A 131,666-nucleotide genomic window follows, 5' to 3' on the forward strand; every position below is an offset into this window, starting at 1 on the left:
ATGATTGAAAGTGGCTCGGTGAGCACTTCCGCCAGCTCCCTCAGTACGCTTGGGTGGATCCCATCCGGCCCCATAGACTTGTGTGTGTCTAAGTGGTGTAGCAGGTCACTAACCATTTCCCCTTGGATTATGGGGGCTTCATTCTGCTCCCCGTCCCTGTCTTCCAGCTCCGGGGGCTGGGTACCCGGAGAACAACTGGTCTTACTATTAAAGACTGAGGCAAAGGCGGCATTAAGTACCTCAGCCTTTTCCTCATCCTTTGTCACTATGTTTTCCCCCGCATCCAATAAAGGATGGAGATTCTCCTTAACCCTCCTTTTGTTGCTAATGTATTTATAGAAACCATTTTTATTGTCTTTTACGGCAGTAGCCAGATTAAGTTCTAGCTGGTCTTTGGCCCTTCTAATTTTCTCCCTGCATAACCTCACGACGTCCTTGTAGTCCTCCTGAGTTGCCTGCCCCTTCTTCCAAAGGTCATAAACTCTCCCTTTTTTTCCTGAGTGCCAGCCAAAGCTCTCTGTTCAGGCAGGCCGGTCTTCTTCCCCGCTGGCTCGTCTTTCTGCACATGGGGACGGCCTGTTCCTGCGCCTTTAAGATTTCCTTCTTGAAGAACGTCCAGCCTTCCTGGACTCCTTTGCCCTTCAGGACTGCCTCCCAAGGGACTCTGCCAACCAGTCTCCTAAATAGGCCAAAGTCTGCCCTCTGGAAGTCCAAGGTAGCAGTTCTGCTGACCCCCCTCCTTACTTCTCCAAGAATTGAAAACTATCGTTTTGTGATCGCTATGCCCAAGACGGCCTCCAACCGTCACATCACACACAAGTCCTTCTCTGTTCACAAACAACAGGTCCAGCGGGGCGCCTCCCCTGGTAGGCTCACTCACCAGCTGCGTCAGGAAGTTGTCTTCCACACACTCCAGGAACCTCCCAGACTGTTTCCTCTCTGCTGTGTTGTATTTCCAACAGACATCTGGTAGCAGCAGACATCATGCTCCACTCTGTTAAAAATGCAAAAGTGAAAAAACCCTGATCCTGCCTCCATCGCTCAGACAGCTGCCGTCACTGGGGAAGGACCAAATTCAGAGCCTGTGACAGTATTTTCTGATGAGCTATTGGCACGTTAGAGACTTACCATGTTCACCTGGGGAGGAGCACACCTGTTCAGTCAACCCGTGTGCATGATAACGTATGATAATCGTGCATCAGTGCTTCTGGGGACTCTGTCTTTGCACCCAGACTGCTGAGATATCATGCCATCTGTAATGCCTACGTGAGTAAGCAGGTTCCTATGCGTCGAATAATGTTGCAGCTTGTTTTACTCTTTTCACACGCTCAGTTTGGCAAGGAGAAGTTGACAAGAACTTGATCTAAATTCTCATTGATCTTTTGATTTCAGAAGAGCTGTAACAATCTGCAGTAGCTGAGAATTTGGCCAGTTTTCTACATCATGTTGGTTATTTAAGGACTAGGCAGAATATTGTTTTTTCTTTAGAGGTTGATAAGTTCAGTCCTCTGAAGAAGCTGTTGACTACCATTAGTAGTGGGTTCATTTGTTCTCTGCTGGACACTGTCAGCCAGCAGGGGTTTAGGCTGTTGTGCCGCTCCCAGCTCAATTATTTCTCAGGGCTCTTTGTTTAATATAATGGGGTCAAATTCAGACAGTAGGTGGCTGATGATTTCTGGTCCAATTTACAATAGCCTGTCTGCAAGCCCGCCTTGAATCCAGTTAATCTCTTTTGAGAAATAAAGTGAAAACTCTGCAGCGTTCAGTGTTTTGGTCCAATATTTAGTTTTTATACTGTGAACTGATTAGCAATTTTTCCTGTTCAGAGTGGCTCTGACATATTTATGCAGCTGTGTTGATAGAGGAATTATTTTTATTTCCCATATTGTAATGCACTGCAAGGGGAAGTCTTTCTGCTGAAAGATGAAATGAAGAAATGAAAACAGGTTTAGTGCTACCAATATCTACCACTAACTGTTTTGTGAACCTCAAGTTTACAACTAATCAAATATTCCTGATCACTGTTAAGAGCGTCATTTGGTCTTTAGGAGGCCACAGTGCTCTGGTTTGTACTGTGTATACTGTTTGTATACAAGCATTGTAGCTGACCAGTTGGCTTTTAGAGCCAAGTTGCCGCCTTGGCTGATTCACAAACACTGAAAAGGACTGTGAGTCTTAACTGCTCCAGCTCAGCCCAAAACTTTAGGGCTGAAGGACACAACAACTTCTGGAACATCACAGAGGGGAGTAGGTGTGATGCTTACCCTGGGGATCATGCAGAAAGTTCTGGGGATTCAAGGGCCTTTGCGGAATAAACTGCTCCATTTATTTTCATGTTTTATGGGAGGGCTGAAACAAAAGGCTTCAATCACACGCTGTCTAAACAGAGTAGCGATGAGACTACTTTTCTTCTTCTGGATTAAGGCTCTAATCCAGACTGTAACTCAGTGCACAGAGATCCAGAGAACACTTGACATTTCATGATTTTTACAATGAGGCAAATAGATAAGACATTAGTAAAGCTTTGGCAATGGTGATGCAGAATGCAGGGTACACTGCTGTATCAGGCTATTTCCACTAGGAGATAAAGTGATTCAGTTGGACCTGATGTAGTGTGTTACAAATCTTAGTCTTGCTGAAACAACAACATCTAACTACAGTGACAATTTATGGCAGATTTTGTGTATAGACCTAGTGGTAGATATAACCACCTGCTTGCAAAGGAGGAGCAGGAAGGCTTTGCAGTTTTCTGGCATATACCACCTTTTCCTCTTAAACAAGTGTTTTTTTCTTTCTATAGCAGTCAAAGTAGTAGAGACAACACTGTACCACAGCAGCCTCTTTGTTGAATCTGAACTATGTGTCATATTACTCTTTATATTGCATTCACTTCAATCCATGCATGTTTGTTTCTTTGATGCATATGCAGATCTGAGCACTTGCTATTTATTGTGGGGCAGGAGAAAGTGGCTGACATTTTGCTTATATTGCAATTATCTGGTTTTACTTGCTTACAAATAGAGAGGCTTCATTTTAACGGTTGTATCAGGAACTTTGCAACTTAGAGATGCTTTTCAAATATAAAAAACCAGTTACCAGAGTAAGTGACTTAAAATGTAAACTAACGTAAGCACAGAATTCTAAATATATTTGATTTTGTGATAAAATAAAGTAAGGTCCATTTGCTGATTCCACAGTTGGTGGAAAAGGATAGAAAAAAATGCCCCTTTATTTCCCTTTGTAGGTAAAGACATGAGTGTTGATTCTTTGCTCATGAGATAAACCTGCTTTGTGGCAGTAATGGATGCAGCTTGCAAACAGGAAAGGAGGTAAGTAGGAAAAAACCCACAAAGCTTACTATTCAGAAGGAAAACTAAAATAGATAGTTTCTCTTTGAAAGTTATCTCACCATTGAGTAAATAAGATGTCAAAACTAACTGTAGTCCTGGGTTTGTTTCTGTTCAGTTCTTTCTCAGGAAAATTGAATAAAAAGCTGAAACTGAATAAAGACTGTGAGGACGTGAACAGATTCTTTAAGCTGCCAGAGGGCAGCAAGCTTGGAAAGACTCTGGAGAAGTTTCTAGGTCTATCAATTATCAATATTTAATTACCTAAATTAATTATCAGGTCAATTATCTATATTGAATATTTATATTTTACGTATCTTCATTTCTTATCTTTATTGTTATCCTTATTCCTTATTTCTACAGTTCTACTTTGAGCATTCGTATTTGAGTTAAGTTCCAAAAACTTTCAGAATGTTGAAGAAACAACAAATATTTCCTTCCTTTTTCTTCTCCTTTTTCAGATGAGCCTGCTTTTGTTGTCCTTTCACTCTCCTCCAGTTCCAGTTGCTAATGCACAAGAAGTAGAATACAGTCTTAAGAAAATTTGAGAACCCTGAAGGTAAAAAGCCTGAAAAGTCAAATGTGGGATCATGAGTAAAATGTATTGAACTAGCAGTTCGGTTAAGGTTTTGGTAAAGTGTCTCATGTAAATGTTAGTTAATAGAGCATTGGCAAAAGAATAAGATGAACAAGAAACTGGCTAAACAGTAGAAATTTAGCGAAGTTGAACGGGAAAGTTATTAGAAAGAGGGTATCAGTTCAAAGGCTGATGAAATCTAAAAAGTTGAAAAAATGTTTTCATGATTACCTTGGCACAAACCAGATGTGTTAATGAACTCTGCAGCTGATGCAAGTTTGGAAGGCACTGATGGTTTGGAACAGGTCTAGAATATTATACAGGCAGACCTTAGGTAAAAAAAGTTTGAAATTTAACAAAACTAAATGCAACATTAAAAAGAACTCTGGCTGTAACCTGGAATTTCATCAGAAACATCAGATGAAGTGAAAGTCATCCTTTAATCAGCCAGCACATACAACTCCAAGCCACCAATGCCATAGATCTGGTAAAGATGTAAACGTTCGGGGCTCCCTCTAGGTTTCTGCACATTATTGAATTTCAGAACATAGGTATGCTCCAGGTGTACAAGCCTTGTCTAGCCTAGTAATAATAAAGCTGAGGAGGATATATAATACTGACTTTGCATACAGCAAGGAAATAAAAACAGAAAGAAAGAAGATTCTATTTAAAAATTGATGCCAAATAGAAAAAGACCAATTTCAGGCCAATCTAAAATTTAAATGGAAAATTAGAAGAATGTCCATCCAACTCACCAGAAACCTGAATTTTAAATAATGTTCCACCAGAAGGAAGCAGAGTGTGGGGAACATGAGTGATTTTAAGGTGGATCAGTTACAATGACACGATTATTTGTGGTATCAGAGACCTGGCTTCAAAGCCCTCTCTAGAGACGTTTTCTTCATTTAACAGTTTGGCTAAATTGCAGTAGCACCTTTTTCTTGGGTGTGTCTTCAGCTCCTATCAGAAATCAAAACTGACCACTAAACTCAGTATCCAGAAAAGATTGTCAAAACTCTTCCATCTGCACACTGTGATATTAACTGTCTGCAGACTCGCAATCTCACAAATGCAGTCCTTGAGGTATCAGTTTTACCTTTTGGATCCTCTATTTGCATACCTTTGCAGAGAAGAGGGCTTTCCTGACTTCTAGACCTCAGTGTACTTTTCATGAATGCTTAGGCAAACTATCTGCAAGCATGAAACAGTCGAGGAAAAGAGTACACCAGCACTGGAGAAGGAGCATGCATTGCCATTAGGAAGGATGAAGTGTCACTGTTTTGCTGAACACTGACCCCGTTCCTGGCACCTAAGAATGGCTCTTGTACACTCTGGTTTTCAGGCTCCAGGGTAGAAGATTTCATCCTGAGATTTCATGTGTTTTCCATCAGTTTCTTTCTAGCTCATTTGAAGAAGTGGCAATGCCAAACAGCCAGAGAAGTTCTTGATTCTCCAGGGCGACTATGGAGGTAGTGGGCTGCACAAGCTGCCTTCAGCTTAGTAAAACCTTCATGCCACTTAACTGCTGGGTATCCCCTTAGAGGAAAAAGCTTAGAAAGATGATATATCATCTTTTTTCTTCTTTTTTTTATTGTCAGCCACTAAAAAAAAAAAAGCCACTGTCCATCTGAAGCACTTTGTATGCATGAGTCACCCTTCAGGCACTTGGTGGAGATAAACTTCTCAACGGTCAGAAAAACTGCTGGACCTTTTGGTACAAAAGATTATCCTCTTAAGGATACTTAATGGCTGGGTAGCAGTCTCCTGTGTGAATGTATCCAAGTAATTATAGCTTAAAGTTATACTAATCACTCCTAATAGGGATGGACTGTTCCTCCTGCTGTGTCCCTCACTGCTCCCAGATGAGAACTATCTCAACAATTTGGGATTAGCAAAAACACTTGTTACACTATTAGCTTCATAACTTTATTAACATCTTTGATTATAGAACAGATGGATGAATCTTAATCGTTCTATAATGGAAGATTAAATACTTAAATTATATCAATCATATTTAAGTCTTTACTTAATAAAACAACAATTTAGGTTGGGTCATCAGTAGGGTTTGAACCCGGGGCCTTCAGATTAGCAGCCAAGACTTCCTCCATTAAAAGAGTAAACCCATTAGCTGCTTGCAGTCGTATGTTTATATCTATGTGCACTGGCCATTAAAATATATGACACACACTGTGCCAGTGGATTACACGCTGAATTTTGAGATTAAGAATTCCTAGGTTCCTTTTGTGCCTCTCAGAAGGAGTTTTGCCCCCTGAATAGAGTAGGCAATGAGAAATGGGTCAGCTGGTGACAGTGTTCAGTTATATTTTTACATAAAGCTTGTATAAGTGTTCAGGTATCAAAAGACTTCATAAAAATGTCTGGTTTGGTTATCTTTGGTTCAAAGACACGTAAGAGCCAAACATGCATATTTGGTGTGTGCACTTTGAGATCCAGACAAAAAAGAAAGTTATTGAATCCCCATCCTGTCATTATGAGCAGAATATAACTATGAGAATGCAGTAAAAACTGTAGGGATTGACCACAGTATACTTTTCGTCATCTCTTTCAGGTAAACTGGTTCACTGTAAATAAAAGTTTTTAGAGGATGTTTTTTCCTCTACATCATTTTTGCTGTGCTACCTAAACCTTAGGTAACGTCAGATACTCTTCATGACCTCCCCTGAGGTCAACACTGGTTTGCACAGTGTTGCAACACAGAATCCTAACTGCAGCTTATTAAAGCCCTTTATCTGCCACCTTATCAGTCATCTTATCAGAGACAACACACCAAACTTCACTGAAGGTGGCTTTACACCACTTTACACCACTGACTGGAGATAAGATGTATTATTCTCTGAATATTTAATGAAAGATCCAGTGGAGAGTGGCTCAACAAATCTCATGTGAAAAAGAGATCGTCAATCTTAACTTTAAATTTGAATGCAATATGTTTACAGTGCCAGCCCACAGCAAGCTTTGATTTCATGACTGTGTGCAGAGAACTGATTTGTTCCTTTTTGTAAATAATGTTGGACTAACAGAAAACGCATGACTGTTGCTTGACACTGTTAACACAGAGCTGCAACTCCAAGACTGAAGGTGAAGCATGGTAAATTAAAGATCAGCCACTGATACGGAGTTTGAGAATATCACCTCCAAAAGCAAAAAGCCCAAGAACACACTGAGGAATATGTTTGGCTCCAGCTTAGTGGGAACAGAAACTACTAATTCCTCATCAAAAACACTTTCTGGGGCATCAATCGGCTTCCTTGGGGGGTCTAAAAGCAGGTCGAGCTCTAGTTAACTTTGGAAAACTCACAATAAAAGGTACAATTGCACAGTAGCTCCATAGCAGTATATTAAGTGCTATAATTCTGCAAACTTTGCAAGTTTGCCCATCAGTCTTCCTCAAAACTTTACATACGTACTTAACATTAAAATTTTATTTGGAGATGTCATTTCACTTTACTGCGAATCAGTACATCAGCTCTTCTATAAGTGCACTCAGTTGCTCCCTGAAGAGAGAGAAACTTAGCAATGGTATATATATTTCCTGCTCATTACACTGTAAAAACCCTTGGAGAACTGATACATTGATTAGCACAAGTCAGAAGTGCATCTTTGACTTGATCAATACATTTGTGTGTTGCGGACTGGCTAATGGCAAGTGTCAGAGTGCCCACCTGTTTGAAATAATTGCAGGATACAAGCATTAACCTATTGAAAGAGCGCATTTATTGGGCACAAAGAAAAATTTATGATCTTCAACTATACAGCCTGTGCAATAACACTGACTGCCAAGTAGAGAAGAGATAGTTCAGCTATATTAAAATAGCAGGTAAATCTGGAGTCTGGGGTTTGCTCCAGGTATTTAAAGACCTGAGCAGAGCATAATGAAGGAACAGATGTACCACTTCAAGCCAGTATGGTACATGAGTAGCCTCAGAGGAGCGTTGGAACACAAAATGAAAAAGCGTACAACTCTGATCAAAGATATATATCCAAAGGTTCAGAAAATACACACGCCTGTTTACACACATCCTCTGTATGGAGTCTTCAAAGTTTGATATAGATGTGCTATAACTGTGATTCATGTCACTCCCTCAGGATAGGGTACTTTTTTATGCTATTGTAAATTATTTTATTTCTTAAAATAGCTTTTCCAGATGAACTGAAACACTTTGTGGGCTGCTTTTAAGTAGTCTGATACTTCTGACTGGCGATGTTTTTCATTTTAAGCTCACAAAATGGAGGAGGAACTCCTCTCTTTTGTTGATTCTATAAACTATGGATATAAATTCTCACTTGAGATTAAGTTAGGTTCCCTTGTTGGCACGTGGGAATTAAATATTTCCCAGGAAAGCACCTAACCACCACGGTAAGGTTATTCTAAGATGAGCTGCTTTCTGATATCAGCTGATATCAGCTGCTACTGTTGATATTCTACTCCAAATGGCATATTTCCATACTCAGCAGGAGTTAACAATTGTCTGGTGGTTCCACATCTCATTTGGTAGAGGCCATGTCTAACTTCTGGTACTCCAAGGCACAAATAAGCGTGACTTTCCAAGCAGAACAGAGGAGACTCAGAGCAGCCAAGCTGCAGAAAGCCCTGGACCAGACCTGCCCACTGGCCTTTCTTGGAGGGGACAAGAGATGGCCGAACCTGTCCTGATGTATGGAGATTGAAAGGGAGTGACTTCCAACAAGAGACAGCCTATGTTGGACTGACCTACCCTAGATATTTCATACGGTTTTAGGGTTGAGTCCTGAAACTCTACAGCTGCCAAAGCTGAATCATTATGGCCAGGGAAACACAAATTGCAGGAAACTAGTCACCTGAGGGAAGTGCACAGTCAGGTGCTGGTGCCCTGAGTGGGTGTCCTGACTTCCCTTAAAAGAGCCTGACCCAGAAATGAAGAGCTGTTTCATCTGAAACCAGCTTGATTTGTGTTGCTGCAAGAGGATCTCTTTCCATGTGGGAGCAGCTAAACTAATATCTTTTCCCAGTCTGTTTAAGACAAAATGTTTCTACAGCCCTGTCTCAGAGGCCATAATGTTGTGGCTTTCTCCTGGCCCAGTCAGCTAGATCACCTTATCAGTGTAGAGTGGAAAGACTAGGACTTGCATATCAATCTCTGGTTTTAGTGTGATAAAGACTCAGGGCCTGTACTAGGTTTGTCACATGCCTTCGTACAGGTGACAAACATGGGTATTTGAGATCGTTCTCTGAAACCTGATGCATTGAGGTTTTGTAGTAGTTCCACAGAGATGGAGGTAAAACCTAGGCTTGGGAGGAACCCTCTTAATTACAGGTTAAGAGCTGCCACCTGAATTCAGAACCAGCACCTTGATTTATTCCTTGAAATAAGGCCAAATGGGTAATAGTAACCCAAAAAGCTCATATAAGAGAAGTTAGTGGGGTGACTGTTCCTCCTATTAAAGTAAGAAAACAGTGATTAGGAAATGTAATACTGAGTTTTTCCTGCTCAGTTTCTGCAGTGCTGAGTTTGCAGAAGAGGGAATGTGCACTTCTCAGGTATCTGGGAAGTGTTTTTAAGTGTTTCTAACACATCTGGTAGAGTCTGAAAATGCTTTGATTACTAAGGACTAAGACTGGTAAGAGTTGGGTTTTTTTGTTTTTCAACTTCTACTAGTAATCTGATACTCTCTTCTATTCTTTTTAGTTTCCTATAGTCACACTGAGGTTAGCTGTATAAATAACAGAAATTTACTCACCCTAATGTGTCTTTTAACAGGATATCAGAGAATGAGGTACTATAGCTGTAACATAGAAAATAAATGTAATGCCATTGTTAACAGCATGTAGTGCTCCTGCAATCCACAAAAGTACAGAAAAGTAAGATGGATTTTAAACAATGATTAAAGGGGAACACTGAATTGATAAAGCAGCAAAGTGACTCCCTTACCCTGTAGTTTTGCTGTTTACATGAGAAATCTTTTAAATACTAACGTTAATCTAGCTCTTTTTTCACTAGCTGTAGGCTGATGCATTCATTATTAAGCAAAAGCCATCCCTTTTGGAGTGCTGTGGCAAGTGCCTGTGCTAATTGAAAAGAATCCTTTGGGACTTGCCCTCAGTACAACAACTGGCTCTCTCAGTAAAAAGGAGAGCTCCAGGTTTTGAGGCAGCCTTTAATTAAACGTAAAAATGTTTCAGGAAGGTGATGATAAGTAGTCCAAAGCAACTATGCTCTGGACTTCACTGCTGAGCTAGATCAACCCTCTGATATGTGCTGAAAGGACTTCTTGTGAATCCAAGAGGAGCAGCATAAGGTAAGACACTGGTGAGACGGGTTCTGGGAGAGCATTTTGGATCCACTGATTTGTCTGCAGACTCGGTCTGGTGAAATATTCATCTTTTGTCTTCAGGCTTTCCACAGTAGCATATTTAATACAGAAACTGTATTACTGACTCAGTATGCAATTATTCATATGAAATTCAGTACTTCCATTTGGATGTTCTGCTTTACAGTAATGAGTATCATTTCAGATGGGAACTATGCTGTCCAGGTGGAGGTAGAATCTGTCATGCATCTTCTGTGTCTCAGCAGTTGTCACAGACTTATAAAAACCCCCTCTGGATATGGGGGTAGAAAGCTCTGCATCAAGAAGGTGGGATTTTAGGTGTGGTGTTTAGTTACAATAGGCGCACCTTTTCATTGGCTAGGAGGAGATGGCTGTTCAGTTTGTCACATGCACATCCTTCCTTTAATTGCAACTCTTTGGCTGCTTCTACAGTTTAGTCTGTGCGAACGGGAATCAGGTAGCACCTGGTGAAGACACCAGCAGACCACGCTTGGGAGTCAGTTAAGTATCCAGGGAGATACAGCTTAGAATCCAGGCTTGGACAAAGCACGATGTGAAACACCAGGATGCTCATTTCATTGGTGTCTGTGGGTGATACCTGCCCAGGCAGAAGGCAGTCCAGGGGCGCAGCCCCTGCAGCCTGAAGGAGGAAAGGGTACTTGCAACCTCTTCTCAAATGTGCAGGAAGACATTTCCTGCTTGATGAGCACTGGGCATAGAAAAGCCCATTGTATGTGATGAAACTCCTATGCAGGTATCTATATCCTTCATGTTTAGAGCGTTTGCCTGCAGTGCTTAGCTGCTTCTATATACCTGAAGTTAGCGTATGAAATTGGAAGTTGACGATGTACTGTAAATTTGACCCTTCTTCAGCCTGTCCCATGTAATAGAATCATCCATTACATTACATTTGATCACATTTTCTTACATACCTTTTACACAAAACACAAATTTCACTGGATGGATGGTTCCCAAGAACAAAGACAACTTTTCAGTGTGCTTTTATTCTTCCTTTTATTCTGTTGGCTGTGTGGGTCCATGCCAGTCTACTTGATGTTCACCTCCTGAACTGAATAAGGAATCATTGCCATAGGGATTTTATAGCATTAGAACTTATTACTGATAATTTATGCATATTCAGATCTGACCCTTTTGGGACATGCCCTATGTAACAGAATCTTTCATTACATTATCTTACATAATTTTTACACAGAACCCCAATCCCACTGGACAGATGTTTCCCAAGAACTGGGACAAGTGCTTAACGAAGGAATCGTTGCCATAGGGGTTTTAGAGTTACAGCTTGCTGTTGTTAATCTACTCAGCTTGGAAAATGCCTTTATACTGTACACGCAGATATGCAAGCTGAAAAAGGGATATTAAATCTCAGTTAATTTTGGACACTTCTGAAACATTCTTCTTTGGAAATGCAGAGCACTTTTTCTCTAAGCAAACCTTTGGAAAAACTGAGACTGTGGTTAAAGCACCATTTGAGCATCAGTTATTTAAGCTGCAAGATACCTCTGAAGGACAGGTTCATAAGCTTTATTTTCAACAATTTATACATAAGCGTACAAAGAAAGCACTAAGTGACTTACTGAGAACACAACAAACATGTAGCAAAAAAATCCTCAAATTTAAACTTGGGGCTTCCTGTTTCTGGGATGTCCTGCCCTTCTTTTTACAGATCTTTTGACTTCAACTGCATGTGTGTCTAACACATTTGGAATCTGCATGGTTCCCAAACTGGAAAAAAATGAGAAATTATGATCAGCAATTTGTGTTTTCTTGTGGAAATTTTTTTCTTCAATGAGTTACTCAACATTTGCACTGTTGCTGAGATAACCATCAAACTGAGATGGAATATGCCATATGCAACTGCCTTAATTGTGAGACCATTCTCTTCAACATATGTTTTGAAAAATTGAATTCAGACTGTAGTAAATGAGCTATTCTCTGAACGTTGTCTATAGTACAGTTCTGCAAAGATGTCTTATGAATACGTACATACATACAAGTTTAAAATTCTTTTCTTAATTTTAAGATGAATTCAAACAATGTTTCACAGCTCTTCTCTGTAATGATATTCTCCAAAACGCTCTGGGTGGGAGCAGGAGGAAAATAAAAATACAGGAACTGCCAAATGAATGACTGTCAAATTCAGTAACCTATCTCATACAGTGGCCAATAATAGATGCTCAAGTGAGAACTGAAAGAAAAAGTACAGAAGAAATCCTATCTAACAAATTAAGCAGCACAGGGACTGTTTGTGCCAGATGTTTTGCTGATTAAAACATCCAATACTGTAAGATGCAAAAGAAAAATTTGGTGCAGTCAATGAGACTCTTTCCCTAATGTGTACGGAAATAGAAACATCATGTACAAACAGTTTCTCTCTCCTGATTTCCATGGATTTTTAGCTTCTGAGCCTACAGTTGACAGACACCCAGACTGAATGTGAGGCGTGTGGTCTTGCTCAGGCTTCTAGATCTGAGGGGGACTGCAGCAGTTAAAAATCCAGAGTGCCAAGCTGTCATGAAGTCGGAAGGATGCTCTCACCTTCCCACTCAACGTCATCTACAAGACACAAGGGGCTTATGCTGTCTGGGTCCAGGCAGGTCTGGAAGTGCTGGAAGCTTAAAACCAAGAGGGCCACTGGAGGTCCATGCCCTCTCTCTCACCAGGTGACCTGCTCTGCCAAGGCTAGTAGGAGTTTGTAACATGGATGAGCACACTCTTCCTCAAAGCTGTAGAGTAAAGGGGATGGGAGGATTTTGGTTTTTAGGTGATGGAGTTGACTTGTCTTAATAGTTTAATCCTGTTTTGAAAACATTCATCCCCATTCCAATCCCATCTCCTGACTTTCTTTCCACCTTCCATTCTTTGTTGACCGGAGCACTTTTTCCATTATTTATAGCCATGGCAAACAAGCAATCATATCTGACAAGCAGCAGATAGAGGATCCCCTTATATTCTAGCATGGAGAAAGGTCACTTTGAATGAGGGAACCAGTCACCCAACAGAATACCAGCCCGTAGAGAAGCTGGGTCGGACACTGGTGACCATGAGCACCCAGAGGAGCCACGAGAGAGTGGCGACTCCACAGTCTGACAATGCATGTACACTTCAGTCTGGTCACGCAGCCTTGCTGGAAGAGCTTGGTTCTGTCCTCAGGACAACTGTCTGCCAAGAGGATGTTGCCATTCCTTAGGAAAACTTCTTTTTCAAGCTAGGATCCCTTTTAGGTTTGCCCCCCCCCCCCCCTTTTTTTTTTTTTTCCTTCCCATACAAGGCCATTTTCAGTCTAACCATAGCAAGTCTCAAGTAAGCTGTTTAGCAAATGGATGATAGTAAATGTTCTCCTGGATAACCTTGGTAAGAGATACAAATTGGCAGTGCTGTTCACATGGGCAGGACTTCAAGCTGGTGCTAGCTATTGCTGGGAATTTTCCTCTCTGCCGTATTCCAGCATTACATTTCATGCAGTGGTACGGCTCTCGGTTGCGATACTATTTCCATTTCTCCCCAGCATGAGAGAAACAACTAGAATCCTGGCTTGCAATCTGTCTCACTAATGCTTAAGCTGGTGTTCACAGCCCAAAGGGCTTGTAGGCAATTTAATTACATTCATTTCATAATTTCAAGTGATGGTATTTTGTAAACATTTTTAATGTATCATCATTAATATGCTAAGGAAAGAAATCTATTTCTGCCAGGAAAGAGGAAATAAATCTTCACTATCTATTTGGTCCACTGGTTTACATTTAGAATAGAACACCTTTTCTGAAAAGCTGCTGGAGACATATGCTCCCATTATTATCTCACAGTGATTTATCACTAACTCTAAAATAAACATTATATCCAAGTTACCTGCTTGCTACTGCCCTTACTATGCTATTTTGGAATATCTTAAAGAACCAGTGTACAAACATTGATGTGGGTTGGCTGTTTTGGGGTTTTTTTGCCTGCACTCAGTTTTTTTTATTGTTGCCACCTTTATTTTTTCAAATCGTATGAAGTAAGAGGGAGAGAAATAAATAGAAACAAAATTGCCAGCTGAAATCCTAGGTAGAGAAGGCAAACTCCCACATAGAAACCAATACTGAAATGTCTTCATTAGAAGGATGCTGAGCTGAAAAATTTTCACATTCTAGGGGAAAGGGAAAACTCATTAAAACATAAGATATGCTATAACCTTAAGGCTGAGAGGATCTTTTCACCTGCATATTTGGGGCTGGGTGAGTCAGTGCAGCCCTCCGTAGCCTGAAACAGGCATAGACCATGGTCTAAGCTATAATTCTGCTATCAGCTGCCCAGCATCTCTCCGTTTGTGAAATGGGACATCTGGTCCCCACTTCCCAGCCACTTTTGCAAGTAACGAATGGGACTATTTCCAGTAGAGCTGAGAAGAAGATATTTTCTTGTAGCTAGAAGATCAAGGTGACCCAGGGCATAAGACAAGTGGAACCCGTAGTTCTCTGCCTTAGCACGTGGGGCTTGCCTCTTGGATAACAAATCACAGGCTGCACGTGCTTCAGAAGAACAACTCCATTAAACTATGGATATTTACCTATATTTGAGGTAAGAGTCCAATGTCCCTCTTGGTATAAGGGATCCTATTATGCCAGAGCTGCGTAAACCAAAAATAATTGACGGTTCCAAAACAACTTACCTTGAGTTGATGTTAAGGAATAAAGTGTAACAGGAATAGGTGAGGTTGGGGGAAGTTACACAGTTGTGTGGCTACACTTTAAAAGAAAAAAATGACTAGAAGCCACTCGAGTACTTCCTGAAGGCTAATCTTATTTATTTTGTTTTTAGAAGTTTGATCTATGTTGCAAACCTTTTAGTTCTTGTACTCTGTACAGAATTAGAGCTCAATTAAGAAACTTGGTCACAAGATGCATCATTGCCCCAGCTTGAAAGATGAGGGGAAGGAGGGAGAAAGGTCACTACTCAGCCCTTTATTACTGTACCATTTTTTCCTTTGTTTTCTGGTGATCACCACTGCAGTAAAATTTGTTAATAACTATGTGAGGAAAGCTAGCCAAGCTGAAGTATCTCTGCTCTTTCACTAAAAACTTCACCCAGTGTCAGTAATTTTCCCTTTAAGCCCTTTTGTTAAATGTCTGGGCAGTGGATTAATCCTGAACATTTAAGACATTTGTCTCCCCTTTGGAAAGGCTGTTTTAGACCCATAAATGTTTGTCACGGCAGGAAACTACTAAATCCTGCTCCATTCTGTGCTTTCGGTTTGTTCTGAGGTTGTGCAGTGGCAAAACTGTACAGAAATTCTGGGCCGGTTATTTTTTTAAATAATAAACAATCGCCATTAGGTATAAAACTCTCATTGAGTGCAGTGGAGACTACTGCTTTAGGATTACTAGAATAGCACTTCTTGGTTTTAAAGCATTGAGAAGAACTGCTTTTTTACCATGTTTATGAACTGATGTATGCAAATTCAAAACCTGAAGGGTTGCCTATAGATATTTGCCAAATACAGTATAACTAATGTTATGTGGTCCTAAAGCAATGTTGTGTTTTACTCTGTGGAAGTAAGCCCTGCATTACATATTTATTTTTTTCAAATGTTTTATATTTTTCAACATCATCTCTCTAGTTATTTTATCTGGTAGATTTTTAGCATAAAATATAGACACGCAGTGCAGAATACCACAGTAGGTTTTCCTGGCAAAAATGCATGTAGCCTGCTAGAAGACAGGAGCTGAGGTTAAGAATAGTTAGCATGTGGCAGTGCAAGATGGGGGTTTGGGACTTTAAGATCCACTCTAATTATTCACTAGACCAGTATGCTTCTGTCATCTTCACCAATTCAGAACAACACTTGGAAAAAACAAGTGACCCTCACTATCATACATAATGTGGCAGCTTAATTGGCAAGAAGAGGGTGAAAAGTAGGCTAGGAAAACCCTTTGAGACTGATGGAGCATATTTCAGTGGCTTCATCAAGGTAATGTTCCCCAGGTGATTGGAGGCAGCAAATATTTCATCACAAAAAATATAAAGGTGCTTCAGCTGCAGAACCCCAAACAAATGATTACAAACACGTTTTTTTAAAGACCCTTTCGTATCCTATGCATCTAGAGGAAAAGTAGAAGAAAATTATTAATTTTAATACCCATAAATTATGGTGTTATGCACCTAAAAATAAATTGCATTTGCAGTGAGGTTTAACTCAAATAGGTTTTCACTTGTAATACATGTTTGCTTTGATCAAAGGAGGGAAGCAGTCAACATGTATTTTAGTGCAGGTTAGCACATAGCATGACCTTTTGCACATGTGCCCAGAACAGAAATAATACTGAAGTACCCTTAATTTCACAATCACAGAGCCTATTGAGACCTATCAGGCTCACAAAAGCTCACGTTTATTCAATATTCAATTTACGGTCAGATTTTATAAAGACCCTTTTAAGTGAAAACAATGTAGCTACTATAAGAATTTCAGATTAAAAATATCTCAAATTAAATGAAGACTTTTTTTTGTTGTGACTTTCTAGATAGCATAGTAAAACTACAAAGAAAGGAACTTCTAGACTTTCCAGGACAAGTATCCTGATTCTGTTAAATCCAGATTTTAAAAAAACAGTCAAAACTTTAAATATCTATTTTAAACAAAATTCATAGCACCATTTTTAGAAGAGGTATGTGTCCCCACATCAATATAAGGTTAATTATTTATATTTTTTCATTAATCTTTTCTGTCAGAAAGACATCATGTGATTTTGCTTTTTTTAACATTACTAACCTGTACCATGGTAACTGACATAAGCTCCTGTTTTGACCTAACAAAATGCATGGGAAACTGGAAAACACTTTCTCTTATCATTATCTGTACACATAATGTAGATTCTTATCACCAAGGGTCCCATGTTCACGTGAGCAGACTAGATGCTCCAGGAAGTCTAGATTAACTTGTGTACTGCTTTAAATGACTTAATTATATTTGAAATGGAAATGTGCTGGCTAGTTGTTAATTGCCTGTTAAAATAATTCCTGATCAGCAGTGACTAAAAATATGTGAGGGTAATGGTGTTAGTCCCAGTCTTTCAGATCATGCGTTTGCATCACAAAATCAGACATCTTTATGTACGCTCTAAGCAGAGGGAGTTGAGTAGCTGAATGGGCCTGGCCAGAGTACTTTTTGCTTTAAAAGACAGGTCTACAGAAGGTCTAAGCATGGATATTGTCTATGCTACTGGAAAAAGAGGAACTTGATTTCACATCCAGGAAAAAAATAAAATGGGAGTTTTGGCTGATACTGAACTACAGATATTTATGATCACCATGCTCAGTACTGAGATACAATTGAGGATGTAATATTTATACCTTAGCGGTTGTCATACTTTCTCTAATGCCTAGAGCTTTGACCTGAAAGAAAAGTGTCATTATAATGGGCCACACACAATCAGCGATGTCTCTTCCCAGAGTTAATTCCTCTAACAATTTTCAAGGCTGATACAATTTTCATTCTTGAATCCAACAAATAAATAAAAAGTAAGAGGGGATGTTTTAATTACACAAGTCTGTCAGCCTATACAAAGAACATAACATTTCTTAAACTGACTGCTGTGCTATATATTAATTAGTCATCACCAGAGAATGAAGGGCTCCATTAGCAGGCAAGTGCATGTGAGACGATGTTAAAGGAATATATATGCACAGATTCTTGAATCTAACCATCCTATTTGCAATCTGTTACTGAGCTGGAATTTAGTTAAACATCTTGAAGATGTACAAAATAGCCTGTAGAGGAGGCACTGGCTCTTAAGTAATTGGCAGCAGCTCTCGCTCATTAGAATAGCCTCTCATCTGACATGCCAAATGTGCCCTGTGTTGAGCTGTTCAATAATCAACAACCAATCGTTCCTCTTTTCACATCACTCAGCATGACAAATCAGTGATATTAACCACATGGGTTAAGGCCAATGCCAGTCATTGTTCACATCTCAGGTTAGCCAATTCTCTTTCAATCAATATGATGTCTCTAAAAATACAATACAAATAGACTGGTGGTGTAGTCTTCATAAAAATCATGTGACTTCCCCACATTTTAAAAAGAAAACAATAAATTATAGATGTGCAATACAAACAGTGGTATGAAACTGGCTATATTTAACTTGAAGTATATAGGGACCACGTTGCTGAAAGGAACTGGTTGCTGCATTTGCCAATACCCAACTTGTAGGAGATACCAAAACCTAGAGTTTCAGAGGAACATGTGATAAAAAGCCCACCTGGAGGAAGTCGCTTAACTTTCCTCACACTGAGTCAGATTCTCAGTAGTGCATTCACACTGATAATGCCCAAGCCCTTTTCTAAGTGACTGGAGTTAAATGAGGAGAAGCCCAGGGTATTCTTTTCTGCATGCGTTACTTCCCATTGGTCAGTGCTGAATTTCAGCTGCTGTTGCGCACCTCTTATTCAGCTTAGTTAGGTTCCTCTCAACCTCATAGCTTTCCCTAGTCTTTAGCAAGCTGAATAATTTAGTCATCTGGGCATTTTATCACCTCAGTACTCACCTGTGGTCAAAGATCACTGATAAATAAGAAAGCAATAAAATATGGTCTTCAGACAGTACTATTTTGCTGCCTTACTGTGCCACCATTAGCCATGACAGCAAGCGTCTGTTCAGTCTTATCCACAGCATATTACTGGTCATCCCTCAGTTCTGACGTAGAACAGTACTGTGCTTTTCACTCTTTCACTTCCTAACTTCAGCAAAAGCATCTCATAAAAATGTAGCAATGAATCAGTGAGTCTAATATTTACTTGCGGCCAATTAAATCCCATATTCTCCTTATCTCATCACTAGTTTTGTAAGCAATAGTGATGGAAATCCACAAAGTACTGTGACTATCGCAAATTTAAAATGCTGATAACGTGCCTGTATATGCTAAGCATACCAAGTCCTGCTGATTCTGTCAGTTTGGAAAGAGCTGCAGGCTAAGTGGAGCAGGGTGATGTGCTCTGAAAGTAGCTGAAAGGATGCGAGTCATAATTCTAAAGACGGAGGCTGGAGAAAAGGATAAGGAAAAGTAGCCGGTAATATTAGAAATTTCTTGAGCTCTCTGTTCCTAAACAACATGTAAGATCTGACAAAGAGGCACTCCTCTTGTTCTGCACATGATTTTTGTGATCTGCCAAGCTGTGGATCTTGTCCCTGCAGCCAAGGACACAGCAACCTTTCAGCTTGCCTACTTCAATCCCTGGCTTTCCACTTTTAGCAAAAGTCCTGCAGCTGTTACCTCCTGAAATGAGCACCTGCCATCATTTTTTCTCCAGCTTTGCTTTCACTGATAACAGAGCAACACATGAGCAACGGAGGGCTCCTTGAGTAGTGCCTATGCACGAGGTCTGTCTGCAGGCTGAGCAGTAACACAGCACTAGTTACCTAGTGGGAGTCTCTCACTGCAGCTCCTTGTCTCTGTTTTCTCCCTCCCCTCCCTTATTCCCCCCCATTATGTATAAACATGGTAACTTGATTTCAAAAGTTTTGATGACATCGCGTTTTGTCTGAATTTTGACTTTATTTCCTGTTTCACTTCTGGCACCCAAAGGTTTTGTTACACTGCTTTTGGTTACTCTCTTTTACACAGAAGGTGGTAAAAATCCATACACCATATTTAAATATATATTTCTATAGTATAGACACTAGAGAAATTAAAAGGCAGAACAAAGGACACTCAAAAGATTCAGTAAATATGCGTAGCGGCTGTCATTAAATGTGTGTTTATCCAACTGCCACTGGTCTATCTGGGCATAGCTAGGCTCCCTTGTGCACTACACGCTGTACCACTGTGGGAAAATACAGTGCGGGGGGGAAGTTATTTGCTTATGATGGGAATCACATAATAAATATGGTCAGGATAGCTATTACTGTGCCTTGGCGAGCTTGGGCATTTAAATGTCTAGCCATTTTTCTTTTTTTAGCGGTTCATTTTATATACAGTACATCATTGTACCACTGACCTTTTCTCTTCTGACTTGTGCTGATGACATCATGAAAATGACAAGATTACTAGGAGCGATGGAAATAGGTGCTTATCATTGTACAAATTAGCAAAGAGCTGGCAGCAACGGGAACAACATGATAGGCTACTAAGCCTGCTCTGGTGCAGACGAGAAGACCACATCCCAGCCATCTGAAATCGGCAATCAGAATTCAGTCAGGGACAAAAGCTCCTGTTTGCCCAGGACCTTCTTTCAGTGTGGGAGCATCCAGATGAAAATGTCTGATTGCCATCTATTAAAACATGGAGTTAAAGCTATTAAAAAGCCAATATTTACCAACTTTAACAGATAAATAGCACACTTGCTATAAATATCTCCTATTTTAAATGTGGAGCTTAGTCATATTCTCTGGGCTGAATTTCAGTAATTACTTCCACATAACAACCTCTCCATTCATTTTAATTCCCTTATTCAGTTTTACAGTTACATGAAGCACTGACGTGCTTTAACTGTATTTCCTGGTGGTTTTAAAGTTCTCATAAGAATATAGGGTTCTTGTACTATCATTTGAAATGCATTGATATTCCTGAGACTTTAGTCTTGACTCAGTATAGTAATATTATTGGGCCTGTAGCAAAGCTGATTTAGTACATTCACACTCATGCTTAAAGTTAAGCATGGTCTGAACCGGGGTCTTGGAAACATAACTATGCATGCTGATTTACTAGGATAGCGCCGTAGAGTGAGTAAAATAGTTAAATGGATGTCAGCTAGTAAGAGATATGGAAGATCACATAGAAATGAATACTTGCGTAATCACACTTTGGCTATGATGGGAATGAAAAGGATATTTTGAGTTGTGTTACTCAGGTGATCTGCCAGCCCAACAGACCTCCTCTGGCTTCTATTCCTATCACCACCATCCCCCCTAAAATCCAAACAAAAACCAAGAAAACCAAAACTGGATGCTTTTTTCTGTTTACAAATTTGTTTTCTGTGCATTATCAGAAGTTGCAGATAACTATGAAATAGATGAGGTGAGGATTAGACTGCAGTGCGTCATTCCAGGGACCACTCAGGTGCAGCAGGTATTGGCACAGTGTTGTGATAACTGTAGGTGAAAAAGGAGATTTCAGTTTTCTTAATAACATTGCAATCTTTTTCTGTGGTGGTCTTATTATACCTGCTGAGAATTTCGGCTTTTTATCATTCACAAACAGGTAAATGTTTCTGTAAGAAAAGGCTTTTCCTTTATGCTCAAGAATATAATAGTTTTTATTACCTTGAGACACAGATTGAGGGAGGAAGTGAGGGCACAATCAAATACACAGGAAAAAAACATTGCCCTGGGAAGGTCACAATGTAGTAATAAGGCATGTCCTTCAATAATCATCGTGACTTTAAGGGAATAATGATTTAGGGTCATCCTCATTTGCTTTGTCAGAATTTCCTGTAGCATTCTTTTGCCCCGTGTTCCCACCACTCTTGTGGATCATGCATGTGGTGTTGGCGAGATTGAATGAGCTGTACTGGTGCTCTATGTCTTTATCATCAGAAAAAGATGGCAGAACAGCATCTGTTTCCCTGACTGCAGGCATTCTGGTACTTTATCTGTATGTGCATAGCTGGAGGCTATACTAGATCTCTTTGCTCTTGTGGCTTGGTAATTCCAGTAGCAGGTAGCTTTGGCAGCACTTCATGTCCGTAATGGTATCCGTGACTGTTTCTCAGTGAAGCGGATGTGCTCATTTCTATCCATGATTCTTTTATCCTAATTGAATTACTGGAGCACACTGATGTCAGACATGACTAGAACTACAGACTAGGTGATGGCATTCATACCACTATGCCATGTCATGGTTTTCCTACTGCTTCTAGATCTCCCTGTGGATAGCAAAAGAAATCTATAGGCTCCCTGCCTGGGTTGGCACCTCCCTGGGAAGTGGCTCCATGCAGCTGCTCAAATTAATTGGCATATACAGGAAGGGACAGAGCAAGGGATTTTTGGAGAGACACCAGCTTTAATGTAGGCAGGCTCATCTTTCTCTGCAGTCAGTGAAAAGGGAAAGGTCTCCTCCATATTCAGTTTCTGTTTCTCAAACTATTAAGTGACTACTCCAGGAGTCTCAATTCCCCTTGAGTTTTCAATTATTTTTTTTTAGCAAGCAGCTAAAAATTAGCTCGCTATAACTATGCAAACAACAATGAATATCAACAGTCTTATTGCAAACAAGACTAGTAAGACCAAACAGGGAATTGCCAAGAATCATCGGAGTACTGTAGTTAAATGCAAGGTAATCCCCAAATCCCCCAATATACGAAAGTCAGTCACTTTCAGAAAATGTGTCCAAATCCCTGGTCCACTCCCAACTTTCTGAACTCAGTCAAATTTGCTCTTGGTTAAAGTGCTTAGAATAGCACTTGTGGAAATTTTAATGCAAAGCACGTCAGCCTTTCATTCTATATCTGACAGGAGATGCTTCAGTTCGTGCTCTTCATCTGTCTTCAGAAAAGTGTGGGTGTGAGTCTCTTCCCATCGCACCCTGGATAGGCAGCCTGACCAGACTCGCTTCCCAGGCTAGCATTAGGCTTTTGGAGATCCCTCACTGTATTTATGTCTCGTAAAGACCCTTTTGCATTGTCAGCACTTAACACCAGATAATAATTCTGGAGACAGACACTCCCATCACAGGCCACAAGTCACTTCTATTGATTTCAAATACAATGCTGCTTTTATCTCCGCTCCATTCAGGAAAGAGTGTGGTTGGGTCACCCTCACTATATACATCATTTGAGTAATGCAAGAAAAGTAACATACCGGAGGAAACTTGTGCAAAGGCAATGCATCTGTATACTAATTCCTACAATGGTGTACATAAAAAGAAGGAATTTTTTTTTTAAAGTGAGATAATAATCCCAATGAAATGATAGGGGAATTGTTGCTGCCTTAAGTAATAAATTTTCCTCTTCAATTTGTAAGTCTTTTGAGCAGCTGGGTTAATACTTACTAGCCTTCATTAACGGCAAGTAACCAATAGTTAAGTCTTAACCTGAAATTAACTGTATAGAAAAAAAACAATTTCAGTGAAGAAGATTGTCACTAAGAAGTCTAGTCTGATCAGGTGCCTTCACCACAATTGGAAGAAAGAGAAAAATATATATGGAGTTAGCAACAGATACCACACCACCACATGAGTCAATGAGGCTATCGAGGAGAGTCGATTTTAGGACTTTGCTTCAAAAGCAAACTAGGTGCAATCTGAATGACTAAATGGTGGGGGGAGGGAGTAGAAGGGACTTTTTAACTTTTTTTGGTAAAATATATATATATATATATGTTATTAATGCAGCAGTAGAACCTTAAGTCACAGACAGACATTAGGCATGGCTGCTCATAGCAGGACCCAGATGCCAAACTAGAAAAGATACATAATGCTTCCCATAGCACCATCTGGCTTTTTGGCAGAGTACACACTTGGGCATTGATGACTCTGGATTTGCTTCGTAGTCTTTCAAACAGTTGGATTGCAGTGGCCCTGGGCAAAACTGCAGAACCTTTTCCTCCATAGCACATCACTTCACATAGCATTTCCCTTTTCCTAAACAAATTTCTCACCGCCAGATAAGCAAAAATTGAACTGCCCAGTCCTTTAACACAAAAATATTTTAATATCGGAAAAAAGCAAGACCTTAAATGCTCGCTCTTGTGTTTCTTTTTTTTTTTTTTTTTTTTGTGTTGCAGATCAATCACTGATCATGACTATATAGAAAGTCTTGGGAAATATCCAATGCGAGTATGCCCTGCCTGCAAATGAGAAAAGGGCTCAAAGTGCATACATATTCTTGCATGTCCTTAATGGATTTAAGCTAGTAGTATGTCAAAGTCAAATACATTATACTGATATATAATGAAGCTATCTCTTAAAGCAAGTTACAGTAAAGGACAGAATCACTGTATTTTCATTCTATACCTTTCACCAAAGGCTTTTACAATGATATTAAATATTAACTCTGTATAGGTTTAATCCCAAGTCGCAGCAGCAGCCTTAAGGTTAATAGTCCTTTTAATTAAAGGATAAGTCAGTTATTGAACACAGAAGCTAATCACAAAAGGATTACCACTGAAAATGAACATAGTCTGTGCAATTAGTCTGATAATTAAGACTTAAGTACTGGACAGAGATCAAAGTGCTTGTAATCTGCAATAAAGTTCCTAGAGTTGTAAGGATTTTCAAAATGTTAGCTTGTGCTTTATTGCACCTTCCATTTATTGTGTACCCATGATAGCAGCAAACACATTTTCCCAATGGATATCAGCATGTATAACTGCAACAGCTGTTACTACATAAGCCTGGTGTTTCTCACAATATGATTACTCTGTCAACGACTACCATAAAAGGTGGCATCTGTATTCATCAAACAGAGTTATCAATAAATGTAAAGCCATACAACAATTAGAGATCTCCACGGAAGAACAAATCCAACCAAAAAAAAATGTCAACTACGCTATTTAATTACTAAGATTGTTAATCAATAAAATGCCTTCATAACTTTTAATTAAATTTTTATTTGAACTGAATGTTTAGAGAATCTGATTCTTTGTTTTTGTTTCATTTAACAGTCGCACTACTAAAGTACTGGTGGCATCTGTGAACAACCGTCCTCGGGGGGACACTTCATGTCTGTAATTGCATTTTGTCACCTACAGAGGGTGTTAAGAATCTTGTTAAAAATAAAGGAAATAGTTAGGAGACATCTCACTGTAGCCGTTATTATAGTGCAAATTACCAGGTAGAGCAATCCAGAAGCTGTCAGGAAAGGTTAGTAAGAAAGAGTGTCAGGAAATCAACCATTCAGCAATTCATCATGGCCTAATGCTAGCTCTAAAATGAAAGCTTTAAAAAAGGCATTGTTTTATGAAGTAAGGGACATTATCTTTTTCTTTTTTTTTTTTTTACAGCAGTGAATAAAGATAACAAGGAGAGTGGTTCTCTTATGAAAGATATAAAGACATAATGATGAAAAAATGTCGATTATTTTATCGCACAAATTTGCAGGCAAGGTAAAAACGAGAGAGAGGTTGTTACAATTGAAGGAGGCCATTGCTGTATATTACCTCACCTTTATTTTTATTTTAATTTCGGAATATGCAGCCTGATTTTTGCAATCTTTGTTCAGGCAAAAAATGACAGGCTTTACAGGTCACTAGTCTGGTCCCTAAAGGCTCTGTAAGATGTCACAAAAACATAGAATTTGCTTTTCAGGAAGTTTTTACAAGTGCAGTCTTGATCCTGATTGTAACACAGATTACCTTTGTTCTGTTACAGAATATTGGAAGAGTTTGTTGCCATTTTTCTCACTAGCAAATAAATGAATAGATGTTATCTGCCTCTTCCTTTGACTTTTGGATTTAGCTAGTCAGTAAGGACCTTCTGATGTTGACTGTCGATGATGATTCTCCACTGTTGTAATGCCACTGATGTGGCCATATCTGTTCTCTGTTATAGACTGCCATTGTTACGGTGCACTCTCTGAGGAATGCCACCGCTGTTGTTTCGGGTTTTGTTGGTTCACATTCATAATTATGGCAAAGCACTGGACACAAAACTCGGTCTGCTATAAAGCAGCTAAAATTGTACTCTCGGGGGGTGGGGCGCTGGCAGAAAGAAAACAAACAAACAGACAAACAAAAACCTAAACCACCAAAAGGCTGAACTAGTACAATGTCAAGAAAGAACAGTTTGCACAGGCCAGTAGCATGTTCCTGGTTAATTCTGGCTGGGTGAAGTGGAAGGAAGGGTGTACAGTTTGCTGGTAGGAAGGGAGAGTCCCATAGGGCATGCAAAGAAGAAATAGATTATACATGTACTATAAATTCAAGTTACTGGGACAGCCTATCAGCATCAGAGTCATAAGGAAGGTATGTTTTATCTCATGTTGCTAAAGGGCCTGAAAAAGAAAATAGATGTAATCAAGAAATCCCTGTCAACCAATGGGTTGCATGTGTATGTGTCTTCTGGTTCCAGTCCTAGGAATAGATAAACAGTCATCAAACCACCCATCCTGCTGCAGGACCTGAACAAGGATTGAAGGGGAAAAAGAGAGCATTCTGGATCACCTGGTGATCCATAGGGTTACTCAGGAAACATCAAATTTACCTAATTCAACCAGTGATAATGAAGACAAAATAAAGTATGAGGGGAAGCAACTACAGATTACAAGTGTCACATGAAAATCTTGAAGGAAAGAGAGTCTTCAGCTGAACTGGGGGAGAAAGAAATCAAAAGCCAATAATCAGTGAAATATTTTAATATTAACTGCTGCTTATGCCCTCTCTTTTCTAATTCTGTTGCTGTCGTAACCATGATACCTTCTTGCCTAACGTAAAGTATAAACGTAAAAATCTGAACCTTCAGTGACTAGAATTTTCTAAACAAATTTTATAAACAACTGAATTGTTAGTTGTCTTTTTTTCTCAGACCCTACATACAGACACCAAAAGCTAAGAAGGTATTTAAAGCATGAAGACAGCAATCTCTCATAATTTAACTGTCATGTTTTCTTGTATTTCTGAGGATCTATTTGCTTACATTCAATATTGTATCAAAAAATCAGCAGTTGCTTGGCAGTTTCTTAGCCCTTCCTCAAAAACAAATCCCAGCACCTAGCTAATTTCTGATTTTTTTTTATGGAAAAACATCTGTAAAACTATAAAAACATGAAAAAAAGCTTTGTTTCACTATTAGTAGTAGAAAATTAATCAAATCCAAAAAGCAAAAGTATGAGGTCAACCACCTAAATTGCACAAATTAAATTATTATTTATCTCCTGATAAATGATTTAAAAGTACTCCTAAGCTAATATATACATAAACACACATGTATCTTGATACTTTGGGGAAAAAATATGTTTCAGGATCTCTTATTTTAACTTTACTGACACTAGAATATCTATAGGCTGCTTTGTGGAGTTTTCTGAAGTTACAATGATGTGGAAAAAAAGCAAAATTGCATACCTTGTTTATGATCTTGTTTTATTGTTTCTGTGAAACAGAGAGGGCATTAACTTAAAGGTATTAGACTTCAATCCACTTTCTACTGACATGAATGGCAAAATTACCATTCATTTCAGTGGTGGAGGACTGAGCTCTTTGCCAACAATTGTATTTTGATATTTTGGCCAAATCCTGATGCCACTAAAGTTGATATCACCATTTGTATTGACATCTATGGGAGCAGAAGTTTAGGCAAAGTACTAGTATTCATTTAATAGCCACGCTTAAAATTTCCTTTTGCTAAGACAAAAAGTAGACAAAGGCATACTGTAAACGTGCTGTTCAGAGGCCTGGTTACTTGCCAGCATCCATACAGCTCTAAAATAGCTTTGTAATACATTACTTAAGAAGCAGAAATCCTGGCAGAAAAGGTGGTGACCAAAAAATCTGTCCTTGTGTTCCATATAAAAATATCACAAGAAGTACCAGTAGCAAGGGATTGCATTGGAGTTAATAAATAAACATTAAAAGACAGTTGTCTCAGATTAAGGGCATCCTATAAGTTTAAGTGATAGCTGGAAGATCTGTGAAGACAATAAACTGAAATAGTAGTAAGCAGAAGACTGTATAAGCAAGTTGAAGCATACCACACTTCACTGAAGTCTCTGAAAGCTCTTGGTGTGCTATACTGTCCTATTGAAAATCATGTGGAAGAATAATGCAACTATCAATTAATAATTTTTTAAATGGAGCTGATTGATGACTAAGAAACTTTAATTATAAGCACAAACTCACATCAAGTTTGCATTGATGAAAAAGGGTTGTATTTATATCCAGCCTTAATGCACTACCAAGAGCTAGTCTTCATTCGCAATGTTAGTGATGTTTACTGAAGACTTGTCAGAATGGAGCACTCACTTCTCATAGATATAAAAATACCCTTATGAACAGATAATAGCATCAATCACTTTTAGTATTTGGATGTCAGACATGTATGAAACCCCTGCTAACTACCTTCAATAAAGAATTTTTAAAATTACGCCTCAATATATATATACATGTATTTTAATTCACAGGAGAACAGATTAAGAGAACGCTCCTTCCATGACACGTTGGATGAGAATCTGTCTTGTTGCAATGCTAAAAATTCTCAATCCATCAATTAAATGCAGATTCAGGGCACCGTCTCATATTTCCTTGTCAAATAAATTATGTCTTACATCAAAGACCACACAGATTCCTACTTAACAAAACAGGGGTATGTCTGAACATATCATAAATGTGAAATATGAAAGAGAACAAAATGAGACAGCCAATAAAATGTAAGATTTGTTAGTCAGATAGCTTATACCTTAGAAATACTGTTACCAGTACTCAGAATCTGTGATTAAAGAAATATTCATAACCTGTCACTAATTTTCCCCACAGATTGAAACTTTCTTATAATACAAACCAGCAAAAATCTGAGAGAAATTAAAAGAGGAAAAGTAGCAGATGAAATGGTGTTTAAATGTATACATTTCTATTTTTGCATGGTTATATAAAAGAAGATATTTCTCTTTTTTCTCTCTCTTTTTTCAATTAAACACTAAGCTGGAAAAAGGATGTATATTGTCAAAGGACAAAGTTTGAAGATATATAATTATTGAGGGTAGTCAAATGTAAAACCGTAAGCAGAAATTGCCTATGACTTTCATAATAACTGTCTGGGCAATAAAATGGTAGCTGAAATTCATGTCAATAAGGGCAAAATAACATGGTAAAAAGAAGGGTATGGAGAAATCAGCTCTAAGCAAGCTACTGCTGCTCAAGGAAGAGATCTCAGATTGGGTTGGTTTATAAAACCATCAACTTGGTATTCTTCAGTTTTCATAAAGCAAACACTGTCAAGAATAATTTGGAAAGAACTTTCAAAGAAAACACTGAACTGATTAGACCTCTGATGGGCCCATATCTTGGATACAGCTTACTGTTCTGGTCAGAGTATAATAGAAAGTTACAGCAGAACTAGGAAAAATTCAAGTACAACAGGATGATCAGACACAGAGCAGTTCCATGCAAATAATAACTGAACAGATTGGGACTTCTTAAGTTTTTAAAAACTACCTTAAAAGATGGCTGAAGGTGATCCAATAGTAATCAATGATACTGTGAAGAAAGCAAAGCTTGTTCATATGGCTCACAACAGGAAGACTAGGCAGCATACATTGAAATAAGGAGATGGTGCATTTAAAATAGACAATTAGACAATTTTGCAAAGTATAAATCCACTGCTGACTAGGAAATACAAAACCCAGATGCAATCTCCATGGACATACCACACGACAAATCACACTGTGCGTGCCAGGCCTCTGCTGCAAATAACTGTCAGAGACAGACCAGTAGGATGGGTGAACCTTTGGTCTGACCCAGGATGGAAACATAAGTTTCACTGACAACCCTGATCTCCAAGGAAATGATTGCTTGGGGAATCCAGCCCTGAGCTCTAATCAACATAAAAATATATTAATAATGTGAGCTTTCCTTCCAGAATGAATGTTTCTCATTTTGTTTCCATTTATTAAGAGCTCAGCGTACTGAAGCAGCTTTTGCAGATGAAGACTCTGAAGAAACTCTGGCCAAACAAGAGAACGAGCTAGGAGGTAAGAATCTAAGGTACGTAATTAATTAGATAATCTTTTTTTTTAGTGGTCCAGGTAATATGGTGTACTTTACGGACATTGGCTCCTGCCAATAGACTTTCACACTGACATTAAAAACAGACTAGCATATGCCTTGTTTTCTGATTCAAAAGGAAGTTTTATGGTCTATAACTGACCAACACTTTGTTCAGACAGGCCAATACACATCCTAAAAATCTCTTTTTTTAATCTTGGTATGGATAGACAGTCACCAACTCATTCTCTAGGAGCTCACTTTTATCAGCAATGGTCATAAGCTGCTATTAATCCTACATCAACCCTGCAATGATCTGATATCACCTGGCCTCCTAGATAAAACAGGCAGTAGAAATTCACCTCACGATCCATGCATCAAGCCTCTAAGTTCTTGGCGAGGTAGCCTGTTTCTTCAGACTGACATTAAGCTTGATATAAAATCTTCAGATGAAGATGAATCTGCCATGTGGAAATAGTTCCAGTGTTTAAGTACCCTTTGCACTTTATTCTCACTCTATGCTTCACTGTCTTTTTTCCAGTCATTAGATCTTCCTATGCTTGTGTCACTAGCTTAACTGTTTTGTAAGTACCAAACGTCTTCATCTGTAGATAATTATGGACCATGATCAAACTATCTCTTAATTAACTGTGGATGAACTAAATAGATTGAGCTTATTCCAAATCTCTATGGAAAGGTAGGTTCCCACTTCTCAGGGTTTTTTTCCTCAGAGCTTTTCTGATATGTCAACATAGTTTCAAAGGGTAGGTACATCCCACGCTGAACCTCAGAAATAGACTTGATGCCACGTGTATCGCTATTACTACCATCCTCCACATTTTTCTCAGTATTTCTATCTACATCTTGAAGAATCACATTAGGTCTTTCTTTGTCATTCTGAGACATCTTTTCCAGCTGCTTTTCAGCCATGACTTCCAAATCTTCATAGCCCCTACTTTCCAAGACATAGTTCTCCATCCTTCTAACAACTGGTGCATTACCCACAGCTCTTCATTATATCCTTTGTTTGGCTTTCCTATTACTCCTTATACCCAAGTAAATATTTATATAAAAAACAACCTTCCTGCAAATTAAAATAAATCAATATGTTAATATATGATATTTGCCCTCAGTTGTTGAAATGCAATCACAATTTATGTCTATCTCCACCACTACAACAGTATCTTCCAGTTGAGAAGGAGGTATGATACAAGGAATATATCATGAGATGGAAAAAATACTTCATTTCTTAGTTATGCTGTGAACTTTTTCTGTATTTCACAATTTCCCTCCCAAGAGAAATATTCAGCATATGACATGCTGTGTCTAGCTAGATGAGCAAACACAGCACACATATATTCACAAACATAAAAGCAGCATACGAATTGTAATAATTATAGTGGTGGTGGGAATATAAAGGGGATGGCAGTTCATGACATAGGTTCATTAATCAAAACTGTTTGAGTGCATGTCCACGGGATCTTGCAGAACGTAGGCCTCTCTTGGCAACATGACTTTACTATAAGGTTCATGTAGGAAATGGGTGATTTTTTTTCCCCAATCTGAGATCAGCCATCAGTGATAAGTATTTTACAGCCTTTGAATAAAGTTATTAAATTAATAGCAGTAATACCATGCCTCATATTCATGAGAATGAATAAGTGAATCAAATTGGCTAAATTGTTCAGCAGTGTGCTACATCAGTGTGGTATTTTCAATCACATCAAAGTAAAAAATTTTTTCTTGGAAAGGCAGCAGTGCACTCCTCTACGTGGTGGAGATGAAAGCGGTGGGTATATGGGTATGTAACTTCCAATTTAGTTTATGGTATCATGCACATGTACAATTTTAGGAGCTGCCTGTCTGCAGTTTGGTCAGCCGCAGCCTCTTAGGGGAAGGGGCGAGACAGGGTGCGCTTTCACAGAGGCTTCATTTCTGCTCTTTTGCTTTATCTTTAATCTGGAGTTACAATCCTTGGGCTGAAAGTGAGAGGTGTTTTTCCTCTGTGGGGAAAAATATGACCAAAATCATAACAACCTTATCGTGACTTTGTGAAAGATCCATCTCATCAGCTGTGAGAGAAGTTAAACTGATAAAGGAGAATACATATAAAATGAACTTTTTTCCAGCTGTATAAAACATGACTTTAGATAACATCTCCCGTGCTCAGCAGCTACTGGTAAAGCTCTGAAAGCGTTTTCTTTCTCTCTTTCTCTCTCTGTCTCTGTGCCCATTTTTACAAGAGGAAGCACAAAGCTAATCTATTTTATATGCTCACAATTGTCCAGGAAGGATGAAAAGCTGAAAGCCGTGGCAAAACCCTCCACCGGTGCCGATGGCACCACATTTTACCTATCACTCTGTGAAGATCAACATCCCCCATTCATGAGGCTGTTCGAGACTTTAAGGGTAGTACATATTGTCACAAGGGAGACTGTAACACTCAAGAGGAAATGTCTCTCTTTTTTATTTTTAAAACAGAATTGTAACCCCTAATTGGCTTTTATCAATACTCACTTGTGAAATAGTACAAAACCCTCCGTTAACGCTGGGGTCGCTAGGCCGGCAGGCACGCGTCCCATCAGCAGTGGATGGAGCCAGCCGCAGCCTGTGGGGTGGAGCCGGGCCCCGGCCTGCAGGAGGGCTGACGGAGCGGGAGCGGGGCGAGGGCACGGCACGCCGAGGCCAGCCCTGGGCTTTGCTGCTCCTTGGTAGCTTTAACAAGGGGGAGGTACTTGAGGCTCACATCTATCTATAAAGGCCACATTTTCACTACGCTATAGCCTCCAACATAAATACAGGCTTTTGTTTAATTTGTTTTGCATTTGGGGCCTGTCCTGAGAAAAGAAAGGTACCAAGGTACAGCTGCCGTGCTGGCTCCTTTGATTTTGCACCAAGGTCAGTAAGCCCCTCTTTCTGCCTATCCCTTACTTGCTAAATGTCATGTTGATGCTAATCATTCCATTAAAGTCTTAACTACAGAAATAACAGAGAAATTGGAAAAATAACCCAAACACTTTCTCTTTTATTTAATCCCATTCATTCCTTCTCTACCACATATATTTGGTCATCTTGGTGGGTGGGCCAAGAAGAGTGAATTTCCATAAAAATCTCCTGAAATTCTAGCCCAGAACAACCCAAATGAAGGACCTGGCTGAGTCACAGACATGACTACAGTCTTCCATGACATACTCTTTCTCTCATTTTTTTTTAAGTTCTCTGAAAAGTAGGGCATGAGCCATGAACACATGAAGGTGAGAAGGGATACCCAACAAAATGGAATAAATGCTCTTTCTTGGTCAGTAGGCCTGGATAAAAATATACATTTAGGGTTGGAAATCCGTTTTTTGTCTTTCCTTTTTCAGTCTGTGTTTCTTTTCAAAGATTGCAAGTGAAAAATAATGTAATGTGGTGTTCCCATCGTATAATGCTGAATTGTTGAATAGCAGGATTAGGAATGGAATATTTGGATCATCCTTGCTGCTGTTACTGAATCCTGCCTACTGCTGTTTGCTTCCTTATCATTAATAAAAGATCAAGGAGATGACAAAGACTGTGGTGAGAACCAGTAACTCTGTTTTGGCATCAATTTCCCAGAATAATTCTCTTTCTGTACTGATGCTAAGGTATCACATAGGGAGGTTTTCTTTTGGTGGAGTATGCACCAAAGAATGTTAACCAAGGAGATGGTCGAATTAGTAATTCCCCTTCAGAATTTCTTTGGGAGTGTGTACCATTGGGGTTTTTTGGATTGGTATATAGACTATAAGCATGATGGACTGTGATTATCTGTATTGCTGAAAAATAACTAACAATGTAGGTCTGCAGTGGACTGCCACATTCTTGCACGAGTGCAACCAGCAGTGCACTCTTCATCTCTATCAGTGAGTGGGAAACTTAAAATTATGAAGAAAATGAGGAGCAAAAACTACAGAGCTGAGGATTACCTGAGAATTTGTAAAAGGTACTGGTATCCCATTTTTACCCAGAGATCTTAAAGGGACAAGGTGGACATATACAATTCAGGGACTCTTAAGACTTAGATTTCCAAAGAAGCCAAACTTTGTTAATGCCTATCTCTTTTGAAATTCCAGCTCAAGGAAAAGGTGCAGTTTCCATTTCTTGGTATCTCTGTTAAGACTATATACAAGGTTGCTTGCTTGATTTGATGATCACTGAAATGTGGACATACCCACAGTCCAGCACAGTGGAATATTCATCAATAAAATAGGTAAGCACATTTTAAAATTTTAAGCAGCCACACTGAAAAATATATCAGAAGGTTCTCACAGCCTGCTGCAGTCTACTGAACTAACCACTTTCTCATTGAATTTTCCATAGCTTGTCTTTGGAAAACTATCAACAAGCATCCTTCAGCATTTGCTTGAGGCATTATTTGTTTTTCCTTTAAAGTCTGATAAGGGGACTACGTGGGATTTTAATAAATTATTTTAGCAAGTGGAGATTGCTAAGAGTAGAAATTGCAAAGCAGCTTTCTCATATTACTCAACCTTGCTGTTACTGAGCTGTTCCCACATTTTGTGTTAGTTTGGATTTTTCTGCATATTGACAATTAACGACAATATATCTGTTACCCAAGTTTAAGATTGTAAGTATTTTGAAATCTATGACATTTTAGCTGTATTAACCAGGAGTAATATTATGTTAAAGAAACTCCATCACCTGTGGATTCACTGCAGATCATTGTCCCCACAGACATAGAAGACAGTGAGCCACAAAACTAATAATAATTAGGACTCCTAGCCGAGGTGAAAAGCTATTGCCTCATGGAACTATTTTCCAATCATCCTCTTTCCAGCTGAGCTGGACTAGTGACACTATAAACTGGCAATTAAAAGACTCAAGTTTAAAAATACCTTCAGCTTCCCAGGTCCCACAATGGCAAAGGTTAAGTGGATTATGTGGAGATAATTCACTCGGCTCCAGGGGGAGGGTGCTGATTGCCTGGGCTGTTGGTTACCTCCCTCTCCCCTCCTTGCTTGCTGAAGAATTGATTGTTCCAGTAGTGTCAACTTTGCCAACGTAAAACAAGGGGGGAGAGAAAAGGCCTGGAAAACTTTCCCAAGGGACGCAGCAATTACTAACGGGCGCTGACTGGTACTTGCAAACTTTACTTTGATACAGCCTTGAAAACTCAACCTGGAAGTGGTCACTACTCCTTGGCCAACATTTTAATGCTGCTAAATATTGACCATTCATGCAAGTCTTCCAGTAAATACACCTTGTTTGTTCAAGGAAAAAGAAATATGAATAAGATTGCTGGCTTTACATGAACGGCTACTCTCCCCCGTGCTCCAACTGAATTAAAACCACCAGTTACACCTCTAGTTGTGTGGCAACACCTACACAGTGTTTCCAATTAACTTTGTAAGTTTTTAATCAGTGACAAATGCATTTTTGTAAATTCAATTTGCCTTTTATTGCAGTACCTATAAAATGTCTTGCAGCATTCCGGAACTTTGTGAAGGTTTTACTTGCTACTGACATAACGCAGCTGTCGGACCTACAACAAAGGCTAAGGTTTATGAGCAACTTGAATTAGGATGTAGGTTAAGCAATTAAAGTTCAAGGAGGGGGAGGGGGGAGATGGCTTTCCAAAATTTGCACTTGCCAATGTGAAAAAGCACACCAAAAACATGCTGCATACCAGGATGGGCAAAGCTAAAGCGGACAAGAAGGCCGTACTCAGTTTTAAACTTGCTATTTTGAGAGAGTTCCATATGTGAAAAGGTCACGCAGATTTCATTAATAAACCTGCACTGCTATTTGTTTTCTTTTTTAATCAAACTCGAATGCATTCTGTTAAAGGGCTGAGTGATTAGATCATAAATCTGGATGTCCTTGAAGATGATGAAGAAAATGCTTATCTGTAAAGCAATCATCATACTGCCGGTTCTATCATTTGCACGTTTTTACAGGTGCTGGAAAAAATGGTTTAATTTTAAATCATTTGCTTGAATTGCTAGGTAAGAAAAAAATGCTTGCAGAATTTACAGTTAAAAGAGCAACTGGGTTACTTGTGACATATGGAAACAACCAATTACATCTAATCTTCTGTATTTAAATTCAGGGTATTAAAACAATCAACATTCAGAATAAATATGAATTAATATTTCATCTTAATGAAACTCAACACTCAGTACATTAACTTCTGCTTCCAGTTATACGATACAATGCTCCCAAATTCAACAGCTCTGAAACTAGTCAGTTTTAATGGGGCCTGAGTATAAATTTGCCTCACTAGATTTTAAAAGTAGAGCCAGTCCAAATAAGGTTACTAACTCTGGTTTTGGTATATTAATGCATGGAAATCCTTATTCTGTGGGGTCCAGACCAGTACATAATGTGCTAGATTTCTCATTTCTTCTTTTTTGTTACTTTTTATTTTCCTTATGTCTTGGTTTTTCCTTCATTTGTCAAGTATTTATTCAATACTTTTGGCAGTGTATTTTTCTGTTGTAAGCATGATTAGGATATTGCTGCAACTTCTCCTTTGTGCATTTTGGTCTTACAGCTGATTTGTCACTTTGTCTGAACCCAAATTGTGGACATGGCTATGGCTAACACCAGCAGCGTATTTTGCTATTGCAGTGCTAGAAGGAAGTTGGGAAATGAATGTCTCTTTGGAACTTTATGAAAACAATGGATGTGGAAAGTAAGGGGTTTGGATTTGTAGACATGCTTACAAAAGGAATGAGATCTGGAGCAATATTTTGAGGCGGGTAAACACATATTGCAATTTCTTAGCTGACTGCATGACCTGTTTTCACTTTAACTTAAATCCCATCTAGTTCGATTCAACGGAGCCGTTTTGATTTCTGGAGACTTGATCCATAGAATTTAAGAGCTACAAGATATACCTACCTGGTACTGATGCTAGTGCCAAAATCTGGCTCAGTGTAAGTTAGCACAGTACACGTTATCTGATGACAGTGGAAGTGTTGCATTATTTACTGCACAGAATGTCCACCCTGCAAAGATTTATGTGTTTGTTTAACTTTGTTCTGTCTGGTTAATTGGTTCTAGTCACTGAAGATCCTCATATGCATAGAGTGAAACATCAATCTGTTTTATTTTCAACATATTTTTAAAATTACTTGCTAGATTGTTCACTAGTTGAAAAGGCATTATGGTAAAAGCTTATTGTACTTTACAAAGGTCTAAGGTTTCTAAATTCTATTTTTCCCACAGATCATAGCGAGCTGAGGGAGTAACAGCATCATGCAATCATATGCATCTAACTTTACTTCACACAATTTAACTGACATTTATAAACATTTTTATTTGTTTTGTTGTAGATCCTGCGATCTTTCGCTCATAAACGCAAACACTAACTTAAAATTGAGTTCAGTGAGCCAGTTTTGAACTGCATGCAGAGAAGATTAAAAGAAATAGTACAAAATCCTCTCCTGGGAAAGATCAAATGGTTGCTAAAATGAAAGCAACCTAAAACTGTAGCGTATAGCCCAGAGCCGGGGAGGGGAATTGGGCATTTAGCTATAATTAACACCTTCTACTTACACTCTCCAGTGTTTCAAACAGATTGTTTCCTATTATGGGTAGTTGCTCAGAAATCTGAAATCACTTTGATTTAAAAAAAAATAGAAGCAGAAAAAGTATTATCAACTAATATGGCTAAATTCAAGGGTTCACTCTTCAGGCAATCATTCTGTAATCTTCAGACATCTATAGTCAGCCATAAATCCATCAAGCATTAACTACACATACAAATACATTATTTCTGTGGGAATATGTGATTGCAGAGAAAATCAAACTTTTCCCCACTTTCTAAGGAACTTGTACTGAAGTTTTGCTTGGGCAAGCACTGTATTAGTTTATCTGAAGCTTGAGATTAGCAACTTTATCCAGGATAAATGTCTTAAAGATTCTTGGGGCTATTTCTTCACTCCTCCATTACTTCAGCCAATGTTGCTTAAAAATATCTCAGACAGCTACCTGGAACATTTTAAATGAGGGTATTGTAGCTCTTCCTTTTTTCAGTTTGTCTTGATAGATAAAGTACCCAAAGAAACAGAAAAGCTGACAAGCTTCCTTATCTGGCTTTCAGAGGCCTTGCTCAGTGTTTTTGGTGCATTGCATGCTGGAATCTGAAATGCAGCTTATTTTCTCTCCCTCTCTTCTATCATGTATTAATCCTTGTCAGGGCATTGCCTACTGATCATTCAGTCCCTCAGTCTGGTCCCACAAAAGTACTTGTTGTTTCCCCTAAACAATAAATATGTGGCTACTTTGTATCAGCTGATCTAAAGTAAGCTATTTCCTGGCTTTATGAACTTTGATTTACATGTTGCTGCTGCGACACTCCTTTAGCATTTATAAATTCATATCCTGTGTAGGTTCATATCCTGCCCTTCTAATGCATTGCAGGCTGTTAACATACTCCTTAAACTGGTGGAGATAAATGCCGGTGGTACAACAGTAAAAATAAATTCCAGTTCATATGTGTATTAAAGAAAACATAATCTGTGTATTCCAAGATAACAAGCCAGTGGAATTTGTTTTGAAATCCTTCCCTATCTGCAGAAATGCCTCAAAATCATCACCTCTCCTTTTGCCTTCTCCCACTGTGCTGTAGAAGGAACTCGAAAAGCGTGAACAGAGTGCAGATGTATCCTCCTGAGTTCACTGTTCACCACTGACCTACCGCTGCGCAACGTACCTGGTGATTCTGATAAATTTATGCATAAATTTATGCACATAACCACAAAAGATTATGAATGCTTTCTCTGTGTTAGGCCAAGAAGGCCCTGAATACCGGGAGTTTTGGGGGGATACAGTGGGTATGGAGATAGCAATTTACTTACTGATTTCAGTGGTCTGTGGTAGTGCATCATCAAGTATTTCAGTGTGTAAGAGGAGACACGGTGAAGAAAGAAGCTAATAAATCTAAGATTGTAAGATTGGCTCCTTTCTTCTCTGGCTGAGATGTACAAGATATATAGATTTGTTTCCAGTTTTTCTTGTTTTGTTCCTAAAGAAAGGCTGTTTTGACTACAAACTTATTTGAAGTAATTTCTTCTCCTGCAGATAAGGTTAATGCTTTCTGTCTAACTTGCTCTTTCATGCCTAAGGGATGTAACACATATGGTAAGTAACAATAAAATACTGATCTGACTGTACAACTTTATGTAGGGCATGTGTGACTAAAACCTGAGCAATAAAATTTCCTTTCCTGCTCAGACAGAATTGTATATGCCTGTCATATTTTATTGGTTGTTAAATGGCACATACACTTATGGATCGCAACCAAAAGCAGACAAGCTACAGTATCATTGCATATTTGTAATTTTCAATATAAACATTGTAGCAGATTTCTCTATACTTGGGAGAATTAAGCTATAGGAAAATAAACAATCATGTTGCTTATGAATACATATGCACTTAAAGCATGTAGAAACTTTAACCATTCAGTACTAGAGGCAAAAAATGTTTCTGATTTAACTAAGTAGTGACACACCCAGTGATCAGAAATCAACATTGTAGAGCAATAAATTTTTTAAGAGAAATAGTCACCTTTTCAGAATGCAGACAAAAGTAGCTTATGGATCCAACAACTCAGACCCATTTTAGCTACATCAGTAAATACCATGTAATTCATTAACATCCAGTGACTAGAGCTATCTGAAAGAGAAATACTCAGTATTTAAGTTACTGAGTTACAATAGTGAGCCACTCAGTTAGCCTTCTGAATTCTGAAATTGTTGGTTCTTTTCCTACACGGTAAACAATTCTGGTAAATTATAAAAATGGTAAATAAATTTCAAAAGGAATCAGATATAGCAAAATGGAAAAATTGAATGTGATAAATATACAGTGAAAGTATGCTCCAAATTCCCTTTCAAAGAATCCAATGACAAAAATTAATGACAGCAATTTTGAAGATGAATTATGAACATGAATGCATATGAATTAATAATATCACATGCTGCAAACCAAACTGCACTGCTGTTTTCAGGATTTTCTTTTTGAAAAAGTGTGAACATTTAATTAATTAGCCGAAAAATTAGAAGGTATTGTAAGAGTGGTAAACAGAAGACATGATCCAGTTACACTGGTAATCCATCCTCTGCCCTTTCTTCAAAGCTGGCTAAAATGATATTTGTTTAACAAAATAAAGCCTTATGACTTTTACTTAGCCCATATGGCTGTACAGCACACTGAATAAGCCGTTTGGACACAGTAACATTGACCTTTATCAAAGAAACTTTTGGTCAGGAAAGATATGAAAGTTTGAGTTCTTTCTTTGCAGGTACTAAAAAATCTTTGATCGATGCCCAGGCCTCAACAAAATAAGTAACTGGGAGGACCATGCTGATCTGGATACTGAAGAGTGGTTTGTCATTATTCTAGTGCCACCTGAGGTAAGAAGATTTAATTTTGTCACATTCTTGACACCAATCGCTACAGGAGTGACAGTGACATGTGAGCAAACAGACACTAGATGTCTGTCTCTGGACAGACATGGATTTTGATGACTAGGTATAATTTACTTATACAACGCTCTGAACGCTTCAGATAGCATGTGTCCACCTCGCACATGCCAGGTGTTTTAGCTGGATCCTTAGCAGGTTATGCAGGCTGACAGTAACTTGCAGTAAGGCTTCCTCATGCACTTTCTCCAACAGATAGATGTGTGATACCATAGTGATGGGGAACCCACAAGAGACTCCGAGATCCCTCACTTCTTTTCATGCAAGACTGCCAGCAAAACTCTTGATCTTTTCCCTACCTGTAATATGAAGTCTCCATAACGGCCATTTTCCCCAATTTACATTTCTTAGAAATAATGTAATAAAAGTCAGGCTGATGATCAGAGTTAGGTTTTCAGTTTTAGATGGCTGTCTTTGAGATGAACTGAACTGAGATGATCCTGGGCAGGAACTGAGCTGCTAGGTTTGTTTCGGCTGTGTTTATAAGCATGTAAGGTTGTAGCGAGAGAATCTTCCATTAGAGGGGCTGATAGGGTTGAAGGAAAAAAGGTTTCACGCACACAGGCTCTTTGTCAAGTCTAAAATGTCTTTGTTAGGGTGATGTTGGTTGGGCATATACATTGGCTTAACTCTCAAATTAAGTGCTTTTGCTGTTGTGAGAAAATATGGGGGAATAAGCTTAAATCCAGTCTGATATAAGATTTTTTGTGCAGCTTTATATTACTTTATATGAAGTGACAACAATATAGGTGTTCATATTTGATAAAGATGATTACTGAAATGGGTAAAATGTCATAGAGCCACCTAACATGTTTGCTGGCATATTAGGACTCAGTTAGGAGTTGTTTAAGAGACGTTCTCTATACTGCTTTCCCCAACAAAAGTTTTAAAGAAAATCTAGAGCTTTGGAGATGAGCTGTACTGCTTTATATCCAATCTTCTCTTACATGTTTTTTCAACAGCTGTGGAGTTCCATTTTTCTGCTAGATTTGAGGGTTGAATGAAAATGCTAAAATATCTGTGAGGACTGATTTAATAATTCTGACACTTTTAAACACTGTCTGAAAGTCAACTGCAACAAATGGTAACTTTGAAATGCATTCCAACATCTTTCAAAATCTTAGGTTTTGAGTAACTACAGTTTTCATATTTGAAATCTGTTTTCCCACAGAACTGTGGTTTAAGTTGCAAAATCAGAAATGGAGTTTGCTAAACATCTTTGGAGCATGCCTTCAGCTTACAAGATGTGATGGCCATGGTCTGTGTAGTCAGGTCTTAGATCTTATTCCAAATACCACTCATGTGTGCCATGTATTTTTCACAAAGCCGTAAATATGATGCTACTTATTTAATTGGGGGGTAGACAAGAGTTTATTTTGAAGAAAATATGAATATTTGAACACATTCAAGGATCAGTCCTACCCTCAGATATTTTTCCTCAGATCCTGCTGACAGCACTAGAAGTTTTGTCTGGGTGTTTGCAGACAGAATTTGGCTGATGGAGGATGTGGCATGTATCAGTGTACAAAACCTCCAAGGTTTGTGCAGCTTAATCACTGGTGCTCCCTCTGCTGGTAGTGAAAGATAAAAATAAAATTACAATCAACATCATGGATTTATAACTGTTTCATAATACAAATTAAAATATTCCCAGTATATATTTATAAATTAGCTAATATCCACAATTTTTGTGTAAAACTGAGCTCTGTTTCATCTGACTTGTTCAGCGTGGCCTAGCTACTGCAAAGTCATGTATCTTCAACCATGATTCTTTTTATAAAGATCCATACTACCTTATGCAAAAGTACTCATTTTGAAGCAACCATTAGATCAAAATCAGGATGCAAACTAGCATCCAGGAGGGGTTCTGCCCAAAACTGTGAATGTATGGCCAATACCCTGTTCCCAACAGAAATTGTTCAGGGATACCATAAGTGAGACAATAAACAGCTTACTCTGGAGATGTATATGCGTAGCCTTCATATGTTTTCCCATCCAAGACTACTCCACACCTCCTACTAAATCTTTGTTTAATACCATGGGAGTGAAAGGTCTTCTTATTTTCATAATATGAATATGGTAAGGAGCTAAAGCACTGAATTACAGTTTGTTGACAGTTCTCTGAACTAAAATTCTCAGCCAAGGCAAATGGATGCAATGCCATATTATTTTAGCATTTAATCTGTGTATGCACCTTCCACTGACCGCTATAGAAGTTGTACATGTGCATCTGAAGAAAGAATCTGAGCCTGAATTTGGTGTGTAGCACACAGCTTGTACCTTTACACTTGCAGGAAAGCACATTGCAATGTAAATTTTGACCATTCAGACACAAGAAAAGTATGTTCCCCAATCATTATTCTCTAAACGGAAGAAGATAAATACCAACAGCCAAATGCCTTTAGGTCACAAGAAAATGTGTTTCCGCTCTTACTTTGTTTTTTATGGATAAGGGAGCTTTCAGGAAAATGTAACAGCACAGCTAAAACTAAAGATCTGAGTCTACTTAAGGCACCTAAGTGAAATAGATTTGTTGGTCTCACATCAGTGCATATCGCAAAAACATTTCAACTCAGCTGAAAGTCTCTATTTAAGCTGAGCTTTTGGACTGAAATAATACAGAGATCTACATGACTAAATTACTTTCACCTCAAGAGATATTTGTGGCTGTGGTCTGTGAAGGATACACTTGGAAGCAGTTACATGATAATAGGAGTGCTGACTACACGGTTGCATGCAGGTACATAAGGAGCCAGGTTTAGATTAGTGATCTCAGCTACTAACATTAAAATACAATTTTCTAACAAATACAGAAAGACTTTCCAATGACTTGTAATTCTTACATTGGTAGTCCAGCACAAAAGCAGCAGCAGTGACAGTATTTTTAAGATGAGTACAATGAAAGCTATAGCATAGTTCCAGTTTCTTGACTTTTTCTCTTATAAGAAAGAGCTACTTTAACCTAATTCCAATGCAATTTCCGTGTGGGCAGTGATCCTCCAAGGAAGCACCACATTTTCACAATCATAGAAGAATGGCAGACATAAAAGAAACAGTAAGTTTAACTGAGGTTAAACTTTCAGTATAATGAAAGTTACTTCACATGTTTTTCCAGGAGAAAATATTTATCAACAACAATTCAAGACTACCACCCCTGTATCAGTTTTAAAGTAAACTAATAAAAGCTTGAAGACTGTCAGTTTTCTACACAGTATTTATGAGTGGAATTTAGCACAATCTTGCTCAATCTGATTTCTTGTGTAATAGAAAGAAAGATAGGATACTATGAACATGATGTTTTCTCTATTGCACTCTGGACTAAGACACTGCTTTACTGCAATTCCTGTTAGGTAGAGTTTGTATTTTTGTCAATCCACTAGTTTATCTCACCGGGCAAGAAACTTCCACAGTGTGTCTAAGACACCAGGGGAAAAAGCTCTGCAAAGCTTTTCATGTCACGCAGCTTTGCACACTTGAATTAGGGTCAGTCTTCTGGGTATTTTTTGTAAATGAATAAATAAAACCAGCTTCTTTTCCTCACCACACTAAACAGTCCACTTCATGGTAGGACACCACCTTAACTCTTATCTCTGGAGATACCTTATCACATCTTACAGGGGAGACCATAAGTAACTGCATGGAATTTTCTCCTGTGGACAAAAAAGTGAAGCATTTTAATATTGGAGACAGGATTTTCAAGAGCGTGTAGGGAAATCCCACACTTCAATGAAAGCTGAATTTCTTGGAACCTTAACCCTTACTGACATAAAATTAACATTTTATACAGTTCTTGAACAGCAAAATGACTCATGAGCAAATTGAAGTTTGTGATATACAGAAATGTGAGTTACTGTTCTAGGACTGCTCCCAGGATGTTTTGCATTCCAAGAATGATGTTTCTGAAGATGAATCCTTAAGGTTGAAAATGTTCCAGCTACAGTCCCACTGAGTAATGCTTCCTGAGTGAAGTAATGGTATTACTTCTGGGAATAATTCAGCCCTGGAACTTGGTCATTTTACTATATTAAATTAGATGAGCCAATTTCTTTAACACACTTTTGTTATGGCTGCTGTTTACTTGTTTCCAAACTTTTAGTGCTCCATTATTTCTGACATTTACTAAATGCCTGTTTGTAGTTAAAAACAAATTTTATATTTACTCTGTGTCAAGTTATCATGGGAACATATAAGAAAAATAAGAGAAAAATTCAAAGACATAGACTCCTCTGTAAAGAAACAAATAGTTATATGCAATCAAAACATGAAGGCTGACTCTGTTCCAACTCCTGCAGAAAGGCTAGCTTGTCGTGTCAGTCCTTCCCACAGCCTGCGTGGCAGGTGAAGCCAGCACCTGTACCTGCTCCGTCATGACAGGTCTTCCTACACACACCGTGCCTGCCTGCGCTCAGACATCCTGCGCGGCATCCTACGTGCTGGTGGCCACCTATGCCAAGCGCAGCACGCTTACTGCACGCTCCTGCTCTGTGGAGAAAACAAGGAAGGCTAATTTCTCAAAATGGAAGAAAAACTTGGCTTCCCTCTAGGCAGGCACCTGGGCCAAATTTAGTAATTGCTTTAGAAATCTAGTAATTAAATGCAAGATGATTCTGTTTTATGACATGCAGTTTAATGACTTCAGTTTTTTCCACGCTGCATGGATACATTTGGTGAAGATTTTTAAACACCAACAGCTTCTGCTAAGCATTAAAAATGCAAAGCGTAATATAAGGATAACAGGTGCAAAAGCAGTTCTTTAATGTTCTTATGCTTTCCTCATGAGTTAGGTGGATACAGTATAATCAAAGGGGGTAAACTGCCAGTTTAATATACCAGTGTAACTTCCACTTACAAACTCTGACAGAAGCAGTGATACCTTATACAGCTACTCACTTTTCTTTAACGTTGTTTCTTCTGAGAAGGATGGATTTGCTTTGCTGTATTTCTCTCAGCTAATACTACAATTTGGGTTTCTGTTTCTCAGAAAAGCCTTCTCCATGAAAGCCGAATGCAAATGTCCTTCTGATAAAACTATTTCTTACTGTGGTAACACCCCAGACGGCAACTAAGCCCCACACAGCCGTTCGCTCACTCCCCCCCTGGTGGGATGGGGGAGAGAATCGGAGGGGTAGAAGTGAGAAAACTCATGGGTTGAGATAATGACAGTTTAATAGGTAAAGTAAAAGCCGCGCACACAAGCAAAGCAGAACAAGGAATTCATTCACTCCTTCCCATCGGCAGGCAGGTGTTCAGCCATCTCCAGGAAAGCAGGGCTCCATCACGTGTAACGGTGACTTGGGAAGACAAACGCCATCACTCCAAACATGCCCCCCTTCCCTCTTCTTTCCCCAGCTTTATACGCCGAGCATGACGTCATATGGTGTGGAATGTCCCTTTGGTCAGTTGGGGTCAGCTGTCCCAGCTGTGTCCCCTCCCAACTTCTTGTGCACCCCCAGCCTGCTCGCTGGTGGGGTGGGGTGAGAGGCAGAAAAGGCCTTGACTCTGTGTCAGCACTGCTCAGCAGTAACTAAAACATCCCTGGGTTATCAACACTGTTTTCAGCACAAATCCAAAACATATCCCCATACTAGCTGCTATGAAGAAAATTAACTCTGCCTCAGCCAAAACCAGCACATACCACAAGGTAAAAAGATACTAGGTAGCATGGAAGATTCTTTGATATTAGACTTGTCAGTCTACTTCCACTAGTAGCTAAAGTCTAATTTAGTATTATCTCAATTTTCTTGGGTTTTTTGGTTAGTTGGTTGATTTTAATTCTACCAGTGTACTTGTTTTTGTATGATTCAAAGAATCATTACTGATAAACAGAGAAAAGAATTATGTGATGTCCTTAAGTAGTTATGGACAGCCAAAAGAGGTCCTTCCCATAATTTCACTAACAACTATATGCACTGTCCTGTTAACAGAAATAGTGTATTTAATGTTACTAATTAAGTATGTGTCTTCCCAGACCAATGTCAGCAGTAACAAATAGACACAGCAGTTTGCCTCATCCTTGCAGGTGTGCAATTAAGTGTAGTGCTTTGGCCAGTCCGGTTTTCAATAATTGAGTCACAGGGGTTTCTGTTGTTTCCAATTTGCAGTAAAATCCATTGGTTTGAATTTCCAGTTTCAAATTAAATTAACAGTTCCTCCCTTTCACTATAGTACATCACTGAACTCCCAGAAAGAAAAAAAAAAATTAAATAGAACTATCAGCAAACAATTTTTGCAGTTTAGTTATCTGTTAACCTGCATGTTCTCCACAGCTTCAATAATTATTTTTCTTATCTTTCTGATTTGTCAATTATACATTCAGTGCTTCCCAGGATTACTACCTTATCTTTAAAAGTTTTAGAATGTTTTTTCCAAGTGGACATTTCTGAAGGATGCTTCTGAACTCAGATGCCCCATACCTAAACCATAAAATGAATAGATTAAAAAATAGATTTATTTTAGGCAGCACACAATTGGCCCAGGTCCTCTGCCAAAAGTAAAAGCAAGTGTTGGTCCTAAACAGACTGTAACTGAAGTAAAAACATACAAAGGAAGACAGAATGTAGAAGGCGAGGAAAGCTAAGTGTACTTTAAGTGCTACTACGTGCACTTTAATGAGATTGCCAAGTTAGTCTTTGATTTCTCAGTCTGACTATTTTCTCAAGTATAGATTATCTTTTGAAAAAGATTTTGAGGCTGGAAACTGACAGAGAAATAGAAAGAAATTTTCAGCATCACAGAGTAGCCACCAACTCCTTGAAATTCAATATTGTAGGTGAGAAGGAGCTCACTAGGATAAAAAAAGCTAAAATCCATTATTCAGGAATAAGATTAGAATGTCTTATAACCGCTCCTTGTCTGTGAATACATTAGAAGCTGGTTAAAGAAAAAGAAATAGCCTATCGTTAAAACTGATGGAGAGTACAGACTGATGGAGAATATTCCTGGATGGCTATTATTGGCCTTATTTTTTTCTAATACTGTATAGAAATGTTTTTAAATATAAATTCTAATACATGCCATGAAGACATTTTAATATACATTTTGTGATAAGTTCTAGTAACATAAATACATAAACATACATATGGTTTGCCGTTCATCTTGCAGCACACATAAAAATCCCTTTCTAAATTAAAATCAAAACCTCACTTAGGAATTTCACTTTCTTTGAAAGCTATTAAGAATACTCATGAGTCATGTCCATAGCTTGCTTCTAGCTATAATGTAAAGAAAGTTTCCTCCATTCTTTAGGGATTGGTTCTCCCCTGAAGCCTGGATAAAATCATTCTGATAGCACCTGAAGGATCAGTAGAGGATAGTGCTTCAATTACACGCAAGAACCTGGGCCAAAAAGGAGCTCTCATAATTCTCACAGCGCTCATTACCTTTGGCTTTCTGCCTTAACAACTGGCATATACTATATCAGGTGTATAAATGTTCTGTGTGGTTCTTACATATTCTCCACGCTTAGACTCACTTGGCAGTGCTCTGCACCTCCTCCTCTGCTGCCTTGCACCTTGTGAAATCATTATGTCATTTACATTTACGTAAAGTGGATCCAAACCACTTCTGAATTACAAGTCTTTGCATGGCACCCTCTTTGCAAAAGTGCGAGTGGCCACACTAGCGGCAAGGAAACAAAATTCCTTGCCCAGAGTCAGGATTTCTGAGCTGCAGTTGTCTCAATTTTTATAGTGTGAATGTTTTAACAAAAGTTGCACAGCTGAAACAAATGCCAGTGAGTGCTTTCCAACGCACTCTTCATACAAGTTTATAAAAATGACCTTTGTGTCAGTTTGCCAGTGAAAAATATTTCTATCTATAAGGTGCACAAATCTCGAGAAGTCCAGAGGACAAACACAAACAACATTCTGTTTTTGCCTCTGGCTTATATTAGCCAATAGTATATAATGTGATAGTATAATAGAAGTAAAGAGCGTATGGAGGGATTCTAACACTCAGTTACCACATCTGCCTCTCTACATTATCATCATTAGAGTGTTTAGATGCAATTTATCTCCCTTTGCATTTGAAAGATTCATGTTCCCACCTGTGAACTGGGCATCAGCCCAGCCATGATGGGTTGTGTCCATAGGGGAACGCCTTCACTTCGGCACCTGCTATTAGCCATCATCAGCCCAGCAAGCTCTATTTTGATCGTTTATATGTTTGCAATCTTCAGCCAAGCAGGGAAGGAACCAGTGCGTGTTTCTCTGATATGGAAACAGGAGAGGAAACTAGGGGAGAGGGAAAAAAAAGGTATGTCCACTTTTCCACAGCTGACAGATTTTACAGCTCAGACATATGGAAATTTAGCAAGCTGGGCTCTGTTGCCATTTTAATTAAATATAGAGAAGAAGGATGCTGCTGGGATTAAGTCCATTGGCTAAGGCACAAGAGATCAAGAGTGAGTCACTAGCAACTGCCACAGTCTGACACGGGGCAAATCAACCTCTGTGTCCTGGATTTAAAAAATAGCTTGTGTATTTAGACTTCATGTTCCTTTGGGCAGGGATTGCCTTTTATTACATTTTTCCCAGCATCCAGTACCCTGAGGCCCTGATCTCAATGAGGTCATCTGGTTATTATCATAATACAAACAGTCCCATCTATGTCTCTGCTCTCTGGCCTAGGTCTTACCCAAAAAAGCTGCATATAAAAAGGAACTGAGGAAATATACCTAGAGGAAGCATAGAAAATTTTCCTTTCAGGACAAAATCTTAAGCAAAATATCATAGCTATTGCTGTTATGTTAGAACCAAATCGCTCATCACTAATTAAGGCACAATGGGAAAAATTGGAGCTGAAGCAACTCCCTTTATTGTCCAACTCCCTGGCATTCGTGGCAAAATCAAAAAGCACTAAGGTGATCAGAAGTTCTGTATAACTGAGTTCCACCACTGTCATTTAAAACAAAAAAATGGGGCAGGGAGTACTGTTGCAGTGCATACTTTGTCGTATCTGGTAACTTGTTTTGGAGATGGTTGTTAAAACATGCTTTGGCGGAAGGTACAAGGATCCCTATTTTCTCAGTCTTCCTCCAGGGAGAATAATGTAGGATGGACTGCACTTCTGCTAGACTCATCCTACTGGGATGTGTGGGTGGGTGTGATGCCTGCAGTATGCGTAGGCGTTCTCACGCAAGCTTTAATCTAGAATCTAGCCTGTGCAGGCTGCAATGACACATCCAGTTGCAGCGTACACAGATGTTGGATACAAAAGAAGCCTAATTTGAATCAGGAGATCTGGGTTCTGTTAGTGACTCTGCTATATATTTCCTGTATTGCTCTAGGCAAGGCATTCGGGGCCTGATCCAGCCTCCATTTAATTCCACAGCAATCTTTTCTCTGGCAGCACTGTCAGCTGGATTAGACTTCTAGCCTATCACTTTCCCAGGCTCTCCATATTCCTCAATGGTACAATAATACCTGCTCACTCCATAGGTGTCTGATACGGCTTAAACCATTTGCCTCTAAAGTGATTTGCTACTTAGGCATAGCATGAATATGCAATTGAATTAAATTCTTGATACAGCAAAACCCTCAAACCTTTAATAAGCTTCAATCAAGTAAACACATACTGGAGAATTTTAGGTTCTGTGTCATTAGGTGTCGACATGTAGTCTTAAACTTGCAAGAAGGTAAATAACTTCAGTGGAACTACTTAGGAGCCTAACATTAAGCATATGCCAAAGTACCTTGCTCAAGGCTGTATTATCTATCGTTAGCCATACACATGTGCTTGAAGTTAAGCATCTGCTTAAGTGTATTGCTCAATTCATCCCTAAAAGCATAATACTCATACGCTTTCTAGCACAGCATACACAAACATTTGAGCCTAGAAGATACTAAAAATAATCTACATTTGATTATATGAAGCATCACAAATTATTACTTTTATCTTTCTAATATACCTAAAGAAACACAGAAAATTTAAGGTTGTGTAGCCCATGCTAACTTCCAGGAATCTTGCTTACCCTGTAACCCTTTACTTTTACATAACATTGAAATCACAATATGGATGTGTATTTTGAAGTAATTGTGTTGGTGGTCCCTTCATGCTTTCTGAACATCTAACAGTTAGCTAAGCAACCACACGTGACTGATTAAAAGAAGAAAGGGAACTATTTTTACAGGGACCATTAAACTTTAACTGCCATCTGGCAGGGAGTGATTAGAGAAGATCAAAATTAAGGCAGTCAACACAAATACTGTGTGGATACCTCAGGGAATCAATGTGGATAGAAGACGGTGGACTTGTGGCTGTGTTAAGAGACAGACAGAAGGAAGTGGTGAACACATCCTTTATGACTGCTGCCCTAATGGCCACATTCATAGCAACAGGAGCAGAGAAAGAAGAAATCAAGAACACCTGGGAATAATCAGACACTTGCTGTCATAAAAAAGAAAGTTAAAGCATTATAAAAGAGCCACACCATTCTTGTTCCCCAACAAGTCAGGAAGGAAATTTTTATTGTGGAGGTGTGTTGAAGTTGGCAGGTAGTTAATATTCAAATTAGCCTACTATCTTTACACAGGCATTTTAAATAGGGTCTGTAATAAATCTTTTAATTGAATGACCTTACGGAACACACACCTGTGGTTGATCTAACTGAACACTGGATGTCACTATTTATACACACTATTAGTCATTTCAGAGGCATTAAAAACACAATCCAGCCATGAATCAGAACAATCCAGCCATGGCTTTTTCAAATTAGCTAGCATATGTGTCTTCAATTATTGGAGTTCTTGAGATAGCTGTTTCAATGAGCCAAAGCTTCCAAGCTGCCCAAACAAACACCGGTCACTTTTTACAACTACTCCATTGCCTGCCCTGGCTATGCTGCCGTTAGGTGCTCCCTAACAAGAGTACCACGGCTGACTTCGTATTTTATGGGAAAGATTTGAGGTTTGGATAGGGAGATAATGGACTGGCTGCTCACTGCAACATCTCACAGCTGAGACTCTTACCAGGCAGCCAGGTTATTGTCTTATAACTCTGCTGTTGTGACTGGTAAGGAACAATCAACATACAGCTCACTCAAAACTACAACAGCCCCCACATGAGGCAGCTCCTGGTCTGTCTGCACTGGAGCAGAACCTTCTTTTCACCCCTCAAGAGCTATTGGGTTGGAAAACCCCTGGTCCCTCACACATCTGGCCTGAGATTATTCATTCTATGGCACTAATAAATACAGCTCTTCTGCCACTCTGCTCCCCTTCCCTGAGGGACAAGTGGTTTCCAAGGAATACAATTATTACGAGGGAGTACTTTTAGGAGCCAGGGGAAGGGAAAAAAAAGAAAAAAAAAAAGAGTGTTGTCCTGGTTTCGGCAGGGATAGAGTTTATTTCCTTCCTAGTAGCTGGTGCAATGCTGTGTTTTGGATTTGGGATGAGAACAAGGTTGATAACACACCGATGTTTTAGTTGTTGCTGGGTGATGCTTACGCTAGGCAAGGACTTTTTAGTTTCCCATGCTCTACCAACTGAGAAGGCTGGAGGTGCACAAGAAGCTGGGAGGGGGCACAGCCAGGACAGCTGACCCAAACTGGCCAAAGGGACATTCCATACCATGTGACGTCATGCTCAGCATATAAAGCTGGGGGAAGAAGAAGGGAGGGGACACGTTCGGAGTGATGGTGTTTGTCTTCCCCAGTAACCATTACGCGTGATGGAGCCCTGCTTTCCTGGAGATGGCTGAACACCTGCCTGCCGATGGGAAGGAGTGAATGAATTCCTTGTTTTGCCTTGCTTGCATGTGCGGCTTTTGCTTTACCTGTTAAACTGTCTTTATCTCAACCCGTGAGTTTTCTCACTTTTACCCTTCCGATTCTCTCCCCCATCCCACCAGGGGGGGAGTGAGCGAGCGGCTGTGTGGGGCTTAGTTGCCGGCTGAGGTTAAACCACGACAAGTGTCTCTGAGTCCAAGTGGTATGGAAAACAAATCAGTGCTAACAGTCCAGAAGGTCAGGTTAGCTGCCAAAAAGACTAAGGACAGAAGACAGGTGAGAGGAGGTAAAGATTAGGAACAGTTGATACAGTAATGTACTGTGAAATGAGCCTGGTTATTTTTGTTTCTTGAGCTCAGCACAGCATTTTGAATTTTGACTTTTCAATAGCATAGGAGAAGCATATTCAGTATACTTCAAAGCCTATGAAATCTTGTCAACCTGATTTCGTAAACTTATGCTAAACAACAACAACAACAAAAGATCAGAAATATACACATTGCTACTCTGAAATATACAGTCAGTACAAATGTTTGGTAATTTTAGACCTTGATTCTCAACAGAATTTTCCAATATATTCATGTGTCTACTTGTCACTCTGCATCCTTGAAAATGCTAGGACCTTTAAAAAATTGACTCTTCTGCACATTCTTAAATTCAATATTCTTTCAGGGAGATGTAAAATATAATTAAAGATAGCCTTAGGTGGTTTGCTAGCAAAGAAAACAACTGAAAATATCTCTCATGATTTGCAAAAATACATTTCTATGCAGGACATGTGAACATGGTCTTTCCTAGTGCTATACTGCAAGCACACTACTGTAAAAACACTATGGGTGTCGAGGGGGTTGCATTTTTTGGTTTCTTTTCCACAGGTCCTGGCTGGACGGCAAAATATCTAAAAGGCAGTAATTGTGACTGGAAATATATGGCTGGAAATTATCTGCCCTGAATCTTATTTTATTCCAAATACTCTTTTTGGAGAAATATTCTGGGCAAAATATTCTTTTGCTTAACTACAAAATTATATTTTAAATTTGAGCATAGTGGGCTGTCCAGGTGAGGCTCATGAACAGGTTTTGCTCTTTCCTAAGCCATTTCTAGCCTTAGACAGTACAGACTAATTCTGCTAACACAAGTAAACTGGACAGCGGAGCAAAACAAGAGTCAAGTGCAGCTATAATATATTAATATGATACTAATGTATATGTATAATATATTATTATAATATTTATGTATCTTATATAGAGCATTATATAGAATATTAAGTTTAATAAGCAGTATTAATTTTGCTGTACATATATGCCACTTTACAATTGGGTGGGGACAGAATATGCCTTATACACAAATCTGTTCAGAATCTGGAAAGGCAAAAGCTGTGGTGCAAGAAGGCAATGCTCTACCATTCTCTCCTCAGAATATACCACAGACACAAAGCAATCAAGGGCCACCTAAAAAAGCAGAGCAGCTCTGGTAAACTTCTGCAGTTTGTTGCCCCAGCTTTGATGCAGAAACCTGTTAAGACTGCTCAGAGCATATAACAGCCTATGGGGCTCTCCTGTTAACAAGGTGCAGAGCATTCGTTCTCCACATGCAAAATTCCAAGCACCGAGCCAAACTGAAAGAGAAATACAGTAGACATTTGTCGATTTTTTTATAATGCCCACAAGCACCTACAGATGTGATCCCATGTAATGAAGCATGTGGCCTTAAGCTGGAATTATTTGCAAACAGCAGGATCTCCTGGCAAAAGAGATGGCACTTGCTGTGTTATGAAAGCTGTCCCTCTAAAACCATGTTTGGTTAGCACCTATGCCCTGTTGAAATTGGCATAGATAATTCCGAGCGGGAACGACGCCAGTATGACAGATGGGAGTGAATACAGGCATGCCAGAGAACCAGTATGTTCATCAAGTCTGAATATTAGGGACAGAGTACTTTCCAAGAATTTAGAAACGGCAGGCTGTCCAGAGTTTCTGTACTTTAGGTACGGAATATAAGAATGTACGATCTCTTTTGTAACTATGAGCAAAATTAATTACAGTAATTTAAAAATAGCTCATCTGAGCCACACAAAGCATGACAGTAGTCAGCTGAATTAGAACAACTTTTTCTCCGGATTCAGACTGGCACCAGGTCCTAGAGGGCAGAACCTGTGCACCGGAGTCAAAATGATTCCACGGGTTTTCTGCTAAGTGGTTCAGACTGAAGAGTTTTTGGATGATAATGAATATTCTTCATTTATACAGTGCCTTTCAGGCAGTGATCCCAAAGCAATTTGCAAGTGTATGAGAATTTAAACTCATAGTTGGAAGGTACGTCATTTACAATTAAGCAAATGAATCTTGGATCTATTAATGGGCTACAGTCCCATCTCCCCTCCCACCAGGGATTATAAATTGGAACTGTACTCTCTGCGGAGAGGGTGGAGGAAGACAAAATCCTTCTGCCACAATCCTGGCAGATACATGTGCACCCTGCTTTTGCTCTTTACATGGCACAAATAGCCATAACAGATCAGTTATCCAAAACACTAATTTAATCTCCAAACAGGAATTAGTAATTCCTGGGTTTTGAGCACCGGACAGCTACCTTTCCTATTTCTCTTTTCAGATTGTGAACAGCCAAAATATATTGCCCCAAAAGACTTGCCTAGGATCATTTACATGATTCTGAGAAACAGGAAGAACAAAAAAAATCTAACAAAAATAGCTTAGGTACTATTGTTTAAAAACTAAGAATCTGGTGTTGCAATTCCCCCTCCACAAAAAGCCTGTACTTTCAGAAGAGCCCACTAACAAAACGTCCCTCCATTTTGGGTTTCTTCAACTTCAGCAAACAAAATTTATGGATTCTTTTGGAAACAATGGCTCTAATATGGCCAAAGTCTTGGCTGTCCTTGCTGTTCTCTGGATCTGTGTTTTATCAGAAAGCGTGTGTCATATGAAAGGTGTTGTAATTGGGTTGCCGACATTGTGGTCTAACCAGTGTCAACTTACAGCTGAACTTTGTTTTCTGTTAAAAAGGTGTTTAATACTATTAGTAGGAATAAAAAGCATTGCTGAATTTATTTTCATTTAATCCAGTGATATTCTGTAAACTAGAATTCTATGTCTGTGTTGTCCAGTTAACTGACTGACCATTTCAGGTATCAGCTGGTTTTTGCAACATAGCAAAGAGGAAGCCTGAACCAGCCTTCGGAAATCGAGGAGTCATCTGAGTAAGACACCTTAGTTAAGGGAGTTTATGTTTTAAAGTAATACATGAAGAGGCACTTTCATTCCAAAGGTTCTGAATTTTCTGTGTATTATAATAATCACTTTGATTAAACATCAGTGGATTGTTTTATTGCTGCTTTTCCTGAAAAATCATTTCCAAAAAAATACTGGGTAGATACATAATAATGATTTTTAAATACATGAAAGCTCACCCTGAAGGTGGCGATCCTGACACACATGGTGTAATAGATGTGAAGCATAAAGTGAAACTATTAATGAACCTAACATTTCCTTTCAGTTTGAGTTATATTGCAAATACAAATAAATACTACATTAAAATACAGAATCAGAATTTTTTAGACAATTTATAATTTTTGCTGACATATAAAATTAATTTTAAAAATACAGGATCATCTTCCACCTTGTGACATACTGGGTTTTACAAAAGGGTGGCTGTGTTTTTACATATTTACACTGTTGTACAGCATCCTGAAACTAACCAGCAGAACCTGAATGCTGGACAATAGGGCTTGTTACCCAGAGCGAGAGCAGCTCTGCCAATCTTTTCTGGCAAGGCTGCCTTGGAGCCTCGATCTCACTTTCCACCAGAACCCAGTAGCTAGGAAGAAGATGAGAACACCTCTTTTCCATGCTGAATTTCTGCTGTAGCAGAATGGTTTTCCTCTTAACAACATCCCATTTAGATGTATAATGGCTATGGTAGTAGTAGACCCTACGTATATAATCATTGTGCCATTTAAAGCAGATCTTAGAGACCCAAAAATGACATGACGAAGATTATCATGATTTTCAATTCAAATTGCATCAATTGTCTCAGCAGTATTAGCATACTTTCGGAATCTTGCTAAGTATGAACATGGTATGGTGTTTGTGGTTAATGCCATCTGTTTCTAGGACTCAGGTGTTAAAATAATCAATGGACTGTTGAGCAGAATGCTCTACAGCCTAAATTAGCCCTACTTTGTTAATTGCCTTCAGCTCTCTAAAAGAAAACTAATTTTAGCAAAATATAGCTTGGGTAAGTACTCTAGGGGACAAAGATCACTCAAGAAACAGATTCTCCCTTTCCCCTGTAAAGGAGAAGTTTACAATGATGAGAAAAATCTTTTATCATCTGTTTTCCTGTAAAGCATCACTTCCAATCCAGCCAACTCAGCAATTAAAACTCCCAACATTACTTATGTCAAGATTTGCCAACTACTAAGAATCAATAAGGTAAACAGGTATTAAGAGTGTGTTACCAAGAGAACTTCTACTTAAAACAGAGCTGTCTAATAATGGTTTCACTCCTTCTTCCCAGAACTAAATTGGTTTAAATATTCTGGAGCGTATTAATTCTGCTCTATATACCTTCTTTCCACAAGCCATTGCTCCAGTTATCTGAGAGGACCTGTGCAGTCCTGAATGGGAAGATTCAACCACACAGTTGTGAATGGAAGAGGCAGGAGTGCAGGATACTCTCTGGACTGAAACATGGCCCAAGCTGTGAAAAACACTGAAAAACCCCGACTTTGTAAATCAATATCAATCAATGCCCTGCAAAGTACATCATAAATCTGGAAGTTCTAGAGAGCTAACCCTGAGGTAATAACACCACTTTACGTTTTAAAATATTTCACAAACATTAGGACAATCTCAGGAGGCCTTTGATCTGATTTCATCCTTTGGGGCTCTTCCAACAATTAAGGGTTATTGGAATATATTGGTTTTCCAGACACATCTCCTCTTCAAAACAGATTTAAAAAAAAAAAGACTAGTGTGAGTGTGTGACATGCTTTGAGGTAATAATCCTTCGCTGGGAGACAAAATTTAACCTGAAGGAACAGGTTTCGATCTAGAAGAACTTTTTATTTAGGCTTTGGACAGTGGGATTTCTCCTGACTAGCCAAGATTTCTCCTTCAGCAAATATAGAACAGACATTCATCTTTTATAAGTTATTAATAATAAATGTTGAATTCTGACGGACCCTTTGGTGCAAAGCACGCTGGACATACTCATTTATTCAACATTGTACAGGATTTTACTTCTTCAATTGAACCAATCTGCAATTGCCAAAATTCAACTGTACCTGGAAGAAAACCAAGCAGGCAGACATGACAGTTTATGGGTACTGTGCCCAGTTTCCTTATTACCCGATTTCTGGATGGAAAACTGAACAGGTATAAAGGCTTGATAGATCTCTTTAAGAAGTCACCGGAAAAATGCCATTTGTATGCAATGTCGGTTCCGCTGACACTCGTGTTGTAACAGAGGCTGGTATGTGTAGATACCAATTCATTTCAGGGTTTCAAAGTGAAACTGCATGTCACTGTAGGACTGATCCATTACATGGCGTACCTAGGAAATGAGCTGCTCGGCAGTGAAGATGAAATAGACTGTTGCTTTTCTAAAAATAAGGACAAAATGACTGGGAGAAGCTTTATGGTTTCAGGGGAAGTCTTCAGAAGGCTTGGGAAATCTGGGATGATCTTTCTCTTTCCTTTCTGGGAAAGGAGGCGGCCACGCTAGTGAACCACATCTAGTGGTTACTTGCTGTTCTTACTGCCCTCGCATAAACCTGGCTCAGCAGCAGGGAGCTGTGGGAGAGAAGTGGAGCAGCTCTTTAGGCAGCCTGTACTGCTCAAACAGCTGCACTGTATCTTCTTTGCCAGAGGCAAAATGGGGAGGAAACCTCCTCTGGCAGCCTTGGCTACTGCCCACATGCATAACTGGCCCTGTCTGGGAGAGACAGTTGGAAAACTGGGAATCTCTTCTAAGAGATCTTGGGAGTTTGAGATAAAAATCCCAGTAGACTAGACTTTCAGAAATGTGGTGAGCAATTAGAAATTACACTGCCCTTTAGTGCACCGATGCACTTCCTTGGGGACCTAGCAGCAGGTCAACCAGGTAGGAAACAGCGTGAGATTAACAGAAGTCTTTTTTTTATTAAGATCTGCTTGAATTAAACTGAACATGGTCCCCAGAGATCAGTAACTGCTCTTCTAACTCCTCCTGAAAGCAACAGCCGAGTTGCATGTAAAATGTATTTTCAGCCGTTATGCCTTAAAAGCAACAATAAACAAGTGTTTAATGGTGGTTTTGACGTTGGTCAGATCAAAGAGCTTGTGAATGCATTTTTTGCAAAACGTTCCAGGGTGGGAATCGTGACAGAAGAGGGCACTTTCTTCATGAAAGAAGAGGGTTTCCATTTAACACTTTTTTGAATCCATGTGACTTCGTGCTGTGCATATACAGGAGTGTAACGTCCACTTTCTTCTCCATTCAGGAGAGCTGTGGGAAGGTCCATTTCATGCCTGGAGGTCCACACCACCAGGTTCCCAAGAGAAAAACATGTCTCTAACAGCTGTGCTTCCTTCCATGAACAAGCAAATTCCTGTGTTGCAAACGGCCTGCTCGCTGCTACACTTCTTAAGGGAAGTACACTACTTCATAAATGGTGTACTTCGTATGTTAGTGTACAGCAACGTTACGTTTAAGTCATTCCACCAGTGCAGCATCCACATTTGCTTTATGGTTTTATTCATGGTGCTGGAAGTATTTGTTACCACAATAGCATGTATATTGAAAATTTTTTTAAGTGAAAAGTTCTGCCTAACCATTAAAGGTTTTTGCCATTGATACTTATTTCTTAGTCAGCATTTGTCTATGGAAGAACCACTCGACAGACACTGCAGATCTGCCCATTCACCTCAGTTCCCAAACAATGGGTGTAAGATGTGACAAGAAAAAAAGAAAATAAAACAAAAATATTGGCAACTTATAACCTCTTTTGCTGGCCTTCATAGACTCCCTTCTTGCTGCTCTATTACTAAGACTCTGGAAGGACCCTGGAACCAAACCAAGCTTGCTGTTGGGATCGAGGCAGAGAGCAGAAAGCTGGGAAATTCAAACTGTACTGTTGTCTCTCACCTTAGGACCAACAACTGAGTACAACTCCACTGTACCTAAGGATCAGAAGACACTGCATTGTCGGTTATAAAAGCAACATTCTTGTTAACGTTAGTACGCAGCTGTTGAAATTGCCCATTGATCATGTTTGTTGGTGGGTGCTCAAGTTGCTGATATGGAGTATGCCTCAGCTATGTGGCACCTGTGGTTTAATCAGTGACAGTGACATCAATAGTCCATGTAAGTTTGCAGGAGGCCAGCAGCTAACTCCTAAGACACTACGCTATGTTCCCATTCCTAAATATAATGTACGTATCCTCTTATTTGTCCCTTCGGAGACAGTTTGTAGCACAGAGACTATTTTAGAATTTATTTTTGTGGCACAGATTGTATCAAATAAAAAATTTGCAACAACTTAAATACGTTTCCCACTGTTTTACCCAAAACGTGGATTTTTCTGCATTTTTCCTAGTTGGCACCAATACTAACAGTGGTAAATGACCATTAAAATAATGATCCGCAATATCAAGTGAAAAACATCAAAGAACGTGTGATTAAAGCGGGAAGCTCGGGAACACATGCTCAGCTCAGTAATGATAATCTTGTTTTGGTTAAGTTTGACTAAAAAGGCTTTTTTCGTTACTTGTGTGTGAACCTGCTCATCATGCAAAAATGACTAATTAAATAGTAGGGACTTTCTGAACGCTTCAGGAGTTCTCCGACGCGCCCTCTTTTTCTGTCTGTAACTCCTTACCCCGGTGGGACCCGAGGCGTTTTGGGTACGTTTCTGCCGCTTGTGAACGTCCCACACCCTGACAGAGGCAGCAGTTCCAGTCAGGCACTAACGCTCCAGGACACCGGGCTTCGCTCTGCCTTTCTTCACCAGGCTGGGGCGGCCTCCCCGCCCCGCCCGCTCCCGCCAATTACGCGCTGCGGTGGCGCCACGCCTCCTTCCCCTCAGCGCAACGCGCCGCAGCTCTTTAATGCTCTCCCCGTTAACGGGCTTTCTCCGCACCGCGAATGGCTGTCCCGCCGGGGCGAAGCGACCTCACCCACCCCGCTCCCCTTCCGCAGGCCCTCAGGGTGCCAGCCCGCGCCGCCCCCAAACGCGGGGCTACAGCGGCAGCGAGGCCGCCGGGCTGGCTCTACTGTGTGGTCCGCAGCTCTGGCTAACGGCCCTAACGGCCACATCGGCCGTCCTAACTACCAGGCTGGCGGCCTCGCTCCCGGCGCCCGCCACAGCGCGACCGTCCCGGCGCCACCGCCGACGCCTGCAGCGCTCGGCCCGGCCCGGCCCGCCCCCCGGCTGCGCCCCCGCGGCGAGGCGGGCACAGCGCGATTGCGGCTGCGCCGGGGCGGGGCGAGCCGAGGCGCCGCGCGCTGTGCGCTGCCCGCCGCTACCAATAGAGTCGGTACAAAGTGACCTTGGCGCCTCGCTCCGCCCCCTTCCGCCGCGCTGCATCCGGGCGCTCGCCGCCGGCCCCGCCGCGCCTGCGCAGAGACGCCCCAGCCCGTCGGCTCTGAGGTGCGGCAGCCGGAGCGGGTGAGTGGCGGCGCCGCGCCATCCGTCCCCATCGCCGCCCCTGCCCGCCGCCGCGGCCCCCTTACCCTCTCCCTCTCTCCGCAGAGACACCGGATTGTTGCCCCCGGGACGCCGCCCCTTAAGATGTTCGCCTGCGCCAAGCTCGCCACCTCGCCCTCCCTGGTGAGTGGGGGCGCCGACCCCGCGGGGGGCGCTGGGTCCACTCGCCGGCCGCGTCCCGGGCTGCAGCGGGGGTGGCGGCGGTCGCGGGGCGCCCGGGGGTCGGGCGGGCCTCAGAGCCTTCCGGCAGACCCCTAGGGTGAGCCCGTACCGAGGGCTGCCCGGCCGAGTGGGAAGGGTGAGGAGGGGGGACGAGCTGCGGCAGGGCCGGGTGCTCCTTCCCGCCTCCTTGGCGTGGGCCAGGGCCCTTTGACAAGGTGAGGGGCCATTCCACGCGAGTGGTGAAGGGGGAGGGCAACGCAGCGAAAAGCTCTTGGGCCTGGTGCGCTGTGCACCTTGCTGTAGGTCAAACTCCAGCCTGTTGCTTGTCCTATGCAAGGCCGGGATTTTTTGCCCTTGCAGAGACGAGGGGCTATCCTGCTTCAAAATGTCCTCTGTAGCCTGCAGAACGCCTCGTTTTGCATGGTGCAGGCACAGGTTTCCCCTGTAGGAAGAGCTTTGTGCAAGAGCCGGTAATGACCTTAGGCTACTGGAAGCCCAAGGACACATGCAGGCCGCTTGTGAAAGAGGATTCATTCATTTGTGTCTTGCTAGCTTTAAAAGTCTAGGTTACATCTGTGCATTTAACAACTTTGAAATTCATTTTGATGGCTTTTATTTTTTCATTTCAAAATGTAAATCACTGCCTGCTGGTCTATCTGGCTTTTTTGTCACTGTTTTGCTACATTTTCTGTCAGTATAACGCATGCACAGGTTCATTGAATGATGTAGCTATTTGCAATAACATGTCCTGAAAAGTGCTATCAAATTGCATGGCAGTGTTTGGTTCTGTACCGTTTATTGAATATCCAGCTATGCAAAGATTGCTGTCTTTCAAGGAAGACAAATGGCTTAGTAGATAATAGCCTTATAATCTTACAGACTATTGCATGGGAACAGCTGTGATCAAATGTTTCTTTTTTTTATAGCTTTTTTCCTCCTCTTGCAGATCCGTGCTGGATCAAGAGTCTTGTACAGACCAATTTCGGCATCTGTGTTGTCTAGGCCAGAGGTCAAGAATGGAGAGGTACCTTATAAACAAAATTCTGTATCTTCCTAAATTACCTGGTGAGCCTAAATGTCCTCAACCTAGAGTTCACTTGTACTAACTCAAATATCTATAGTGTGAAACTTGCTTTAAGTCAAACACCTAATAATACTTGTTGCTATCTTGTTGTTTCCCCTGTGAAGTGTTTCACATTTGAAGTTGATTGCTTTCAGGTGGAACAGGTAACATTCTGAAGTTTTTAACTCTTAGTTATAGTCTCTTCACTTGGAAGAAGAACTAGACGTTGGATCTAATACAGCTTTTAAAACTGCAGAGTAACACTATCAAAGTGGTCATAGAAAGTGGTCTGTGTCTGAATATAATGCTTTTTCATGTTTTGTTTTCTTAGGGCAACTCAACACTTAATGGGGCCCAAAATACTGTCTCCCGACTAGCACTTAGAGAATTCCAGACTAGTGCTATCAGCAGGGACATTGACACTGCTGCCAAATTTATTGGTGCTGGTGCTGCCACAGTAGGTGTGGCTGGTTCTGGTGCTGGTATTGGAACAGTCTTCGGTAGCCTAATCATTGGTTATGCCAGGTAATCAATCTCTCTCTCATAAAACTCTCGACTTGCATGCAGATGTATCTTGAGACAGCACCCCCAGATAAGCTAAGTTGTAGTAGGGATGTAATAAATTCTGTTAATAATTACTATTGATGGTAAGCGTGGCTAAATAGAATCATATGAAACTGTGGTATATACATAAGGATAGCTCTGTTGTTAAATTCATAACTTTGTACACTCTACCTGGAGAAGAGACATGAAAAAATGAGATCATTAGACTTGGTCAGTGTTTTGGTCACTGAAGTCCAGTGTTTCAGCATTCAGTTCCACAACTGAGTTAAAAATCTAGCCTGGATCTTTTCCCATGTGAGAGAGGAGAAATTGACTTTAAAGAGAAACAGTATGAAAACTGGTAATAAGTAACGTGAGTTTGTATGCTTTAGATTTCGTAGTTGGGACTGTTGTTTAGAAATGGATGCTTAATTCAGTTTTCTAACACATTCAGCTTTGCATCTCAGAATATGTAATTACTTTATCAAATGAATAATCATTCCTTCTAGAAATCTGAAGGAGGTGAGAGCGGGGATTTTACAGTAGGGATGAACTTCTTCCAGATAAGTTTGCAATGTTCCTGTAGTAGGAATAGTTCACATGGTATCATGGAAGAGCAGAACTGATACAGGCATAAAAAAGCTTTACTGAAGGTTTCATGTTCTTCGTTACTCTTTCAACCAATTAAGACTTAATTAAGTCTTGTTTCTTAATAAAGATTTTTAAGCCCTACTGAAGACAAGGAAGTTCATTTTCCACTTGAAGAAACATAAGTGTTTTCAGTACAAAACTAATGTCTCCTTTTTTTGAATTTGGCATGAACATGTCAATAAGAGGTTGTAGAACATTACTTCATAGTATTATGTTGAAGGGTTTTTTTTTCCTCCTCCACACACTTCTTGGAGGGATAATTCATTGCATTTTTGCAACAAACTGCTGTGTATTTCTTTTTTTGCTCTAGGTGTGGTTTCAGTTCCTGTATTTGTCTGAGAGCCACTTGAAGTGTTATACACAAACTTCCTTGGTGCATAGTTCTGATGTCACAGATGTGAAATAAATTTATAAAGCATAGTGCTGATAGGAGGATGTAGAGAAGTCAAATTCAAAAGCGTATATGAATGTAGTCACAAAAACTCTGCTCATTTGGAAAAGCCATATACAATCTGCATAACCTGAATCTAGTCTTAATTGCCAACTCATTTGTCTTCAGTGAAATCCTTGCTAAAAATTACTTCTGCTTGGATTTATTGTATTTTCCTGTTATGGAATCTGTGGCAAGGAAGTATGAGGTTCTGAATCTGTCAGATGCATTAAACTGTATGAAAAACATCTTAATTGTAAAGATAAAAAGGTCTTACACCTTCGCTTTCTTTTAGAAATCCTTCTCTGAAGCAGCAGCTGTTCTCATATGCTATCCTGGGATTCGCCCTGTCTGAAGCTATGGGTCTCTTCTGTCTGATGGTTGCTTTCTTGATCCTATTTGCCATGTGAAAGGAGATCTGCCTGTAATCTTGGCATTGGAATGTAACTGCATTTTATGGGACTCCCAAAATGTTGGTGTCATGGAAATTGATGCTATTTCCAAAGTCATTTCATTAAAGATAACAACTTTAACTGTCAATCTGTTGCCTGCATTTATTATCTTTCTCATTAGGGTATCTGGAAGACAGCATCTTGTTGTTCAGTCACCGTGGATTTCTCCTGATAATGACATGTCACATAGGACCCTTCAAACAATGACTTCAAGTCAAACATTTTATTTATTAATATATACGGGCAGGTCACTTGTTTGTTAAAATTAATGGCGTATCTTTGAAAGATCAGAGGATACACAGACTAAATGCAAAAGGCTATACTGCTGGCCTTGTTCCTTCACTTTTGTTTCAAGCTTACCCAGAGCTGTTTCTGTGCACAATTTGTTTTTTTTTTCCTGAGGCTAGCTGGCACATAAGGTGTTCTGGCACCTTTTGATAGAAGGAGCTAAACACAAATCCACAAACAGTGATAGGAAAGTTCTCTTTGCATCAGTTTTCAGTTACGCTATAAATTTTGATCACCGTGGTAAAAGTTTTCCACTTGGTTCTGACCAGTGTCTCAGTTGAACTAAACTAATGACTGCTTTAGGTTGGTCCAAGGCATTTAATTGTGGTACATTGATATTATGCTCTTACTTAGTTACTGCATTCTGGGCATCACCTAATTAAAAGGAGAACTTCCAGCTTACTGATTTTGTAAAGTCAGCCTTGTGTTATCTCCCAAATTCTTTTAAGAGCAGTAGGATCAAAGCATTTTTAATAACAAAATATCTGCAGTATCAAGCTTTGCTTCTCACAGTATCTACCTTTTAACAATCTAAATGCACTTACGGTGTTGTCTGTATGTAAGCAACATACTGTGTGCTACTATATACTAATCTGGTGCGGGGGTTGATAGCATCTCAGACTTTATTCAGAATATTAAATAATCGGTCTGATCATTTGACAAATACAAGCTGAACTTCGGAAGAACGTGAGCAAGGTTCTTAAGAGCTTTGTCATCTTGCTGTTAAATGGGTTATTACTGAATTAAATCTAGGAAACTTCTTACTGTAAGCTGCCTATCCCTAGGGAAAATGGAGAAATGACTAGTGGCTTTCAGATCAGTGCAAGGTGCAGATAAGACCTTTGTTCTCATCTGAATTCAAATACCAAATTGGTGTTCATAGAGATATGGTTTAGTGGTGGACTTGGCAGTATTAGGTTTACAGTTGGACTTGATCTTGAAGGTCTTTTCCAACCTAAATGATTCTGTGATTCATGTAGCCTAACTTGGACCTAGCATGAGAAGTTACTTTCTCCATATGTTCTTAGGAGAAAAGTCATCTTCCCAAAAGGATTAAAAGTTACTGTGTAAATACAGAGAACATCCTTTTATACATGTGACGTTTAGGAGTGTAGAATATGCAGCATCTTTAAATACTTGGCTCTAGCACAGTATTAGTGGTGCCTTATATGACTAGGTCTGGAAGTGGTTTTTTGGGGGAAGAGGGGTGGGAGGTAAAGCGTATTGCAGCTATCTTCCATGTGGTCTATGCTCATGCAGTGTTTATTTTATGAACTTACTATTATCCATTCTCGTAAGCTATTCTGTAACAGAGCTGACATACAGTGCATTTGCCGTGGATGAAAGGCAGATAATGATTACTAGAATTCTAGGCTAAAGCTCATCTGTGTACTGCTGTCCTTCTGGTAGGTGATGAACTTTGTTCTGTTCTTTCCACACTGTAGAGATCTCTGCAGGCATCTGAGGTGGTAATCCATATTTCCTAATACTGTGGACTCTAGTCTAGTGGACTAGCTTAATTCAGGCTTCCGATTTCCATATCACTGGGATTTGGCCAAACAAGGATTTTCAAACTTGTCTCGGTCAAGCCTAGCTCCAGCTCTGTTAATCGTACTTACCAATTTGTTTGCATATAAAATGGTTCTGCTGAGTTATAATTGTGTATTTGGTGTAGAGAAGTTCTGGCTAAGCTATTGCTCCGTAACCTCAATAAGAAAGCCACCTGAGTCACCGTGAGTTACGTGAATCAGGTTTGAATAACTGTTTCTGGATTTACATCCCATCTTTTCCCTTGTGGTTCACCCTGTCAACATGTACCCTTTTCCCTGTGACCAGCCTTGTCTGAAAGACAGCAGACATCTCAGGTGACCCTGTATATAGATGTAAAGCCTGTCTATTTTAGTAGTAGCATCTCCCCAAGCTTGTTACCTTTTGACTCACTCTTAGACTGGTGAACGTGGGCCAAACCCAAGCAAAATTGGGTTTTGCCAGTCTTGAAAGAATCGGATCTCAGTGTTACAGATAAAGACTAATCAGGGTCTTTCAAAACATGGCAACAAACCTTCATGCAGGGGATTATCCTCCTTGTAGACAATAAGGGGCTTATGAGCGATGGGCAGATTTTCACATCTGAACGATCACAGGGCACATTGACTCCTTTTCTCTATTGCTCTATTTTTGCTGCTCTTGAAAAACAGCTTGGTTTCAGTGGTTACTTGATAGAGCACTTCAATAGCTCAGTCAATTTGAGTGGTCTTACAAAAAATTCTCTCAATTTTCCTAAAACTCACACAAAAGAAACAACTATAGTTGTGTAAAAGAACATTTTTTTTTTAATAGTTCTTTGCAGTGATTGGGCAGCAGCAAGCTATCCAAAAGGACTCTTCATCTTCTCTGTAAGAGTTTACATCAAGAAATCTTCTTCATAGCTCAGAGAAACCAGATACAAAGTTCCATGAGGTGATACTGTAGGCTTCACTTCCCTGAAACCTTTGTCAGTTTTTCTGACGTGGACTGTGCTGACCTTAGAGACCGTCAGCTCGGGAGGATTAATGCCGTAGGTTTGCAGATCCAAAGACTGTGTTCATGTTTCAGCGTTGAAGATGAAGCCAGCTGGAGCAGAGATCTTCACTATCTCTGAATAACTACTCTGCCTGCTGTCCCAGTAGATCCAACATCATTCCACCCGTGATCGTGATGTGCGGAACAGTGTTATCCTAATATATAATGAAGGAAATGTTTGTGTTACCAATTACGTTCTCAAAATATTGCTGCAGGTAAAAGTGATTCATCCTTTCCATCCTGCTGCTTTCCCTCTGTTTATGTTTTTTGCACCAATTTCAGACTGAGGAAAGGGAAAGAACTTGCAGTTCAGTTCTGTGTTCAGGACTGATGCTGCCATGTGATGGTAGATCTGAAACACTGAAAAATACTTGTGTCCAGTACAACTCTTAGTTGCTCTGTGAAGAAGGAAATAAGATCTCTGTTCCTCTCTTTGCACTATCTCACATTTGAGCCCTTTGCAACGTGCTTACAGTAAAGAATAATTCTACCTCTAAGTAAACTGTACTTTTATGCAGTGTTTTTTATCCCACCTTATCTCAAAGAACTTTGCAGAAGTGCTGTGCAGTGCCCACCCAAACAATTTACAAGAAATGAAACATACCATATCATCTTTTGCAAGTTCAGGGAAACTTAGACATAATGTAATTTACTGGAACTAATACTTCTTTTTTAGAAGTATTTTTTTTGTTACAGTCTCAGAACAAGACAAATGATACACATTTGTGTATCAATTCCTCTGTGATTCAAAGCACATACTAGCTAAACTGTGTTGCCATATATGATGATATTTCTTAACTAATCCAAAATGCTAATTACTTCTGTGTTAAATTTAGGTAAAGATGCTTCCCCTCCTTGTACAGTGCTGCAGCATTTTTGATACAATGTTAAATAAGGTGAATGCTTAGCGGAATTAGGACTTCAGGCATGCACCCGGTTCCTGCCGTAAGAGATGCTGTGTGCCGGGAGACTGGGAAACCAAAGGAATACAGCCAGTACGCGGTTTTGGAGGGCTGATTATTCCAAAACTTGGCTGCGGCAAACGCTTCCAGCGCTGTCACCGAGCAGAGCCTTGCGGCGGTTTAGTCTCTGCCCGCTTTCCGCTGCCTTCCCCTGGCAGCAGCTGCCGGCCCTCCTGCAGAACCATCGGCAGAGGATGGGTGCTTCACCCTCCGAGCTCCCCATCCGGCACAGCTGCACACGCCGCCCGCCCGCCGCAGCGTCACCCAGCACGCGGGATCGCGCACGGACGCAGTTCGGCTTGGCTCCCGTCGTCCAGATGTGGCCCCTGGCAGGAGCAAGGCGGGGGGGTTACTGCTCTGAACACCGGGCAGCACTTTAACGCGGCTGATGAAGCTCCTCGCCGACCGAGACGTGAGAGCTGCCGGTAGCACCGTACGCTGGTCGCTCTGCCTCGGTCGCCCATCCGCGCGCGGACCGAGCGGACCCCGCTTAGCTACAGCCCTGCCGCTGCCCCGCTCGGCCACGCCCAGGCATTTGGCGCTTCCGGCCACACCGTCCCCGACCGCCCCGCCGACGTCGCCCAATCGGCGGCGCGCGCCGTCCCCCGCCCCGCCCCTCCCCTCCCCGCCACGTGACCCGCGCCTCCCCGCCGCCCGCGGAGATGTCAGCTGCGCTATCGCGAGAAGTGACGGAAGCCTGTGGGGGACCCGGCCTTTAATGTGCGGTTCGGCCCGCGTTCCCGGGGTGAGTTTGTAAACACGAGCGCGACGCGGCCCGGCGCGGCGGCGGCTCCTCCTCCTCCTCCTCCCTCCGCGCGGCGGCGGCGGCGCCCGGGCGGGGGAGCGCGCCGGAGGCGGAGGGGAGGGAGCGGCCCCGCTCGGCAGTAGGCGGGGGATACCCGGGAGGCAGTAATATGGCGCCGCCGCTCCTCTCCACGGCAGCCCCCTCCCCCACCGCGGCCTGCGGCTCCCGCCGCCCCTAGAGCCGGGGCGGGGCGGCCCAGCCGGCGCCGCGGAGACCGTTACCCGCCCGGAGGTAGGGGTCCTGGCGAGTGCCTTGAGGGAGCGGGGCGGGGAGGGGAGGCGAGGCGAGTGGGGGAAGGGGGCTGCAGCTCCCCGCGCCCCGCATCCGGAAGCGGGCTGCCCCGCGGGGGCATTGCCGGTGCCTGCCCCGGGCCCGGCCCGCGCCGGGGGGCGAAAGGCAGGGGGAAGGGCGGGAGGAAGGGGGCAGCCAGGCCCGGCCTTTCCGCCCCAGCTCAGCTCTAAGGAGGCCTCTCCCTGCATCCGTCTTCGGCTCTGAAGGGAGATCTTGGTCCGTACCCGGTGCTGGTGCGGAGGGTGCCGAGAGGGGTACGGTGTTGGGGGGAGGGTAAGAACAGCTTTTCTGCACCAGAGGGAGGTGTTGGCCTGCCTGGGATCTGGCCATGGACGTGGACCTTCTGGACCAGTTGCCCCGCTGACTTTGCCTGTTATTGTGCATTAATGCCTCTTGAGTTGCCTTAATAAAAGGTCTCTGAAGGTTTCACGTGAAAAAACACATCACAGACCCTCAAGCAGCGATGGCTGCACGATATTTTAGACACAAATGTTTTATGCCACGATGCAGCCTGATGTTTGGAGTTAGGGGATATGTGTGCTGCCATGTTGCTTCTGCAGTCTTACTCATTCTACGATCTTTTTGCATCCCTATTCTTGGAGTGAGATCCATGAGTATGTTTCCATGTCCCATCCGTGCACTCTGTGTCACTCATTTGCTTTTCATTATGTTGCTTTCTCCCAGAGATGTTTATCTTCAAATAGTGATACTGTCACCTGTTTTCTTGCACTAGAATGAGAAATTCTAATAAAGCTGGAAACTCTCAATCATCTGCTACTTTCCAAATAGTGACCCTGAATATAGCCAAAGTGTATTTTCTTTTCCACCTTTTAAAATAATATTTTTGTTTTCTTCTTGTCATATTCTACTGATGGCAGTGAATGTCATGTCCCAAGCTCTTGCTGAGTGTAAAGCTAGATAGAGTTAATAGAAACAAATGTTCCTGACATTAAGGTCGTAATACTGCTAGGTCTGTGTTAGATGCTAAATTCAGCACTAGCTGATAGATGAGGGGGACCCTTCCTTGTGGTCCTAGTTTTCCATAAGTGTTCTAGATGTGATTTCTTCAGCCTTCTGCTGAAACGTAAGTTACTGTCTATTAATGGACATCCAGTTGCAGACATAATTTCAGGAAGCACAAACTAGAGTCAAGTTAGGCATTCACTTGAATTCTCTTAGTGTTTATAAATCTGCATTCCAGAACCAAAATCGGAAAGTTGTCTTACTAAAAAAACAAAACAACAACTTTGTCAGGGACTGCTTGTTATATAATGCATCAAAAGAAATGTGAAATAATAAAAAAACCTTCATGTGTACGTGGAGTGAAGCAGCATCTAACATAAGGTGCTCTCAGGTCTTAAATTTGATCATACATAATTTTATAAATAATTTTGGTTTTCATGCTACTTCTGTTTTGTGACAACATGTTGAGCAGCCTGAAATATGGTATTCTTTTGAATCTCATTTAATTAAATTTTGGGTGTATCTAGTGCCTAAAATTCCTTTTCTGTCACCAGCTATTCTTTTTTTTCCTTCCACTATTAATTAGTTTAAACTTAGAAATGCACATTTTTAGCTCCGAGAAGGTTTACTAATTAAAAGTTTATATGTTATTTCTAATCTCAACATTTTTTATCGTTTCTTAAAATAATCTTGAATTTCTCTATGAAAATAATGCATTAACTGTTTTCAAAGGAGCAAACGATTCAAAACTGTTAACTTCTTTTCTGAAATAATGAATAGATTTCAAGTTATCGTTGTCCTCCTGCATAAGTTAACTACATTTGTTTCAAATCAATAATATGCACTTTAAGGACACATTGGATATAGTTAGTGATAGAAATATGAGTCAATATTTAATAATTATGCAATAAATTTTTTTTTTTCAAGTTTATGCTGTACTGTTTCCAGCTTTGTTCTGTGTCAGTTTCAGTTCAGCCTGAGAACTTTTCCGTTAGCTTCAGTTCAGATAGGAGCTTCTCTTCAGTAAGTTCTTCCAAGCAATATAGTGTGTTTCCCTTTCTAGGTAAATGCCAATGGTCATTTATATTGTTGCTTACAGGAAAGAAAAAGGTCATTCTGTTTTAATGAGCAATGGGAGTTCTGTAGTGGGATATTTGTGATATATTTAAAGATTTTTTTAAATTAAATTCTTAATTATTGTATTCAATTTTATACTTCAGGGATGCAATCTGAAAAAATGTAAAAATGAAGTAACTTTGTTAAGCTTTTTTTTTTTAATTTGTTGAAAGTAATATAGCAAAAGGAGATTGGATTTCTAATGTTTGTTAGGTTGATGGGCGATATTAAGACGTTCAAACCTAGGTAAATGAGCTGGGGAAGGTAAGTCCTAATATCTCTCTAAGCAAATTGTGAAAAGATCGGTGGAATATTAACCCCTGTATATTTCTTCTCTGAGGTTCATCGGCCTTTCACTTATCTACAAGAGCTGTACTCACACAGCATGAATTTCCAGTAAGTCAAAGAAAGATCAAGGCACCTCTGAAAAATACTTAAGCCAGGGGGTTGACTTAGGCGCTACCATATTCAGTCAACAGGAAGCGTTAGGCCTAAGGACCTTTCCTTATTCCGTTAGTGCTCTCTGTTTACCACAAATGTACCTTCATATGCGAAAAGCCTGCTCCTTCAGTAAAACTGAAGTAACTTAATTGCTTTCTTTCTGTACATGTGACTATCTGTCCAACTGGCTTTCTTGTTCTTACTTGAACTTAAGTCAATTGTCCTCACTTCTTGCATCTTTTCTTCTTGTCCAGACGCTCTCCCCTTTATAGAATCTTAGACGAACCATGGAAGGTCTGGAATTAACTTTAGACGTCAGTTACAAGCAGTTAACTGGTAACATCAGCAAGAAGTGCCCAACATTTGACTTTTTTAAAGAAAAAATCTTGAGCATTATGCTACAGGCATTACATTCTTCCTTATTCTTCCCCAGAACTCTCTGAAACAGATCATGTGTCTTCTAGGAAATAGCACAGCCATTCTATTATGCAGTGAAGTGTGAAGAAGGAGCTCCCATTTTCCTGTTTGCCAGTTTTTGAGGTTTACAACCTTTAAATATTCTGCACTATGGCTTATAGTTTTCTTGCAGAATCTACTGAGCTACTTTCTGGTGATCCCACTTTCTTTTTGAGGAGGAATGTTTTTGTTTTTCAAATTTTTGGTTTTATTTTTTAGGAATGCTGAATTCTAAGGCATTACACAAATACAGTCAGCCAGAACACTTGAAAGTGGACTATAATGGTCAAGTATTAATTGCACCACTTTTGCTTCACCTTTCTTCTTTTGCTTTATAGGAAACTGAAAAAATAGCTGTTCCAGTCCCTCCAGGTAAGTGGAGCAATGATTTTTTCATTTAAAATACAAATTTTTATTTTATTTATTTTACGTTACTTCTTATTAAGTAGTGTATTCTACATAGTAACTTCTGATTTTTACTGAAAGCAAAACTTGCAAGTCTGCCTCTGTAGAAAATTGTGGAAATAAAGATAGGCTCAAATGTGGGAGGTGATTAAAATTTATGCTGTGCATGCTGTATGCAAGTATTGAAAGTATAAAAGGTGCCCTGTTCATTTTGATTTGCGTGGATTTGTTTGGTTGCATGAGAAAGCCATCTCTTTTAATTTTGAAGTGTTTAAATTTGGGAAACAAAAATAGCTACTTTCTTTTTTCATCTAAGAAGCATGTCTGGTAAAATTCTTGTATGGAGCCAAGCAAAACACTAAATTCAGCTCTTCAGGTAACCATTAAGAGAATGTTATTCTTTACTGTGGCAAATATATTCAGTCCACTTTACTTTGAAAAAGTATGCACCTCAAGTAGAACTCTTAAAGTTGATAAAGACTTTGAAAAATTTTGACCTTGCCCTTTTATGCTTCAGTTTCCTGTTATAAAATGAAGCTTTAAAGTAAAATCTTAAAAATCTTATACTACCTAAAGCAATTACACACTCATGAGATCTACAGAAAAGCTTACTAAGAGTTAATAATTCTATATACAGTAAGGGTTTGTATCTTGCAGTAAAAAGGGGCACAATCCCAGATCAAATGTAAAGAATAAAAGGAAGTGTTGAATAGACATGATCGGTCTTGAGGAAATGCAAACATCCGTAGGAAAATACATCACTGATACTGTAACTTAAGCACTTTGTAATGTAAAGACCCAGGGGAGACTTGATGCTGATGGACTCCTATAATTCTGATTTGTCTCTATGGCCTAATACAATCTTTGTCCAACTTTCATTTTTTTCAAACCAGAACGTACAGATGTTTCTTGAGTTGGAGCCACATGCGAGTGGTCAGTCTAGCTGCAAAACTTGGGTTTGCATCACATGTAAGCAGCAGTAGATAAATCAGCTACTACTGTAGCTGGCAGACTCTCAGATTGTCCTCTATGGACTGTCCAGTTTAGGGGCATGACACACTTGTGAGAATGTGCATCTCTTCTTGCTTGCTGGCCAGTAGAGGAGTGCTGACATTGAAAAGTTTCAAGGTTTGTTTTTTGTGGGTTTTTTGTATGTTTATAGTTGTCTGTCTTTTCTGTGTTCAGTTCAGGCTGTTTTCTTCCATGCTGTTTGTGTCAGCCCTGACGTTACAGGAGGGCAGTCTCTGTATTGCTACAGTGCTTAGGATAAGTAGTTAAAGGGTAAGACTGCACAGCCCATGAGCAGGTTAGTACATAGAGGTCTTTTGGCATACAGCATGCTTTATACAGGTAAAGCGTTCAGAGGCTTTAGCTACAAGTCTGATGAATCTTTACGAGGTATGTGTGAAGAATGATTTTTCTCAGCAAATTTGGAGAGGTTTTTGCAATGATTATCAATATGTATACATTTTTAAACAGCTATTTAAATGTTTAAAAGGAAAAAAAAAATTGAAACAAGGTGTCAGTTGTGTTTTCCATGCTCCTGTATGTAGGGAGTTAAGAGAAAACAGAAGAACCTTTACCAGTAAAATAAGCCAGCAAGACGTTGCTTAAGTCAGTGTATGATTCTATTCTTTTACAAATTGTCTACAGGAAGGTATTTTAAAAGCAAGCCTCAGAGTATGTAGTAATAGTTTCCAGAAAGCGTACCTAAGATGTTTAATTAAAATCTTATAAAAATATACAAATAATTGTTGAAGCTATTTTTGTAGCACATTTAGATAAACGTGTGACGTTTTATAGGAACATCTTTATTTTTTAAATAAGCACGCTGTCCTAGATATTAGTAAATTGCTTGCAAACCTGTTTTTATTTCTCTGTATTATGTATTTTTTAAACATGTATATATAGTTATTTATATATTTTACTGTACTGTTTGCTTTCCAAAAGTGATGAAAGAGGCTTATGACATTTTAAATAGGCATGATGTAAAAGTATTTTACCTTTGCATTGAAAGTATGGAACAAACACCAAAAAAGAGAGATTACTTTCTGGTTTAAGTACCAAAGTTGATTATACTGCCGAGATTATTTCATGGTTTTCCCATGTTCAGCTCTGATCCTATTTCACAGTGTAACTCAAAAGAATTCTACATATGGGTTTCTTTATGCTACTGAAAGGAATTTAGGGTTGGAAGGCTTACAGAAGAAAGTTGCAGTTCAGTGGACTGTTGTAAGAATGATTTCACTGAACTGTTCAGTTTATCTGAAGAGAGAAGTTATGGCTGGAGTTTCACATTCAGATTGGATTGCTTCAGGAACCATCTTTTTTCTATGGGACAAGGTGTTTGCTGTTGCCTGGGTAACAATCCAAGGTGGCTATAATTCATCTCTAGCGATTGGGTTAGCAGTTTACATACTTCATATCTCATTTGGTCGGGTGAGTAACATTTTTGTCAAGATGGCGTTTAAGTTGCTGTTTTGGTTTTCAGGGGAAGAGTATTTTCTAAATTCTTCTTTCTTACTGTGATATTCTCTCTTAGAGCAGTCAGTCTCCAATAGCCTTTTGAAATCAAGAGTGGCAATCACAAACATCTTCTCTGAAAATTTGCCTTCTGTGTGTTAGTCTCGTTATTCCAGTCAGGCAACAAACCATACAGAAGAAAAAGAGGAGGCAAAGGATGGGGTTTGTTTGTTTGTTTTCCCTGGCAGCAACAGTTTTAGTTGTTGGGCTGTAAAGTTAACCACACTGAGTCTTCTAAAGCTGTCAGAACATTACTCAAGTTTGGATTGTCTTTTGCTGTTGTTCACCTCTGTTTCTAGCTATGATGTCTTTATGGTATACTTCAAATTTCAGAGTTATCTTGGATTGCTTAGAATTTCATCCACTCAAATTTTGAATATCTCCAAGGATGGAGATTCCACAGCCCCACTGGCCAACCTGTTCCAGTGTTCAGCTGCCCTCACTGTGTGATTTTTTTTTTTTTTTTTTTCCCCCCCCCCCCTCCCCTTATACTTGCTCTTAACTTTCTTGGTGTGGCTTGTGAATGTTGCATCTCATCCTTTTGTTGTATGCTACCCAGAGTCTGGAACTGTCTTCTCTATAACAATAGACTAGGTGGTGTAAGACGGCAAGTAGATCCTTCCTTAGCCTTCCTTCTCCATGCTGAACAAACTTTGCTTCCTGATATTCCTCTTGCATGTAATAGTCCAGCCTCCTAACTATTTTGGTGGGGCCCCTGCTGGTTTCTCTCCAGTTTGTCATCTGTCTTGAGGGGTTCAAAACTGGACACAACACTCCAGCTGTAGCCTCATGAGTGCCAGACAAAGGAGAATAATCACTTCCCTTCATCTGGTTGCTACGCTCTTGCTAATTCAGCCCAGTAGGCTGTTAGCTTTCAATGCTGCAAGTGACATGATGCTGAATCGTGTTCAGTTTGTTGTCCACCAGGAGTCACAGGTTCTGCCCCAAAGCTGCTTGACAGCCACTTGGCCCTCAGCCTGCACTGTTGCATGGAGTTATTTCATTCTAGGTGCAAGCTTTGCATTTGTCTTTGTAATTGGTAAATATGATCCTTACCGATTTGGCTACACTAAGGAACGTGGGCCCTTTGTTTTCTCATCCTGTCAGATCCAGTTTCTGTTTAGGTTTATAATGCCCGAGGTCTTGCTGGAATGGTTGAGTGAACTTCTCTTTTAAGTGCAAAAATTTCAGTGCTTCAAGATACTTTTTTTTTCCTCAGATGTTAGCTGGAATCCTTTTACAAGGCATTACCTCACAAAATTCCTTGTGGCCTGCAGTCAAATATTACAAAGATCAGGAAATGAATTTATCTCTAACTTTTTTCCAGTAAGTTTGCCAGGAGGATGACACTTTTTTCTTTTTCACAAGGATTGATTTTTAGTTTATAAATCAGGCATTCAAAATTTACAGGCTTCACAAACCAAAACATGGAACCAGATAACAACTTCATATGCAAATATGTGTTTTGGTAATATTCTTTTAAAAGAGAAAATGAGCAGATTTGACCTTTACAGCTTATGACCTAAGAAGAATGGATGGAGTAGATTTTATGGCTGATACTATGCACTTGTCAAAGACTGACAACACGCTATAGTAACAGAGTGGAAAAAATGCCCTATATGCACTTTTGTGAATTAAAATCTTCATCCTTTGGATAAAAAAAAACAACCCAGAATTGTTTCTTACACCTTCAGACATTTCTGATACAGATATAACTCTTCTGTTCATAATATATATCCAAACGTGCATATTGTAGCCATATATAACCATGTGGTGCCCCATGATCAAGGTTTAACAGAGCAAATTCCTTTTGAGATCTAAAGGAGGCTGACTCTCTTAGTTGTGAACCTGCATTTAAAAAGTCTGACTGTTGCATAGCTGAACAAGGATAATAAGCTCATGGAATAGCTTTTAAGTGTCTGTTGATGTTCCATATAATATAAGGATGTAATCCTAAAGCTTCCTTGATAAGGGCCTTATTTTTTACCCTGAGGCCTTAGTCATGAGTATTCAAACTTGCCCATAACCTTGTTAATACTCTTCATTGGTGACAGTACCAAGTTCGTAGTTTGAACAGTTCAAGAAATATTTCATCCCTTCAGAAACTTGAGACAGGTTATGAACTCTTTGCAAAGAACAGCAGAACAATCTCCATCCCTGATTTGCTTTGGCATCCTTTCTTTGGGACATAAATGTTTCCCTGAGTTGTCAGTGCCAAAGACTCTAAAGTTTCTGGCAGCCATTCATCTCTTCTTGGCTTGTGATGTCAGCTCAGTACCCTCGTTCTATTGAACGTATATATTTAGAAGTGACACTTTGGAATCTCCTCCACTCCATGTTTTGCTTCTTTGCTATTCAGTGCCCATGATCAAGGACACTGGGATCTCCTTCTTGAAGTAATATCCAAAAAGTCTATACAGTAGGTTTTTTACTGTACAGGCGCAGGCAAAAGGTTCAGGTAGCGTGTTCCCTACAGATATCTGAGGTATTAAGTCTTAAATGATTTGCTTATGTTTACTTGATCTGTCTTGTGTCTAGTGCTAACTGGTGTACCAGAAGTATACATTCTTAGGATGGTTAGTTTCCGAAGCCTTGCAACTTTTCATGACCAGCCTCTTGGGGGAGAGATGGATTTATTCTGCTTATGATCTTTAATCATAAAGACATGTTTATTCATCTTTATTTGCTTCATCAAGCTAAGCAGTGTTCAGAACTAACATTGTTAGATCCCCATACAAATACTCATATTTAAAGATGAATGTATTTCCTCCAGGGTAAAGCCACAGATGGGTTGAGAGTGCTTGTCATCTCCTGGCTAATTAGCTAATTTGGTACATTCATTCTGCCCCCCTCCCCTCCGGCCCCTCCCTGGCCCTCCTTGTTACTTGACCTTAAAATGAGGTAACTTCAGTGTTGAGATTAGTTGCTCATCACTACTGGGTTTATTGATGTGACAACAGTATCTTGATTGTATGTGTTCATTGTACCAGAACGTTACTATTTTTTGTCATTGATGTCACAGCATCCACATGCTAGTTTTATGCATCGTCCAGCACAGGTTGGCTCAATCCCATCTGTGTCCCTCTTTCTCTTCCTGAAGCGGAGTGATGCTACCTTGCGATGTTCTGTGCTTGCAGGATGAAAGAGCAGAAGCATCTCTTTCTGTCTGAGAGAAGGCATAACTAATTAGAGGATGTGTTGAAGTAAACCATTTCTTTGAAAAACTGTTGTGTTTCATGGGTGAATAGTGGGCATTATATCATTTAACTTTACAAAATCATGTATTATTACATGTTTAGCATGCATAGTAATTAATATATTCTTTCAATTACAGTTCATTTGCCATGAAAAGGAGGATATGATAGTTTGCCCTATGAAACAGGTTTATATGTGAAATCTGCCAGGTACGTGTATTAGTATGTGTGGTGAGTATGCAAAAAAACACAAAATATAATTAATATCTCTTACTTCTTTCTTAAATATTTTTTAGCCTGTTGGTAATTCAATTGCATAGCTGAAACATTACTAAAGTACATGTTTTCGTAGTTAAATTTGTAACAGTTTACATAAAGATAAGTTAGCAGATAGCCCTTTAAAGATGAGCTTTAATGATTATGAAAGGACTGAGGAACCAACCCCTTCTCATCTGTTGGCACTATATCCTTGAATACTCGGTATTGTCTGCTGCTTTGTTCTTTTTTTAATTGTGGGAATTGGATCGTTATTACAATGTATTTTTATTTCAGTAACAAGTTGTCTTACTGTTTTCAGATACTTTTTGCAATTAGTCATGTTATGTATGAATACTTGCCTTTCCGATTGAGGTGTATGTTCAAAACCTACTATGTCTCTATTGGGTTTTGTGTACCTTCCTGACAGAGCTTGGAATCCAGACTTTACTTGAATCCCAGGTATTTAGATTCTCAGTGTAGCCAAAAGGCAGAAATTCTTGCCCATGGAATATTAAAATATCCTGTGGATGTTGATGTATTGATAATTTGTTGCAATATTTGTAAAATTTGTTCCGTTCTCATTTTGATACAGGTAGCACAACGACCTGTGGAATATGAGTGATGACAAACCCTTTTTATGCACTGCCCCTGGATGTGGCCAGGTAATGGTCTGGCTTGAAGTTGTTAACATTGATCAAATAAAAGTAAAACAGTGAAACGTATTTATGGGGATCGAAGAAAGGGGATGTATGATAATGGGTAGAAAATATCTATGTTTTGCTGAAAAGCAGGTGACAGCAAGAATTTCTACCATTTTTTGTGTTTATTCAGAAAATGCTATCCATAGAAGAAAAAAACTAATTAAATTACCCTTTCTGAGCTGAAAACAATTTCATTTGTTAGCCCTGCTTTATTTGCTTTCATTAAAAAAATAAATAAATCCAGAAACATCCTAATTTATATCAGGTAACCTGTATTTTTCAGAATATTTCAATGTTAGTGGGGAGCTCATTGTGAAGCTTGCTTGTCACTAATATTCACAACTGTGGTGACTGCAAATATTTAATGGCATAATTTTTATTTATGTATATTTTTGTTTATAGGAAGATGCTAATAGTATGCATGCCACAAAATGTATTTCAATTCCTATTGTAGGTTTAATGTATTCTATTAAATAGCATTAGTAGGTATAGAGCTGAATGTAAGTAGAAGAGTAAAAATATTATTGAGTGTTTTAGCAGATGGTTGCTTAAAAGGAAGCTGTCTTAACACTTTAATTTAGTAACCTGAAAATAAATGAATTTGCATTATCTGCTGCATGATGGACATCCCTGCATCCTTTATATAGAATTAATTTCTTAAACAAGCTGAATTTTTTTCATTGTATTAGTGCGCTTGGATTTATTTGGATTTTTAGTTCAAAATATTTTCATTTTTATTCTGAAAACTTTGTTTTTTATGATGAATGACAGCATTCGACGGTTGGACTCGATGATCTTAGAGGTCTTTTCCAACCTCAATGATTCTATTATTCTACGATTAACGTTATATTAATGGAGCCTTCTGTATTTAAAGCGGGAAAGGACTAATATTTCTTATTATGGCTAATATGTTCAGAGACATCAAAAGAACAGAAGAGGACTGCCTTCTCCTAAGCAACACATTTGTCCCCATCCTATTTGAATCTCGTTTAGATGTAAGCTCTGTCGGAAGTGTTTTGGCAACTAATTCTCATAGAAGACGCATCATGGGGCTACAGCTATGCTTGATTCCAGTGAAGGAGAAGAGAGAAGTTCATGTCCCTGAAAATGGGCAAGGCTTCTCCAGATGCCAGCTCATACTGTAGAATAGAGAGAGGGAGTCAGGATCTGGGGATCCTATTCCCTCTGAAGGAGCCTGTCCATCACATAGTGGGGACAGAGAGATGTACTTACGTCTCTTAGTGTGATAGAACACCAAAGTTTCTGGCTTATGCTGTATCTAGAGATAAGGCACAGGAGCTACGGAGAGCTGGGCATTTGGAACCTTTGGCAACAGAGTTCTAACAAAAAAGTGCCTGGCCTGTATCACTCTGTCTTTCAGCGATCCTGCATTTTTAATTTCCCTCTCAGCTCCACACATACATGTCCTTTCTCAGAAATATTCTGGATGACTGTACTCTGAGGTCAACTAAGCTTTCTGTATTGTTTTCTGAGAGATGACACACATTTGGTGTGTATCTGTTACAAGATACATGTGGAGTGACTTAAATTATTGAGGAATAATCAGAAACATAACTTGGGACTCAAATGTTCACAAAGTAAAGTAAGAATTTGAATGTTTTGTAAAATGTGTTCTTTTTAGAAACCTGCATCTTGGGAAACATTTTCTTAGATTATCTCAATTGAAACACTAACTTTACCCACAATTACAGGTGCATAGCAAATTCCAAATTAGTAAAAGTAAGAATATCTATTTTACAGCACCTAGTTTGTCTGCTTACTGCTTTTTTTATAGAATGTGCCCCAAATTTGGGGGGAAGTATGCACAAAACTGGCATACTGCTGAAAATTTGAGAGATTTTTAAAATGCTGGTAAGTTTAGTTCATTCACAGCTTTTCAGTTGTCTGACATTGTTCCAGTATTTCCCATTCTATCTGCCTCTTATTTTATATAGTAAATAGTCAGGGGCAGGACCTATACTTTATTTTTACGCTATTAAATACAGTGAAGTCTGTGTTTGTGATTACAGATCAATTCTCATTATTGTGATAATACACACAATACAGAAATCAGATAGTGGTAATCAATTGCTAAATACTGTCAAGATCCATTAGTATAGCAAATGGCAGTTTGCTAACGGTTGATGAAGTCTGCAGCACTCTGAAATTTTATCTTGGACTTTTGATGAATGCAGGTCCTTACACGACCATTTCCCTGATATCATTACTGTTTTGTTACTATGAACATCATTTGAGTTTTATAATATTTCTGCTTGGTACTGTTGACCAAGGAGCAAGATACATCTGCCTAAGAGGGTTTTCTGTTAATGTAGTAATGATAGTTTTACGTGTTGTAAAAATTACTTTCTGTAGAATTGCATTTACTTTGTTCACACTCAAAATTACAACTATTTCTTAAAACTTTCTGCTGCAGCGTTTTACCAATGAGGATCATTTGGCTGTCCATAAACATAAACATGAGATGACACTGAAATTTGGTCCGGCTCGTAATGATAGTGTCATTGTGGCTGGTTAGTATATACTTTTGTAACTAGTTTATTCACTTTTCTCCTGGAATGGGCATACATTTTATGTATTTTTTTGTACATAATGCATAGACGTATGTTAAGAGGATATGAAACATTTTCTTCACTATAGCTGTCTGCAATGTGTGCTTAGGCAATATTTTCATACAAAATTAGCTTTTGTCAGAATTTGAAGCCAATATTATTCTCTATAAGTAACTTTTTTTTGGATTGGATATATAATCTAAATATTTTTCAACTATCAGTACTTTAATAATTGATTAAATTATGTAATAAGCATTCAGTAAGAACACACACTAATAAAGGCTATGCCTAACAGGATCTGTAACTAGATTAAACTGTATTTAAGTTTTAATTATTCATTTATATTACTTCTCTCTTAAATTTTAAAATATGTAGTGTTTTTTACATACTATGGTGACATTAGAAGAATGAATCGGTAATTATTATTCTTTAAATGGGATAGGAGAAGAAAGATGAAAATTTTTTTGTTTAATTTTAGCTTAAATTCAAAATACTTTTACTGTATTTCCACCTCTGAATTCATGGTATACCCTTGGTCAGTTGTAACTAACTTTTTTGTTTGTCCAGGATCAGAAGTAATCGCCAATGGATGATTGATTGCATTACAGATTTTAAAGTTCTTGAATGAAGATAGCACATGCTAATTATTCTAAAGTTATAGTCAGACTGGTTTTTTTCAGTGGTGGAACAGCCTAAATGAACTTCACAAAGGCTTTCAGACATTTTCAGAATTTTTTTTCCTTGTAAGTGGCTAATTTGTTAGGATGAGCAGACAAAAAAATTGTTACTCTTAAACCAGCAGTTATACATTTTAAAATTCTAACCATGATCCTTGGCAATTATACCGTAAGACAGGGGACCTGTCAAATAATCAGGTGTTTGAGAATGAAACCATGGCAGTGTCTGTCTCTTTGCAGCCACATGCCAGCGTATGAACTTGTTAGTCGTAAACGCCAGCTTACTAGTAAGGTGCACATAATACCGCTCTACAGTGTTTTAAATGCAGGTAACTTCGTGGCAAATGTGGTTAATTTTGACCTGATAATAATAGTGTAATAAGGGGAATTTACATAGTAGCAAAAACTTTATAGAAAGACTTTTTTGAAACTGCTTCATGCAGTAGTCAGCCGGGTGCCAGAAGTCTTATGATTCCAGGTTGACTATGCAGGCATCATAGGAGTCAATACAATCTTGTGTATGATATGACACTTTACTTCCTTTTAGAAGTTCCACGCCCTTGAAAGTAATCACTACTGTTTTCAGTAGTGAAGAAGAAGAGAAGAAACAAACTGTCCATGAGCTGTGCACTTTTCTCTCTCTCTTTTTTTTTTCTTTTTTTTTTTCTTTAATTAAAGCCTTCATGTAAGCCTTATCTTTATTTGAAAAGAGAGTCTGCTTGCTCACTGAAGTGATCTGCTGTGCTAGACTAGGCACTTGAGAATAGCTCCCTCTGGTTTCTGGACACAGACAGAAGAAATGCTTTGATACCCTCCCAAAACTAACTGTAAGGGGCTTACTGGTTTACAAACCTCAGTTGGTTGTCTCCAGCAGGTGGAGTATGCCTTCTGGTTGGCCTCCCTGCAAGGCAGAAAGGAGCCTGCTTGCAAGGCATAAGAGAGTTCTTAACCACATTATCTCTTTCTGTTTGCTTTTATTCTGAAAAATATTTACGATAAGTAGGTTCATAAATGCTATTTTAAAATAAAATTAAAAATAAAATTGTTCATTTCAGATCAGACACCAACACCAACACGATTCTTGAAGAACTGTGAAGAAGTGGGCTTATTCAATGAATTAGCAAGTCCTTTTGAAAATGAGTTTAAAAAGGCTTCTGAAGATGACATTAAGAAAGTATGTTCAAAAACTTTTTCTTCTCAGAGCTTCTACTTTTTGCATATCAGAAATTCCATTTTAAAAAGCAAACTTTGGATTTATATATTGCCTTCTAAACTATACCAATAATCATTTGCCAGCTGCTTATATATGTTGTAAGGAGAGAATACAAATCTAAGATTACTCTTCTGAAGATTAGTTTACCTGATTAATCTTCCATAGTTAGCATGGATAATGGGACACATCGACTTTGTCTTAATTCTTTAAATATCTAGTCTATATATGTTGAAGTTAATCATTAGCTTTGACTGAAATTTCATTAGGCCCTGAATAAGCAAAAAATAAGTCTGAAAAGTAAAGAGTTTTTGCAGAAAGGAAAACATTTGCAAGAAACCCATGTGAAAAGAATAGTATGTGAACACTGATTATTTTGATTAGTTTTAAAATACTGGTGTTATTCTACAAATCAAGAGTAATGATAATGAGAGTTAAATACTGACTACATTTAAAGAAGTGTCAGTCATTTGGTTATAATTATATTTGCTATGTGTTGAAATCACTTTTGCTTAGAAATTACTGATCACAACCTAAACATCTACTTTTTTTAATGTACAGATTGAAATATAAGAAAAATTTGGACTGTATCCATTTAGCAACTTCATGTTTTTATGAGGAACTTCCCATACATTTAAATGTGGTTTCTTCTGTTTATTTTAGTACTTCCCAGTCATAACTGGTTAGGGGCCCAAACATTTAAACACTTCTGCAAATGAAAAAATTTGTTCAATGCCCACTTTGAATAATTTTGCCTTTGGTTGACTTCCATGGGCAGTGATAAAAAATACCTTTTTATACTCATATATACAGATTTTGCAGAATCAGTGTCTGCATTTCTTTGTTTCAGTAAAGATTTTAATAGGTACTTGTGAATAGGATGGATTATTATCCATTCCTGACAAAGCCTCACCCTTGTTTCGTTACTGCAACTATAACAAGTCATGATTTTTTTAATTTTTCTTTTTTTAATTGGTCTATGCTAACTGTTCTTAAAACACTACATATGGTAATGACGATTCTGGATTTACTAATACCGTATTTTCTGTGTAACTCACCACTACCTTGGAGGAGGTTATAGGTATTGCAAAATATTTTAAATATTTTAACAATTTCTTTAATTGATGTTAATTTTCCAAGCTGCCTTCTGTGTAATGAGAAGAAACACAGTCCTGCCATATCTCTGGTTGATTAATATACATAAACAAACATGGCAAGGGGTAGAAAAATTTACCGTAATAGCACACTTTCTAGGGGGTTGGTATTTAGGTTTTTTTCTGTAGTATTTCATATTCAGATGTGGTGTGAAAAGAGATTTCACTTTTAACAGTCTTCCCTGCCCATTAGTAATATATTCCGTAGGAAAACTAGGAATTGAATTTAAAAAAAGCATCTGGAAGAACATAAATAGAAGCTGAGCTATGGGGGTAGTTTCTTCCAAAAGTATTTAGATAGCGTACTAGACAGGAGTGTAGACTTTCAAATCTATAGTAATGCTTTAAGTATTTTTGTAACTTAATTTCTTTGTGGCATTTCAGATGTCCTGGTGGTTATATCTGTTGTATTATAAAACTTGCTTTTTCAATAATTATTTGCTGCAATAACTTTGAAATTAATTGCCCACAGCAGCTTTATTAATTTGGAAATGCAGTTAGGATTTTGTGCTTTGTGGCATGTGATATAATAATTTACAGAAGGATAATACCTTCCTTTATCTGTAATTTTTAAGTGTAACACAGTCCTTCCTCAGCTATAATTTTCCTGTGACTCTTGGGAAAAGAAAACTTTAAGAGTGTTTTTAATTCTCAAGAAGAAAATACGTAGTGTGACATTGGTGTTGAAAGACAAAGTGTTACTGAAGATTGGTATTCATGCAGATGCTGGAAAAATAGCTTTGACTAGTAATGCATCTGCATCAAGATCTTCCAAACATCAGCACCTCCCTGTTGTTATAAGGCTGATATTTCTCTTCAGTTGCTTACATTTTCTTGCATATTTTAATTTTTTAGAGATTCAGTAATTTTGTTTTACATCGTTGCTCTTAGATGCCTCTAGATCTGTCTCCTCTTGCAACACCAATTATAAGAAATAAAATTGAAGAACCTTCTGTTGTAGAGACAACTCATCAAGATAGTCCCTTACCTCATCCAGAGTCTACTACCAATGATGAAAAGGTCAGAACCCTTTTTTTTTTTTTTAATTCATTTTTCAAATCTTCTGATGATCTATAAGTTTGTTGTACATGATGATAGCCACGCTGCTTAGCTGGTTGAAAGGAAAAGAATTTTCATTTGCCGTATTCCTGTGGATATGTACTTTCTTTCTTTTATAATTTGTTCAATTATTTAGTTAGCTTTGCTCACCGTACTTATTTCTTTGCCTCACACTGGCCATCCAGTAAAGTCAGAAAGGAAATAAAATTTAATATTCGTGCTATGTTAGAAAAGGCTTAAAGGGGCTCTTTATTCTGTTTTATGCATCATCATTCATTAAAAAGCAAAGAAAGTTCAGTTTCTTTGAATTTTTTTTTTTAAATAATGTCAACAGTTTGAGACTTTTCATGTGTACATTTTTATGTTTACCCTATGTTTTACCATAAATTGTTTTGTAGAACAGCAGGGGATGTTATACACAAATGTACAGGGCTGAATGGGCTGTCTTTCAAAGCTAAGCACCAGATAATTTTGTTTCAAATTTTATACTCCTTAGACTATAGCAGTATGTTTAAAAGTGGTGATCTTGGGCATTTGCTTGTTTAGTGTTTACTTGAATACCCATAGAAGACTGAGGTATTGTCTGTCACTAGAGGATGTTGCAGTCAAATCAGTTTTAGAACTATTGCTCTAAAGAAGAAATAAATGGTTTAATAGTAATGATAACTTTGATACGTGACTTGCAGTGTTTTCATCATGTGGAGTTCTCTTGAAGAACACAAAATGAAGCACAATCAGTGAAATTAATTATTTCTATTCCTACTTCAATAAATAAAAATATTAGGAGCAGAACATAATAAAGCAATATGGTTGCTCCAGTCAGTCTTTTTTCTATGTGCATCTTCAGTGGGCAGTCTGCATTTGAGGGACTTGGCTACCTTATTCCCAGAAATGAGCAGGACTTTTTAGGATCACTGGGTGATTCAGCTTGGAAAGGACTGCAGGAAGTTCCTGGTCGCACTTCCTCCTCAAAGCAGGGGTTAGCTCTGAGATCGGACAAAGTTACTCAGGGCTTTACGCAGTCTGGTCTTGAAACCTCTGAGAAGGGAGACTGCCCAACCTCTCAGTGCAACTTGTTCCAATGCCAGGCTGTTCTTGTGGTGAAAGCATTTTTCTTTGGATCCAATCTGAACCTCTTTGGTTTCAACTTGCACCCCTTCTCTTATCCTGCCAACAGGCACCAGTGTAAGAGCCTTAAGTGTGTGACACAAGTTTAAGAGTTTCAATTCAGATTTGTCTTTACAAAGCTTTGCTGAGTTTTATTAGTTAGCAAGGATGAGTAATCATAGGTAATCAAGGCAATCATGTAGTCTCAAAAATAGTAAAAGTTGTTTAAAGGAATACATGTAAAGAGCTGCTTAGGTTAAGCAAACCATAGTCCAAATCTTAAGTCTTCTCTGTTTCATTTCTTCTTTATTTCAGAGGTTAGTTTGTTTTTTTCGCTGCAAATATTTATTCTAAGTACTCTAATTTTGGCGGGAGATAATATTAGTGTCTTTATACAGTAGTGGTTCAGTATCTCATTAGCATCATTACAAGTGAAAATTATATCTCAATGCTTGGCAGTACTTATAAACTTGTCTCATTCATGATGTAATTTCAGTGTTGTCACTGTAACAGTGCTGAAGTGAAAAGCTGCTGCTGCTCAATGCTGTTCTCATGTCTGATTGTAGAGACAAGCTGAGCAAGGATGAGGGTGCTGCTTGGAGTGTGCTGCTGCTGAATGTGGTCTGCAGAAGTTGAGAAATGTGAGCAGAGTGTTGCTGTTTTCTCAGTTAGATTTTTATATTCTCCTTCTATAGATGTATTGAAGGAGGGAAGGGTTTTTTTTTCAGGGCATAGCTGGTTTTAAAATATATATGCCACTGTAACCATTTCATTGGCTGAATATATTTTAGTAGCCTTAAATGATTACAGCCTGTTAATGTTTGTGCAAGACAGTTCTAATTTTCCTTGTAGTTGTCAAAGGAATTTCTTGGAGACTCTTAAAAAATTATGCTTAATTCTTTTCCTAGTTTTCCGAGAGTTCCCTGAGTTCTATTAGGCTTCAGTAAGAGTTGATATTCTGCTTTGAATAGACCAAGATATCATTAGAAGTATATAAAGCCTTTTAACCTTAAAATAATAAGCAAATGAAACCTAATTTATTCTTTGAGAGCTTTCAAACTCATAGTTGCTTATTAACAGTGCTTTAAAGGGTGACCCTCAACAGTTTCACAGGTTGCTTAGTTATTGTCAGATAGCTAATTGCCTAACTTAATTATTTTAACACCAATTGTTTTCTTACAGTAATAATCAATTACAGTATTAGTTCTGGCCATCTACATTTCTGTATAGAGAATTCTGTGTATTCATTGATAGCATTAGGAAGTTATTGCATGATATTTGCTATTAAATGCAAAATACTTGCAACTATGCATCTCTGAAAACACTTCTTAAATAAAGTAACTATCCTCTTCTGTAAAATATTTTCCAATTCAGTGGTTTTTAGTTTCAAGAATAGAAGGGTTGGAAGGGTCCTTTTAATAAGTTTTTAATATCTTTGGGCTTAAACGTCTTTCTTGTAAAGGTGGGTAAAGGTAAGATCGTTTTGGCTTAATCTCATGATTGCAAATTCATCTCTATTTTTCCTGTTCTTTAGCAGAATATATTTACAAACTATTTCATTTCATACAAAATTTATACTGCATTAGTGCAATGCTTTGATGACCAATTAGTATCTTCTATCAGACCAGTGTGCCTATGGTTTTGTTTTTATATGCTAATTAAATGTCAGTTTCCTTTAGATCCATTCTTCTTACATTGTTGCAGTAACTAGCACATGCATGCACTTTTCCGAGTGTAGCATAGAGCAAGTTAGTGTAAGAAGTAAAGAGGAAGTTGAAAATACTTTGTTTTCAACTGTATAAACACACTCGTCAGTAAATGTGTTATTCCTTTAATGGTTAGGGATTGTTTCTGATCCTTGAAACAAAGCACAAATGCTGTCTTTAATAACACACAGAAATAATTCTGTGCATATGAGGTTTCTGTTTTCAGAATTTTATAGATTTATTTCAGAATTTTATACATTAATCTTCCAACCATTGCTGAAATCTGGTTTCCATAGAGCGCTTTGTTTAAGAGTTGCAAATCGCCTTTTTCCTAGTAGGGGATCAAGCCAGGGAGAGGCCCAGTTTTACAGTCAGTATTTATTAGAACACCCGTTAATTAAGCCAATAAGTATTCACAGAGTGCCATAACTTACTCGCTCACTCATACATAGTTACCTGGTTGCAGCAACAGTTGGGAGGCCAATCCCAGCCGCTTGCTCAGAGGTCTCAGGAAGGTCTTACTGACATGCCAGTGACTTCTAGATAGGCGTTCAGAAAGTGTTCAAGGTCAGGTTGGACGAGGCGCTGAGCAACCTGATCTAGCTGAAGATGTCCCTGCCCACGGCAAGTGGGTTGGACTAGGTGATCTTTAAAGGTCGCTTCTAACTCCAACCATTCTGTGATTCTGTGAAAGTCCTTCAAGGGGTTCATTCTTTCATCAAGTGTATATATAATCCTGTAGTCTTTGTTCACATACAGTGGTTTTGGAAGTTGTCTGAATTGTACAGCATGTTCATGCTAGCGTACCGATTCAGCTGGTGTTCTGAGTTTGTAAATCGTTGCAAATTCAACAGGGATGGTTTTCTCTGGAGCTTATCCATTCTTGGGAGACTTTTACGCACTGCCTCTCAGCGCTTCTCTTCTTGGCCTTCTGTATTTTGGTAGCTATTTCCCCATCCACACACAGAGGTACTTATAGAAGCCACTCGCACAAACCCATACAGAAGGGGCTGTTAGAGCATTACTGTTGTTGAGAATGTGTGAATATCTGGTTAGTTTACATTTTTGTATTAAAGCTATACACATGGCTCTGTGGCTGCTGTTAGCCAACTGTCTTTTTCTCCCTTTTTATGGGAATTAGAATTACTTTGCCATAGCTATTTATTCTGTGGCGTTCATATATCTAAATTTATATTTGTACGTATACTTTTATATGTATGTGGTTACCATGTATGAAGATGTTTCAGGTGAAAGGGAGAACAAGAAAAAGAGCTCTTACACCTCTGTTGGCTGTTAGGGGCAAACATGGGTGTTCCTGTGTCAGATCCCTACAATGGAAATGGACTTTCTAGCAGCTCCTCGCCCACAGTAATGAGACAGGTAATAGTGGCAAACAGCAGGCAGGAAAGGGTGAAGATGAAACCAGTGAAGAATGATACAATATTAATTTCTGAATTGACCATTGCCAGAAGATTATCAGGGCACGTATTCTCCCCTTATGCCTTCCTTTAATTTCCCACGGTCAAGCAGTTCAATCTCCTTTAAGTTTTCCCTGTGGCTCTTCTCACTGAATAAGATCTGTATAGCTGTTACACCAAATTCCTTATTTGCAAAGGAGTGTTTAATCCTGTCCTAAGAATATGCATTAGTCAACTCTTCCCAATTTTTTTTCTGTTTCTGCAATTCCATACTGGATGTTTTCTTCTTTTGACTGAATGCTCATCTGTAATTCTAGGTATCATGTTCTAGGTATCATGTTCAAATATTATAACATTTATAAATACACCAAATTAATACGAAAAAATTCTTCCTTTCCTCAATACTGTTATTCTCCAAAAACTCCCATTCACTGTAAACAGTCTTTTAGGTCCCTTGGGGAAAAGCCTGAACGAACTAATGAGTCCTGATGGCAAATCTAGCCTCTGAGCTTTTGAAGGGAGAAAATTTCATCATCTGAAGTCCTTTCTTTTTTAAAGCCCACAGTTTGCCAGCCCACTTACAGTTCTATGAAGTGCTCAAGAGGAGCACACACATTTTGCAATGGATGTATAAAAAGGAAAACAATCAGTAAGACAGCTAAGACCTTATTACTTAAAGCTTTGTGGATGAATTTTAAAAACTTAAGCTTAATTCAGAGCAAATGGTAATCAATGTAGCCTATATGACACAGGTATGAGATGTTCTCTTTGAATTACGGTTTAACAGTGGAGCAACTAAAGTCTGCTGGTCTTAAGAGTGTAGTTTTACGTGCCATTGATTGCAGTAGCTAGTATCAGAAGAATAAATAACTTGGAAAAATCCTGTCTGAAGGTAAATCTGAAGTCTGACAATATCAAGGGTTTTCTGAGAAGGAAGGCATTGGTTACCATAAGGCATTTCTGGGTTTTGAAACAGCAGATGCAGGTACTACATTTTAATTGATAATGTACTTTACCTGATTGCTAAGCTAAGAACTATAGTCAATTCTGTCTACTATTTACTTGCAACTAAGAAAATTTAATTTCTGTGCTCAAATCATTGCTTCTGCATCAGGATACGCGTATATTTTGCAAAGCTATGAATGTAACACTCCGATTTTTATCTTAGTAGCACTCTAGTTAAGAGAAGTACACGGGTAAGGGATAAAGGCTTAAAAAAAAAAAACTTTTTTTTTTTTTTTCCTTTTTACTGAACCATAAAATTCTTTTCTCTTGTTTAAATCCCAAACAATGGACTGAAACCAAAATGTACATAAGGCCACCATAAAATGTTTTCCTTATTTAGAGTGTGGGTCGACATGATGGTGGTGATAGCACCGTGGGTTTCTTGGCAAAAAAACTTAATACCTGATCAAAACTGAATTACAAGTAATACTAGCCTTAGCATAAATTGAGGCAGGGTTTGTCATAAAACTAAAATCACTGTCGTTGAAACAATTTCACTTTGATGGTTTAAATGATTCATCCAAAGGGGTTTTTTTGAATGTTTTTAATTGTATAACTGATTCTACTTGCATAATGTTATAGAAATTCTGATCTGTTTCATCAAACTGTGTTCATTTGACAGTCAGAATTAACGGTCTATAATTGTATTTTACAAACTGATTAAAGTTTGTTTTTCCTCAGGAAGTGTCACTGCAGCAGACCGCACAGCCTACATCAACAATAGTTCGTCCAGCATCGCTACAGGTTCCTAATGTACTACTTACGAGTTCTGACTCAAGTGTTATTATTCAGCAGGCAATACCATCACCAACGTCAAGTACTGTTATTACCCAGGCTCCATCCTCTAACAGACCAATAGTGTAAGTTACATAAATCTTAGTAAAATGTTTTCTTACGGAATTTGAAAATATTTTGTCTTGTTTATTTTCAGTTACTGCTTCTGCAGTTAACGTACAAATTTGAGATGCTTTGGTGTAATGTGGTGCTTTACTACATATGAAACATACAACTTTCACTACATGTGAAATATAATTCCATGTTCTCCACATCACTAAGTTCATTTTTTTGATCTCCAAATAAATATTACATTTCAACTGTAAACAAACAAACCAATTTAAAATAATATGTAAACTTGTTCTCTTCTCTGGATAAGTTTTCTTTTATATAGTTCATTCCTTTTTCAGTCCAGTTCCAGGTCCTTTTCCTCTGCTGTTACATCTTCCTAATGGACAAACCATGCCTGTTGCTATTCCTGCATCTATCACAAATTCTAATGTGCATGTCCCTGCTGCAGTTCCAGTAAGTAAGCATGATGCTATATTAATTTGAAAGTGGAGCAGATTTGCATAAGTGCAGCATAGAACTTAGTTTTAAGCAGCTTGATAGCTGTTTTGGCTTCAGAGGGTAGTGCTGTCATATGCTCTCTATTATGATAACATACTCAGGTTTTCTTCATTTTTATACTTTATCTGGTCAGCTTGTTAGACCTGTCACCATGGTGCCTAGTATCCCAGGAATCCCAGGGCCTTCCTCCCCACAGCCAGTGCAGTCTGAGGCTAAATTGGTAAGTGAAAAACTCCATTATTCCTCAAGAAGAATAACTTGAGAAAATTAATTAAATTCTATTGCTTTTTAAAACAGCTTTAGTTTTCTTTTGTTAGTCTAAATTCTGCAAGTACAAATTTAATAAAAACAGAAAAATAACAGCTGCATTTATTTTACAGTTATTTCAAATTCCAGATTATGTTAGTTCTGTTATTAATGGTCATTTTGATCTTATTTTCAATCATTCTTTTAAATGAACTAGTTTTTTAACTGAACTCCTTCTTGCTCCTCGTATTGGAGGATAGGAAATGTTAGGTGCAAGAAAGACAAGATTAGTAGCATGTTACCAGTGAACATCACCTTTAGAGAAGCAGAATACGTTGCCTCCCAAAGGATATGACATTTCTTAAAAAAACTAGGAAAAGAGAAAGTTTTTTTTAACAAATGTTTTCAGGATCTCTACTGAATATAGTCCATTTGGCAAGAGTTTTGTAATTAGATATGTATTACTGACATACTTAGGAAATTGTTTTGTGTGGAGGTTGTTTCTGTTGTGTCGGGGCAGTTTTTGGCGTTTGGGGATTATTTGGGAAAACGATGAGTAAAACAAGCAGAAGAAAGTTTATTCTGTTTTTTTTTAAATATTAGTGATCCAGTTATGGCGGTAGTTTGAATTAATCAATTTCTTGAAAAATTTTCTGCAACATTAGGTAGTTGCTTCTCTGTTTTTGCTGTGTGTGTTTGTTCCAACTGTTCTAAAGCAATACAAAATCTATTAGTAAACAATAATTAAACCTATTTATGTATTTACAAGATGCCTCTGTAAACAGTATCTGTCTTGTGAAGTAGTGTTCCTCTTCTGACTCTTACTTTGTGCTAAAAAAGATAAATGCTTAGATAAATGCATAGATGCTGCTAGATAAAATATATTTTTGTACATCAATACTGATAAATGGGAGGATGCCCTTAACATCCTTTGATATCTCATTTCTCTCAACCTAAACCTGTGGGCTTTCTTTCCTTACCCATTTTCTCTCCTCAAACCACAATATGAAAAACAGTGAGTCTGGGAACACTAATTATTCTGCTCTCTGGAGTAATGGGATTCCAGTATAGTGGGCACACTAGACCACATTCACCGAATACTGAAACTATTGTGGAGAGCGGGTCACCAGTGTACTGACTTTTCCTAATGCTGTCAGGTCTTCCTTCATTTTCCTCCTCTGTTGAACACGACAACTTTTAAAATAGTGTAGAGAAGGACAGAAAGGAAGAAGGTCTGTTTCTGTGCATCCTTGTCCCCCTAGGAATGGGAAAAGGAATCTTTTAATACCTGAGGAAATATTTAAATGTAACCAGCTCTGATGAGGTGAATTTATCTTAAATCCAGGAGAGAAGAATGTAAGAAAGTGAAAACAAGAACTATTTTCTCAGAAATTGCACGTTCCTTAGAGTCAGGAGATTCATGCACTGAATTCTGCTTTGTGAAATCCAGGAGGAATTGGTTCCAAATCACTTTTTTATATGGACAAGAAATTAGTTTTTTAAGCATATTACTGAGTGATTTGCTCTTGGAAAGCTTTAAAGGGGGGAAGGAAATACATGTATGTGGTGAAGACTTTGATCTCGCGTTGGAAGAAGCAATCGCTCAGATGCAAAGAAAAACAAAGATCATTAGACTTAAAATTTAACAGTCTCATTAGTCTTCTCGTTAGAATTTAGCTAATATATGCACTTCAGTGATTGCTTATCTTTTTTTTTAAGTGAGACTGTAAAAAGGGTATTTGCAGTATTTCTTCTTTCTTGTCGCTTAATATAAAGCATGAGCAGAATTCAAGAATATCAGAATTATGTATATTTCTTATGCTCATTTACTTTTATATAGTGCCTATTCACAAAAATAAAAAACTTAATTTCTTATCACTCCTAAAGTAAAAGCAATTTAATGAGAAACTTAATGTTTATGTAGAAAAGCTTCCAACAGGAAGACTAACTCGCTATGCCATGTGATGCATTGTTGGCAGATATGTGATCGTTTATTAACTGTAAAGTTCCATTTAATTTTTAAAACTTAAGTCTTTGTGATGCCAAATCCTTTCTTTTTCATGTATCTCTTGAAAATAATTTTGCTTGCTACGTACTGAACTCTGCAAAGGTATGGTAATCAGGTTTATTTTTCACTTGTGTTCCTGGTTAAGCCAACAGAAGACTTAATATTTAGTTTTACAGCTACTTGTTTGCTTTTTATTTCATTAATAGTTCACATTTAAAGTTGAAATATAAGCTATTACACTGAATTAAATTTAATAACTGAACAGTGTATGTTTCATCTATTAACAGTATACTGCAATTTGTGGATTTACTGGTATGTTTAAGTTAGCAGAACACTGGGAACACTTCCTGTGTCCTTTTGCCTGCCATAGCCACATTTCTGCTTCATGTTGGGGTGAAGTCTATCTATAGTTGCTTTATTTTATTTATTTATTATTTGGAGAATTTTTTTGTTGTTCTTTATAGACAGACCTTGCAGTCTTACGGATTTTTGCGTATTGCATTATAAAATGTAGAAGTAGAATATGTAGCAAATATAAAAAAAAATGCTCGAATAGTTTCTTAACATTGCAGCTATTCCTCAGGCATTAAAGTAAGTTTGGTAGTGTATGTGATGCACAATTTGGAAAGGTAACGTGTTTTTTCATATCTCCAAAGGGTTTTGTCATATATGCATTTGGCCATCGTTGTTTGAATCTTTCTTTTATTCGAAGACCCTACTTTCCCAATACGGTATTCTGCATTTTCTACTATCATATGTATGACATTACTATTTCAAGGTATTCTTCGTCGACACAGATCTGCCTACTTCAGAGATTGACTAAAATTCTTGAAGAACTGTTTGCAGTAACTTTGTCACTCTAAGATGCAATATCCCCAAATTGCTGAATTGTTACCAGGTATAGATCTGTCCTGTGTAGAAAGCACAACTCCTTACGTTTTGTGTGAAATACCTGGTGCAAACCAAGGCAGGAACCAGGCGCTTCCCTTTGTTTGTGCTTTGCGCCTTTCTTTACAGACGCTATTTCTGCAGTTCATTTCTTGCATGATGTTTCAAGGAACTAACGTATTTTAGAGCTTTGTAATAAGAAAAGCACTTTGTGCTCTGATTTCATTCCTCATCTCAATCATTTATTTTTCTCTTACCTGTTTACAAAAGGCTACTGTTGTGTAGACTTCCTTTTTTTTTTTTTAAGTGAAGATGAGAACTAATTTGATAAAAATCAAATTAGAGATTGTAGTGCCATTATTTCCTAATGCTAGGGAATTTAATTATTTAAATATGGATTTGGGGAACTTAATTTCGATATTTTTATTAATGTGAAAACAACACACTTCTATTTTGATCAATGCCTGTTGTTTCCTTATGAGTTGCATATACCAAATTGTACATAGAGCATCATATATTTCTTTATATAAAATCATGAATGAACTTTAGTAAAACAAACTGACATTTTGATTTCTGGAAGCTAAAGCTTAAAATAACTGGCTGAAGACATCTTTGGAAATGGGCATAGGATGCCTTCCTATTACACAATTAAAATTTTTCTGCAGCTATCCTAGAAGTCTTAAAACCCTTTAAAGATAAGGGAACTAATATAGTTGCTGGTTATTTTTTTCCCCCACTATGGACAGCTTTTGGAGACTTTTAGTTTGTAAATGGGCTCTCCTAATGACATTTGAAAGTGTTTTTAGATTAGAGTGTCCAAGCTTAATGCATAATAATCAGAACTGTGTATTTATTTCTATGTTTGATAAAGTTTTCAGTCTGAAGTGTCAAAACTCCTTCAGCATGGCAGTTTTGGTTATTCATGTGAAGTGAGTTACTGAGATGTCACTTCTAGAACTCGGTTCTTTGCTGAAATGCTCTTTTCTCTGGTTACCGTTTAAGTTGCCTGACACTAAATGATCACGGGAATTCCATAGAGGGACAGGTGCATGTGAGAACAGGTTCACTGAGTGAAATAGCAGATAGAAAAATGTATACCAACTGCAAGGAATAATGACTGGGAGGAAAACAAAAAAAAAAAGAAAAATGAAATAAAAGCTGTGAGAGACAAAAATTAAACAATTGGCTATGCAGTGAGCCAAATCCTTATGATTGGTGACATTATTGCAAGAGGCTCTCAACTGAAACAGCTAAAATTTAGTGGAAGAGTGTGTTAAGCACAATCATATGTGTCTACTTCAGCACTGAAACATATACAGTGCTGTATGTGTTTCAGTGCTACGGGATAATTATGTGAAATTAGATTACATTTTAATTTTATTGTCCAATAATGAAGTTATTGTAGTGAACATAGCTGCTCCATTCACACCTGTGAAAGGCACTGTTACTATAGTTTTGAACATTCTTGGATCCTTTTTCTCCTATTGCTTGTAGAACTGAAGTGAAATATGACTAGAGATTTTATTCAGACACAAGCTGTCTTTTACTGCTATTCTTTCAAAAATATCCCTGTATCTTGTACTGAGAATGACATTCAGCAGGAGTGAAAATTAGTTTCAGATTTCTGTGGCACACTTAATATAAATTGTTAGTTTTTCTGACGTGACTCCATATTTGTTGTTATGCTAAAGAAACTAACTTCCACATACTTAAGTAAAATCAAATGTATAAGTCAGTTTTGTGGTAATGTAGAGAGGCTTAGAAGTAGATGCAATAGCTGTGTTTAAAAAAACAAAACAAAACAAAAATACTTCCTTACTAAGATAAGGATGCATGATTCTAAATATTACAGAATTGCTTCTGATCTCTTTGTGAGAAGATCTGTAATAGTATGCTTTCCGTATATGAAATGCGAGCCATGAGCTACTCCTAGCTGTAAAACACCCTTTTTTTGCGTGTACAGCTTGTGGATGCAAACTTAATGTTCAGACCCTTCTGCATGGATTGCAGAAGTTTCTGAAGAACTTAAAAATTGCTTTAACACTGAATGTTTCCCTCCGTCTCCTCCTACCCATATAAAACCTTTTGTCACAATCTGAGAAATACCTTGCACACAGTGGGCGACCAGTAGGCTTTCTGCAGGAGGCTTCTACTGAGAAGTGACAGAGGGCAGCTTGGCAAATGTTCAGAAACCGACATTAACTTGCTGGAGCCCGGCATGGGACCTTGTGTTCAGCAGAATTCTTCTGACCTGTCTCTCTGCATGCCGAGCTAATCAGCAAACACCTAATGAGCCTACTCTAAAGAAACAGACCCTCTCACAACCTACTTCATTTTCATATGTTCTCTAGGGGTGGAGAGACAAGACTTCATAAGGACTGATGATGCTGCAAAGACCACAATAATGATAATTAACTTGCTGAATTTAGAAGATTATGCTGTTAATTAGTTGCAAAATAAAGATAAGTAATAGAGCAGCAGATGGTAGGATAACACCCAGGAGAAGGAGGGTTATTACTCTGATGAGCTTTTGTGGCAGATATGAAATATGGATCTGAGTTTTTCGCAAATTGTTTCTGGAGAATATTATCTTTTCTGTGAGCTCTTGATGGAATGATCTAGTCCTACCAAATTTTTACAGATGTGGTGAGGATTTGTTTTCACGGATATATGTGAACAATAAAACCTTGCTAATAAAGACTTTAAAAGCTATTAAGCTATTTGAAAATACCACTTTTAGTTTGCCTCTAATAACCAAATAATATCAAACAAACCTTGGTTGTCATCAGGTTTCCCCACATAATAATGCTTATATACATTTATTCTAATACTTGTTTCAATATACTTCATTTTTAAAACTGAGATTCTCATTGTATTTGGGGTAACTGTCTCACTACTTACAGGAAGTACGACATACATACAGTATTTTACTCCAGCATTGCCTTCTAAAATATGAAACCTTTTAAATACATGAGCTGGATATCTCCTTGTGAAAATCTGTAGATATTCCTCAGATTTTCATTATATTTCTGCATTTGTGGATAATTTTAATCATAATTATTTTAATTTCAACTTTTAAACTCTGTAATATAAAACTAAAAACAATTATTTTCTGTTTCCACAGTACATTACATTTAACAATGTAATTTTCAAAAGGAGTTTGTTTATGTATAAATTTACAAAATTATGTTTAAATGTTAGCATTACAATAGGGAAAGTTAAGTCCTACTTTGACTGTTTGCACATCTATTGTGCCTGATGATAGATCTTCTATAATGTAGATAGGATTGTGCTATTTCCTTCACTTTCTACTGCCATTTTCAAATTAAATGTAAAATAGCATGAACTTCCTTTCTTTTTAGGTTAACTTTGCAAATTTTTCTTTAACACAGAAATGCAGAAGTAGAAAGAATGGAGCTAGACAATAATAGTTTCTTGCCTTATGTGCACATTAAAAAAACAAACTAAACCTAATTAGTTTTGTTTCATCTCCCAAATCTTCTGAACTTGGGCTCTGTTTCACTAAGAAAATGGATATGCTAGTGAAACTTTTTATTTAAGTAACTGACTTCAAGCAAACACTACAAAGCATTTCTAGGAGTTTATAGACTATTGTTTTGTGGTATTTTTGTGGAGGATGCTTACATCAAGATTTGCTCATGCAATCATGAGCAGAGTAGATTAGACACTCTGGCCATACACCCTACAAACTGTATAAATGTTTATGCTCCACTGCCATGAAAATCAGAAGTTAGCTTGTTATCACATACAACCTCCTAGTATAATGGCTTGAAATAAAAGAGAGCGTACCCTTTAAAACCTCAGCAGAAGTTAAAATAGACACATTGTAACTAATTTATTACAACTAATTTGTCCTGTGACTACTGTCTTGATTTTGACTCCTGAAAGTTTGTCACACCCTGCTAAACAGCAAGTTATGATACAAGAAATACTTCTAAAGTAATTCAGATAACAAATGAAAAGACTGATGTTAATAACTTACGGAAAGAATATCAGATAAATTTGTCATACTAACATTAAATACTCGCTACTTTCTTTAAAAAATATTTTTTAAAAAGTGATTTGGAAATGATGTGTCTCCCTGGTAGTCCTGGTGGTAGCTTAGAAAATTTTACCATTTAATGACCCAGATTAGTCAGAATTTGAAGGGGGGGCAGAGTGGAAATCATCTTATCAACCTTTCAATTGTTGTAATTAGATCATAGAGTTTGGTTTTAGTAATTTTAGTTCAACAATTAGAAAACACTTCGGTCTTTCTCCGCTTGTTTAGCTGGAAACAGGGATTGAAATTTTTTTGTTAGCTTGTTTTTCCAAGGTGAATTAGGAAGGTACAAGTTGATTCTTGAGTTTGTTTTAATGCTGTAAAGGAGTTAAAACAACTACTGAAGGGCTTAGGATTTTCACAGTGCTGTATCTATACTAAGACTTACAGGCAGTTATCTTGAAAATTTTTGTCATCCTGCCCTAATGCCTGCAGCTATCCTAAATTCTTTTTGTTAGAGCTGAGCACTGGGGAAATCGCTATGAATTTGTCTTGTGTACTTTTCTGAAAGCACCTTCTTCATTCCGGGAAACTTAAAGTTGATACAAAAATGAGGTGGGGAACAGAACTTTGCTAACGCTGAATTTTTATGTACACTTTAATGGTCCCTATTTGGGGTAACGTGTGCTGTTACATTCAATCTAGAGCAGTCACTATGGAAGAGACTTACTACAGGAGTCACTGGCTAAATATTCCGTAAAAGCAAGCCAGCAGAGGAGTGTTGGAGTTTCTCAGTTCTCTTTGTAGCCCTCAAATGGGCTATCTGCTGGTGGTGGTTAGATGCTACAGCCAACTATATGGATTTGATAGTTGATGTAACTTGCCATATTGCAGACCTGAAGATTTTTTGCAGTTCTGATGGAGGTAATCTGCAGTCTGTTGTTCCAATTGTAAAATAGGATCCAGGAAAGCCTATCACCATGCAAGGTAGGAGAGAGCTGTCCCTATATTCCAATGACTTAATTATTGAGAGACATTGGATACTATAGTTTATAGAGAATATCTACATACTTAGATGCGAAGTCTTCTGCGTATTTTGAGCTGGCCAAATGCAGCCTAGCTCCAGCGTTTTTAAGACATTCTATTTATATTAGTACTTTGGCAATACTTTGTTCATATTCCAAAATATGATGATACAAGTTATCAGAGTTTTCATAAACTGTCATGTATTAAGTCATTAATCTTTTCTTAAACTTGTATTAGATTCTTTAAAAATCCAGTGCTGAGTAGAAAAACATTCTTTAATACCACTTATCTAGTAAGGTAAATTCTTAAGTAACACAGAGAATTTCATGGTAAATTACACAATATTAATGAAATTTTAAGAAAGAATCTGGAATTACAAGCAGTTGTATCTACTGAAAGTTAGTATGACCTTTTATCACTTAAGATTAAGAATTTGTTGTAAATAGAATATATTATCTGTTATAGTTTTAATAGATTCCACCAAAAGTTGGGTGAAATAGTTTTCAAAAGACATTCAATAAAATGCTTTAAAATACTCTATCAAGTTGTCAGTAACTCTTGAATGTATTACATACAGCTGAAATTCGAAGTTACTGTTCTTCGTAGTGGCTGTGTGCAATAAAGGAAGAACTTCAAACATTTTAGCAATTTTTTAATGTAAAATAGCATGCTGTAACAGTTACCTTGCATATTTCTATATAAATAAAAGCTAATCTTTACAAACAACCTGAAGGTCGTTATTGTTTTGCGCATTACTGAGATGTTTCAGCAAAGACCTTGGCTTTTATATAATAATTACTCATAGGAAGAATTGTAGAGGTGAGTATTTGTAAAGACCGTGAAAAAGTGGAGTCGTAACAAACTGTTTAAAAATGGATAGAGAACACCGGACTTTTTAAAATGGAAAGAAATTTGTGTTCTGTTTTTTACCTATTTTCCCTCATGTGTGGTTGTTTTCTTTCTGATCTGTGCCTTGTGTAATACCAGCCTCAGCAACTGTTTGTTCACAGCCTTCCAGTCATCTCTTTCTGGGCACAGTTCATCACGAAGGAGACTTTCTCTTTACTTCTCCATACAGCTTACCATCCTTCTCTTTCTGAGATCCTATGTAAAGCCTCATTGCTATTGGCATGCTTGCAAGAAATTGTCACCTATTAGTAGGTATATGCCTAGATCACTGTTGAAAGCCTCTAAAAAGAAACAGCTATTTTAGAGTTGGAGCTCCTGTTTCCAAAATGGAAGTAACTACTAATATAAATCATTACTAACTCCTCAAGTTAGCATGATAGAATAGTTCCTTTTTTTTTTTCCTTCTTTTTTTTTTTTTTTTCTGCTTGCAGAGATTGAAAGCAGCCTTGACCCAGCAGCACCCTCAGGTAACAAATGGAGATACTGCCAAGGGACATCCAAGTGGGTTGGTTAGGACTCAGTCAGAGGAACCACGACCACAATCACTACAACAACCTGCAACTTCAACAACTGAAACACCGGTATGACAACAGAGTGGACACGTACTTCCTGGCCCCTTCATTGTTCTGCAAAAAAATTTTTTTTTCTTTACTCTTGATTTGTAAAATAGAGGTTAACATGAGCTACAGACTCCTCTTGGAGTCAATCGTTCTGTAGCAGTAAAATGTGTATAGTTCTTACATGTTCTTAAATGCTTCTAAAATGTATTATCCAAGATGATAATTTCAAAATAGGTATTACCTATCTGCTCAAATTTAGAACTAAGTCCTCCTGATTACTGGAGCGCATTAACAGGAAATTCTGTGGTAACTGAAAATTGTACAACTGTTTAATATATATTTGAAAAAAATAAGTGCTTTTATTTTTTATTTATATTGCATGTTTAATATTTTAGATCATAAACACTTAAGAATTTTCTTAACTGCATTGGGCATCATGCTTATGTTAATTTGCTTGAAGGGTCTCTACCGGGCTGCCACAAGAAGAGTCTTAGCTGTGTGATTAAGTGTACTGTGTAATCCCAGGTACTAAAAGGGGGGCTCTGAGTTTAGGAATGGTGTGCTGTCCCTTTGGGAGGATAGATGAGAACAGGGGAATAAAGGACAAGAAGTCGAGTCAAACTGGAAGTGGGAGTACTGCTGGGGGAAAGAGATACTTCTATGGGTGAATCCTGGAGGATTGCTGCTCTTCTCCTTAAAAAAAACTTGTTGGAATGTGTTTTCAAAATGCTTTTAAAAATCTCTAAGAGTATTTTCGGAATTCATACCATAATACCAATTTTATAAAAGCTACATACTTGGCCCAGAACCTGAAGGACCTGCATCTGCAGTGAAAGCCCTTAGGTTCTTAGACTGGCCAGTGAAATCAAATAATGTATCAAAACAAGTATCTTTGGAGCAAAAAGAGGAAAAAAGTTACCCATTGTAAAATTATCTCCTTCTTAAGGCTGCTGTTCTCCCATACTACCTTAAGTTTTTTAAAAGAATATTTTCATAGCATTGAATTTTCAAGATGAAAAGCTTGCTGTTTGGTTATTTTGTGGTTACTTTATAATTAGGATTTAAAAAAAAAAAATTGCAAGTGTTTCATTCCTAAAAGGCTGATTTGAGTTCCCAGGGTTTTTTTGTTACTGGCTATCCAGAATTTATGCTAAATCGATATGCCAACTGATACGTGTTTGCAGTTTTTAATTTAAAAATAAAACTTTCTTACTGTGTTAGACTGAATGTGCAGGTGCACCGGTGAATATGTTGTGGAGACAGTTATATTCTGTCTGTCCTATCACTTGAAAGGTTTTTAAATCCATTTTATATTGTTATCATAATTCATTAGGTCTTTGCCTAGGGTCTGTATACAGCTATGAAAGGAGTATAATATATAAATTTAAAATACTGAAATATTTTGATCCTGTCATAATATGTGGGTGGATATAAGGGAAATTGGTATGCAGTGGTGGGGAACGCATCAGTAAGTAGGAAATTGCCATCTGGAGATCAGGGATCAGTGAGTATCAGCATTGACAGCATTTGTCAAACAGCTTCTATACATTGGGCATAAACAATTGTGTAGTATTTCAGTTGTGACTAGGTTTGTGGGAAGGGTCAAAAGCAGAAAATTTATTTCCCGCTAAATGTAACTTTTAAAAGCTATTTTGAGTAAAAGAGGTTTTTTTAGAGTTTACCTTTTGTAAATACTTGTGTCATCAGAATTGGTAAAAAAATGTTTGAGAGAGTCCATCTAAAGAAGTACTGCTTCCAGGCTTTATTCCGTTGCCAAATGGAAATGTCATACAAATTTAACTCTTTGAAGTGAGTGGCTTCTTTTAGTGCAATTTTAAACCAAAGCTAGACCCATGATTAAAATGTTACATTAATGTAACATGGTAAGGAGTGTAAATACAGTAAAATATTTTAAAACATAGGTGTCGAGTTAAATGATATAGCTTTCCACAAAAGAAATATGTATAACCTGAATGTATTCAGAAATGTTGTGAATGCTCTTTTCAAGACGTGACGTGTACTTATACTAGTGCTGTAGCGTAAGTCATTAATAGTATTATACTGATAACTTTAATACTTTTTACTGTTTTCAGGCATCACCAGCTCAGCCTACGCCACAAACACCAAATACAGGTGGTCGGCGAAGAAGAGCTGCCAATGAAGACCCTGATGAGAAAAGAAGAAAGTTCCTGGAGCGAAACCGGGCTGCTGCTTCCAGATGCCGACAGAAACGGAAAGTCTGGGTGCAGTCATTGGAGAAAAAAGCTGAGGACCTGAGCTCGCTAAATGGCCAGTTACAGGTATACTTTTTCTTTCAAGTAAAAATGTGTAGGTTTTTTCAGTTCTTAATCAGTGATCCTGGATCAATGGAACTTAAACTTGGCATGAAACCTGAAATAGAAATGGTTTTGTAACTGGTGGCTCAGGTCAGAATTGAAAATACAGCATTAATTGTATATACCAGTAAAATAAGAATATAAGAGAATACTCAGATTTCAAGATGTGTAAACTTAAGGATTGTCCCTTTTGTCCTTGTCCATTTTAAATAACTTTCAGACTGTGATACTAAACAAGGCTAACAAGAGGTGTTGGAGTAAAGGCTTATTAGCAAAGTAATAGCCTTACCTTAAAAACATCTTGCTCTTAATAATTTGTATCACAGCCTGAGTTATTTAAATAAGATTTGGTTTGATTTCCTTTGGTTCTTTTTAACTTCACTTTTTTTCCTTTAAAGTGAATGTAGTGCTCGTGAAAGGTGCCAGATTGACATCACTGGAAACTGAAGGCCTCTTTTGTCCACAGAACAGGTACAGCACAGGCAGTGGCAGTGCAAATTTCACCACGCTGCCCTCCCAGTGTGCGTAAATCCTATAGTGAGGGAAGTATACTGTAAGAGGGTAGTCTAGTGTATGTTGCCAATCATTTTTCCACCTCATCTGAGGTTGTCAGTTGTTGGAAAGTTGTCATGTGGACACACTTTTCCCCCGCAGAACAATCCATGACCCTTTTGTTTAAACTATTAAATGTTAAAGCATACTTTCTTAATGTTTTCCAGCAGCACGTGAGAATTGGCACAAAGTATTGTTTCAAAGTACAAAGTCTAAAAGCTTTATTTTGAGAATTACAGAAAGGAAAAATGATGTCATTTCCTAAATGAAGCATTCATTTAGAAAATGCAGTGGAAAGTATTTTGATATTTTAAAGTTTCACTTCTTGTTCTTTCATCAGAGCTGTTCACTGAGTCAAATTCACAGATCTTTTCCTTCCTGTTAAAGCTCCTCTTTCATGCTGTTTGATAATGTCCCAGCTTGACCAACGGGAAAGTAGGGCATGTTGAGATTACTTTTTATCATGTAATTGAAATTACAGTGTATCATGTTCGTGTCTTTAAAAATAGTCAGCATCCCAGACTGTGAAATGTAGGAAATTCCTACCTAAGCACACATCGTGAAATAATTTCCTATGTTCCAAGAATCATGACACTGTGCACCAGCATTAGTTAAATTTCTTGCAAATATATAGTCTTCTCATACCAGTTCACAATCTTTAGACACGTTCCTTTAATGCAGTCACAGTCCTCACTGTAAATCCATTAATTACAAAATGGTTTGTAGCACTATAGTTCAAGTAATCTAAGAAACAAGTGAAGGTAGATCTACAGGAAGAAAAACAGAACAAAAAAGATTTGGCTATATTTCAGTTTTCTTAGTGAAAGTAATTTTTGGTATTATGTGAACTGCCTTTAACTTACCAATTTTTATAACCAAAAACAACATTAACCAAAAGATTTCCAGATTTCCAAGGGTTAACTCGGTAGTAGTGAATTCAAGAAAAAGAATTTTCTTACAGTCTGCCAAAAGCAAAACCGTTAACTGTGAAGAACAGAATGACTTGTAAAGAAAATTGAATGTCAGAGAAATAATTAAACTGTACTTTATGTGAAAACATTAATCAATCCTATATTTCCATAATAATTCTTCACTTGACAGGCTAACACAGCTGATCAGCATAGTGGGCAGTAATGACCCATGATTACTTACCTTATATTTAATAGTAAATTTAATAAGTTTGGAGTTTTGCCTTAGTACAGTTTTATAGACTGAGTGTTAGGGTTTAGTAGTTCATATTTTGTTTAATATCTAAATGACCTGCTCAGCTGAATTTACTGAGATGTCACGTTTCCAAAAGTAGGTTAATACAAAAATGACTACATTGCATTGCTTCACATAACAATCCTGACTTCCTTCAACGCAGTTAGTAGCTTTCTTGTAATGTCTATGTCAAAGCTTCTGATGTCAGGCTATTTCATACTGGAACTCTAACAGTACGTACAGATTTTGAAGAGGTTTACTTGGTTAATGTATATTTTGTTCCGTAGTTTTCAGCTTTCTGTAGATTAACTTCCGCCTACTTTCTTCTTTTAAATGTTTGAATGTAATTTCCTTTTCAAGTATTATTTTTCAAATTTTTGCTTAAGGGAAAATTTCCATCTATTACATCACACCAGTAACATACTTAAGTTACGTTGGCTGTCTTTATCGTAGGCTCTGCTATGTAAGGTTTTTTCATGCTTCCAACCTTTTAAAGTTTATTTACTATTTGATTTTTGTGGACTGTGTCTCCTACTAATATGTTGACTTGTTTATTGATGATAAATTTTATATACCACATTGTGTTGCCTCTGTGCCTTGCACAATACTGCAGGGTATGGTATGCTATATAACATGTTAAGGAAGTATTGACCATGCGTCCCCAGTGGCTGCTCAGTCGTATTGCAGGATCAGATGCCAAAGTTCATTATATGGTCTCTATTTGGTCTCTGTTGCTTTAATAATCTTAGAGGGCAAAGTATTAGTAGAAGAATGGCCTGTCTTCCTCACGAGGTCATTGTAGGTTTTAAAGGATCAGCAATCAGTGGCAGTTCGTACTAATGCTGCAGAAGCTGCTTTAGGAAGGCTAAATTATGAAAGAAATGCCCATAAGTAAAGGTCCTTATCCATACAGGGGTATCTTGTTGAAATTACCCAAAAAGAAATGGGAAGAGCGGTGTTTAACTCTGCTACAGACAATCCCCTATCCCCATAAGTCACATTTACCTGTCTCTGATGATAGTTTTGGTAAATAATACCTCACAAATACTGTCCTACACCTTGCTGAGTAAGGATTAATCTGGTCCCACTTATTACATACGCATTTTGGATCCTGGGAGAAATAGGCAGATACAGAAGAACATATTGTACACTATGTGGTGTATCTTCATAAGAATACAGAAGACAAAGTATCTTTTGAAAACTGGAGTGCAGGTAAAAATAGATATGCTTTCCTCCAGAAACCTGCTTTCTAATGTTAGCACATTTTGAAATGTGGGAACATAAAAACCCTTCTAGACAGCATGTGAGGTATATTTCATGCTTATTTAAAGAAATGTTGATGCCTACACTTGACTTGATATCTCATTAATGAGGAGGACCTTTCCAGTGCAAAAACTCGAAATAATATTTTCTCCATGCCAACGGTTGAAGTGTTTATTCCATGTGTTTCTTCTTGTTAGCCTGTTTTCCATAAAGACCACCACATGTTAACATATTTCGAATGAGATGGAAAGACTTGCTATTGTCACATACATGTTAAGAAAACTACAATGTGTATAGGAACTGGTTCTAACAACCCCCTTTTTTACCAGTCAGAAGTGGTTCTTGCTGGTAATATGTAAATAGCAACCATGGATTGCCTTCCTGTGACATTCCACGTACCACGTGTCTAGCAGACGTACTCTATTCTACTTTCAGGAATGATTTGTGCATTGCATATAGCACTGTTGGGAAACAGTGTTCATGTTATTAACAATGCTAGCTTACATATTCAATGAGAATACCTCAACTTTTTTAGTATAGGAATGCTGTTCCATTTTTTCAAATCTGCTTTAATGTAAGGTAATATATTTGCCTTTTCTATTTCTGTTAGCAAAATTCTTAGTATTTGTAATACAACTGACATTAATCTATAAACTGCATTCTCAAAAATTTTTCATAAAAGTTCGTTTTACTTACACTGATAAACCATGATATGTGCTGTTTGTGTATAAAATTCTTCCTTAAAATGTGGGAGAGAAGGTAGAAAATTTCTGAAAACCTTTTCCCGATTTGATCACTTATTTTGCCAACATTCCTTTAAACTAACAGAAGTATGTTTCATATTCTTGGACATAGCTGCTTCTGTAGATTATCAAGAAGTGTCTCAAAACCACATCAGCACTTTCTTTTTCTCCTCCCAACTATGTCAATTCTGTGCAGCTGCCTGCTTGGCATCCAGATTTGTGGCTCCTCAGTAAATACCATGGTGAACTAAGAGGAGACTGAGAGCTGGAGGCAGAAGTAGTGTGATTTCTTAACAGCCCAAGGTATCAGGACATGTAATGCCAGCTGGTAGAGATTTTGTGGGATTTTTGGTTGGGTTTTTTTCATTACAACCTTTTTTTTGTTTGCAATCGCATTTTTCTTTCCTTAGAAATGTCTGTAAAGTCACATTTTGGCTTTGTTTCAGCTCTTGTTGTTTTAAATATAAAGTTTCTTTGAAGGGATATTTGGCACAATAAAATGATCGAATAGAAAAGTAGTCCTTTAATAATGTAAGAGGATTTTGCAAGTATAAAGGCTTGAAATTTTTTGTCTCTTAAATGGAGAGAGAGGACACAGAGGAGCTTTTCTTTTAAAAATCTGGTATCTTAGTTACAGTATTTATAAACTATGTTACTTAGTGTAATTAAACCTAATAAACTCTGTTCTTAAAAATTATTTTCCTTATTTTGGAATCCTTTTAGTTATAATTCATCTCTTCTCTGACTGCATTGCCTTATTTCTAGCTTCCAAGTAACTAGATGACTCTCTCGTGGTTTTTTCCCCACATAATTTTATTTGCAATCCAATTTTCCTGTGTTTGTTTTTTTTTCTTTAATGCATAAACATATGCATTTACCGAACAATTATGTCGTGTGTGGTATATTATGCTAATGTGCCAAGGTTCTTATAGTTGATAAGTAACTTCAAGTATCAATGGAAAGGATTTATATTTAAAAGAAATCAACCCATGAAAAGCATATATCGTGGCAAGATATGGGTATCACAAAGCATTACAGGTAACTTGATTCTGTAGTTACATAAACATTTTTCTACTGTTTTAAGTGAAAATGCATCTATCAAAATGCCGTACCATTCTTAATTTGGATTGTCACATATAATGCACTTACGTAGCACTTCTCATCTGTAGATACCAAACTGCTTTACAGGGAAGGTAAGTATCGCTGTCCTCCATTTTACAAATGGGGAAATTGAAGCACAAAGAAGTAAAATGACCTTGCTCAAGGTCACCCAATAGTGGAAAGGCACAGCCTGGAAATGAACCCGCTTACTAGATTCTGCAAGTGCTGTCTCCTAGATTACACTCCGCTTTAGTGACATAAGCCGACATTTCAGGATTTTGTCATTATCAATTATTCCTTCATACAACACGTTTATGTATGGTTGCCAAAGAGAAAATTAATATGGAAATCAACAGGCTTTTACTAAATTATTTTCCATTACATGAGATTTTCATTCTCAAAGTCCCCAGTACAAATATCGTCAGCAAAAATCATTCTGCATTGGCTGATTTTTTTTTTTTTTTACCTTTTTTTAATGTTGGCTGTGGCACCTGTTAAATGTGGGTAGTTAAATGTAGGTTTACTCTGATTAGAATTCATCACAAAACCTTGCAGAAGAGTCTTACAGTAGCTGGATCATGTGAATGAGACTATATGTAGAGTCTGCATCTGCGAACTGAAAAACATATGTTGTATTTTCCAAAAAGCATTTCCTGGTTTAAGAAAATCATAACATAAAGTTAGCCAAGTTTCAGCTAATATTTAAGTATTCTGAGATAAAAGAAATGTATATATTTTTGCAATATATACCAAATGGAACCTTCTTGTATTTTATCTACCCCTAAATGAACAACTGAAAATCCTATAAAACTTAATACTTACCTTCAAAAAGTGTGAGCCTAGTAAAGTACGTAACTTTCTTCTCCTTTAGAATGAAGTCACCCTGCTGAGAAATGAAGTGGCACAGCTGAAACAGCTTCTTCTGGCTCATAAAGATTGCCCTGTAACCGCCATGCAGAAGAAATCTGGCTATCATAGTGAGTAATGTTCCATTACCTATAGCCTTAGGCTGCATCAGTGAAATACTGCCAAAGTGAACTGAATGAACATTAAAATTGAGAAGTGCAGTTCTAAAATTACATTAAAGGTTTAAAAAAAAAAATCTCAGAGGTTATTGGAAGACAGGAATGAATATGTGATATTTAGAAATGTGTTTCTAAGTCTGTTCAGTTGAAGTGTTGCGTAACATTGGTGGTTTATGCTGGTTTAATAAATGCATATGATAATTAGCATTTAAGGACTATCGGTTACTACACCTGCTTTGGAAAATATAATTAAAGTATTAGGAGAACATGATAAACCATTTTTTATACTTTATCTTAGCCTTGTACAGTGAAAGGTCCTTGTGGGTTTTTTTCCTTCATCGTAATGAGATTTCAGTAGAGGTAATATAACAGCTGTCCTCATTTACCATAACATCCAGGATCAGTCAAGCCGTTAAAATAATAAGATGCAGGTTCATGGCTCCTACTGTACAATGTCTTCTAGATTGTTTTGATTTCCACATTAAGCAACTACTTTTCTATAAACAGGATATTTTAAAAAGCAGTTCTAATACTGAAGGGAATACTGAGAGTTTCAGTAGCATTTTTTTTCCAATACATATTTTTACTTAAAGGTGCTCATTTGATTTTCATCCTTCCAGCATTTTAAAGGTTAATTATGCTTTCCTGACTTGTAACTTCATTTTTGGATATGATACGCAGTGCCAGAACCAGCTGCTGCTGCTGTAGAATAAATGGCCAATTTTGTCCATTGTACACAAATTTGTTACAAATAACTGAGCTGGGAATGCATTAGGCAACACTCATAATATATAACCCACAGCTTTCGTTTTTATGATTTAGTGATATTTCAGGATATTTGTAAATGTGAAGATTGTTTCTGCCATATGTAGCCACTTCATTTTAATTTGCCAGTGTCAGTAATTCAGGAGAATAAAGGAACATTTTGTATTGCATGCAAACAGATCCTCAGGTGCTTGCGATAAAACTTAATGGCCACCATCTTTACTTGTAGTCATTGTAAGCAATTTCATCAGAATGGGCAATATTTTTTAATTTAAAAGATTCAGGAGATTTAGCAACTCTCTATTGCCATATATATATAGAATACTGATTTTGTCAGTTTTGAGCTCATAAATCTTGGTCCTTTGATCTCCAGTCATTTTGACAAGACAGAAAATAGCATCTTGGAGTAAATTGGAACAGTATAGAAATATGTTTGGGATTTATATTAACAATGATTGCTGCAGGGATGAGGCCATTATGGCTCCCATCTGACAGAACAACATAATTTCGTACGGAAGCTACTAGGGGATAACATTATGCATGCAAGGTTTTTTAAAAAAACAAAAAACTGTAGGTTTCTTGACTTTTGATGTTTTGAGGATGCGTCTTCCTGAATTGGCATGAAAAATATTTAAACATAAGTCTTAAACTGGTAAACTAATTACATGCTAAGGATTTCTTCGTTGAAGAATTAACGAATGGCCTGTTGAGTAATGCTTATTTTCTGCCCTCAGAAAAGGACTATAATGTTCCTCATTTACTAAAGAACGCAAAATGAATAAGAACTAAAATATTAGTTAGTGGAAAAAGCCTACATTTTAGAAAAAAATAAAACAATAGTAAGCAAGGAGATCGGAAGCATAGCTCACCTAGTTTCTTGAAAAGTCTCTTGAAAGTCAAAGTTCAACATGAATGATAGCTGTAATGCCATCCCTCTGAAAGGATTTTGTCACATTATCTCTGTGTCTATTGTTAGGAAAGCATGTTGGCAAAGTTACTTACCCGCAGTACAATTTATGAGAGGAAAAAATGGTTTCAGTTAATACGTTCATGAAAATGGTGTTCATAGAAAGTATTTTTAAATAAACGTATTATGTTCATCAAGTAATCTAAGTTGAATTGCTTCAAAAACGTATTGAGTGGTTTAACAGGCTGTGTCTCTGGAAGAAATTGAAGACACCAGATTACAGAGCTCCTGCATTGCTGAATATTGTGTGCTGCTGAGACAGTGCTCTTTTATACTATGCAGACCGTAACAGCTAAGTCCACTATTTAATGGAGTTTCATGTATGATGCACTGAAATAGGCACAAATAATCTATTGCTTTTCAGGGTATTTTTGGCACTTACTTTTACATATCTTTTAAGATCTTTTGGATTTCCCAGGCACATTTTTGTCTCAGGCCAAGTGAAAAGCACGACAGTGCAGATACCCCTTTCTTCTTCTAACATTGTTCTTGGGATTGTATTTTCCTTATTTAAAAAGTTTTGTGCCTGCTTCAAAAGAGAGTGTCATCAGGACAGAAAAATGGTTGTTGCGCTTTGAGGCAGTATGGATTAATTTCTGTTGCAATGTTTGAGTTTCCAGCCAGTGTAAACTTTTTTATTTCCAAAAAAAGGATGTTATTGGTTCTGAATGCATCTTTAAACACTGGGGCGGGGGGTGGGGGGAAGTGCTGTGTATAGGAGAAATCAGTTCATTTATTTTTCATTTTAGCTCTTCTATACCAGATTATTTCTAAAAGTCTTCTGCAATACTCCTATATTTTCTCACATTTTTTCTGGACTTGGAACAGGAAAAAGGTGAAAACTTCTTAGCAGAAAATGTGTTGTGAAAATTAGAGTTGTAAAAAAAAAAAAAAAAAAAAAAAAAAATTAAAGGGTGTTTTAGGAATTTTTCATATTTTTCAAAAGGACATCATAATATTCAAGAACATTTGTACAAAACTGGATATAAAGGAAGATAAATAGAGGCTGCAATGTAGGTAGTACCAAATGGGGGGTTTTGTGTTCTTTCTCTAGTTAGTTTTAAAGAAATGGTAGAAGGTGACTAACCAGTTTCAGACCTTGAATAATTTGAACCACTCAAACCACTATGTTCCTACAGCCTGTTCTGGACAGTCGACAGTCCTTCAGTGACTGCAGGGGATATGCACAAAGGCACACTCACTGGAAGTGAGCAGTTCTAGGCTTGAGTCCCTCTACAGTCCACGGATGGCCTGATGAGAATTACTGTGAGGCTTCCTTTCTAGTGATTACCAGGGGACCGAAAGGAGTTCTGGATCACATGTCAATGCTTGCATACTCGCTCCCATTTTGGTTTTGGTGGGGTTTTTTCTTCTGAAGACTGAAATCCCTCTTTGCTTGCCTTACTGGAAGCTATTGGTAAGCAATGCTAAGAAGCAAATAATAGCAATGTTTGATGACTCTAAAAGGGTGCTTTTTAGTACATCCTCAAAAGTCTCCTCTCTGCTTTGTTTTATATTTTTAAAATCTTTTCTATAGCTCAGTCTAGCCCACGTTGTGTTCCATTACCAAAATGGCTCGCTGCTTCTCATGATGCAGCCTGTCTAGGAACTATGTAGCCTTCAGGAAAGTTCATGTGATGTAGGTCTGTAAATTTTCAGCCTTCTAATGTACAGCACACGTTACTTCTGTAGATTCATTTCTAATTTGGACCATGCATTTCCCTTGGTTTGAGGCAAAGCTGGGGGAACCATTAAAAAACGAAAAAGCCTAGGCTTTTTTCTACATTGTTAGGTACATTATGATTCTGGTATGTATCAGTTGCGCTCTTGAAACCATAGTCCTGTGCCTGGCAATTCTCTGGTCAACTAAGAAAAAAGAAAAAAAAAAACCTGTCAGAATTTAAATACGACTTTCCTGTGTTCTTCTGAAAGCCTTTGTTCTTTATTCCCAGTCTTCAGGCTTAAGAAAACAAGTCACCTTTGTAATGAGGTGACTTTAAGTATCTTCTCTATTCATTGAGTAGATTTTCTTGTTTGGTTTTAATTCTTCAAATGGAGTTCTGTATTCAGTTTTTGGCTGCTATTCCTGTAAAGTTAGGGCTACATAAGGAAGGATGTTGAAGGAAATCTAAATAGCTATTCTTTAGGGTGGCACCTCATTTCTAAATATTACTTTGTAGTTATTGCAAGGATTTACGCTTGCAGTCAAATTTATTACCATAAACTAGTGTTAGGTCTGCATCTTTTACAATCACTTGTCTGCTGTAAGCTCCCCGCCTCTAGCCCCTGGCATCTGAAATTACCTGAATCGTGTGCTTTTGTCTCCTCAGCACAGTATGTTTGTTCATCTGCTCAATGATATGAAAACTTCCATTGTATATTGGTGATCATAAGTATTCTCATAACTGTTTCTTCCATTGCATATATGGGCTTCCTGAGCCCATCAAAATTAGAAAGTCAAGCCTTTCCCATGTTCTTTACCACTGTGATATTATTACAGACATTTCTTTTGAGTTAAGTTAACAACATACATGTTAAGGGATACAGAACAACGGAAGACCTTCCTTCTCTGGCTGAAAGATAATGTTCTACTTTACTTCCTCTCTATCTCTGGCCTGTAGCATTTAAAACTAACCCTTTTTCTTGAGGATAAGGAGGATTTGGCCAACAAGGAAATCGGGGATCAGCAAAAGAAGCATAATAGGAAGATTGAGACTCATAGGAGAATAATAACAGCGCTGAAGAGGAGGAGCAGGTGTTACGGCAGGGAGACTGTATTCGGTACATGTTGTCCCACTTGCTGCCATTTCATTCTGTCTGAGGGGAAGAATATGCTACTGTCATAATTAGTAATTCAGTAGTTTTCAGGAAGTGGCACTAGAGTTTCTGTTTTTAACAAAGTTTGCATGTGTTCCTTCTTACCTGTTTTTACGTGAGATCTTGTAGGTCTTGATAGATGTGTAGCAAAGATGAAATCCTGTTGAATAGTGTTAACTGAATTGGCACTCGTTCATGTTCTTTTTCTTCTTGAATGGGCAAATCCTACTAAGGATCACAAACGTCTTTCAGAAGTATTTTAATTTTCTTCCTCTTGCTGTATACAGTTACCATGTAACCTTAGGATATGTGGTAATTGTCAGCAGACCTCGCTCAATATCATCTGTCTCTATCTCCTTTAACGCCTGAAAGATCTGTTTTTGAAAAAATGCAGTATGTGTAAAATAGTTGGCCTCATGGATAAGAACATTATGATACTTTCAAACGATTATGTCCACGCTCTTGTAGTAGAGGTATAAGAGAAATTGCTAGCTTGTTCGTGTAGGCAGTATTTCTTAGAAAGAAATAAGGCAGTTTTGCTTGCTTTTACCCATCCTTTTTGACCTTACCGTTCTTTTCCAGAAGTGGTCGATAATAGAACTGTTGTTTTCAGGCTTTGAAGAGGAGGGTGTTCTTAGTATGCATAGGGTTTGCTCAAAGATCTTTATGTTGGGGACTTGACTTGCTAATTCAGTGAATTTTCTTACCCGTAGCTAGTATGTCGTATAAACCTCAGTACATCATAAACTTCATTTCATCATTGTTTGTTCATGCTTAGTGTTCCTTTTAGTTGCTGCTATTAGCCTGGTCTTCTATGGAAATGAGGCTACGATACCACGGTGTTGTTCATCTTTTAGTGTTAGTGTCATCCTTTCCCATCCCTTCTCTTCCCCTGGGTAACTTCTGAATTTGTAGGCCAATCTCAAGCAAATCTGAAAGGGACTGCAAAGACAAGTCTAGAGAAAATCAAGCTTTGTTCCATTGCTATGTCACAAGCAATAGTTCATGCTTCTTCTGGCTATGTTTGTGTGTATCTTTCTATACTGCTATGTTATACAATAGTCAGTAGTGTTTTAAAAGGGACTTCCAGTATTCCATCTGTATACTGGGTTTAAGTCAGCGTATAGGACTATTGTGAAAAATACTTGAAAACACTAAGTAGCACAAAGTGATACCAGAAAGTTATAATTAAATTTGGTGTTCATACTTCTAATTTTGAGGGAAAAACAGTAGGCTTATTTTCTTTTCTGGTTTTTTAGGCTTTAGCTCAGCTTTTTGCTTGACAGTGTTTGCATAATGCCTTGGCTAACTTTTGCAGCTCTGGAAAAAAAGGATTACTTTAGCATGACTAGGATGTCTATGCAAGAAAGACATTTTAAATCATGCTTATTTTGTAAATTCTAGTTTTGCACAATGAGAATTATTTTTTAATCTGTTTACCCTCTGTCATGAGAAAAAATTATGCAACTGTGTGGCTAATTCACTTCAGTTTTGTGGAGAACACCTGAAGTATTCTTGAAGATATTTTTAAAATCAGTTTTAACAATTTTAAATCTTACCGAGAGGCATTTTTGTATACTAAAGAAGTTACTGAACATCACACTGTTAAAAGAATGTTGGTTGAAAACTTGTGGAAGTATTGTCCCATTAATATAGTGGTGTCAGTAATATTTTTTCAGCTATCATATTCATGATCACAAGTATTAATTACTGAACGTAGAATTACTCTCGTTTGATTACAAAGCAAATGCAGTAAATAGTATATGTTAAAAATCTAAAGCCAATTCATATAGCACCAAGAGATCTGGTAGCATTTTTAATCTATAAATATTGCTTACTGACATAAGCATTCATCATTAGAATTAGGCGTGGTACCCACCAGCTGATTTACTAGGCAGGAAATCGGACAGTTTTAATCATGACTTTGAAGATGTGAAAATGTTCTTGTTTTCTGAATGTTCCATACTGCAGTCCATATTTTTTGCTTACAAAGTAGTATTTTCTTTAAAAAATGAAAATAAGATTCTTTTGCAATTTCTTCTGTGTTACACCATGAATTTTACTTATTTAGGGGATGATTGCTGTTACCTGGGACGTGGTGGTGTGCATTCCAGGGAAAAAAACAAATGAATTTTTCTTCTTCAGCTGCAGACAAAGATGACAGTTCGGAAGACATATCAGTGCCAAGCAGTCCACACACGGAAGCTATTCAGCACAGTTCTGTCAGCACTTCCAACGGCGTAAGCTCAACTTCCAAGGCAGAAGCGGTGGCCACCTCCGTTCTCACCCAGATGGCGGACCAGAGCACAGAGCCGGTGCTTTCCCAGATCGTCATGGCGCCTCCCTCCCAGTCGCAGCCTTCAGGAAGTTGATTAAAAACTTGCATTGCATCAGTTTCTTAGATATACATTTGTGACTTTAAAGGGAAATCAACAAAAGACCAGTCTCCGTCTAGGAGAAACTGTAGCTTAAAATTACTCATTTTTAAAAATCCAACTTAAATTTGGCTTTAACGATTGGCAGGTGAAGATGAGACAGAACACCAGTTCTAGTCTCTTTGCAAAAGACTTTTTTTTTTTTTAATTATTAGTTTTACTAGTTATTTTTTGTGCTTAATGTGTAAAGTGTGTGTACAGTACAATGTGGTTTATTTCATTTTTAATTTGGTATTATTTCAACAAACATTGGGGTGAATTACTAAAGGTCATCCCCAAGACTGTGATAGTAATATTATGTGACATTTTTATACCAAAGTTCTGCATAGTCCCTATTGACTTTGTAATGTTAGCAAGGTCATAAAGCACTAGGCAAGAGAAAGACAGTAACAGTAAATTTGCTTTTAGTCTTTTTGCCTTTTTGTTGTTTTGCACATTATGAGAGGAAGAACATTGGGAGAAAAACGTTTGGGTTGGTTTATGTATAGCGTTTTGGTTGGCTTTTTAACTGTTGGGGTTTTTAATTTGTTTAATAGGGCCAGTACAGTATATGAGATACAGTACTCTTATGCACATACCTATCCTAGATGAGGATCATTACTAAATAGATTGATTTTTTTTTATTATTATTTTAAATTGATGTCAGGTGGTGTTTTTTTTTTCCCCTCCGACACTTTCATTCTGGGGGGAGGAGAGCTTTATTTCTCCAGTCAGAACAGATATCTATAACTATCCTTTGTTGCTAGGCTGAAACCAGTAAGCATATTGTAAAATACAGGGTTATCAAATATGGAATACTTAGTATTCCAAAGTAGGTTGATACTTTGTGGATTTTTGAGTCGCAGACTAAGGAGTTTACTCATGGTTTTGGATGCCAGAAAAGCCTAAAATCCTTCTTCAGACAACTCAAGACTTTTTTTTGTCATTGTCTTGTATTTGCAAGCTAACTTGTACTTAATTCTTGTGTAAGCACTGTCATCTTTTAGTAGCAAAAATTTTGATACCTTTCTTGTGGGAAAAAAAAAAAAAATCAGTATCTACCGTATCTTGGAAACAATGTAATTATAATGTGGTGTGTGTGGTGTGTGCGTGAGAATGGTTCAGTAGTTAATGCCAGCAGTCTTTTGCTTGAATGTTTAAAGATGCCTTCAATGTGATGCTGGCTGATAGGTGATTGCAGTTTTAAAATGTTATTTACTGTGCGAACTTGGATAACTAACATTCCATGATGTAGTTTGTTTCTGATGAGATGATTGTAGGTACACTTTTTCTCATTATCCAATCATCTGTAGGATACTGAGTTTTTTAAATGTGCCATTATCTATTTTGATTCTGTACTCATGTTCAAAATACAGTACAATATTTTACAATAGATTAAGTTGTTTAAAAAAAGTAGATGTGTGCTTTCAGGTCGGAAAACTTTGTATAATAGCAAAAACAGATGCATAGTAGCAACTGGCAGTAAAGCAGGATTCCATTATGTATATAACAAAGATTTAATGCATTTATAATGGGTTGTGTAGTTCATTTGCTCTTCCTTCTCCACACTATACTATGTGTTTTTAAGTGTCAGTGCCATCAAGTTTCTATTTGATTCAGTTTTAAATCTAAAAATGTAATTGATCCACAGGAAAATCATAATTTCTACAATATATATACAACCATACTATAATGAAAACTGGACAAAGAAGTATCTAAGTCATATATGTATCATTGCAGGGCTTTAAGCATGAAAATAATAGGGATTCTAAATATTTTGTATTTTAAAACTAAGAAAGTTGAGTTGGTAACCTCATGTGTTTAAAAGTCTTACTTTCCCAATTTCAATATAAAAAGCTGTAACAGTTACTGAACATTTCCAGGGTGGTGAAATACAATGGACCTCTTGTGAGAAGGAAATTAATTGCAAAGGCACAAAATGTGAATTCTGCAAGAAAGCTATACAGTCACTTTTCATTGTAGTTTTGGTGGAATAGATAAGGCCTCATTGATTATACTATAATCAATCTCCTAAACACAAAGGCTTTTAAATCATATTTATATAAGTGGAGTTTTTTTATAACAAAACTGTCGCGCTTGTAAAATAAGTCTACATAAGTGTATAGGAGACGTGTAAACAGTTCATGAATTTAACAGTGGGGCTGGAAAAAGAACCATTAAAATCTGTGTTCAGCAAATAGAGAAAAGTTATTTGTCGTACTACCATGGATTCCGTTTTGCGACGTATGTCACACTACTTCTGTACTTAGCATTTTGGGTCTCTACATTTGACATGTTTCACAAACTGTACTGTTTTCTTTTATGTGCAGTTTGCATGAGTAAATCATCAAAGAGAATAAAATCTATCTTTAAGTTATGTTCCTATTTTAATGAAATTATAATTGTTCTCAAAGGCAGCACTGTCTTCAGACTTATTTCTTCATCCTTGCAATTACAGCGTTCTTCTGGAAGTCATTACTATAATGTCAACGTAATGTTACGTAAATAAGAACACGTATGTTTCCTTAGAAAATAAGCCGAATTCCATTGCTCTGCAGTTGAGTTCTAGCAGCTTCTGAGGAATCAGCCTTGTATCGTTAGTTCCAGGAGCCCAAGGTAATCCGCAGATAAAGGAGTTCATAAACATAGCTTGGTGATCCCAGATGTTGCTCAGCCATTTCTGCTTGCTGTGAGTCCCACAGCAAAGGCGTTGCGTGGAATCAGAATTTCCAGCTAGCTTCCAGATATCTTAATCTTACCTTAATCTACATGAAGCTAGGAAATAACAGCTAGAGTCAGATGAACTGCCACAGTTCTGTTGTGAAAGGTTGAGAAAAGATCATGCCCTCACATTTGATTTTTAGAATATTAAAAATGGTTTGGGCTTATTTATGAATGTTGGAAACATGATATATGGTGCGGCACATCCTGTTACGTCATCGTTTGAAAAGCTCTTGACAGAACTCTGATACGGAGGCTTTGGAGGGGAAAAAAAAAAAGGTAAAGTTGCTGTGTACTTGCATTATTGCATGTATTGACCAAAGGAAATTAAACTGCACACAACTTTGAGCCCGGTATGAGAATAACACCCAAGGCCTCTGTTGCTTCGTTATGTTCTTTTTCTGACTATATGAGTTACGCTTGGCACGCCGAGGAGAAAAACACGAAGGCTGTGTAACAGGGCAACTGGGGGGGGGAACCAACCCAGTTTTTATTGTCTACACTGTAAAAAGACCCGGGTTTATACATAACTATCCAATCCAAGTGAGCTTTTTCTCTTTAAAATGCTAATAGAGGCTGGGCAAAGAAAGGTATTACGCTCATGGAACGAGATGACAGAAGTGTCGGATGAGTGGTGATTTCAGCTACCAGAATTACAGAAGTAATTTGCTTAGAGACAGACACAAGCATTTTAATTGGTCATCATAAATGATAATGAGGAGAAAACATAGTGAAATTAAGTGCATCCTAATAAAGTAAGGTATGTTAAATTGCACTGAAGGAAACTTCAGCAATGCTTCTTGACATGATTAATATACTCATGACAATGTGTCTAATGAAGGTTGTTTGCATTTGTATGCTGCCTGTTGCTTCCCTCAGAGAAACAATTTGAACTGCACTCATTTACATTGCAGAACAGTGAGTGTAAGATTGGCTTACAGCAGTCTTTTCCTTTACATTTATTTTTAACCAACGTATCAACAGTAATACAGGTATGATTTATTTAAGCCGTGTCTTGTATAACACTGTGTAGGGTAGGTCCAGGTGACACTATCATAAAATAATTTAGATTTTCAGAGTTTGATATTCTTTCATAGTGAGTCTCCTGACCTTTTAATTTTAGGTTTTAATATGACTTTTTTTCTTTTTTTTTCTTCATGGCGTTTAAGATCATGACCTTTCTTGTTCTTCACTTTCTTCCTCTTCAAAATATTTTTTTCTTGCTGTGTGATGAGCCCCAGAAAGCGCTGATCTATTTAGTGTGGAATTTCTTCTTTTTGCATATTGCTTCCTCCTTGGTTGTGTTAACTCTGCTATAGCAAACTTTCATTTCAAGAAGTTAGTGGTCAGGAAAGGAATTTCTGCATGTTGTGTATCTTGTCTTCTTCAGCTAAAATAGATAGGAGAAGCTTATGAAATCCTGACATTGACATCCTCCTAGAATAAGATATATTACAAAATACAGCTTTAGTTCTGGAAGGATGTCCTGAATCCCCAGTATGGAATTCTTAGTGTTGCAAAAAATTTCATTACAGATGCTCTGCACAACTAATGCGAGCAGGTTGTATGCCGATGGCTTCATAATTGTGCGAAGTGCAGCTCTCTCCAAAAAGAGTGTCTGACTTCCTGGGTGGGGTTAGTTATAATCTAATTACATGGCTGTCAATAGAATAACAAGACACATAAACTTGATCCAATTTGTGTAGTTATTTTATTTTAAACCTTGCTCAAAGTCTCTATCCTTCCTCTATTACCATTTTTATAATGCTGATGTATGTTGTTCCAAGCGCTTTTTTCCTATCCATTTTTGGGGAAGAAGAGGGAGGGGAGAGAAGGTTCTTAAATTTTTAAATAAACTACCTATAACAGAATTTAATCTGGGAATGAATACTTAATCAGAAAAGTGTTGTGAAATCATTATGCAACTATATTTATTATTTTTAATCCATAGGTAAAGAGACAGTAGCTTAAGCTGCACAGACTGATCGGAAATGGTAACAAGCATACAAGGTACAAAACAGCTTGAATCAAAGAAAAGGAGTCCTGCTGCTTCTAGGAACTTTTGTTTGTTTGGCTTTAATACCGATAGCAGAAACAGAGTAGGGAGTGGGCAGTATTTGTAACCACTGTGGACAGCAGGGCCTGGTGATGCTCCAGCTTACAATGAATGAGCTTAAAGGATAGTACTCTGCAGCTTAGGGAGATCTGTCGGTGCTAGACTGAGAAGATGAGCTTCAGGAGCGAGCGCGCTGTCACATAGATACCTTCAGAGGAACAGAATTGCAGGTAGCCAGGTTTTCCTCGCCTAACTCTCGCCTAGGGCTAGCTTAATACATCAAAGCACAAACATGAGCTATTGCAATTCCTTTTAATACCGTCTGTCCCCAGGTGGACTGAATGCAATGAATGCAAGTCTGATGGGTGCGTTTAGCTACCCGTAAGACAAAAGTTAAGGTCTATTTTTTTTTCCACTGCCTAAAAAGTCCCTGCTCTTGTTTCGCTGCAAGCTAGTATTGGCATCGTACGTAAATAGTATTTCCCTCCCTTTAGCTGAATTACAGAAGGCAAAAATACTGTGCTTGATAAATCACTGGACCGATACATTTTAGAAACTGAATGATTTCAGAAAGCCTACTAATTTGTTTATGTTTAAAAATAAAATGGGAAATTGCATCCGTGTCCTACATCTAGGATTCTAATCAGGGGAAAAGGGAGACAAGTAAAGAGAACGAGCCCTCTGCTTTAGCAGCAAAATAAATTGCCTTTCTGAATAAATTAAGAAAATGAAATGGAGGGGGAAAAAAGTCCACACCATTTGCCAACTACTCCCTCTGAACAAGAAGGTGCTGTGTTTCACTGCTCAATTATGCCAGCCCTTTTCTCTGACGCGCTCGCTGACACCAAGATGCATTCTGTGGTGGTCTTATTCTTCAAAATGTTTACAGTGATGTTAGGAATGTTTTGATCTCACTTGAGGTAAGTAGTATAAACATCCTGTTATTCCTGCCCGCGTGTTGAGAAAGATACTCTTAAAGGCAATATAACATATAGTACAGTCATTCCAGTTGTCTACAAAATGCCAACAAACTTTATAGTCAGCAGGGTTATGATTTCACAACAAGCAAAAGGCTAATATTTCAGTTTTCTTGTTTTCTGTCCTCCCTTTCAGCAGAATTGCTTTAAAGGGCTAATGATTTTTGCTGAAAAAATAGATAATCCTTGTAAACGATGAACAGATGCTGTATATTTCACTGGATGAGAGGAACATTTCGAACACTTGATCATTTTGTTGAATATTTAATGAATCTCAAGCTAGTAAGTTTACCATTTATGACTTTCATATATGTGTGAATATATAAAAGATTTCTTCATGCTGCCTTTAACACTTTACCCAAACTTTTCAGAGCTCTGATTCTAATAGGACATAACTCTTTTTTTTCTTCTATAAATTATGCAGCACTCTCTTGAATGCTGTGTAAGAAGGTTGCTGGCCACAGATCTTTGATTTCTGTTTCCAGTCACCACACAACTGGAATGCCGTTTCTGAGTTGTCAGCATAGTTGTATTTGTCACTTCTGCCTATCGTATGGCACGGCATTGGCTTCCTTGGGATGGAAACACGTTATACTGACTTGGATGCTTCCCTTCTACATTCTCTTTAAACCGTAAGTACCAGTTTGTTATGAACTCTGGCTTTTTCCTTGTTCCAAAGGCCTGGCAAAGTCATTTTGTTTCGGGAAAGAAATGCATGATCTTCACCTGCTCTTGTAATTTCACATCTAGTTTAGATTTTGTTGTAGTTGTTTTCACCTACCGCATAAGGGCACACCCCCACCTAACGTAACTGCCCTTTATAATACGCTAGGCACCCAGACATGTTCGTTAGGGTGCATAAACTCCCGTGGGTCTCGTCTACCTAAGAAAATGTCACCACTTTGGCAGTTAGATTGTTATAAACACAAACTTTTAGAGAGCGTAAAGTTTTGTTTTGACGTGTCTATTGATTTATTTCAGACCAGCTCATGTTGCTGGAGAATAGTATTAAGCTAAATTAAAAAAATTTTTAAAAAGTGCATTACTAAACCAATGCAAAGCCACATAAAATTTTGTAGTACACCATTTTTTTTAAATATTTGACTTAAACCAAAGCAGCTTTCCTACAATGATAATTTCAGAGAAACTTGTGCCTGTTTTATGAAGAGGTGAAGATTAATTTTACCCTAGTGAAGTTAGATTCCTTCTATAATGAGGCTTTCCCAAGCAAGTATGAGAGCAGGATCTGATTTAGCCAGCTGCTAATCACCATCAGTGCTTCTGTCAGTAATCACAATTTAGTCAAAGAAAATCTGAGTGATGCACAGACTTTCTGTGCATCATGATCCAGCGATTATCTCTCTTTTTTTCCTTCTAACTCAATACTGCATTTCTTTCTAAGGCCCAAAGTTACTCCTCAGAAGTTGCTGTCACACTTAGAGCCTTACAGTAGCTTAGTCTAAGCAGGGAAGCTTTTTTCCTGAATGTTTTCTCAATTTTACTCTTCAAGTGCTCAGAAATCTATGATATTAGTGTTTATGGGTTATTTGAATGCTGCCATAGCCTCTGCCCTGAAAGATTTTGATAATTTGTCTAATCTACCAAGAGCCATTCAGCCCCTTGTCTGCAGCTAGCAGCAATTACCACTGCTCTTGCCACTGGAGCTGAAGGCCTGTTAAGAGCAAGAGACCTTGGTGTGAGACATACACTTTAGATACCTTGAGTATATATTAAAAAAACGCTTGACAGTGAAGTATTTCTGAAGCATGTTGGTATGCAGTTTTATACTACACAAAAAAACCTTAATTGTTTTTCAAATAGCATGCCTGGAGTATCTTTTGGGTTCTGTTCTGGGGTTTTTTGATTGGTTTTTTTTCCTTTCAGAATTTCAGTGGGAAATGAAGTTATGTCAATATTCTGATTGCTGCATTTTGCTGTGATGAACTGTTAAACAGGCTGCTATATGCCCAGAGCAGCAGTACTTATGATGATCTAATGAAAAAACATCCTCATAATATTGTGTATATTTGCATACATGCAAAATTAAATTAAGTACATTTATTGAAGGTGTTTTGATTTTTGGTAAGTAAGAGTTAACTGTACTCTAGTCTCTTTTAAGGAAAAAGTTAATAGTTCACTTCTCAGTCTCCCATTTTGCTGCAGAGCAAAGGAAATCCTCTTGCTTGGTTTTAATCTGACATTGAGAGGCTTATGGACGTTAAACAAGCTACCTACGTGTCACTCCCAGGATGTGCCCAGTAGAACTTCATTGCCCCTCTGGGTATGATACGTTGTACCCTGCAAAGATTAAGAATGGAAATGTCGTCTTGTACATCACAGCTTGTACAAGCTGAAATTAAAATGAACCGGTGCAAAGTATAATACTCATAACTGAATATTATGAAATTATTATTTAATAATCAAATTGTAACAGCTCTTTTCCTCAACGGGAATTATTTTTTGTACTGCAATCTGTATTAAAGGTTTGTCCAAAAATAACACAGGAAATACTGTGTACAGTTACTGGAGCAAGGCATTTCTGGCAGATTTCCATGGCATGCTCAAAGTCTGTGAATTGGCCTACATTTGTCTTTCGTTTAAAAATGTGGAAAAGATTTTTGGTAAGTGCTGACTACAGCTCAGACCCCTACCTACTGAGCAGAGGGTTGAAGAGAAGAGTCATAAGCTGTAGTTAAATAAAGGGGATTTATACACTTGCAAGAAAAAGTGTCTTGTGTTAGTAATGTCTTGCTTATACAAGACAATAGATAATAAATTATTAACCGAATGAGGCAAGTAATTCCATTTCCTACTGTTTCCTGCTGCCTGTAACAAGTAATCCAAAACCTGGGAGTTTCTAATTTCTCAGGAACAAAATGCCATCTAGTGGTAACTGCTAAATATTTTGAGCAAATACATTCTTTATATTGTCATAAAGCTTTGGGGTTTCTTTTCCTGATATTCTACATTTTACAGCACATGAAGCTCTTGAGAGAGGAAGATAGAGAGGTTGGGGAAAGGTACAGCTTCCCCACGTCTGCGCCTGTAGTGGCTGGGATGCCGCGCTGCCTGCTGCCTGACTGTTTGAGAACTCCCTCCCTTCCTCTGCTGCCAGCCTCAGGCAGGTAGTGGAGTTTTCCCCTGCTAAGGCTTGAATAAACTTTCAAACAGAGTTGGCAGGCTGCACCTTACTGTTACTTGATAACAAAATACAAAAATATTAATTTGGCCAGTGCTGTATGAAGAGAAGCTGAAAGCCACCTCTGCTTCACTGGCTGTTCATCCGTCCCTCTTCTGGTAGGAGGCTTTCCCCTCTGGTTCGTCATTCTCCAAGGAGATAAGGGGAAACCATTCCTGCTGCTCTTCTGATGAACTACCAGAGAATGGTACAAGCCTCTTCATAGAACAATTTGCCTGCTCAACTCCTTAGAGAAGAATATAAGCTTTTAAAAAATATCAAAATTAAAATTTGGCCTCTAGAATAGACTCTTGAAAAAGTAACTGCCATAAACTAGCTTCTAGAGTTGAATTACAGACTTTGCTTGTACAGCAAAACCAAATAATTAAAAAAAAAAGGCGCTGAAACTATATTTAAATGCATTTATCAATGCAAACTGGGGCTAGGAGACAGCAGTCACACCCTGCAGGTGCCCACTGATGGATGTACTCCCGCTTCATAAACAGAGCTGACTGAAGAGAGCTCTGCAGTGTTTCATCTTTCTACAGTTTTGCACTCCATTGTGATAGGGGTTTTGTTGTTGTTGTTTATGGTTCTGCTTTTTCCATGCGCTATTTGAATTTCCCCATCTACTGGTCCATGTTACCCTGTTCCATTGCAAGATGCTCGCAGCAGCGGTCGCCAGGGCTGTAATCAGACTGAGGGTCTCCGACAGGTCTTCTGCAGGCTGGTGCAGAAATCTTACCTGCCCTGCTGATGTTATTGTAGAAGTCGATGAAGATGGCATGACATCAGTTTGATGGGCTGTGAAGGACTTTGTGGATGGGTAGAGAAATCCTTCATTTTGATTCTTGTTTTGTATGCTATTTGAAGCAAACTGCAGCAGACTAAAGAGTCCAATTAACAAGGGCACTCACAGCACAGCTCACCAAGGGGGTCATTTGAGAGTTCACGCTGCTGCGGGCTCACTGCCCTTGCTGCGATGCCAGCACTGGCACTCGTGCACTCATCTGGCCCTCTAGGAAGCTGCTGGCTATCTCCCTAGGCCATGGCATCAGGCAACGGCCAGTGCAGCTGAGAAGAAAGAGGAGGGAGCAGAAACAGGACCAGAGCAGCACTGGTTTAGGTGGGAGTAAATTGTCATGGAAGCACGTTTCAGTAGACAAAAACAGGGTATGTTGGCAACTGCAGTCTGAAAAGCGTCAAGAAATCTGTCTTGTCTGTCCTAGCCAAAAATACATGAGGAAATCCCTAGATCTGGGACAATTTCTTAAAGCTAGAATAGTGGCTTTCTCTCAGTAACAACTGTGGTCTTGCAGGTGGTGTGGCTGCATCTGCCCTTCCCTCTCAAGTTTTCGGAGCAGCAGGATGCTTTGAAGAGGATATGATTCTTCACAGGCAGAAGGAAGGTGTTCTGTTGTGCGCACAGGAAAGAAAAGAAATCTTAAGAGCAAATGGCCATGTGATCAAACCTTGAAATAAAGGAGAAAGAATAGTGAAAGCAATCTGATTAGTAATTATCCATGTGGACTTTGCATCTATGTTTTCTGAAGCTATCAAGCCAAATACAAGTGTAAGTGAATCGGTATATAACGCCCACACAATGTTTTTCATGCCTTCAAAGAACTGGACAGAGCATAGGCAATGTTACTTTTAATGTTTTTTTGTCTTTATTTGGGTAATGATTATATGCTATAAAGAGGAAATTAATTTTAATGCTGTATAACATGATAATCTGGATTAATGCTTTTGATTTTGACACTCTCAGAGAATAAACTAACTGGATTTCTTCATCCCATGTTCCCTTAAAACAGTTTAAGACACGTTCTTCTTAAAAATATGCCCATCTGAGAGAGATGGAAAGGAGAGCAGTTTTCCCTTGGTGGACCAAAGAAGCTGTTTTCTAAGAACAAGCAGCAAATTGGCAGTTGAAACTTTGCTGCAACCAACACTGAAATGGTGAGGGCCTGGGTCCCCCTGCTCATGCACTACTGTACAGTGTTTGCCCAAGAGCTTTGCTTGGTTGCATCTTTTCAACACATATTTCCTTGACTTACTGGGGTTTAAGGGGAAAAAAAAAAAAAGGCTCTTTGGAAACTGCTCCTCTTATCAGTGATTTGTTGCTGCAGATAAGCTCTGAATTCTGAAGTCATTGTATTTGCACAGGCTGAAAGCGTTGGTATTACATCTCTACTGTGTGTAGAAAACCACTAGGAACTGAATTTTGGAAGGACTAAACCAGGAATTAGTTTCCTATATATCTGTTTGACTGGGGATCGCGTGAGTTTACAATTGAATATTCCAGATCTGAGGTTGGTGCGGTGATGTGGAGGTCAGATTGCAAGATCAGTTGTGTGATCTCTGATTTTGTTTAAAATAAAACTGCTGCATGCACAGCTGAAAAGTTGCCAAGTCTTAGTAATTGTCTCTGGCATTGCCAATTTAGGTCCTGGATATCTGCTAATTTAGTTTTGCTTTGTTGAGGGGCTTTCCACGTGTCTTGGTTAACAATAAGCAAAATGTGCACAACCATGGGATGTAATTACTTTATTATTAAAGGAAGGGGAAATAACACCTTTTTCTCCCCCCCCCCCCTCCCCTCCTCCCCCAGAAAAAAACAGTGACATATCAGGTACAGAAAGGAGAAATTTCCTTCTGTGGGGACCACATAATAAATAATGCTTTTTGGCACAGATAAAAGGGCTCAGAAGGGATCAGATAATTTCGTCCTTTCACAAGAAATCCTATTGTAAACTTACAGCTCGCTAAAACTATTGTGAGACTGGCAGACCAATTAATGAATACTGAAAAACTCAAATCCTAATTAAATCCCACTATTACTTCTAGGATTGGTTTATCTCCTCTCCAGGAATACTTGATTTAAACAGCTTGTTTAGAAGGAAAAGCTATTGATCCCTTCAATAACACTTTAGAATCATTAAGAGGCATAACTTTAATCTCCTTCAGCTCTTTGAAGTTGCTTTGGTTAATGTCATCTCTCCGTGATCCTGAAGAGCTAATGCTGGTCTTGAAAGATATTTCCAACCTTGTTCTACACAGCTTTTTGTGCCCTGCGGCCATTACCTGCCTGTTTGCAGAGTTAGTTGTGGTAAGTGCAGTAAAGTGGAAAGGTACCGCTAGTGCATGTGCTTGCTTGCTCGGTTTGGAAGGTTTTACATTCTCCTTCAAAAGTCTTCCTGGTGAAAGAAAACACACCTCTTACAGAGAGTCGTTGAACTGCAAATTAGTTATCCAGTGCTTCTGCTACCTCAACACTTTGAGACCTGGACTTAGAAGCATCTTCAGGTCACTAAAATTCATTCTACAAAGGCACTTGGTAACTAGATTGCGTATGTCTATACAGCAGGAAATTCTCAGAACATTTCCAAAGTTCACTTCTTATTGATATAGTCCATTTTCTAAACTGTCACATAAAATTCAACTGCAAATTTGATACGGTTTGCCTTACCAGGGCCCATACACCCTTGTTCATATAAAGCACGTTACTGAGCTTTAAAATACCCTTAAATGTTTCATGTGCTCTAAAACTTGGGCATTCTTTCAAAGAACCCTAAGTATCCTAGAAGATGCAACTCTGTCTGAGAAGCAAGTTGCATGGGATAACTAACATGCTTATTAAAAATATTCTTTCTGAATTGCTTCAGTAGCACGTACATTAGCTTCTCTAAGAATGTAGAAATCACTTTGAGGGCTCTGGTATTAGAAAATCAAATAATTGCGCTAAGAGCATGTAGGTTCTATATAGCACTTCAGAATTGCAGGTTTGGGTTGCTTATCAGAAGGTTTAATTTCTTCAGCAATTCTTTAAAGCCATCCAGTGGATCTAGAGGTGGATCCAGCGGATCTAGAAGTCTGAATTGTGACTGCATGAAGAACCACTGCCAATTCTGGGGCACAGCTTATGGCTTCAAGTAGGAGATCATCTGCTCAGGGTTAAAGACATTTTGAGAGTCAGGACTAGAAGTATCTTGCAGATTATTTTTTTTTTTGCTGGCTAGCTTAGTTTTTAGTTTTTAGTGTTTATAGATGAAATTACAAGAGTTTATTCCTAAGACTATTTTGCCAATGGCTTGCCTTCTGTTTTTTTACTTGCAATTTCCAATTTTTTTTCAAATATATACAAGCACTACTTCAAGTAATGCCTTAATATGTATTTCTAAGCATGGTATAAAAAGGATATATTATGAAAGTTAAATAGAAGCTATAAGCTGCATATTACAGCCAGTATAAACACACTTGGGTGTTTTATAGCCATCAGTATTATCTCCTTTGACACTTGAGGCTTGTCCCTAGGAGACAGAAAGCAGAAACTTCCTGGAATTTCTTTAATTAGACGTTCATTTCACTTAATAAAACAAGCAATCAAAACCATATTGTGTTTCATATGCAGGACTCTTAAAAATGTAACTTAGACTACGTAGCTCTTACATCTGAGCAAAAATGCAAGCAATTTTGAAATTTCCTAATATTTTAATAATTTTATCAATAACTGATCTCACATTAGAAGTCTGTGCTGATGGGATATGCTAGTAAGCGTGCACGCGAGCAATAGGAAAGCTCATAAAAAGTCTGGTGTTAAAGTATATTCAGACCAGCTGCAAATAAAAACACCCTTTTGCAGTTATAAATAGTTTAGTCACTTGCCTATTTTGACATTGCTTGCTCTAAACATCACCTGGAACCTGTTGTGAGAGGAAAGCTCCGCGTGTCAGCATAAACCCCGACACGCTGAGTGAACATAATCCACACTGAGCATTAGGGTGAACAGCACCTTGTTTGTGTGCTTGCACCCTCAGGAAGCTCACACCCTAATGGAAGGTAAGTCTCACTTAGTTTTGGTCAAATCTAGCCATTTATGTGATAGTGATTATAAAAGAAATTTGGGTAGCTCCAGATTTTCCCTTTCCACACAGCACACTTCATTTTCGAACCCTTTTCCAGTCTCCATCATTAGGCATACAGGAGATGGGAAGACCAGTCCTTCCTCGGCACAACTATAGTTCTGGAAGTACTTGTAAATCTGTGTTTGAAAGTATTAGAGGAGTTCGTCAATGTTTATTAAATAAATAATAAGGTAAAGGTGAAAGCTTGGAAGAAAACAGGAATGAGGTAGTTCTTGATGTGAAAGACGGGGCAGGATACCTGTCAGAGAACCTGAAAGTAGCCACCTAATTCAGAGGAAAAGAAGGTGTACTTCAGATGTACTTAGCCCAGCATTTTCCGTTCTCCAGCCTACTTACGTCAGCAGTGTTAGAGCAGAGACATTACTGAGCGGGGCAAAGCTGGATGTTCTTGGAAAGTGCTGCTGGTTTTATCTGTCGCATGGGAAAAGCTGGCTATGAAGAGCAATTCAGGTGCAGGTTTTCTTTTTAATGGAAATTACATCAAAGATTAAGATCATATGATTTTGCCAAGATACATAGATAGCATCTACTATATCCTATCCATAGTACCTGTTCATGCACAAGTCTTGGAAATCCAATAAAGTGGGAACCATAATGTAAAAGTCCTTAAGAATTATTTTGGAAAGGACTTTGTTCAGGAAGCATAGGCAAGAGTGAGCTTTTTTTCCTTTGATGCAGTTTC

The 131,666-nt window shown here is 38.3% G+C and overlaps 2 protein-coding genes and 1 long non-coding RNA gene across 6 annotated transcripts; 2 read left to right on the plus strand and 1 right to left on the minus strand.

Annotated features, from left to right (window-relative positions):
* Nucleotides 1–60,681: 60,681 nt before the first annotated feature.
* On the plus strand, nucleotides 60,682–64,174 carry ATP5MC3 (ATP synthase membrane subunit c locus 3). Its single transcript, XM_076342576.1, has 5 exons — nucleotides 60,682–60,746; nucleotides 60,831–60,908; nucleotides 61,894–61,971; nucleotides 62,342–62,535; nucleotides 63,930–64,174. Exons 2-5 carry the CDS (start codon nucleotides 60,870–60,872, stop codon nucleotides 64,042–64,044), a joined length of 426 nt encoding a protein of 141 aa, XP_076198691.1. The 5' UTR covers nucleotides 60,682–60,746; nucleotides 60,831–60,869; the 3' UTR covers nucleotides 64,045–64,174.
* A 4,388-nt stretch (nucleotides 64,175–68,562) lies between these two features.
* On the plus strand, nucleotides 68,563–119,544 carry ATF2 (activating transcription factor 2). Of its 4 annotated transcripts, XM_076342579.1 has the most exons (15): nucleotides 68,579–68,643; nucleotides 71,414–71,469; nucleotides 72,309–72,342; nucleotides 78,233–78,302; nucleotides 78,943–79,012; nucleotides 81,486–81,582; nucleotides 83,354–83,472; nucleotides 85,554–85,682; nucleotides 91,639–91,817; nucleotides 92,142–92,256; nucleotides 92,435–92,521; nucleotides 101,813–101,962; nucleotides 104,035–104,241; nucleotides 110,011–110,116; nucleotides 116,859–119,544. In XM_076342579.1, the coding sequence occupies exons 5-15, from the start codon at nucleotides 78,965–78,967 to the stop codon at nucleotides 117,083–117,085; spliced, it is 1,464 nt and encodes a 487-aa protein (XP_076198694.1). In that variant the 5' UTR covers nucleotides 68,579–68,643; nucleotides 71,414–71,469; nucleotides 72,309–72,342; nucleotides 78,233–78,302; nucleotides 78,943–78,964; the 3' UTR covers nucleotides 117,086–119,544. The 4 variants fall into 4 exon arrangements, with proteins under 4 accessions (XP_076198692.1, XP_076198695.1, XP_076198694.1 ...); XM_076342577.1 differs by lacking the exon at nucleotides 71,414–71,469 and having other exon boundaries at nucleotides 68,563–68,643; XM_076342578.1 differs by lacking the exons at nucleotides 68,579–68,643; nucleotides 71,414–71,469 and adding an exon at nucleotides 68,811–68,934.
* Nucleotides 77,810–89,129, minus strand: LOC143162344 (uncharacterized). Its single transcript, XR_012995685.1, has 2 exons — nucleotides 88,991–89,129; nucleotides 77,810–78,064 (listed from the first exon to the last, which is right to left on the minus strand). It is a non-coding gene; the product is annotated as an uncharacterized LOC143162344 (long non-coding RNA).
* Nucleotides 119,545–131,666: the final 12,122 nt, after the last annotated feature.

Source organism: Aptenodytes patagonicus, chromosome 6, assembly GCF_965638725.1.
Source record: "Aptenodytes patagonicus chromosome 6, bAptPat1.pri.cur, whole genome shotgun sequence".
NCBI classification, from domain to species: domain Eukaryota; kingdom Metazoa; phylum Chordata; class Aves; order Sphenisciformes; family Spheniscidae; genus Aptenodytes; species Aptenodytes patagonicus.

Bases quoted from the DNA above. Each gene is read 5' to 3' on its own strand.
- ATP5MC3 (XM_076342576.1), top strand. From the start codon at position 60,870: ATGTTCGCCTGCGCCAAGCTCGCCACCTCGCCCTCCCTG. The intron at 60,909-61,893 runs GTGAGTGGGGGC...CTCCTCTTGCAG, and splicing joins TCGCCACCTCGCCCTCCCTG to ATCCGTGCTGGATCAAGAGT. The intron at 61,972-62,341 runs GTACCTTATAAA...TTGTTTTCTTAG, and splicing joins CAGAGGTCAAGAATGGAGAG to GGCAACTCAACACTTAATGG.
- ATF2 (XM_076342577.1), top strand. From the start codon at position 78,965: ATGAGTGATGACAAACCCTTTTTATGCACTGCCCCTGGATGTGGCCAG. The intron at 92,257-92,434 runs GTAAGTAAGCAT...TTATCTGGTCAG, and splicing joins ATGTCCCTGCTGCAGTTCCA to CTTGTTAGACCTGTCACCAT. The intron at 110,117-116,858 runs GTGAGTAATGTT...TTTCTTCTTCAG, and splicing joins GAAGAAATCTGGCTATCATA to CTGCAGACAAAGATGACAGT.